Below are 144,179 nucleotides of genomic sequence, written 5' to 3' on the forward strand. Positions count from 1 at the left end.
GCAGACTGAGAGGAGGGGGTCCATCACAGCAGCAGACTGAGAGGAGGGGGTCCATCACAGCAGCAGACTGAGAGGAGGGGGTTCAGAGACTAGACCTCCATCACAGCAGCAGACTGAGAGGAGGGGGTTCAGAGACTAGACCTCCATCACAGCAGCAGACTGAGAGGAGGGGGTTCAGAGACTAGACCTCCATCACAGCAGCAGACTGAGAGGAGGGGGTTCAGAGACTAGACCTCCATCACAGCAGCAGACTGAGAGGAGGGGGTTCAGAGACTAGACCTCCACCACAGCAGACTGAGAGGAGGGGGTTCAGAGACTAGACCTCCACCACAGCAGCAGACTGAGAGGAGGGGGTTCAGAGACTAGACCTCCATCACAGCAGCAGGCTGAGAGGAGGGGGTTCAGAGACTAGACCTCCATCACAGCAGCAGACTGAGAGGAGGGGGTTCAGAGGACTAGACCTCCATCACAGCAGCAGACTGAGAGGAGGGGGTTCAGACTGAGAGGAGGGGTTCAGAGACTAGACCTCCATCACAGCAGCAGACTGAGAGGAGGGGTTCAGAGACTAGACCTCCATCACAGCAGCAGACTGAGAGGAGGGGGTTCAGAGACCAGACCTCCATCACAGCAGCAGACTGAGAGGAGGGGTCCATCACAGCAGCAGACAGAGAGGAGGGGGTTCAGAGACTAGACCTCCATCACAGCAGCAGACTGAGAGGAGGGGGTCCATCACAGCAGCAGACTGAGAGGAGGGGGTTCAGAGACTAGACCTCCATCACAGCAGCAGACTGAGAGGAGGGGGTTCAGAGACTAGACCTCCATCACAGCAGCAGACTGAGAGGAGGGGGTTCAGAGACTAGACCTCCACCACAGCAGCAGACTGAGAGGAGGGGGTTCAGAGACTAGAACTCCATCACAGCAGCAGACTGAGAGGAGGGGGTCCATCACAGCAGCAGACTGAGAGGAGGGGGTTCAGAGACTAGACCTCCATCACAGCAGCAGACTGAGAGGAGGGGGTCCATCACAGCAGCAGACTGAGAGGAGGGGGTTCAGAGACTAGACCTCCATCACAGCAGCAGACTGAGAGGAGGGGGTCCATCACAGCAGCAGACTGAGAGGAGGGGGTTCAGAGACTAGACCTCCATCACAGCAGCAGACTGAGAGGAGGGGGTTCAGAGACTAGACCTCCATCACAGCAGCAGACTGAGAGGAGGGGGTTCAGAGACTAGACCTCCATCACAGCAGCAGACTGAGAGGAGGGGGTCCATCACAGCAGCAGACTGAGAGGAGGGGGTCCATCACAGCAGCAGACTGAGAGGAGGGGGTTCAGAGACTAGACCTCCATCACAGCAGCAGACTGAGAGGAGGGGGTTCAGAGACTAGACCTCCATCACAGCAGCAGACTGAGAGGAGGGGGTTCAGAGACTAGACCTCCATCACAGCAGCAGACTGAGAGGAGGGGGTTCAGAGACTAGACCTCCATCACAGCAGCAGACTGAGAGGAGGGGGTTCAGAGACTAGACCTCCACCACAGCAGACTGAGAGGAGGGGGTTCAGAGACTAGACCTCCACCACAGCAGCAGACTGAGAGGAGGGGGTTCAGAGACTAGACCTCCATCACAGCAGCAGGCTGAGAGGAGGGGGTTCAGAGACTAGACCTCCATCACAGCAGCAGACTGAGAGGAGGGGGTTCAGACTGAGAGGAGGGGGTTCAGAGACTAGACCTCCATCACAGCAGCAGACTGAGAGGAGGGGGTTCAGAGACTAGACCTCCATCACAGCAGCAGACTGAGAGGAGGGGGTCCATCACAGCAGCAGACTGAGAGGAGGGGTTCAGAGACTAGACCTCCATCACAGCAGCAGACTGAGAGGAGGGGGTCCATCACAGCAGCAGACTGAGAGGAGGGGGTTCAGAGACTAGACCTCCATCACAGCAGCAGACTGAGAGGAGGGGGTTTCAGAGACTAGACCTCCATCACAGCAGCAGACTGAGAGGAGGGGGTTCAGAGACTAGACCTCCACCACAGCAGCAGACTGAGAGGAGGGGGTTCAGAGACTAGACCTCCATCACAGCAGCAGACTGAGAGGAGGGGGTCCATCACAGCAGCAGACTGAGAGGAGGGGGTTCAGAGACTAGACCTCCATCACAGCAGCAGACTGAGAGGAGGGGGTCCATCACAGCAGCAGACTGAGAGGAGGGGTTCAGAGACTAGACCTCCATCACAGCAGCAGACTGAGAGGAGGGGGTTCAGAGACTAGACCTCCATCACAGCAGCAGACTGAGAGGAGGGGGTTCAGAGACTAGACCTCCATCACAGCAGCAGACTGAGAGGAGGGGGTTCAGAGACTAGACCTCCACCACAGCAGCAGACTGAGAGGAGGGGGTTCAGAGACTAGACCTCCATCACAGCAGCAGACTGAGAGGAGGGGGTTCAGAGACTAGACCTCCACCACAGCAGCAGACTGAGAGGAGGGGGTTCAGAGACTAGACCTCCATCACAGCAGCAGACTGAGAGGAGGGGGTTCAGAGACTAGACCTCCATCACAGCAGCAGACTGAGAGGAGGGGGTTCAGAGACTAGACCTCCATCACAGCAGCAGACTGAGAGGAGGGGGTTCAGAGACTAGACCTCCACCACAGCAGCAGACTGAGAGGAGGGGGTTCAGAGACTAGACCTCCATCACAGCAGCAGACTGAGAGGAGGGGGTTCAGAGACTAGACCTCCACCACAGCAGCAGACTGAGAGGAGGGGGTTCAGAGACTAGACCTCCACCACAGCAGCAGACTGAGAGGAGGGGGTTCAGAGACTAGACCTCCATCACAGCAGCAGACTGAGAGGAGGGGGTTCAGAGACTAGACCTCCATCACAGCAGCAGACTGAGAGGAGGGGGTTCAGACTTACCTCCATCACAGCAGCAGACTGAGAGGAGGGGGTTCAGAGACTAGACCTCCACCACAGCAGCAGACTGAGAGGAGGGGGTTCAGAGACTAGACCTCCATCACAGCAGCAGACTGAGAGGAGGGGGTCCATCACAGCAGCAGACTGAGAGGAGGGGGTTCAGAGACTAGACCTCCATCACAGCAGCAGACTGAGAGGAGGGGGTCCATCACAGCAGCAGACTGAGAGGAGGGGGTTCAGAGACTAGACCTCCATCACAGCAGCAGACTGAGAGGAGGGGGTTCCATCACAGCAGCAGACTGAGAGGAGGGGGTTCAGAGACTAGACCTCCATCACAGCAGCAGACTGAGAGGAGGGGGTTCAGAGACTAGACCTCCATCACAGCAGCAGACTGAGAGGAGGGGGTTCAGACTGAGAGGAGGGGGTTCAGAGACTAGACCTCCATCACAGCAGCAGACTGAGAGGAGGGGGTCCATCACAGCAGCAGACTGAGAGGAGGGGGTCCATCACAGCAGCAGACTGAGAGGAGGGGGTTCAGAGACTAGACCTCCATCACAGCAGCAGACTGAGAGGAGGGGGTTCAGAGACTAGACCTCCATCACAGCAGCAGACTGAGAGGAGGGGGTTCAGAGACTAGACCTCCATCACAGCAGCAGACTGAGAGGAGGGGGTTCAGAGACTAGACCTCCATCACAGCAGCAGACTGAGAGGAGGGGGTTCAGAGACTAGACCTCCACACAGCAGCAGACTGAGAGGAGGGGGTTCAGAGACTAGACCTCCACCACAGCAGCAGACTGAGAGGAGGGGGTTCAGAGACTAGACCTCCATCACAGCAGCAGACTGAGAGGAGGGGGTTCAGAGACTAGACCTCCATCACAGCAGCAGACTGAGAGGAGGGGTTCAGAGACTAGACCTCCATCACAGCAGCAGACTGAGAGGAGGGGTTCAGACTGAGAGGAGGGGGTTCAGAGACTAGACCTCCATCACAGCAGCAGACTGAGAGGAGGGGGTTCAGAGACTAGACCTCCATCACAGCAGCAGACTGAGAGGAGGGGGTTCAGAGACTAGACCTCCATCACAGCAGCAGACTGAGAGGAGGGGGTCCATCACAGCAGCAGACTGAGAGGAGGGGGTTCAGAGACTAGACCTCCATCACAGCAGCAGACTGAGAGGAGGGGGTCCATCACAGCAGCAGACTGAGAGGAGGGGGTTCAGAGACTAGACCTCCATCACAGCAGCAGACTGAGAGGAGGGGGTTCAGAGACTAGACCTCCATCACAGCAGCAGACTGAGAGGAGGGGGTTCAGAGACTAGACCTCCACCACAGCAGCAGACTGAGAGGAGGGGGTTCAGAGACTAGACCTCCATCACAGCAGCAGACTGAGAGGAGGGGGTCCATCACAGCAGCAGACTGAGAGGAGGGGGTTCAGAGACTAGACCTCCATCACAGCAGCAGACTGAGAGGAGGGGGTTCAGAGACTAGACTCCATCACAGCAGCAGACTGAGAGGAGGGGTTCAGAGACTAGACCTCCATCACAGCAGCAGACTGAGAGGAGGGGGTTCAGAGACTAGACCTCCATCACAGCAGCAGACTGAGAGGAGGGGGTTAGAGACTAGACCTCCATCACAGCAGCAGACTGAGAGGAGGGGGTTCAGAGACTAGACCTCCATCACAGCAGCAGACTGAGAGGAGGGGGTTCAGAGACTAGACCTCCATCACAGCAGCAGACTGAGAGGAGGGGGTTCAGAGACTAGACCTCCATCACAGCAGCAGACTGAGAGGAGGGGGTTCAGAGACTAGACCTCCATCACAGCAGCAGACTGAGAGGAGGGGGTTCAGAGACTAGACCTCCATCACAGCAGCAGACTGAGAGGAGGGGGTTCAGAGACTAGACCTCCACCACAGCAGCAGACTGAGAGGAGGGGGTTCAGAGACTAGACCTCCATCACAGCAGCAGACTGAGAGGAGGGGGTTCAGAGACTAGACCTCCATCACAGCAGCAGACTGAGAGGAGGGGGTCCATCACAGCAGCAGACTGAGAGGAGGGGGTTCAGAGACTAGACCTCCATCACAGCAGCAGACTGAGAGGAGGGGGTCCATCACAGCAGCAGACTGAGAGGAGGGGGTTCAGAGACTAGACCTCCATCACAGCAGCAGACTGAGAGGAGGGGGTTCAGAGACTAGACCTCCATCACAGCAGCAGACTGAGAGGAGGGGGTTCAGAGACTAGACCTCCACCACAGCAGCAGACTGAGAGGAGGGGGTTCAGAGACTAGACCTCCATCACAGCAGCAGACTGAGAGGAGGGGGTTCAGAGACTAGACCTCCACCACAGCAGCAGACTGAGAGGAGGGGGTTCAGAGACTAGACCTCCATCACAGCAGCAGACTGAGAGGAGGGGGTCCATCACAGCAGCAGACTGAGAGGAGGGGGTTCAGAGACTAGGACCTCCATCACAGCAGCAGACTGAGAGGAGGGGGTTCAGAGACTAGACCTCCATCACAGCAGCAGACTGAGAGGAGGGGGTTCAGAGACTAGACCTCCACCACAGCAGCAGACTGAGAGGAGGGGGTTCAGAGACTAGACCTCCATCACAGCAGCAGACTGAGAGGAGGGGGTTCAGAGACTAGACCTCCACCACAGCAGCAGACTGAGAGGAGGGGGTTCAGAGACTAGACCTCCACCACAGCAGCAGACTGAGAGGAGGGGGTTCAGAGACTAGACCTCCATCACAGCAGCAGACTGAGAGGAGGGGGTTCAGAGACTAGACCTCCATCACAGCAGCAGACTGAGAGGAGGGGGTTCAGAGACTAGACCTCCATCACAGCAGCAGACTGAGAGGAGGGGGTTCAGAGACTAGACCTCCACCACAGCAGCAGACTGAGAGGAGGGGGTTCAGAGACTAGACCTCCATCACAGCAGCAGACTGAGAGGAGGGGGTCCATCACAGCAGCAGACTGAGAGGAGGGGGTTTCAGAGACTAGACCTCCATCACAGCAGCAGACTGAGAGGAGGGGGTCCTCCATCACAGCAGCAGACTGAGAGGAGGGGGTTCAGAGACTAGACCTCCATCACAGCAGCAGACTGAGAGGAGGGGGTCCATCACAGCAGCAGACTGAGAGGAGGGGGTTCAGAGACTAGACCTCCATCACAGCAGCAGACTGAGAGGAGGGGGTTCAGAGACTAGACCTCCATCACAGCAGCAGACTGAGAGGAGGGGGTTCAGCAGACTGAGAGGAGGGGGTTCAGAGACTAGACCTCCATCACAGCAGCAGACTGAGAGGAGGGGGTCCATCACAGCAGCAGACTGAGAGGAGGGGGTCCATCACAGCAGCAGACTGAGAGGAGGGGGTTCAGAGACTAGACCTCCATCACAGCAGCAGACTGAGAGGAGGGGGTTCAGAGACTAGACCTCCATCACAGCAGCAGACTGAGAGGAGGGGGTTCAGAGACTAGACCTCCATCACAGCAGCAGACTGAGAGGAGGGGGTTCAGAGACTAGACCTCCATCACAGCAGCAGACTGAGAGGAGGGGGTTCAGAGACTAGACCTCCACCACAGCAGACTGAGAGGAGGGGGTTCAGAGACTAGACCTCCACCACAGCAGCAGACTGAGAGGAGGGGGTTCAGAGACTAGACCTCCATCACAGCAGCAGGCTGAGAGGAGGGGGTTCAGAGACTAGACCTCCATCACAGCAGCAGACTGAGAGGAGGGGGTTCAGAGACTAGACCTCCATCACAGCAGCAGACTGAGAGGAGGGGGTTCAGACTGAGAGGAGGGGGTTCAGAGACTAGACCTCCATCACAGCAGCAGACTGAGAGGAGGGGGTTCAGAGACTAGACCTCCATCACAGCAGCAGACTGAGAGGAGGGGGTTCAGAGACTAGACCTCCATCACAGCAGCAGACTGAGAGGAGGGGGTCCATCACAGCAGCAGACTGAGAGGAGGGGGTTCAGAGACTAGACCTCCATCACAGCAGCAGACTGAGAGGAGGGGGTCCATCACAGCAGCAGACTGAGAGGAGGGGGTTCAGAGACTAGACCTCCATCACAGCAGCAGACTGAGAGGAGGGGGTTCAGAGACTAGACCTCCATCACAGCAGCAGACTGAGAGGAGGGGGTTCAGAGACTAGACCTCCACCACAGCAGCAGACTGAGAGGAGGGGGTTCAGAGACTAGACCTCCATCACAGCAGCAGACTGAGAGGAGGGGGTCCATCACAGCAGCAGACTGAGAGGAGGGGGTTCAGAGACTAGACCTCCATCACAGCAGCAGACTGAGAGGAGGGGGTCCATCACAGCAGCAGACTGAGAGGAGGGGGTTCAGAGACTAGACCTCCATCACAGCAGCAGACTGAGAGGAGGGGGTCCATCACAGCAGCAGACTGAGAGGAGGGGGTTCAGAGACTAGACCTCCATCACAGCAGCAGACTGAGAGGAGGGGGTTCAGAGACTAGACCTCCATCACAGCAGCAGACTGAGAGGAGGGGGTTCAGAGACTAGACCTCCACCACAGCAGCAGACTGAGAGGAGGGGGTTCAGAGACTAGACCTCCATCACAGCAGCAGACTGAGAGGAGGGGGTCCATCACAGCAGCAGACTGAGAGGAGGGGGTTCAGAGACTAGACCTCCATCACAGCAGCAGACTGAGAGGAGGGGGTCCATCACAGCAGCAGACTGAGAGGAGGGGGTTCAGAGACTAGACCTCCATCACAGCAGCAGACTGAGAGGAGGGGGTTCAGAGACTAGACCTCCATCACAGCAGCAGACTGAGAGGAGGGGGTCCATCACAGCAGCAGACTGAGAGGAGGGGGTTCAGAGACTAGACCTCCATCACAGCAGCAGGCTGAGAGGAGGGGGTCCATCACAGCAGCAGACTGAGAGGAGGGGGTTCAGAGACTAGACCTCCATCACAGCAGCAGACTGAGAGGAGGGGGTTCAGAGACTAGACCTCCATCACAGCAGCAGACTGAGAGGAGGGGGTTCAGAGACTAGACCTCCACCACAGCAGCAGACTGAGAGGAGGGGGTTCAGAGACTAGACCTCCATCACAGCAGCAGACTGAGAGGAGGGGGTTCAGAGACTAGACCTCCATCACAGCAGCAGACTGAGAGGAGGGGGTCCATCACAGCAGCAGACTGAGAGGAGGGGGTTCAGAGACTAGACCTCCATCACAGCAGCAGACTGAGAGGAGGGGGTCCATCACAGCAGCAGACTGAGAGGAGGGGGTTCAGAGACTAGACCTCCATCACAGCAGCAGACTGAGAGGAGGGGGTTCAGAGACTAGACCTCCATCACAGCAGCAGACTGAGAGGAGGGGGTTCAGAGACTAGACCTCCACCACAGCAGCAGACTGAGAGGAGGGGGTTCAGAGACTAGACCTCCATCACAGCAGCAGACTGAGAGGAGGGGGTCCATCACAGCAGCAGACTGAGAGGAGGGGGTTCAGAGACTAGACCTCCATCACAGCAGCAGACTGAGAGGAGGGGGTCCATCACAGCAGCAGACTGAGAGGAGGGGGTTCAGAGACTAGACCTCCATCACAGCAGCAGACTGAGAGGAGGGGGTCCATCACAGCAGCAGACTGAGAGGAGGGGTTCAGAGACTAGACCTCCATCACAGCAGCAGACTGAGAGGAGGGGGTTCAGAGACTAGACCTCCATCACAGCAGCAGACTGAGAGGAGGGGGTTCAGAGACTAGACCTCCACCACAGCAGCAGACTGAGAGGAGGGGGTTCAGAGACTAGACCTCCATCACAGCAGCAGACTGAGAGGAGGGGGTCCATCACAGCAGCAGACTGAGAGGAGGGGGTTCAGAGACTAGACCTCCATCACAGCAGCAGACTGAGAGGAGGGGGTCCATCACAGCAGCAGACTGAGAGGAGGGGGTCCATCACAGCAGCAGACTGAGAGGAGGGGGTTCAGAGACTAGACCTCCATCACAGCAGCAGACTGAGAGGAGGGGGTTCAGAGACTAGACCTCCATCACAGCAGCAGACTGAGAGGAGGGGGTTCAGAGACTAGACCTCCACCACAGCAGCAGACTGAGAGGAGGGGGTTCAGAGACTAGACCTCCATCACAGCAGCAGACTGAGAGGAGGGGGTTCAGAGACTAGACCTCCATCACAGCAGCAGACTGAGAGGAGGGGGTTCAGAGACTAGACCTCCATCACAGCAGACTGAGAGGAGGGGGTCCATCACAGCAGCAGACTGAGAGGAGGGGGTTCAGAGACTAGACCTCCATCACAGCAGCAGACTGAGAGGAGGGGGTTCAGAGACTAGACCTCCATCACAGCAGCAGACTGAGAGGAGGGGGTTCAGAGACTAAGGGTGTATTCACACCTGCAGTGTTAGTGCACTAAATGTGGTCCAGTTTGGGTCGGTGTGAAAGCTCATCTCACTCTAATGCACCAGAACTAGTGCGGCCTGAGGAGGTGGTCTGGTCTGGTCTGGTCTGGTCTCGTCTCGGTTCGGCTCCAGCTGAACTCTGGTGCACTAGTTGATGTGTGAAAGCAACCGCACTCTGGTGCGAGCCAACTGCCAGGCGAACTCAACAGGTTTGAGCTAAAAGGGCTCCCGTAGTCGTTGACAACGGGTTAACGCAGCGGGGAGACCGCCCGGTGCTCCGGTCCTACGCAGCTCTGTCCCCACAAACGAAGCAGCAGCAGCAGCAGCAGCAGCAGCGGGGCAGCCGGTCGCTGCGTGTCCGCTGAGTCCGCTCAGACACCGACAGGTCGGCGGGTCCGTCCCTCGGGTCCGCGGAGCAGCTGGTTACCGTGGTTACCGAGCAGCAGAGGTCCGCCCGTGTTTAACGTTTAACCGGGAACTAACGGGACCGAGCTGGATGAACGCAACCGGAAACCAGCCGGAAGTACCAAACAGAGTTATACATGCAAACAATATAGAAATAAATGACCAGAGCTACTAACAACCGGCCCTACTGGAGTCTCCATCATGAAAGTTTTATCAATCAGCGCTTCCAGATTCCAACCGGTCGTCATGGAGACGTGACGTTCTCCAAGTTTGGTCCCGAGTGACAAAAAGCAGGTGTGAACGCAACCGCACTAACTGAAAAATGAAACAATGTATCATTTTAACATTTGGTGCGCAAACAGGTGCACAGGGGTGCACACTAAACAGGGTGCGCACTAAACAGGCACTAAACAGGGTGCGCACTAACAGTGCAGGTGTGAATACACCCTCAGACCTCCATCACAGCAGCAGACTGAGAGGAGCTGAGCTGCTCATCTCTAGAAACCTGATCACCTTCTCCTGCAGCATGTTCTTCCTCTGCTGCCTCATCTTCTTCACCAGCAGCGGCAGGTCTGGGATGCCGTGTCCTGCCTCCAGCTCCTGCAGGGCGGCGTACAGCAGACAGAAGGCCCCGGTGCGGCCCACGCCCGAGCTGAGGCAAACACACACACACACACACACACACACACACACAGAGATTAAAGCACACGGACACACACTGTGACTGAACAAAACCCACTGACAGGTTCATCAAGACTGACCACGATGACTGTTCAAGTTAGTTTGGTTCATTTTGAACATTTTGATTGTGTGTTTGCGTTTAATTCTTATTCCATGCCATATTGTTTTGTTGCTGTTACACTTCAGTGAGATTTCTACTCTCAGTGAGTCTGTCCTGGTTAAATAAAGTCTAAATCATATAAGTATAACAACACTCTCACATTTGATAAGCATTACTAAAAGCTTAATTGATCATTTATAAAGGAGTCTTCCTTCCTACAATGATACCAGTATATCATAACGTTATTATTATTATTATTATTAATATAATTATATATTATTATATCAATGCGTTTAATGATGTATTTTCATACTAAATCTAAATACTAACTATGCATATGTTATTTATAATGGGCTGGGTGTATTTTCTACATTCTGAATATGGGGCTTTATTATGAACTAATATTTTTTCATTATATTGGTGTAGATGAAATAGATCTATAAAAAACTTCTGTCAGTAAAAGTGTCAGTAAATGTTAAACAAACTGGTTAGATTAATATCTATGCTGCATTTACAATAATTCAGACATAAACTAATGGTTAGTGAGTAAACACTTAATAATATTGTGCAATACTGCAATTCATGATTCATTCTGGTAGTTGTTCAGTGCTTTATAAACCTGTTGTACTGTCTTAATAAATCTGTTTGTAACCAGCTCTTGGACAGTCAGTGACAGCCAGTGGCCACAAGGAGGCAGTAACACACTGAAAAGCTGCTCACTGACGGCCTGGTCTGTTCCTCTGCACAGACTTCAGACTGTGAATCCAGATGTGGAGCCTGTTCCAGTCTGTAATCTATTACATGTTTGTGAGCTGCTGAATTATTTAACACATTTAACACAGGTTGTCTCTGCAGGTGCACCTGTACTGTACAAAGGTGAATTATCATCATGAACTCATCTGTTTGGAGCTGTGACACATTGTTTCAGTGGTTGGTGTTCCCTGGCTTTCACAGTGAGGGGGGGGCCTGAGGGTAGACAGGCAGTTTTTAATGAGCCGCTCTGAGCAGCTCATTAAAAACACAGAACAGAAGAAAAAATGACTCCAACTAGCTGATCTGAATCTGTGTGTGAAGTGAACTTTGACCTCAGCTGCTGTGAAGTGTGACCCTGAGCCACAGCGGAGGATCAGCTACAGGCTGAGAGTTCCCATTACAACTCATTATGGGACATTTTCTGACTCCGTTCATTTCCACTGACTGAGATCAAAAGCAGACTTCATTATTTTTGCTGACAGGCTCTTGTAACCTGGACGACCGTCTGGATCCCTGCTCTCTGCTGATCAACACCACTTGGAGCCATTGGACCAGATTTTAAACATGTAAAACTGAGATCAGCAGCATGAGACGATCAGTTCTCCTCTTTGATTTGACGTTTCGACGTGGAGGTGAGGGGTCAGACTCCTGTTCTGACAATGCAGAACAATCAAACCGCTGCTTTGATGTAAACATCTCAGGGTTTTTACCTTTGTGTTTTTACCTTAGTGTTAGAATAAAGTCAAATCCTAGGGAAAGAGCAGAGACAACTGGGATGCATTTATGATACAGAGTCGAATGGAAAGCACAGAGAATCTTGGCTGATCCCAGTCACCCCCTGGACAATGAATTCAGAAAACTGCCCTCAGGAGGGCGCTATAGAGCTGCTATAGAATATACCATTTTAGAACCATGTCAATCACTTTTTTTTTGTTATGTGTGTGGTGGAAAATAGCTATGATTAGTATTTTCCCGCGACATGTGTCTTGAACGATGTGTTATTTATTTATTGTGTGTTTTTATGTGATCATTTGTGAAGCTAAAGACAAATTTCCACACTGAAAATAATGATTATTATTATTAAAGAGAATACAATCCTTTTTTAAACTACCTACTACATCCAACTTGATTTTCCACCTCTTGTCTGCATCTTTGGTGAATTATGAATTCTAAATAATTTATCCATTCATTTTACATTTTGAATTTTTTCTCTTGTCGTAACTCTTTTACAGTAAGAATCCTTTATGATGTTTTATTTTGTTGTATGAAATGTGCTATTTCAATAAAGCTGCCCTTTTATATAATACAGTTATATAAAAATCTATTTTTCTTTTATAAAGAAGTATTTTATGGAGCTAATTTATTCCCTCATTCCTTCCAGGGAAAGATGTACTGGTGTGGGCGGAGTTGTGTTTAGTTTAGTTTAGTTTGGTTTATTTATTTATTTATTTATTTTTATTTATTATTTTTATTTATTTGGTTCATTTCGGGCATGTCAATTAGTCATCATCATCACACATCATCTCAATCCAATTAATACAATACACATGACCGAAAGGGAAAGCGGGAGAAGCAAAAGCTTATCTAGTCCCGCCCCCAATACTCACTTATTCATTTTTTCTGCATGTTACATTTTTGACATAACATTCTTCCAGTATTTTCAAAATTTAACAATTTAACAATTTGACATGACATTTTTTGTTTTGTTTTGTTTGTTTTTTTTAACATGACATTTCTCAATTTTTTTTATTTTTATTTTTTATTTTTTTTCGTGACAGACTGCATGGCAAACACACACACTCTCACCTGCAGTGCACCACAACAGGTGTGTGTAAGGGCCTCTGGTGGAGGTAGTGTCCATGCACCTCCTGGATGAATCTCAGCAGGTTGCTCTTGCTGTCAGGAAGACCGCTGATGAAAACATGGAGGAATACATGATGAGTGAAAGACACAGGAAGTGGTTTATTATTATTATATGATAGTAAAGGGGGGGGGGGGCTTACAGCTCGGGCCAGGAGGTGAACTGGAGGTGGACGACGGTGCGCTTCAGGCTCTGGTCGCGGTACTGCAGGCTGATCATTCGCTCCACATGTGTGGGCGTGGTCTTCTGCGTGGTCAGGCTGAGTGTGATTGGTCCCTGAGAGAGCTGCTGGCCGCGCTCCGTCGGGAAGTAGCGCAGGACTTTTCCCTGAGAGAGAACCAGAAGAAAATGTTAAAAACAGACTGATGAATCAAATCCAAGACTTAAAGGGATAGTTCAACATTTTGGCAAATTCTTCTATCGCCATAATCCCTACAGTCATAGCAGTAGGCTCATTCCCTTTAATTATCGGTGCAAGCTGTGTTTAGAACTGAACTGCTCAGCTAACGCAACGGAAGTGCATGGTACTTTCGCCCTTCCCTCATCAAATACACAATCCAACAACTCCAAAACGCTCTCGCAGACAAGTTGTGCCCTGCACATTCACCACACTATGAGATAATAACACAACGTTACCAGACAGAGTTGTTTTGGAGGTAAATGGGAAAACTACATCCCAGACACGACTGCTGGGCGGAGTGATTTCAAAAATGCAAGTAGTTCCGAGTATTTGCTTCATGTGTCGTAATGTTACACATTCACACGTAATTATTTCATAGTGTGGCGAATATGCAGGTCACAACTTGTCCACCAGAGTGTTTTGGAGTTGTTGGATTGTGTATTTGATGAGTTTTGAGGGAAAGGCGAAAGTACCAAATTGTGAGCAGCACGTATCTCTGCTCCGCTGATCTCAAAACAGCTTGCACCGACAATTAAAGGTAATGAACCTACTCCTTATAGCAATTCGCAAATTTGCCAAAATGTTGAACTATCCCTTTAAAGTTGATATTGCTCCAACAAAGTGAAATGTGTGTGTGAACCAGATGAAGTGTGCACCTTGTCCAGCTCCTGCTCCGACACCAGCATGACGATGAGCGACACCTTCTGCTCGTACACCATGAGCCAGAAGTCTGCGGCGGTGCCGGTGAGCGGCGCCTGCGTGGCGATGAGGCGGGGGCAGTAGGGCGACAGCTCCTCCACGTAGCTGGCGTTGATGTAGTCGTCTTTGCCCGACTGCAGCAGCACCCGGTTGAGGTCGTAGGGCATGACGTCCTGGTGCCGGTTCTTCATGGTGTAGCAGCGGGCGATGGCGATGGACAGCTGCCGCGCGTCCTTCTCCTGCTGGTCCTGCAGCTCCTTCCAGCGGGCGTCCAGCACCGACAGCCCCCCCTCGGCCCCCCCCTCGCCCTCCGACGGCCGCTCCAGGGAGTCCACCCGGGCCCTGTAGCGCTCCAGCTGGCCGTGCAGCCGGGCCACCCGCTCCGGGGCCTGGTACGGGTCGCCCTGGATCAGGAGCACGCCCTGGGACGTCTTCTTGCGCCGCTCGCCGTCCTGCGGGTCGGCCTTGGTGGGCTGCAGCACGTTGGTGGGGGCCTTGGTGCCCCCCCCCTGGCTCTCCGGGCTGGAGGACAGCAGGTCGTCCGTGCTGGAGTTCTGGCGCTGAAAGAGCGACGTGGAGGGCGAGGCGGCGGAGGGGGAGGGGGAGGGGGAGGGCAGAGCGGGCGGGGCTGCTGTGCCTCCGGGGGTGGGGGTGGGGGTGGGTCTCTGGGGGGGGTTCAGCCCCGGAGAGGGAGACGGAGAGGGAGACGGGGAAGGGGAGGGGGGGACGGTGTTGGGGGCTGGAGCGGGGGCAGGAGCTCCAGCAGACGGCTGCATCATGTGCTGGGCGGGGGGCAGGTGAGGGCCGTGGGGGACCATGGCAGGGGGCTGCTGGGGGGCGCTGGGGGGGACGTTAGGTCCTGGAGCCGAGGGGTACAGAGGAGAGGGCTGGGGGTGGCTCATGGGGAGGGGGGCCTGAGGCTGCTGGGGGGCGGCGGGCTGCGGGGCCAGGGGCTGCTGCTGGGGCATCATGGGAGGCCCCCCCGGGTAGCACACGCCCCCGGGGTGAGGGGGCGGAGCCTGCGGTTGACCGGGCATCCGCATGGGCTGCTGGGGCATGTTGGGCACTGGGGGGTGGGGGTGGTGCTGCCGGGGCAGAGCGCCGGGGGGCATCTGGGGCATGTGGCCCCTGGGCAGGTGGACCTGAGGACCGGGGGCCATGTGAGGTTGAGAGGCAGGAGGCACGTGCGGGTGCAGGTTGGGGTGCAGGGGCTGGCTGCTGGGGGGCAAGTAGTTCTGTGAGACCGGGGGCATGGGCTGACTTGTGGGGGGCATCTGCGCTCTGGGGCCCCCTGGTATCTGCATCTGGGGGTGGGGGGGTATGGACATCTGCTGCTGCGGTGGCAGCATGTGTTGGTGGGGGAGGCCTGGGGGCATCTGCTGGTTGGGGTGGGGCAGGTAGGGCTGGGATACAGGGGGGGCAGGCTGAGACGTGGGGGGCATTTGAGGGTGAGCAGCTTGGGGCGGCATCTGGGCCTGCGGGGGCCTGGGCATGGAGCCCGCCATCATCTGAGGGTGCTGTGGGGGGGGCACGAAGCCCTGCGGAGTCTGATACCCCCGGGGCATCTGAGGCTGGAAGCCGTTCAGCTGCCCCGGGAACGGCTGCTGGTACTGGGGGGGGACACCGGGCTGCTGGGGCATGTACCCGTGCGGGTAGGGCTGTTGGGGGTGGTGGGGGTGGGGGTGAGGGCCGGGAACAGCCCGGGGTCCAGGCTGGTACCCCTGGGGCATGGGCGGGGGGTACTGCTGCGGGGGCTTCTGCTGCTGAGGCGGGGGCGCCCCGGGCGGGCCTTGGATGGACACCCCCGGTTGGGGCATGAACTGAGGATAGGCCCCCATCTGTGGGGGCACAGCGTAGCCTGCTGAGGCTGGAGGTGGGGCAGGGTGGTGAGGGGTAGGGGCGTAGCTGGGGATGGGGGCCTGGATGCTGTCCACGGTGGTGGTCGAGGGCCGAACGGGCGTCGGGGCGACGGGAGCCTGAGGGGGGGGCGGTGCCCGATACCCTGACGGCTGGGCCGGCATCTGTGGAGGCATTTGAGGGAGGGGCCCACGGGGCAGAGCCCCTGAAGTGGGGAACTGAGCGATCCGTGCCAGCAGCTCTGGGGGGGGCAGGTTGGCGGGGAAGCGAGGGAGACCGGCGGCGGGGGCGGGGGCGCCGGGCCACGGCAGAGAGCTGCTGCCGCCCAGGTTGGCGCCGGGCGGGACGAAGGCCTCGGGGCCGGGCAGGCGGGAGGGGGGCAGGGCCGACATGTCGGGGGGGAGGCTGCGCAGCTCCTCGGGGAGGTCGCCCCCCAGGGCCAAGATGGCGGCGCTGAGCTGGGCCAGCTCGGGGTCCTCCAGACTGGAGCAGGCAGAGTCGTTGTCTGGAGCCTTGGGCTTCAGGCAGGGCTTGGCTGCTGTGGGCCGGGCCGGGGGCTTCTTCTGGCTCTCTCTGAGGGAACACAGGGGACAGCATGAACATCATAATACACTAGTTTAACATGTTGGCAGAATGGCCTACTGCCGTAATCCCTATAGTCATAGCAGCAGGTTCATTATTACCTTTAACCGTCTGCAAGCTGATTTTAGAACGGCGGAGCAGAGACGCAAGCTGCTCAGGTAACGCAACAGAGGCTCATGGTATTTCCCTCATCAAACTAAATACACAATCCAACAACTCCAAAACACTCTCGTGGACAAGTTGTGACCAACACATTCGCCACACTATGAAATAATAACACATTTTTTATGTAACATTACAACACATGTAGCAAATACTCAGATCTACTTACTTTTGAAATCACTCCGCCCAGCAGAGTCTGAAATGTAGTTTGGTTACGCATTTGCCTCGGAAACAACTCTGTCTCATAATGTTCCATTATTATCTCATAGCGTGGTGAATGTGCAGGTCACAACTTGTCAACGAGAGCATTTTGGAATTGTTGGATTGTGTATTTGATGAGTTTGATGAGGGAAACCCAGAAATACCATATGCCTCTGTTGCGTTAGCTGACCGATCTAAAAACAGCTTGCACCGATAATTAAAGGTACTGAGCGTACTGCTATGACTATAGACTATAGACAAATTTGCCAAAATGTTGAAATTTCCCTCTAAATTTTCCTTTTTAAGGTACATGCAGATATAACAATACCCAAGTGTTTTTATGTCTAAATATTCAGCACAATCTCAGCTCTATGTACTCTGAGGCCCCCTCTGTCCTAGAGCGCTGTATAAAGAAATAATTTAGGCCAGATGCTGGAAATTCAAATCTCTCATGAAAACACACCTTCAGTCATAAGGATGAACTATTTTGGTGCTTGAAATAGGTTTTCCAAAGTCTTAGCTTCACAAAAGCAGTGAAATATATGAATAAAATAATAAACTAGAAAAGGCATTTCCAAGAATGGAAATGGTGTGACTGCTGACAGCAGCTGAACGCTGTTGCAGAATTAGCAAATAGTGCAAGCAGTGATCACCATACAAATGTTTGACCAAGGTCAGACTCGAACCCACAACCTCATGGTCAATAGACTTCCACTCTGCCTCTAGGCCACAGCGCACACACAGTTGCAGAGACTGTTGTCTGTTGATGAGCTGCACTCTGTCTCACTCTGACATCAAGAAAGCTTGAGAGTCAAGCTTGAATGACTTAGAATGAAAATTTCTGTGAATAATTGTTATTGAGGCAAGATTTGAACCAGTAACCTTCAGGTCTCCAGCTCAGCAAGCTAACCACTAGGCTACAGGCAGAGACAGTATGTGAGTGGCAAAGAAAACCTTTAATAAGAGGATCACTGGCTCCTGCTTAAAAAAAGGTAAGGAAAGTGCAGAAATTAGCCACACCAAGTAAGACTTAGAATGAAAATTTCTGTGAATTTCAGGCTGAGAGCAGCAGTTTCAACATGAAGCAAGTTATCAGAAGTCAACAGAGGACGACTGGGAAAATAATTCACTATAATTGTTATTGAGGCAAGATTTGAACCAGTAACCCTCAGGTCTCCAGCTCAGCAAGCTAACCACTAGGCTACAGGCAGAGACAGTATGTGAGTGGCAAAGAAAACCTTTAATAAGAGGATCACTGGCTCCTGCTTAAAAAAAAAAGGTAAGGAAAGTGCAGAAATTAGCCACACCAAGTAAGACTTAGAATGAAAATGTCTGTAAATTTCAGGCTGAGAGCAGCAGTTTCAACATGAAGCAAGTTATCAGAAGTCAACAGAGGACGACTGGGAAAATAATTCACTATAATTGTTGATGAGGCAAGATTTGAACCAGTAATCGAACCCACAACCTCATGATCACTAAACCTTTACTCTGCCACTTCACCACAGAGAGCACAGACATAAGCATGTTGCCATTGTAATGTGATGATGTGCAGAGAGCTCCCTGGCTGCATTTAAAAAATATTTTAAATTATTATCTAAGTCTCTTTGCATTTTTGACCAGAATTTTAGCCAGAAGACAAGTGTGGCTACAAAACTGGAGAAAATAATTTGTCTAGAGTTTAATTTGCAGAAAAAGTTTAATATTTTAAAAAGTATAAATAGTTAAAAAGAGAAAAGTAACGCCGATAAAGTTCAAAAAAAGCTGCACGTTTTGATATATGAATTGTTGAAATAGCACAACACCTAACACACTAACCATATGGCCACAGAGAACCTGAGTTACAATGAGCTTTATACTATGAGGAATCAAAGACTGTCCAATGACAGCTGAATAATTGGAATCAAAAGTCAAGCAATGATGTGAAATGACTGAGGCAGGAATCGAACCCGTGACCATATGATCACTAAGCCTTTACTCTGCCACTCGGCTACAGAGAGCACACTGCTTTCAAGACTGTTGTCATTCATTGTAATGTGATGATGTGCTGCAAACTGGTACGAGTAATCAAGGAGATAACAAACACCTGTAACCAATTGAAGGCGGGGGAGGAGAGCAGAATTCAACATAACATAACAAGAATTCTCCCTTGGATTCGAACCAGTGACCTTAGGGTTGGCAAGCAGTTACCCTACCCCCTACACTACAGTGGAGTTGTGAAGAAGAGAGGTTGAGACTTTGATGAATGTGAGATTTTTCAATGATGCTTAAAACAAAAAGAAATTAATATAAATTAGCCACACCAAGTAAGAAGAGGACTTTTTTGTGACCTGTGACTATTTTTTGGTGAATTAAAATGAATTAAAAAGCACTTAACAGCAAGTTACAAAGTTGAGCTCCTTCTCCTGCTGATGTGAAAAAAATGCATTGAGCTGAATGAGAGCAGAGAGCTCCCTGGCTGCATTTAAAAAATATTTAAAATTATTATCTAAGTCTCTTTGCATTTTTGACCAGAATTTTAGCCAGAAGACAAGTGTGGCTACAAAACTGGAGAAAATAATTTGTCTAGAGTTTAATTTGTGGCCGTGCTGACAGTTTAGCCAGAAAAACTCTAGAATGTTTTTTTTGCCTCTCTACACTCTAGCTCTGCTCGTTAGACGCAATACACACACATTATAAAGCTGAAAAAAATCAGAAAAAGTTAAATATTTGAAAAAGTATAAATAGTTAAAAAGAGAAAAGTAATGCCGATAAAGTTCAAAAGAAGCTGCACGTTTTGATATATGAATTGTTGAAATAGCACAAAGTATGAAGGACTAGAAGAAGACCGTAAAAAGGCGGAAGAAAATGGCCAAACAGAAGAACAATAGTGTGACTGCTTCAGCAGTCACACTAATAAGTGTACAAAACAAGTGTAAAATGAAATTTGGTAATATCTCTTTTTGAGTATAAATGTTCTCTGTCACTCTATTTTCACCAAATGTGATAAAAGAGGCTGAATAATGACTTCACATCAAGCTTCATGAGATGTGTGTGTAAATGAGAAATAAGCATACGTTTTTTTCTCCTAAGAAAATATTTACTAAACACACAGAAAACACACGGAGAGTCTCGCAGGAGTAGTTGAACCGCTTTTCTATGGCACGAATTGACCAAAATATAAACCAAAACATATCGCCACCGTTGCATAAATGCGGGGTTAACCATTACGATGACTTACTTTTCTAGGACGGGCCTCCTCTCCTCCGCCCTGCTCTGACACAGGGCCTTGGCTCTCTCCAGCAGACGAGAGGCCTTGGCCTCCAGGTCGTCGTAGAACTCCTTCCCCTCCTGGGACTTCTTCATCAGGTCCTCGTAGGCCTCGTACGAGCCCACCAGCCCCTGCACCGTGCCGTTCCACTGCTGCTCCGTCTGGTTCAGGCCCTTGCGGACCGAGGCGTACTGAACGTTGGCCTCCGTCAGGGCCTTCAGGATGTTCTCCTGGGCGGCCAGGTTCTGGTCGATGTACACCTTCACCTGCTCGTACTTCTTCAGCTGGTCCTCAAATATACGCTGGAGGGAGATGTTTAACATGTTTAATACTTCAGAAAAGGCCGAAACTACATCCACAAAACAAAGACAGACTGGTGTATTGAACTGTGCAGATTGATTTCCACAGATCACCTTCATGTCAGCTCTCTCCGTGGTGACCAGGGTGGAGGTGATGTCGTCCTGCTGGATCAGGTCACGGAGCTGCTTCTCCAGCGAGCCCCTCTGCTCCCTCATCTCCTGCACCTTCCCCAGGATCCGCTTCATGCACTGCAGCCCTGCTACTTCCTCTGTATGTCAACACACACACACACACACACACTGGGTCACACTCACAATTTACCTTTAATTCAATTCTAAAATATTTGACTTATATAGGATCATATTAAGCCTGAAAACCAAGGGCGTGGATCGGATTACGTGTAGACCTAACTCACAGACGGCCATATTGCATCGGTCCACATGCTCTGACTGTGGCTGCAGCAGATGGTGACCCAGTCATCTGCACTAAAAAAACATTCATAACTCGGTGTCATTTTGTCCATATGTGACCGTTGATCTGTGGACCTGCCCTGAGTGGGGTTCAAACCCAGGTCTGCCGATGCTAACCGTTTGGCCAAGAGGTCAATGACCACTTGGCAAGCGGGTACTGAGTTTAACTTCAGTTCCGGTAACTGTCACACGCTGTCACTTCTCCTTACTGGTACCTGGTGACTGTGACTACACCCGCGGACCTCCGTTACACATATAGATAGATATCACGTGACGTCACACAGCGTTCGCAGCCGGTCACAGCGCCATCTTGGGTACCGACTTCCAAAGGCAGTCTATGGGCTGTGACCTAATACATCCATGGCTGTGACATCAAATCTCACAAAAATAGTGGATAAACCTTTTTTTATTACATGGCTCTATTGAATGTCGTATTCCGATAATTTATTGATATTTCTGATATTTATTTACATCTTGATTTAGCATTTAACAGTCTGTTATTCCTGTTTAACAGATCGTTGCTAAGTAAAATACACTAGGTAGGGACGCCGCTCTGATCAGCGCAGCACAGAAAAGAGAAACGATGCAGGATATTTACTTTCTGTTTCATTTTTTACCGTCATTAAACAGCTTGGGAGACATGTACGCCAAGGGAGGCTGCCTCACTCTACTGAGTGTGAGCAGCACGTACGTTCACGTTGCTTTCGTGAATTGTAAACACACAGACGCCCCCTCGGTTTTAGCGTCCAGCAGTTTAGCGGCTAATTCAACAGCAGTGATGGATAACTGTACCGGAGAGGCTCAACATGAGCTTCATTTGAGGAATAAACGGCAGCTTTTACCTGACGGGAGACCGACGCCTGAGCTACGGTAGCTAACAGCTAACACCCTCCCTCCCTCCCCCCTTTCTTACACGCACACACACGGCCCAGGTTGTCTGTCATATCTGTTGTAAACCTTGTAATAACAGCTTGCTGAGTACAGTTAACACTATTGTTGCCTCGGTTTGAGTGTGGATTAATTGTTAACGGTTTGTGATAACGTAACTGTGTAGATGGCGTATTGTGATGAGAAGGTGTTGCACATATTTTAAGACTTATCTGTGCAAACCATTGTGCAAAACCTGTTTGTTGTGACTTTTTGCGTGATAAGATGATTTGCCGAATTCTTCTTCCATTCCTGCAGCCTTTTGTCTCAATGTTAACGATGGCAAAATGTCCAGATATTTTATTACTTTATGAAAATAAATGTCTGTGAGTTAAAAAGAAGTGGGCTACGCATTTCTGATTTGATTTGGCTTTTCGTGTATTTGGAGGAGAGACAGAGCGAGAGAGAGAGAGAGAGAGAGAGAGAGAGAGAGAGAGAGAGAGAGAGAGAGGGGTCCGCTGGGTGAGCTAGATTAACTGTTAACGGGAGAGAGAGCGGCGCACCGCGCTGTCAAAGCTCGTCTCAGCAGAAAAGGTGTGTGCTTTCAAGGCAAGGCCATCAGAATGAGAAATATCCATATCCAAACTACATCAGGCAGCAGTCATTTCTGGTCAGAGAGGATGTGGCTGCACTGAGCTGAATAGAGGTTAACTCAGTGTTCGGTACCCAGCATGGCGGCGGCCAGGTGGAACACACCGTGACGTCACCTACTGATAAGTATCAATATAGATATTACTTTAACTATTTTCATAATGTTACTTCAGCGTTATGAAAAGTACATTATTTAAAGGTCTAAGGTTTATTGGCAAAATCTGAATACACTACCCATGAATATATTAGTATAAGTGTATAATCATATACATATAGCAAGGCTCCTGCTTTAGAGAGTGTCAGCCAGAACGGAAAATCCAGTCAGAGAGCAGGTTTCGCGAGTTTCATGTTCATAAATAAACCAACCGAGAAAAAGGCGGAAGGAAAGAAGGAGTAGGAAACAACAGACATGTGGTAAAATGGTTTAGATCTTCACCTCATCGCTCCATGCTCCTGAAATACTCCCAGTCATCACAGTCGTGGTAAACAAGTTTTTTTGTCCTCGGAGGCCACCGTCACCTTGCCGACGGGAGGGGTGAGTGCTAGCAAGTGAGCACTGCAATCTAGAATCTGAGCGCTGGATGTCAGGGTTTTTCCCCCCCATTGTACACACTGGACCTTTAAAATTCTTCATGATTTTGCAGTAACATAACTGCATTTCTGACGTCCATAACAAAGCAAACCATTTGAAAATTGGTCCAAAACTGAGCAAGTTCTGGTTATTTTCGTAGAACATGCACTATAGGCTTAATGCTCTGAGGGAGCGGGCGGACCAATGCAAGATGGCGGCCGCGTGGCGACGCCATGTCATTGGCCAGCAGCGCTGGGTGAGTTACCTAGTCTTCTTATACAGTATATCTATGCTGTAACCCTTGTACTGATTCATCACCTTCACTGAGCTGGGGCCGGGGCAGGGCGTCCCTCAGGCTCTCCAGCGGCCCCCCCAGCAGTCGCAGGTTGCTGATGTGCAGGTTCATGGCCCGGTGCAGCTCTGTGTTGGTGAAGCTGGCCTTCTCGTGGGCCTCCATGTACTTCTCCAGGTCCCTGCGGATCTCGGCCAGAGCCTGGCCCCGCGCCGCCGGGTGCACCTCGCCCAGGGCGGGGCCGCCGGCCTCCTGCAGCGCCCGCTCCCCGGCCTCGTCCGCCTCCAGCACGTCTCTGATCTCCTTCAGCGAAGACTCCACGTCGGTGAAGACGCCCGACAGCACTGCACGGGAGGTAAAGTGGTGGACGCTGTTTACACGATAACAAACCATCAGAATGTGTGTGAATTGGACAGCGTGGGGTTAAAGCTGCTGCTGACCCTGCATGGACTGGATGAGGCTCTTGACGGTGTCGGGCCGGACGCTGAGCGCAGCACATTTCTCCATCAGGACCGGAGGGATGTGACTGTACATGTCCAGGTTGTCCACAGACTCCGGCTCCAGGCCCAGAGAGTCCATGAACTGCCTGAAGCAGAGACAGACAAGACGGCCAGTTAGATTGTTATCTATGGACATCATCACTCAGCAGGCACAGCAAAGACTAGAAAACAACATCAATTTACCACACAGGACCGTACACAACAACACAACACTGGAATTCACTCTAAGACATCTGACAGCCAGTGATAGATTTGGTTGGAACTTTCATTTTCATTGAGTCTGTTGTAATTGTAAACTGCATTACTATGTGTTGTGTGTTGTGATGAGTAGTGTGAGTGTGAGGTTGTATTGTCAGCATCAGAACTGTGCAGAACCAGGATGAACTGCTGCTGCAATGCAAAATCTAACAAGTTTCTGGGGTGCTCGGTGGTCAGGTGGTTGGAGAATCCAACTAACTGAAAACAAAATCACACTACTATAAATGATCATCACTTAATTAAAGTGAAATTCCGGCGTAAGTGTAAACCATGGTCAAACACACCGTAACACCGAGTTAGACCCCCCCTCGAGAGATCAATTTGCCCGACCGCTACATTCACGAGATCCACCAACTTCAGCAAATACCGCATTATCGCCACACACGGCGCTGTCCGGATCCACTGTCTGACCGCAACCAAAACGCCACCATTTGCCCAAAATAATGCTCAGAACTGCACCAAATGTCATCAATAGTACACACAGGGTCCCAGCACGTAGTACGAGTTGTCAAACATCTGCTAGCTTTGCCTGTTTTCTTTAGCAAGGAGATGCAACTCAACTCACCTACTTCTCTTCCGGGAGCGGCTTGTTGGTGAGGAAGCCCTGACGAGTCGATCACCGAGTGCACCGGAGTTCCGCAGCTCTTAAAAATGCTCATTTGCGCCTATATCGTGGCCAGCACTCGATAATAATAGTTATAAAGTGATATGCAAGATAAAAATAAAAAAAACTCTGATTGTATTTCCATGAGGTAATTGTTGATTGAGCTGCGGAACTCCGGTGCACTCGGTGATCGACTCGTCAGGGCTTCCTCACCAACAAGCCGCTCCCGGAAGAGAAGTAGGTGAGTTGAGTTGCATCTCCTTGCTAAAGAAAACAGGCAAAGCTAGCAGATGTTTGACAACTCGTACTACGTGCTGGGACCCTGTGTGTACTATTGATGACATTTGGTGCAGTTCTGAGCATTATTTTGGGCAAATGGTGGCGTTTTGGTTGCGGTCAGACAGTGGATCCGGACAGCGCCGTGTGTGGCGATAATGCGGTATTTGCTGAAGTTGGTGGATCTCGTGAATGTAGCGGTCGGGCAAATTGATCTCTCGAGGGGGGGTCTAACTCGGTGTTACGGTGTGTTTGACCATGGTTTACACTTACGCCGGAATTTCACTTTAATGGCAGAAAAAAAATCTTACAGAAAATGATAGGTCTATAATTTATACAGGCTCCTAACTAAGATAAGATAAGAATGACTTAATTAATCCCCAAAGGGAAATTCATTTGTCTGTCAGCTCATCTACCATTTGTAGAAGAAAGGTAAGGTGTGAAAGGTACAAAAGATCTTCTGTATCTCTCCGTCCTGCAGTGAAGAGAGAGGAGTGGTCCACCACTGCTGTTTTCTTTTCTTTGGTCCATCAAGGTGCTATGAAGTAGAAGATCTGAGTAGTTCAGAATGACCTCTAACATCTTCAGTGTGTGTCTCCACCACGCCCCCCCAGTGTGTCCAACCTGGCTCCAGTCACAGAGCCAGCAACTCATCAGTCCATTCTCTTTGTGTCCTCTGATGCTGCCTCCCCAGCAGACTGCAGCATACAACAACACACCTGCCACACAGACTGATTAAACATCTGCAGCATCTCACTGCAGATGTCTACAGATCTGAGTTTTCTTAACAAGAGGAAGCTCTGTCCCTTTTTGTCGAGTGTGTCTGTGTTTAGGGACCAGTCCAACTCCTTATTACCATTACCTGACACCTGACCACCTTATCAATTATCAATAAAAAATACACTCTTGAATATCCACTTCTATTTGATCACAGCTGCACACGCTCTGATACTCACTCTAGTGTCTCATTCCTGCTTTCTATCTTGGCCATGACGTCCCTCAGCAGCTTGGCCTTCTCCTCGCTGGAGGGACACAAACACAACAGGAACCACAGACGTTAGTTACCCAACCATCTTCATGTGTCAGAAGCTGAATAAACACAAACGTCTTCACCCGGTTGATACGAGCTCAACGCCACGCCACGGCGCCTCACCTGTAGAGAGAAGAGGCCTCGTGAGCAGCCATCGGCACCAGCTTGGCGAACAGGTCCGGTCCGGTGACGGTGGGGTCGGTGGGGTTGACGGGTAGAGCTTTGACCAGCGGTGCGCCTGGAGGAGGGACAGGGACACACAGGCAGAACGATGAAGATCATGATTGGAGGAGGAGGAGGAGGAGGAGGAGGAGGAGGAGGAGGAGGAGGAGGAGGAGGAGGGGTCACAACCAGCAGCATGTGACAGGAACAGCTGTTGTAGTTTGTTTACAGCACAGAATGCACAGTTTCATTCGTGCATTTTGGATGAGAGCGATCAGAAGTAATCAGTCAACAGACTTTCTAAAAAATATTCTGCAACTATTATGATCAATTTCATTCGTTTTGTTTCTTTTTTTCTTTTTATATTTTTAAAGGGATAGTTCAACATTTTGGCAAATTGGCCCATTGCCATAAGCCCTATAGTCTTAGGAGTAGGTTACCTTACCTTTATTTGTCGGTGCAAGCTATTTTTAGAACGGCGGAGCAGAGCCGCGAGTCAAGGCAAGGCAAGGCAATTTTATTTGTATAGCCCATTTTTACAAACAGTTTGTCTCAAAGGGCTTTACATGGCATCATAACAACATCCTCTGTCCTTAGACCCTCACATCCACTGAGGAAAAACTCCATGGAAACCCTTTTAACAGGGAAAACCAGGAGAAACCTCAGGGTGAGCAACAGAGGAGGGATCATCACCCAGGACGGAAGGACGTGCAATAGATGTTGTTACAGACAAGAGCTGCTCAGAGCTACGCTACGGAGGCTAATGGGATGTCTTGGTTTCCCTCATCAAACTCATCAAATACACAATCCAACAACTCCACAACGCTCTGGTGGACAAGTTGTGACCTGCACATTCACCACACTATGAGATAATAACACAACGTAATGAGACAGTTGTTTTCCATCAGCTGTTTTGCATGAATTTCCCTCTAAAACAACTCTGTGTGGTAACGTTCTGTTATTATCTCATAGCGTGGTGAATGTGCAGCTCACAACTTGTCCACCATCCCTTCCCAGGAGATTCAACAATCTAGCCTCAAAGAACAACCACTGTTCACAAGTGGCAAGTGACTCCAACGACTGTCGTTATAACAACATAGGGCACTAACGAAGTCCAAACCAACTTTCCACCAAAGACAGTCATTTAAACGACTGTCGTTGGCACTTGGAGCACAAAAGGGAACCAGTGACATCATCACCCTTGTGAACGCCCACACAAGAGGTTAAATAGTGGGTCTCCACACCAGATAGTTGGACCAGTCCCAGCCTGGTCAGATGCTACATGAACTGATGAAGCCTCTTGGATGAGAGGTGAAACGTCTTCCTAGACAAATAACTAAGTCCAGTTGCTTTCGATTTAACCTCCTCTGAAATACTATGACCTGGGCAAATGAGAATATGCACCGGCTTGTCCACCAGAGCGTTGTGGAGTTGTTGGATTGTGTATTTGATGAGTTTGATGAGGGAAACCAAGAAATCCCATGAGCCTCCGTAGCGTAGCTCTGAACAGCTCACGGCTCTGCTCCGCTGTTCTAAAAACAGCTTGCACCGACAATTAAAAGTAATGAACCTACTGCTAAGACTATAGGGATTATGGCAATGGGCCAATTTGCTAAAATGTTGAACTATCCCTTTAAAAGGTATAGTTGACAGTACCTACAAACATTTTGTTTCTTAAATGTGAATATTTCCTGTTTCTTGTCTACTATAATATCCAACTGAATACTTTTGGGACAGACATTATCAATGAGAAAATAAACTCTCTCACACACACATACACAAAGGGCTTCTTGTGTCACTCTGCACAACACAAAACTGCTACATGTAAATGCTGCTTTGCATTAACACAGCGAGCGAGCTCCCTGTTACCTTTGACTGAGGCCAGAGTCTCCAGAGAAGGAACCGTCTCATGGTAGATGAAGTCGTTGTCCTTTTTGGCTGAATTGAACCTACAGGTCAAAGGACAAAGAAAACATTCACACGCTGCACATTTCTTTACATAATTATGAGAGAAAGAACAAGACCGGCCGCTCACTTTCCACCGATAACGTCCATGGTGAATCTCAAAGCCTCCTGCACGCTGTCAGGCTGACCCTGGTTGTACCAAGACAAGGAAAACACACAGTGAGCACACACACAAACACACTGACAGGTCACATTGACATTAAAAACATGTTCATGTGTTGCTGTTCTACCTTGGCCAGTTTGATGGCTTCACTGAGTTTATCCAGGGAGCTCTGCAGGTACGCCAGCTGAAACAAACAGGATGTATGCATTTAAGTAGGGAGAGAAAGACAAGCAGTATTCATTTATTCATTCAGGAACAAATAATACATGTTTGTTTTTTTAATGTCTGAGACATTTAGCTGAAGGAAAAACAACTTTACAACAACTGCAACAGTGAAACTAGGACCGTCCTGTGTGTGGGTAAGTGTCAGGAACTGCTATTTAGCTCTGTGCAAGAAACTTTCTTTTACCCTGAATTTGATCTAGAAGGCAACATTAGTGTTTACTAGTGCTGCTTCTTCTAGTGGTAGTGGTAGTGGTAGTGGTAGTGTTGCCTTAAAGTGTTTTCATTCAGAAGGCTGAGTAGTGTAGTGTGACAATACTCATTCTAATAGACAGCCCTTGACAGCAGGTGTCCTCCACTGTGGTTCTCACAGCTGACAGACACCACACTAACCACATGTCAACATGTTGGTATTAATGAGTAAAAACCAGTGGTCAAGCTGTCCTCTACTCTGAGGACTGATGTCCTCTCCATTTATTTTACTAAATGATTGAAATTGGCAGTTGAACTGTCAGCTACAGGCCAAGTGTCCGGTATTTAAAACTCTTGGAGGTTGTTTTTTTTTAATTTTCAGATGATTTATTTAAAAACTGAATTAGTGTCTGTAACTTCAGACAAAGAAATTCTGTCCTGCAGCCCCCCTGACCTTTTTATGTTGGGCACTATTGACTCTCATATAAGGATTTTGTTGGACTACGAACCCCCTCCCAGGTCTCCAGATGCACTTTGAGGAATAAAAAACTACTTTGGAGTATGCATCAGCATGAGGGTGAGTCAACAATGACTAATTTCATTTTTTGGTGAACTATTCCTTTAAGACACAGCTGATTAGCTCTGTCTTGACCTTAATTAAGTAGGAAGAGAAAGAAAAGCAGAATTGATTTATTTTTATGGGGGGGCGACCGCCATTCCGAAGGACCGCCATTCCGACGGTCTGCCAGTCCGAAAATTCCCGAAGGTCCGTCATTTCGAACTTCCCGAGGGGCCGCCGTTCCGAATGTGTTTTATTTTGAAAATTGACCGGATTCTCTCGTGGTTTGACTTCCTGCCCGGCTTGACACGACGCGCCGCGGGGACAGCGCCCGACCGGCCCCTCCCCCTCCCCCTCCAAAGTTTCACCCAGGTGCGAGTCTGATGCATTACATCCATGGTCTGATGCAGCCGCGGCACTCCTGCTGAAAATAAATGTCCTTGCTCTGTGCTTTGGTTAGGTTTAGGCAATGTAGAAAGGAGTTGGTTAAGTTTAGTAAAAAGGTTAGGTAGAGGCCAATAAAATCGCAGATAATATGTATCTCCCCCGGGAGTCGAACCCTGATCCACCGCGTCAAAAGCAGATGCTCTGGGGAGCATACGTCAGTCCGACTGCCCACAAGTCCGACGGCTCATTTCTCCGACTACCCATTCTACAGTGTTGAGGTTAGGTTTAGGGTAAGGTTAAGGGTTAGGGCTACTTAAGTCGGAGAAGTGGGAGGTCGGACTGATGACGCAAAAATAAAGAAATGTATGGTCGGAGTCGGAGAAATGGGTGGTCGGAGAAATGGGTAGTCGGACAGACGTCATGCGCCCAGATGCTCTGACCACTACGCTACCACCGCAATTAGGCATGCTTAGTCCGTGCCGTAAACCATTCAATATTTTTTCAGGTTCGGAATGGCACCCTTTCTTTCAGGTTCGTAATGGCACCCTTTTCCCATAAATAATTAAGGGTCGGCATTCCGACAAATTAAAGTAAACGTTCGGAGTGGCGGCCCTTCGGAATGGCACCCTGGAACCATTTTTATGTCAGAGACATTTAGCTGAAGGAAAACCACTCTACACCGGCAGCGGCCCCGCCCCCCGTGGCACTTTCAAAATTCCTGCGAGGAAATTTTCCAGCTCCATCTTTCATCTTTCTCTGAGCACTGACATTGAGGTGTGTGAACCTGTGTGTGTATGTGTGACTGTAATCACATAAAGTGTTGCGTGGTTGTGTTTGACAGAGACTTCATATAAATGTATGGGAGATAGGAGTCAGAAGTAGATTAACTGCAGAAATATCAGATTAATGACTTGGTCTCAGCTGTGGGTCTGGCCTCAGGCTCAGAGGTTGCCATGACGATTGATGCACCCCAGGCTAAAGAGAATAGATTTAGACATCAATCAAACATACATTGCTTCAGCATATAGAGTCCATTTAAACTTAAAAATGTAGACAAGTCTTGTGTGTTGATTTGCTGTTTCACATTTTAATTCATCACTGTTGAATGATCATGATCATTTTTTGGGAGAAATGTTGAACCATGTCTTGAACCATTCTTTGTCTGGCCCCTCACCTGAGGACAAGTTGCCATGGGAGACCCTGCAGGAGCACGTTGCTCCAGACAACACAGGCCTCAGGTTCACAGGGACACGCAAACCTCTCCACCACGATAAGGTGATGGTTCCTGGAGAGGTAAAAAAAATATATAGTTTAAATAAAAATAAAAATGTTTTATATAAAAAAAATATAGTAAAAATATAATCTAGTATAAAAATAATAATAATATGGGGGTGATCAGATGGTGAAGGGTGGGGCGGGTTAAGGAGGGCAAGGGTCTTGGGGGTGATCTGATGGAGGGTGGGGGTTAGAGGGGGGAGGGGGCATTCGGGGGAGGAGCTTCTTATTCTTCTACTCCTCCATTCTCTTCCTCCTCTCTCTCTCTTCCCTTTCTTTTTTTTCTTTCTCTTTTCTTTCTCTCTTCTCCCTCTTCTCATTCTGTTCTCTTTCCTCCCTTTCTCTTTTCTCTTGTTCTTTTCTTTCTCTCTTCTCCCTCTTTTCATGCTGTTCTCTCTCCTCCCTTTCTTTCTTCTCTTGTTCTTTTCTTTCTCTCTTTTCCCTCTTCTCATTTTTCTTTCTCTCTTCCCTCTCTTCCTTTTCTTTCTTCTCCTGCTGTTTCTGCTCCTTTTTGAGCCTCTTTTCCTCCTCCTTCTTTATCTTTGCTTTCTCCTTATCGGTTGTGGAGGCCAGTTCCTGCAGCCTGGTGTTTTCGGTGGCCAGGCGCTGCAGGTCCTCCTCCATCCTTCTGGCCTTTAGCAACCAGTGTCTCTCTCTGCTGAGCCAACTCTCCTCCATGTCAATCCTCTTGTTGTACAGCTCCTCTTTCTGGTTCTTCTCCTGTTGCAGACTTTCCTGCAGGGCGTTGACCCTCGCCTGGCAGTCAGCCTCACATTGTTGGAGCTTGATGTTGGTATTATTGAGTTTGAGGGCGCACTGCACGTTGTTCTTTATCAGTGTCATCATTTTGTTTGTAGCAGTGGTCATCTTCTGGTCTTTCTCCGTCATGATTAGGTCAACCTTCACCTTACAGCTCCTCTGCACAGCGTGGAGTTCAGCGGCTGCCTTCTTTTCATTACTGGCCGTCATCTGGTGAAGAGCCATGACTGTTGCCTCACATTTCTGGAGTTTGGTGTTGAGGTCCAGGAGTTTAAATGTGCTCTCCGTGTTCTTTTTCACCAGGGCCATGTTTTCAGTGGTAGCCCTGGTGATCTCCTCTTCCTTCTCTTTCATGATGAGGTCAATCTTTTCATCACAGCTCCTCTGCAGAGCCTGGAGCTCAGAGGCTGCCTTCTCTTCCTGAGTGGCCGTCATCTGGTGAAGGGCGTTGAATTCTGTCTCACATTTCTGGAGTTTGATGTTGAGGTCCTGGTTTTCCATTTTTGCCATGGTGATCTCCTCTTCCTTCTCTTTGATGATGAGGTCAATCTTGTCGTCATAGCTCTTCTGCAGAGCTCGGAGTTGGGAGGCTGCCTTCTCCTCCTTTACACTCATTTGGTTTTGCCATGTGGCGTTTAACTGGCCGAGTGACTGGGCGAAGGAGTCCTCATTGTCTTTAATCCTTTTGTCCTTTTCAATCACTTGGTGGTTGAGCCAGTTGTTGTTTGAACGGCAGGCATTGAGGTCTGCCATGCAGCATTGGAGCTCATTCATCTTTGCCTGGACAAATTGCTCCATTTCTCTTTGCCTGCCGTTGTACCAAGCCTCTCTGGCCTTGGCTGACTCAGATTCCTTTCCAAGGTTTTCAAGGCCGTTCCTGGTCCAAGCAAGAGTTGAAGCCAAAGACTTCATATCTTCTTGCAGGGTTTTCCTTTCCTGCTCCCAGCTGTTTTCTTTGCTGAGTAGCTGCTGCTTCAGAGCAGCGTTTTCCTCAGCCAGCTGTTTATTCTCCATCTTGGAGTTGAGCAGGGCTGTGTGGAGGTCATGCAGCGTTTGAGGAGTGTACTCCTGCTGCTGGTCGTCACCAAGCACTGCTTGTCTTGGTGACCTGTTGTCACGTTCTGCCATCTTTACTGAACACAGAAACTGTAGCACAGTTGAAGATATAGCAGAAGTTTTAGGATATTGATTAATTACTTTAATTAATTACGTGTAATTTTTAATTACACGTAATTTGTTGTAATTAAACAATTGCAATCGATCAGTAACTACACAGAAAATGTCAGACTTTGTCTCTGTCTTCACTGTGTGCATCCACTGAGAGATATGACTCTGAGGTCAGTTGGTAGGCTACTTAACAACTGATGTGTGATGTCATCCAGAATGTTGAAAGGAATCATGTGTGATGTCAGAATGTCATGTAATGACATCATGTGTGATCTCACGTGATTCCTTTCAACATTCTGGATGACATCACAGCCTACCAACTGATCTCAGAGTCATATCTCTCAGTGGATGCACACAGTGAAGACAGAGACAAAGTCTGACATTTTCTGTGTAGTTACTGATCGATTGCAATTGTTTAATTACAACAAATTACGTGTAATTAAAAATTACACGTAATTAATTAAAGTAATTAATCAATATCCTAAAACTTCTGCTATATCTTCAACTGTGCTACAGTTTCTGTGTTCAGTAAAGATGGCAGAACGTGACAACAGGTCACCAAGACAAGCAGTGCTTGGTGACGACCAGCAGCAGGAGTACACTCCTCAAACGCTGCATGACCTCCACACAGCCCTGCTCAACTCCAAGATGGAGAATAAACAGCTGGCTGAGGAAAACGCTGCTCTGAAGCAGCAGCTACTCAGCAAAGAAAACAGCTGGGAGCAGGAAAGGAAAACCCTGCAAGAAGATATGAAGTCTTTGGCTTCAACTCTTGCTTGGACCAGGAACGGCCTTGAAAACCTTGGAAAGGAATCTGAGTCAGCCAAGGCCAGAGAGGCTTGGTACAACGGCAGGCAAAGAGAAATGGAGCAATTTGTCCAGGCAAAGATGAATGAGCTCCAATGCTGCATGGCAGACCTCAATGCCTGCCGTTCAAACAACAACTGGCTCAACCACCAAGTGATTGAAAAGGACAAAAGGATTAAAGACAATGAGGACTCCTTCGCCCAGTCACTCGGCCAGTTAAACGCCACATGGCAAAACCAAATGAGTGTAAAGGAGGAGAAGGCAGCCTCCCAACTCCGAGCTCTGCAGAAGAGCTATGACGACAAGATTGACCTCATCATCAAAGAGAAGGAAGAGGAGATCACCATGGCAAAAATGGAAAACCAGGACCTCAACATCAAACTCCAGAAATGTGAGACAGAATTCAACGCCCTTCACCAGATGACGGCCACTCAGGAAGAGAAGGCAGCCTCTGAGCTCCAGGCTCTGCAGAGGAGCTGTGATGAAAAGATTGACCTCATCATGAAAGAGAAGGAAGAGGAGATCACCAGGGCTACCACTGAAAACATGGCCCTGGTGAAAAAGAACACGGAGAGCACATTTAAACTCCTGGACCTCAACACCAAACTCCAGAAATGTGAGGCAACAGTCATGGCTCTTCACCAGATGACGGCCAGTAATGAAAAGAAGGCAGCCGCTGAACTCCACGCTGTGCAGAGGAGCTGTAAGGTGAAGGTTGACCTAATCATGACGGAGAAAGACCAGAAGATGACCACTGCTACAAACAAAATGATGACACTGATAAAGAACAACGTGCAGTGCGCCCTCAAACTCAATAATACCAACATCAAGCTCCAACAATGTGAGGCTGACTGCCAGGCGAGGGTCAACGCCCTGCAGGAAAGTCTGCAACAGGAGAAGAACCAGAAAGAGGAGCTGCACAACAAGAGGACTGACATGGAGGAGAGTTGGCTCAGCAGAGAGAGACACTGGTTGCTAAAGGCCAGAAGGATGGAGGAGGACCTGCAGCGCCTGGCCACCGAAAACACCAGGCTGCAGGAACTGGCCTCCACAACCGATAAGGAGAAAGCAAAGATAAAGAAGGAGGAGGAAAAGAGGCTCAAAAAGGAGCAGAAACAGCAGGAGAAGAAAGAAAAGGAAGAGAGGGAAGAGAGAAAGAAAAATGAGAAGAGGGAAAAGAGAGAAAGAAAAGAACAAGAGAAGAAAGAAAGGGAGGAGAGAGAACAGCATGAAAAGAGGGAGAAGAGAGAAAGAAAAGAACAAGAGAAAAGAGAAAGGGAGGAAAGAGAACAGAATGAAAAGAGGGAGAAGAGAGAAAGAAAAGAGAAAGAAAAAAAAGAAAGGGAAGAGAGAGAGAGGAGGAAGAGAATGGAGGAGTAGAAGAATAAGAAGCTCCTCCCCCCGAATGCCCCCTCCCCCCTCTAACCCCCACCCTCCATCAGATCACCCCCAAGACCCTTGCCCTCCTTAACCCGCCCCACCCTTCACCATCTGATCACCCCCATATTATTATTATTTTTATACTAGATTATATTTTTACTATATTTTTTTTATATAAAACATTTTCATTTTTATTTAAACTATATATTTTTTTACCTCTCCAGGAACCATCACCTTATCGTGGTGGAGAGGTTTGCGTGTCCCTGTGAACCTGAGGCCTGTGTTGTCTGGAGCAACGTGCTCCTGCAGGGTCTCCCATGGCAACTTGTCCTCAGGTGAGGGGCCAGACTAAGAATGGTTCAAGAAGACCTCATGAGAAAAGCCAGGCAGAAAGAGGTCCCCCTGCCTGGAGGAAGTCCAGGACCCGGTCCGTAACCAGACCCAGACAGGGGCTCACGGTGAGCGCCTGCTGGCTGGCTACACCAAGGTGCTACCGGTTGGATGTGGTGGGCTGACCTCAACCTATAGCCCCTGTTCTGGATCCAGACTCCTGGATAGGAGCTGGACTTTGTCAACCACAACCTGTAGCCTGCATTCTATGCAATACACACCCATAATAATCTCAACATTTCTCCAAAAAATGATCATGATCATTCAACAGTGATGAATTAAAATGTGAAAAGGCAAATCAACACACAAGACTTGTCTACATTTTTAAGTTTAAATGGACTCTCTAGGTGAAAGTATACTGAAGCAATGTATGTTTGATTGATGTCTAAATCTACCCTCCTCAGCCTGGGGTGTGTCAGTCGTCATGGCAACCTCTGAGCCTGAGGCCAGACCCACAGCTGAGACCAATTCATTGGTCAGGGACTCCTCTGATATCTCTGCAGTTAAAGTACCGTCCCAGGTGGCTCATTTTTGGCAAAATGTTGGCAAAATTATAAAAAATCTGAGTATATCTGGTAAATATTAGACAGTGATTGATGACATAAGTGATTTGACATATCTATGACCAAACTTGGTCATCTGTGTAAGGAACAGGGGCCAAAATCTGGCCAACCAATCAAATTAGTCTCAGACAACTTTGGTTGGATGGTCAGTCAAACTGTCAAATCAGAGACGTTCACGGGACGTGACTCGAGGTGCCACATAGACGAAAGCTGTGACACCGGGTCCGAGGCTCTGATCGCAGGTTTGGTTTCCAGCAGCGGTGTGGAAGGCAGAGAGCCTCCACTCTCCCTGTAACAAGTTACAGTCATTTATCGAACATCACAATTAGTCCCAAGCTGTTCAATGAAACACAAGGTAAACATCCTGCATAGTTCTTCTGCTCTGTGCTACTCCCATCAGAGCGCTGTCCCTAGCAACGGTCTGTTTTACTTAGCAACAGTTTTGGTGATTCCTGATTGGACAGAGGGGGTGGGTGCTTATCAGTTGTGCAATTCGAAAAAAAAAAAAATCATAAAACCAGCCACTTGGGATGGTAACTTAACTTTAATCTACTTCTGAGCCCTATCTGCCATACATTTATATCAAGTCTCTGTCAAACACAACCACACACACATGTAACTTCATGTGATTACAGTCACATGCACACACACACACACACACACACAGGTTGACAGCTCCTCAGTGTCAGTGCTCAGAAAAAGATGAAAGATAGAAGTGGAACTAGAAGTACCACGCTGCCAGTGGTGTGATCTCTGTCAACGAGGGAATCAAACCCACGACCTTAAGGTCAAGACAGAGCTGACCAGGCAGACACAGTAGACAAACAGTAGAAAACACAAACATCACATCACCTTTAACAGTTCATGTAAAAAAAAAGGATCTTGTGAGAAACGTGGTCCTACCCGCTCTCCGTACTTCTGCTGCTCCTCAGCCTGTTTTCCCATATGAAGCTGTTGAGTGACAAACAAGGCTCAAACATCCCAGTAATCAAATCCCACACAACACACGTACAAGCTCATGCATGCACTGAATTGTCCATACACACACACACACACACACTAGCCATTTTCCCTCTCTCCCATCAGACACTCACATGTGCAATAGCAGCAAAGTAGTAGATCTTCATCTGGACCAGTTTCTTCCAGTCCTTCTGGATCTTCCCCAGCATGGAGGCGGTCTCTGAGTTCTCCAGAGCCCTGCAGGCCTCTTTGTAGTAATCCACCACCTGCAGCAGCACAGCCACACTTAAACCCTCTATTGGCTGATATGATATTATATAATGTAAGGGATATTTCACGACACTGACCTGAGCACTAATGCGGGCGACCAGGAAGCTCTTCCTGTTGTCCAACATGGACTTCTCCAGAAGACACTCCTGAGCTTGGCCCTGGCAGGTAGACACACACAGGATAATATGACTTTGTCCTCCCAGTGTGTGTGTGTGTGTGTGTGTGTGTGTGTGTGTGTGTGTGTGTCCACATAAGGCTACAACCTACCAGCATGAGGTTGATGTTGAGGTTAAGGATCTGGTGGCTCATGTCCACACTGAAGTTGTGGCTGAAATTGTCTCTCAGGTAGGAGAAGGCCCCGGCCGAGCACTGGAAGTGGGTGCACGACACCTTCATCCCCTGAACACACAGCATGGTAGAGTCAGTGTTGGTGTGTACATCACATACGGTTCATGTTCATGACTGATTGGTTTATATCTGTGTGTGGTACCTCCTCAGACACCCTGTTGTCCATGGCTCCCAACATGGAGTGTAGGGCCCCTACAGACAATCAGAGAAATATTCAGTCAGATGTGCTGCTTCCTTTAAATGTTACGTTTAGTGAACATGACAAACAAAAACTGCAGATGGAGACTGTCCAAGTCCAATCTTAAAACAATACTGTCATGCTCATAAGTATATTGAATGTCCAGTATAGTGTAAAGGTAGATGTTTGTATTAAAGCTCCATACAGTGTAAAGGTAGATGTCTGTATTAAAGCTCCATACAGTATAAAGGTAGATGTTTGTATTAAAGCTCCATACAGTATAAAGGTAGATGTTTGTGTTAAAGCTCCATACAGTATAAAGGTAGATGTTTGTGTTAAAGCTCCATACAGTATAAAGGTAGATGTTTGTATTAAAGCTCCATACAGTATAAAGGTAGATGTCTGTATTAAAGCTCCATACAGTATAAAGGTAGATGTTTGTATTAAAGCTCCATACAGTATAAAGGTAGATGTCTGTATTAAAGCTCCATACAGTATAAAGGTAGATGTTTGTGTTAAAGCTCCATACAGTATAAAGGTAGATGTTTGTATTAAAGCTCCATACAGTATAAAGGTAGATGTTTGTATTAAAGCTCCATACAGTATAAAGGTAGATGTTTGTGTTAAAGCTCCATACAGTATAAAGGTAGATGTTTGTGTTAAAGCTCCATACAGTATAAAGGCAGATGTTTGTGTTAAAGCTCCATACAGTATAAAGGCAGATGTCCATGTGTAGTGTGATTATAAAGCAGCTCTAGGTTCTATATTAATACAGTGAAAGTATCAAAGCCTCAGTCCACAGAGAAATGCACACAGCTTGTATTCAGAAACTGAGACTTAAAACCAGCCGTCAGAACTTCTGTAACTTTGTGATGTCATAACAAAGCAGGCCAGGCTTTCAGCCATGCCCCAAGGACAGGATACCAGGACCTACTATCTATTCTGCTACATTTTTATTCTAACACATATGAAATAGTCAATCAGGAGCCAATCGGAGAGAGGCTCAGAGCCTCCTCTCTCCTGATTGGCTGACAAAGGCTAGATCTCCTGAGAGAGGAGAGGAGATGACACTGTGTTTTGGTTCTTAAAACCACAAATATTCCTTCTTATGAGTATCAGCAGCAGACATACACTCAACAAAGAAGATCAGCTATCTTCAGGGCACCTGCTCTTGAAACTAAGGGTTCATTTGTTTTTCTTTTCTCATAAACATTTGACTTTCCAATTGAAAAAAGCTGATGAGATTTTAGTTTAGTTAGTGAACTTCAACAATGTAAGAGTCTGCGTCTGAGCCATCTCACTCCATCATCCAGCCTTTTAACACAATATCCTGTGGAGGCAAATGGGTTGACCTGCTTTAATGAGCGTCTATAAATCCCTCAATGTGACTTCACTCACCAAGATTGTAGAGGATGCAGGCTTGCTCATAGCTGATGTCATCATGGGTGACTGTTTTTCCAGAGAAAATTTCAGTCCTGCCAACAAATAAAAAATAAAAAAGGACATATTATAGAATATCTACTGGTAATTAAAAAACAAAGTCAAAGTCTATACACATTAATACTGGACATCATTTTCTGCTCCCTGACAATGAAATACAAGACATGTTCAAAATGTATAATGTCTACAAGAAGGACACAAATGTCTTCTTTTACAGAGAAAGACATTTCAGACCAGGGATATATGGCTTCTTAATACCTGTACCAGTCTGGTCCCATTGTGTATATGAGGCCCTTATCTCATGAATCTGCTACATCAAAACAAAGAGATTAAAGGCTTAAGATTGTTCGATATTCTAGTGGACTGTATATTTTGTTCACCTCTCTGAACATGAAGATTTAGGGCAGTGAACTGACGTTTTTATCCAGCAACAACTGCAGTGAGTGGATCTCTAAAATAAGCTCTAACCCTCTGGAGTGCAGGGAAACAATAGTTCATGCTGCAGGAGGTCGGGTGTGTGTGAATGTTCAACTCTGCCTCTGTTATATCCATCTGTGTGTGTGTGCGCATTTGTGCGTCTACCATGAGATGGGTACGGCAGCCTCCTGGCTCGTTCCCATGGGCACCCGGCTCTGGAGGTAATGCAGCTGGCCGAAGTACTTCCTCAGAGTGCTGCAGCCCTCGAAATCCCTCGTCACGTTCACCGCGCTCTGTGGGGACGGACGCAGACGCTGTGGTTTAATCAGCCGCTCCTCACCGCAGATACACAATCACAACATGAGAAGACATGACTCGTCTGAACACGGACGTTCAGAACTGATCGATGTTTCAAAAGAGCTGAATGGTCGTGTGGACTTGAGTCTGGGACGGGTTTGAAAACTGATCCGAGATCCCTCGGCTGTGAGATTGAACATTTGACTCCATTAGAGTGGCCCACAGGAAGTAGACAGAGTACAGACAAACCACAAACACAATAACGTCTTCTCTAATAAGTCCAGGAAAAATAGTGTTTTCCGACAGACTAATTGTAACAGAATGTTTTTCACCATAAATCATTTCTATGGAGGTGTCCGGAACAACATACTAAAAGTCCTAAGAAATCCTAGTTGGGGAAATATGTTTAATTCTCATCAATCCAAGATTGATTTACTGTATAAAGTCTATGGTGCCAATAAGGCCAGAAAACAATACACCCCAATGGGGCTATTTTTTTCCTTTACTCCTATCACAATGAAACTTTATACAATGAAAGTATGCATGTAATGTAACATTTTTTGTATTACAAGTTTCTTTGAAAATGAAATTGAATATGCAAATGAGCCATAAACTCATCAAATATGCCCAAAACACACCCAAATAGGCTTGTTTTTTTTCTTTACTCCTACCACAATGAAACTTTACACAATGAAAGTATACATGAAAAGTAATATTTTTTGTATTACAAGTTTCTTTGAAAATAGAAAAATAGCCCCATTGGGGTGTATTGTTGTCTGGCCTTATTGGCACCATAGACTTTATACAGTAAATCAATCTTGGATTGATGAGAATTAAACATATTTCCCCAACTAGATTTCTTAGGACTTTTAGTATGTTGTTCTGGACACCTCATAGAAATGATTTATGGTGAAAATTTTTTTATTATTTTTGGGTCCAAAATGAGCTAGATTGCCTGGACTATAACAGTGGATTCTGTAGTTGTGATGCTAGATAGATCTCTGCATGATCACCTCAAAGACTAAGGAAATGATCATGGATCTCTGCAGCTCCAGGCCCCCTCTCCAGCCTGGGAATACTTGTGGAGTGGACATGGAAGTGGTGTCAAACTATAAATATCTAGGTGTGTACACCTGGATAATAAGTTGGACTGGTCCTTAAACACAGACGCACTCTCCAAAGGGGGGCAAAGCTGCATCTTTTTGTCAAGAAAACTCTGATCTCTAGACATCTGCTGCAGATGTTTAATCAGTCTGTGGTGTTGAAGATGTCAGAGGTCATTCTGAACAACTCAGATCTTCCACTTCATAACACCTTGATGGACCAAAGAAAAGAAAACAGCAGTGGTGGACCACTCCTCTCTCTTCACTGGGAGACGGAGAGATACAGAAGATCCTTCCATCAGCCATCAGGCTTTTTCATTCTTCTACAAATGGTAGATGAGGTGACAGACAAATGAATTTCCCTTCGGGGATTTTAAAAAAGCCATTCTTATACTTATTACCTCTTCACAGTGTGAGACCCTTGTTTCCTGAGTAATACTTTGTGTCAACTGTAAAATTAAGATGCTCACAGCTGACTGAATAAGCTTTTTGAAAATGTTTACAGTCTGTTATACGCATGAACCTTTAGCTGCTAAAATGGGAATGAGCTGTTGTGTTAAAGTGGAAGATATACAGGTGAATAGTTTTCACTATATACACAAGCAGCTTTTAAGGAACTCCATAAAAACCACGAACAGGTTGAAGCCACAGAGATCAGTCACCACCTACCTGACGCAGCGTCTCCAGTTTCTTCATCTGTTCGTTGTAGTTGTCCGGATTCTCTCCATAGTTCTTCAAGATGAACTGGACGAGCAGGGACACAAAGGACCAGCAGGTGAACGTGGTGCATTTAAAATGACTGCTTACACAGTAAAAAGGTTAATTAGGTTAAAAATCAGATTGGAATAACATCTTTGCCGCGTCATGCAGAATAACTGCGCAGTAAATGACGGTTTTGAACATTTCCCTTTCTAATGACAAGGAGCTGCTTAATGTCAGGTCAGGAGGTAGACAGCCCTGCAGACATACTGAGTTGTCTTTTTCTTTTTTTTCAGTGTGAGTCTGTTTTATAATGAAATCATGGAAACAGGAAGGTCATGAGGCTACAGGGGAGAGGCTGGATGACACAGCAACAAGTCATTTGTCACCAGACAGATAGTGATTTTGAATGAAGGAACTGATGTGGACAGTCCAAAGCCAAATAGAGAATATTACCCAAAGACATGACAGTGACAGCAGAGGGCAAAGATCTGTTTTTATCTGCTCCAGGAAGGAGCTGGAAATGAGGTCAGCAGAGAAGGATGTGACAGCAAATCACAAGAACAAGTTGAGTGATCGTCATTTTCTCTCTTCTTAATTTCGCACGTGCAGCTTTGGAAAATGTGGTTTTAATTTTGTCAGTGTAAAAATGTGTCAGAAAATAACTTTGTTATTGCTGGTGTTGTTGTTTTTTTTCCCCACACAGCAGAGTTAATAGCTTCTTTATTGCGCAATCAAACCACAGGAAGAGTTTTCCTCCATGCAGATTTATAAGCCCCTAATATAGTGACTTTAATTTTGATGTTATACTTTGCACTTGATATGTTTGTGTTCGTTTTTTATTATGATTCTGTTAAAACCTGTTGAACGGCATATTTTAGTCAGACTGACGATATTGGAACAGTTCTAACTTAGTCACTGCATTTTACTTGGTACATATAATAAACTATATAATAATAATATGAATATACTATACAAACAAGAGTGACTGGTAGCCTGGATTAAATGTTATGAACATTGTCTTGTCTCCTTTCACCGGGATCCTAGGTCAGTGAATCAGCTGCTGCGTTCAGGTGCATGTGACGCTGAGCTCACTGTGTTGTTATGTTGCTGTGGCTGTGTGCCGGGCCTGAGGAGCCAGCCTGCTGATTATACACAGTGTGTCTTTAACTTCACTGCAGCGACCTGTTGTGGTCATTTCTAAGGGCTTAGCCACTTGAGTTGAGCGCTAATTACGAAGTTTCAGCTGTGTTCGTAGCTTATTATCATGTAGCTAGCAGGAAGCTAACATTAGCAAACAAAGGCGGTGGTCAGGGGCTTCGCCACGGCCAGACCTCAGACCCGTTCTGGAGGACTCCAGCCCGGACAGACAGGCAGCTACCGGCTGCCTGTCTGTCCGGGCTAGCGTTAGCCTCTCGCTTCGGGTTATCCAGCCGTCCATAATCCCTGCAGCGAGGCTGACTTTCGACCCCAGCCCTGTTGCTCCACTCCCCGCCCAGCCAGCTCACCTGCCTGACGGCCGGGCTGAACGGGAACTCCCCTGCCTCCTTCAGGTCCAGCCAGATCATCGGCATGCGGGGCACCGCCTCCATAGCGGCCGCTCGACACGGCGCTGTCCGCCGCTACGATGTCCAGGTGTCTGCGGTGGCTTCTATGGACGTAAAACGGTTTTCCAGAAGAAAGCTTTCCTCCCAAACAACTGTGTCATGTATCCATTTACACTTCAACCGGAAGTTGGGAGCATGCGTGACGTAGCCACAATACGTGCCGCGCGGGGTTGTGGGAAATGTAGTCTGCGGACTTCATTTCTGTAACTGCCCTTGCTGTTCCTAACTAGCCAATTAGAAGACAGACCCACTACTATACTAGAAATAAGAAGTAGTTCTGTTGGCTGAAAGTTGTATAGGTCTTTTCTTTTCTTTTCTTTTTGTGATTCATTTTTTATTGGTTTTCAGAAGAAAAATACGTAGGACTACCATACCACATGTGAAAACAAAGCCAAAACAGAACATAAGAAAAAAAACAACAACAATTGTGTAATAACACTTTCTCGGCTTCTGTGAGCTCTTCTCTGGCATTACCATCCATGATGACTGTCAAAATGGGCCAGTGCAGGTTCTGTCAGTGTAAGTGTGGCACTTACGCCTTTTTCGCTCCTAACTGAATTTAATGTTTTGACTTAGGCTACGCCTTTAGTGTTTTAAGCCTTTAGGTCACTATGACTGGACAAAGGGATTAAACCAGCTTTCTGATTGGATAGAGCTCGTCAAGACCTTTCCAATGATATATAAGGGTCATTCTTCAACTACGGGCAAATTTGGTCTTGAAAATTTTAGAAAATCAAACGTATATTTAGAGAAATTTTTTCAGATATTTTACTTTTCAGTTATGTATAGAAACACATTCTGATAGCTGTTGTGATAAAATTATTTAGATAATATAAGATTTTTGACATTTTAGTCTAACATTAAGTGGAAAGCGTCATTTCCATCACATCACAAAAAAGTTGTTTTTCCAAACAAAACTATGAAAATAAACCTATTTTTCAGAGCATTTATTGAAATTTCAGCTGCATAATTTCCAAAACTGCAAAAATATTATTAGTTTGACTGTTAATTTTTATGAATTTTATGTGAAAATGTGTAATGTGATGGAAATGACAATGTGTGGTGGAAAGGACTTCACGTGTTGGAAATGACATTTGACATACAAATTGTTTAGTCACCTCCAAAAAAAAGTGATGGAAATGACATTCTGTCACATTTTTTTTTTTTAAATCTCATGCACAAAATCAAATATTATTTTTTACATTATTTGTACATTCAAAGGAAATATGAGCTGTTTGTTTGGAGAGCAGAGTTGGCTCCCTGGAAGGAACTGAAAGTAGAGAAAATCAAGGTTTAATGTTGTCAAAACAAAGAGTATGTTTATTGGTCGTCATTTCCAAAGACTGTTGGAGTAATTAGAACTATACTTGACCTTTAAAAAACATCCCTAAAGTTACATTTTGTGGCGTGTGGTGGAAATGACTGAGACCCCAAGGGACAGGTGTTCTTTTTATCAAAAAAGACATAAAACACTAATATATCTTACAACACATGATACATTTCATTAAAATAGGGATTTGTGTACCACTTGTCTATAAAGTTACTATTAGATCACAATTTAATTCAACATTAAGAGGGGTTGAATGTCACAAATCTGAGCCAGGGACAATGGGAATAATAAAACAATACATATAAACCTATGATTTATATAGTAAAATTAATAAGTTATCTATAATTTTTTTTTTGATGTCATGTAAGTGTGCAAAAATAAAAAACAAGAAATGTGTTTCAGTTTTTGTTATATCTGCCAGGGACACAAATTTGCCCGTAGTTGAAGAATGACCCATAAACGTCATTTTACCCCCAAAATGTCACTTACGCCCCTTGTGCTCCAAACCCTCGAACGAACCAGAGGGAGTCAAATAGAGACAGTAGCCTATACCTACACATATAAAAATATTATGTATACAAATGCAGACTGATGAAAAGAGTCTAAGGGCAGAGGATGTTGTTATGATGCCATGTAAAGCTCTTTGAGACACACACTGTTTGTAAAAATGGGCTATACCAATACAATTTCCTTGATAAAACATAATTTACATAGAACACAGTGTGTGTGTAAACGGCTCAGAGATGTAACATAAAAAGCTGGACTTAAAAGAAAACCCCTGGTAACAGCAGGCCCTGGTGTTCTCAGCTATGAGGCAGTCACACCCACCTGACTCTGCAACATCTGAGAAAAAGAAGACACAGGGGATGGGGAACGGTCCCTGCATGCCTTGAGTCGGCCATCATTGTGCCAGTGTTGAAGAAAACAAACATCAGCATTGTGAATGACTATTGTTCCCTCTAGCCTTAACACTTGTGTGTGCCTTTCGTTCCGGTCGCTGTCAATCACCCAACATAGCAGTTGGTTGGCAGATTCAGGAGTGGACCATATTAATTAAGATGGAGACAAAGAGGGAAGTGCACATGTTTGTGTGGGTATTCCTCACATCAGTGATGTGAGGGTCTAAGGACAGAGGATGTTGTTACGATGCCATGTAAAGCCCTTTGAGACAAACTGTTTGTAAAAACGGGCTATACAAATAAAATTGCCTTGCCTTGCCTTGCCTTGCCTATGACCACTAGGTGTCACAATCTCACATGAAGTGTCTATGAAGTTGTTTGCTAAGAGAGTACACTGACAGACTCTCCTCCGGTAGCCTACCACCACACAGCTGGTTTTTCCAGGGAGTAGCCAGTAACAGTAGAGGAAGTGTCCACAGATGCAGGTCTGAGCCGACTGCGGCTCACTGGATGCATTATGAGAACAATGAGTTCTAATACCACCTATTTAAGAAGAATATACATTTTTATATTACACCCATGGCTGTGTCGTAGACTTGTATGCAATCAAAGCATATTGGCGCGTTTATCACAGTATGTGAGTGGTCCACAAAGACAGGCAGGCCCATACACTCTGCAGGTGTGCAACTGGCTTCTCCCTCCACGCCCGGTTTACTGTTCATGTGATTTCTGAAACACAGGTAGCCTACGAAAAGTTAATGCGTTTGTTTCCTTGTTCACTTTTTATTGCTGTTATAATTCTCGCAAGGCCTGGACGGGTCTAGGATCAGAGATTGGGCTGTAGAGCTGTTGGTTGCCACTGCTCTGGTGTGGGCCTGAGTGGCCTCTGTAAATTTAGTTTAATTCAGTTCAGTTCAACCTTTATTTAGACAAATAGGCTATATTGCAGGTAGTCAGACGCGTTATCCATTGTGCCACTAGCCCTCAGTGGACCAGGTTGCTGGATCAACTGATACCTCTTTTCCACCAAACTGGTTCCAGTGCTGGTTCGGTGCTGGTGCTAGTTCGGTGCTTAACTGGTTTAACTCTGGTTCCTCCAAAGAACCACTTTGCTTTTCCACTGATCAGGAGCCAAGTCAGAGCCACATCCCCATCAGGAGCTGCTCCTGTCTTTGCTGCCTGCTACAGTTATAAACGGACCTGAAAATTAAAACCCGGTCCGACCTGCGGGTGTAGAACACCGGACCCGACGTGGAAGCACAGACTAGGCTTTTAATTAACGATAACTCTAAACCCGGCTGAAAAAAAAGAAGGAAAAAGCAGCCGTCTTCGCCATAATTGCCGCGACCGGCAACTACGTTTTGACGGCGATATGTTTTGATATGAGCGTTAGCTGCTGTTAGCCACCGCCTGTAGCTCAGCTAGTTAGCTTCAACTGTGTTTACATCGATAAACAAACTTAATACGTAGCGATAACGTGTCTGTATATCTTAGCGCGGGTCTTGTTGCTAAGGTAACCCTGCTGCCAGCCCCTGGAAGAACCGGTTCTTAGCTCTGGCCCAGAAAGGAGTTGGTGCTGGTCTGGAACCAGTTCTAAGAACCAAGAACCGGTGCTTAGGCGGTGGAAAAGCTAAGAACCGGTGCTAAGCAGGCACTGGCTCGGAACCAGCACCAGAACCAGCTTGGTGGAAAAGGGGTATGAGTTGTCACAGGACAGAGGGTCAACAGTTGTATATTATGCAGTGACGTACAGGACGGTAGGAAGTAAAACAACCAGTCAAACAACAGCAAAGTTGCCGTGACCCGGATTCGAACCGGGGTTGCTGCGGCCACAACGCAGAGTACTAACCACTATACGATCACGGCGACTAGGTTTATCAGCTGTTTGAAGACCCAGTATATTTACCAGCTCCTGACTTCTGTTTTAACTCCAGTCATATCCTAAATTTTAAGTTCATGTGACTTTGTTGGCTTCCTGTGGCCACAACCATGCCAGTTAGTTTTGGCGAGATGTTTTGATTTACATAGCGAAGGGGTCGAGATTTCTAATTGGTTAAGTTATTGACAGACATGTGACCAGTTAAAGGGTTGACCGAGCTAGCCAGGAGTCGAACCTAGAATCTTCTGATCCGTAGTCAGACGCGTTATCCATTGCGCCACTAGCCCTCAGTGGACCAGGTTGTTGGATCACCTGAGTTGTCACAGGACAGAGGGTCAACAGTTGTATATTATGCAGTGACGTACAGGACGGTAGGAAGTAAAACAACCAGTCTGTGCAGAGTTGCCGTGACCCGGATTTGAACCGGGGTTGCTGCGGCCACAACGCAGAGTACTAACCACTATACGATCACGGCGACTAGGTTTATCATCTGTTTGAAGACCCAGAATCTATGTATTTATCTAGGCAGATGGTACACTAACTGCTATGTTGAGATTATGAACTACCTACAGCCATGAATGGTCTTTCTGTTGGATGTTTGTGTGGGTATTCCACACTATGACCACTAGGTGTCACAATCTCACATGAAGTGTCTATGAAGTTGTTTGCTAAGAGAGTACACTGACAGACTCTCCTCCGGTAGCCTACCACCACACAGCTGGTTTTTCCAGGGAGTAGCCAGTAACAGTAGAGGAAGTGTCCACAGATGCAGGTCTGAGCCGACTGCGGCTCACTGGATGCATTATGAGAACAATGAGTTCTAATACCACCTATTTAAGAAGAATATACATTTTTATATTACACCCATGGCTGTGTCGTAGACTTGTATGCAATCAAAGCATATTGGCGCGTTTATCACAGTATGTGAGTGGTCCACAAAGACAGGCAGGCCCATACACTCTGCAGGTGTGCAACTGGCTTCTCCCTCCACGCCAGGTTTACTGTTCATGTGATTTCTGAAACACAGGTAGCCTACGAAAAGTTAATGCGTTTGTTTCCTTGTTCACTTTTTATTGCTGTTATTCAAATAATTCTCGCAAAGACTGGACAGGTCTAGGATCAGAGATTGGGCTGTAGAGCTGCTGGTTGCCACTGCTCTGGTGTGGGCCTGAGTGGCCTCTGTAAATTTAGTTTAATTCAGTTCAGTTCAACCTTTATTTAGACAAATAGGCTATATTGCGTTATCCATTGTGCCACTAGCCCTCACTGGACCAGCTTGCTGGATCACCTGAGTTGTCACAGGACAGAGGGTCAATAGTTGTATATTATGCAGTGACGTACAGGACGGTAGGAAGTAAAACAACCAGTCTGTGCAGAGTTGCCATGACCCGGATTCGAACCGGGGTTGCTGCGGCCACAACACAGAGTACTAACCACTATACGATCACGGCGACTATGTTCAGCGCCTGTTTGAAGACCCAGCATAAATTAATTTGATTGGTCGTTATCGAGCGGGCGGGATATTCAGAACTTGGGCCGAGACCGAGACCGAGCTCCGTGCGTGTGCGTGTCTCAGACGTTTGAATGACGGATCCAATATCAGTGGCTGATGAATCGTGTACAGGCTGACGTATAATCTGTGCGCCTGCATTATCCAATGCAAAAAAAAAATACCACACTTTCATCCCGGATTTACTCAAAAATAGAATTTTGCACAAAGTTTGGCCTACATCGTCTGATAGATGAGTTATCACACTAAAGGGGTGTTCACACCAAACGCGATGCTGCGTTGTCGCGCGTCGAGATTACATGTAAAGTCAATGCACAGACGCGAAATCGCGCCAGGCGACGCGATACGCGCGTCAACGCGCGAGTTGAAAATATTGAACTTTTGACGCGACATTGCGTGACGCTGTGACGCGACAGCCTATCAGCGTTGAGATTCTGACACAACAATACACTGCTACCGACTGCTACTCACCGGAGACAGATGGACAGGCGTCTGCAGCTGAAATGAAGCGCCTGTAACTTTAGTTGGTGTCCTGCCTGGAGATCCTGGCACCAACCCTAGCTGCTAGCAAGTCCTCAAACTCAGCAACAGTCAGCTGAAGTACCGTACAACGGCCGCGATACGAGCAGGGCTGAGTGGAGTTTTTTTTAACCTGCTACACCAGGACCAGGACGTCAAGGATCAGCTTCACCTCGTCCATTGTCAAGCCGACGGTAAAATGAGTGGACTTTATGTGTCTCAACACATTTTTACATCCGTCCTGTTAGCTGGATTGACAGTAGAGGGGAGGGGAGGGGAGACGCGATGACGCAAATTTACACAAAACGGTCACGTATCAAAACACGAGCGATAGCGCGACGGATTCTCACTTCAGTACTGTACAGAGGCTGAGCGGCACGCACGTTCACGTTGCTTTCGTGAATTGTAAACACACAGACGCCCCCTCGGTTTTAGCGTCCAGCAGTTTAGCGGCTAATTCAACTGCAGTGATGGATAACTGTACAACTTCATGAACTACATTTGAGGAATAAACGGCAGCTTTTACCTGACGGGAGACCGACGCCTGAGCTACGGTAGCTAACAGCTAGCTGGTTTTACCTACTTTCTCTCTCTCTCTCTCTTTCTTACACACGCAGGCACACACACAAACACACACACACATACACACACACACAGCCCAGGTTGTCTGTCATCTGTTGTAAACCTTGTAATAATACGTTGTTGAGTGCAGTTCACATTATTGTTGCTTCGGTTTGAGTGTGGATTAATTGTTAACGGCTTGTTGTGTAATGTGAGCTGGTCCAAAATCGCGATTATGTTATTGATGAGTTGGATTTTAATAACAGCTGATAAATGGCATTGTGATGAGAAGGTGTTGCACACATGGTTGTCAAAATGAGATAATGTAGTGTCACGCGCTACATGATGCGATGTCACGTGTCGATGGCTGGGGGGGGGGGGGGGGGGGGGGGGTCATGTATCTTTTGATAAGGCTTAATGCAGGGTCATGTTAAAATGTACTGACTCCGACAGGGGGGTCATATAAAAAAAAAAAAAAAGTCCTGTGAATCCCTCCGGTGGCACTGATGATAAATAACGAACAGTCCCTAATTGGTTAAGTTATGGACAGACATGTGACCAGTTAAAGGGTTAACCGAGCTGGCCAGGAGTCGAACCTAGAATCTTCTGATCCGTAGTCAGACGCGTTATCCATTGCGCCAAGGCCGGCGCGCGTCGGTCTACGTAAAGGTACCATAAATGTCGGAAAATACATCACGGGACCGCGGTATCGAATCCCGTTTCGGGTCCCGCTTGCTCGCATTATTTGATGTAAAACTGCCTTAAATGTCGTAAAAATTACCATATTTGACTACTTTACATTAATATTGTCACACAAACAGCCCAATCCTTGTGAAAATGAACGATAATGTTGTTGTTTCAAGCAGTGATAAACAATGGTAATAAAAGTAATATGAATGTAAAATAGGCTACAGAAATTTTATTTCTGTATTTTACATTCATACCAACACACAAAGATGTGAGGAAATGTGAAACAGGCTTATAAAATCTATAGTCAATCTAAGGAATGTATGTGACAGTTGATGTTAGTGTATATGACATATACATATACATTAACACCCTCTACACAAAACCCTCACAGGTCAGAGGAGCAACCGCAGTAAAAGGCTCATCTCCCTGACCTGCAGAACTGAAAGATTTAAGAGATCATTTGTCCCTGCTGCAATCGTTTTATATAACACTTGTTAAAATGTTTTGTGTTCATCTTTTTTGTGTCATTGTTGTGTGAGCTACTGGACTAATTTGAATTTCCCTGCTAGGGATGAATAAAGTATTCTCTATTCTATGGTGATTATTGTTACAGTACATAGTGTAAGTTTGTGCAGGTATTAAAAGCTGTAGATTTTGATTTAAGTCAACTAACCAAATAATGATAATAATAATAGAAAGATGAAGAAATCAAGTCACAGAAATCGCTTTCATACTTTTTTTAATATAGCAAGAAGCACAACAACAACAATAACACAAGATAAATAATAATAATAGTAGGCTAAGATTAGCAACCTAAATAATAAGATGAAATATAAATAAATAAAATAGAAGTAATAATAATAGTAAGACAAGCAACCTAAATAACTATAAGATGAAATATAAATAAATTAAATATAAATAAATATAATAGTAAGACAAGCAACCTAAATATTACATTTTAAATATAAAAATAAGATACGTAACAAAGATAACAAGTGAGACGCATGGCAGGTTTAGAGGAGACAGGCCGGAGGAGACCCAGTCCTCCGACCTATGGCAGTGTCCTGAACTAAAGCAGTGATGGTCAGACCCAGTCCTGAGCTATAGTAGTGATGGTCAGACCCAGTCCTGACCCACACTGCCATAGGTCAGAGGAGACCCAGTCCTCTGACCTATGGCAGTGTGGGTCAGGACTGGGCCTGAACTATAGCAGTGATGGTCAGAGGAGGCCCAGTCCTGAGCTATAGCAGTGTGGGTCAGACCTAGTCCTGACGTAAACATGGCAGTGTCCTGAACTAAAGCAGTGATGGTCAGAGGGCCCAGTCCTGAACTATAGCAGTGATGGTCAGACCCAGTCCTGACCCACACTGCCATAGGTCAGAGGAGACCAAGTCCTCTGACCTATGGCAGTGTGGGTCAGGACTGGGCCTGAACTATAGCAGTGATGGGTCAGACCTAGTCCTGACGTAAACATGGCAGTGTCCTGAACTAAAGCAGTGATGGTCAGAGGGCCCAGTCCTGAACTATAGCAGTGATGGTCAGACCCAGTCCTGACCCACACTGCCATAGGTCAGAGGAGACCAAGTCCTCTGACCTATGGCAGTGTGGGTCAGACCTAGTCCTGATCTACATATAGCTGTGATGGTCAGAGAAGCCCAGTCCTGAGCTATGGCAGTGATGGTCAGAGGAGACCCAGTCCTCCGACCTATGGCAGTGTGGGTCAGACCTAGTCCTGACGTATGGCAGTGTCCTGAACTAAAGCAGTGATGGTCAGAGGAGGCCCAGTCCTGAACTATAGCAGTGATGGTCAGACCCAGTCCTGACCCACACTGCCATAGGTCAGAGGAGACCCAGTCCTCTGACCTATGGCAGTGTGGGTCAGGACTGGGCCTGAACTATAGCAGTGATGGTCAGAGGAGGTCCAGTCCTCTGACCTATGGCTACGGGGGACAAGTGGAGGCAAGTCAAAGAAAAAAAAAAAAAGAGGGAAATGAGCAAAGATAGAATTAAGAACTATACATCAATTTAAAAACTACTCTCTTGAACAACTTGAACTGAATGAAAGTGCAATATAAACTCCCACTGCATGTTAACATCTGGTCAGGCAGTAAGATGGATACAGAATAGAAACAAAACATTTTAAGCTGGAGGGTCGTCATTTCTGGCCCTTTTTCTCCCATAACCCCGCTGCTCCAGCACAGCCCTCCATTCGCTGTATGTCTGAGTCTCAGACTTCTCACAGTACCAGTTTCCAAAGTACTGGAGATGTGATGGTGGCTTCCTCTCCTGACTGCACTTGCTGCAAAGGATGACGTCTGTCTTCTTTGTGTACTTTCTGGTCACAGTACCACTGTGCTCCCTTTCTTCTTTCCTCTTTCTGTACTGCTGAGTGGTGTACGGGACAGATTCCTGCATCTGAGTTGATGGTGATGGTGTAGTTGAAGGAAGAGATGAAGGAAGAGAAGTTGAAGGAAGAGAGAGGTTGAAGAACATTCCAGGTGCAGACTGCTGCCCTTGGAATGTGCAGGGTCCTGGCACTGGAGGAAGCTGCGCAGAAGGAAAAATGAAGGGGAGAGAGACAGGCGGTGCTGGTGCAACGGCTGAAGCTTGTGGACGTCCTCTAAGCTTCGCCTGCCCAGCAGTGTTTGGTGGCAGGATGAACAGGTGAGGCTCAGCTAAAGTGGCAGGATGCAGAGTTGCTACTTTTTGCATTGCTGCAGGAAGCTTTCCAGGTGCTTGCATGGGTGCTTGTGGAGCTTGGATACCCTGCTGCAAAATGCTTTGCTCCTGTGACCTGCCACGCCTGCTGAACCTGTGAAAACATAAAACCACCAATATTAACATGCTTTTAATAATACACAAGATACACAATAATATTCCAATTTGATAATACCCAAAACACAAGAGAATGAACATCAATTGCTATTTGATGACTAAGATATAACAGCATGACAAAGCTGTGATCACAGAACAACTCATCAGATTTTTATTATTGCTTTTGTAAAATGGCTGCTTCATTTAGATTTACATGTCATTTACTGAGCCAGCCATCATGTCATGAAAACTGATTGAATGCAAACTGATATGAAATGGAAAGGATATCGAGTATTCTAATGTACTCACCATTGTGTCACTGTTGCAGCATTGACTTCTGGGAGCTGGAGAGTGGTGTCAGTCATCACTTTCGCATTGGTGACGATGCATTCCCGGATGTGCTTGTACACACGCGCCACCATCGTAAAACGAGACATCCTCACTCCCTCACACCGCACAGCATTGGGGTACAGTGCACAAAGCCTTACAAAGATGGCCTCCACCACTCTGTTACAGTCAGGCCACTGTGCAGGACTGTGAGCCCCAATGAAACACCTGAAAATGACAGAATACATATATCATTATCAATAATATACAAGTGTGTAATCAACGTGTGATCCTTACTCTGTGGTGTTATTGTTCAATTATCCCTTTTTGTTTGTTCCGTTTTTTGTTTTTCACATTTAGTCTTCAATGTTTTGTTGTCTGTCTTCTTTTTTAATGAATGTTCCTATTTGTTTAAGTTGTTATTGTGCATCATATGTAATGGACCCCAAGAAGATAAGCTGATAAGATAAGCTTTGAAATATCATCTCTATCTTTAGTATAGTTAATCAGTGTCATTTTCTTTAAAGATGTTTAGACAATCAAGTCGCTGTGTTAACTTAATTTAACATACCTTTTGGTGCTCTCTACACCTGGTGCCACAATCTTTTTAGTGGCCCTGAATCGGCCCTGCTTTAGGGTGGCCTGGTGACGTGGATGGTAAACTGTCTTTTTTTTGTCATACTCCCCCAACGCCTGCCACAGGGTGATGACCTGGTCACTTTCTTGTCCTGTCAAGGCCAGACGGTGGTCTCTGAGGCCAACCAGAAACTCAGCTAAGTCCTGCACTGCTCCATAGCCCTCAATATTGTCTGGTCCAACCGAATCCTAAAATGAAAGATAGTTTTAGAACTTTTGATAGTAGCAATAATACTGTTAATCCCATGAAAGCACAGACTACAAAAATATAAATTTAAAAAAGGAACCTGGCCCTTACATCATGTGAAATGGACGCTTCTGCCATTAACTGGTCCACTGGGGAAAGAAGAAGGTAAATATTAAGTTGAAAGTTGTGTTATTATCTTTATGACGATTACATTTCCATGACAACAAATACCAAAACTATATTAATACTGTAGTAAAACTCACAGCTATGTGCTCCAGGAGGAAGTACGGTAGGGACCGCAGATGGTGATGTCACAGGTGATGGAGGGACAAGCGCAGACAGTGATGTCACAGGTGATGGAGGGACAAGCGCAGACGGTGATGTCACAGGTGATGGAGGGACAAGCGCAGACGGTGATGTCACAGGCGATGGAGGGACGGCCACAGACTGTGATGGAGGAGGGACAATCACAGACCGTGATGGAGGCACGACCACAGGCCATGGAGGCACGACCACAGGCGATGGAGGAGGGACGACCACCACAGGCGATGGAGGAGGGACGACCACCACAGGCGATGGAGGAGGGACGACCACCACAGGCGATGGAGGAGGGACGACCACCACAGGCGATGGAGGAGGGACGACCACCACAAGCGATGGAGGAGGGACGACCACAGACGATGGAGGAGGGACGACCACCACAGGCGATGGAGGAGGGACGACCACCACAGGCGATGGAGGAGGGACGACCACAGGCGATGGAGGAGGGACGACCACAGGCGATGGAGGAAGGACGACCACAGACCGTGATGTCACAGGTGATGGAGGAACCACAGATGCTGCAGATTGTGTGGACACAGGAGGTGCTCTTTCTGTGGCAAAGGTCGGGACAGTGATGTCTTGAAAGTCCTCAACCTCCCCACATCCTTCATCCACCTCCACAGCAACATCTGATGTCTCAGACTCCTCTATCGCGGACTTGTAGTCCTGCAGCACTTTCCCTGTTTGGTGGTACAGGTACTCGATGCCCAACAGCTCACCTTTAAAATATAAAAACCATTGATAAACAATTAGACAACATATCAGGACAATATATAGTAAGTGAGTGTTAGAATGTGTTATGTCCTGTTGTTTTTTCTGTGGACTCTAACTTAAATAATTACAAAATCCTACTGTTATGTTCTAAGTTGTGTAGTTGTATTGCCTTCTCCCCCTAGTGGCGTTTAAGAGTAGCTAAAGTAGCAGTGAGCCACAACTGCAGCTATTTAGCTTGCATTGTGTTCTTTGTGAATATATTATGATAATTTGGTAACAATTTAATAATTAGCAATTATCTCTTGTCATTTCAGTTTTACAATAAATGTTCATGAGAATGAAGACGTCATTAAAGCTCATTCAACTCTGGACAATGTTTGCCATCTGTCAATTTGTGGACGCACACACTGAGGACAGAATAGAATGATTTTTATAAACTTGAATGAAAATGTCAAAAAAATAATATAATAGTCACCTACCAGTGTATTTTCTCGGCCCCACGTAACAGATCATCTTCTCGCCCATAACCTCCTCTGCCAGGGTGTTGACAGCATGGCGGAGAAGATGACTGTACGATTGTGGCTGTTGGACATCGCTGGTTGCTGCAGCAGCCCGGTCATTGTTCCACCTTGCGAGCCCATCCAGAAGGTACGCCTGGAAGAAGGTGTCACTTGCCAGGGTACCTGTAGGGAAAATTAAAAATGGGGAGGGGGGGACAATTATTAATTGTTGTTACAATTAAATTATTAATTAAAAATAATCATAGTTCACTATTTTAATGAAGTTAGTAGAAAAAAGATTTGTATATTTACCTGGGATGAACCGGTTCATGTGTAGATGGAAGGACTCCAGCGACGTCGACCCTCTTGCACAGCGGTACGTCGGCAGATGGTGCCCTCCTTTCACAAGAGTGCCCGTCTGCGTGTACAGCTGTACACCTGGAGGATCCTGGATGCAGGCAACGTGCTTCCGCTGTGACTTGAGGATCTCTCTCATCCGGGCCGAGTTGATCAGAGGGACCCCCAGCGTATCACGGCCTGCATCACCATCAAAGGCCTGGATGAGCTCCTCGATCAGAGCCAGTGTCTCCTGGGCCCCACGGGTGGTCCTTCTGCAATGCAGAGCGAGCTCGCTGCGGCTGATGGAGCGCATGACATCAGCCTCAGACGGATGTTTGCGCTCAGCTTCCAGCTCTGCATGCTTGGCCTCCTTCAGCGCCGTCAGGTCGTCCTGGTCCCACATGAAGATCGAGTGGCTGAGGCGACTCATAAAGGTGGCATAGAGTTGGTGGGAGTCGGTGGTGCAGCCCACAGCAAACCTTCGCATGAAGTGCCATATGTCCAACCGAATGGCCATCTCTCCCCACTCTTCAAACATTCTCCTCAGGAGAGTGTTCCCACAGCAGTCGCGGTCGACATACAGCACCTCAGGAGGAGCCACCCCAGCCACTCTGTATCTTCCGATGAGGCCTTCGATCATCGGCCCAAGACCGAAACCCTCACTGGCAGTGAGCACGGACACGATGACCTGTCCGTACTCGTTCCCCACATTTGTTGCCCAGGTAGCCGTCCCGTAGCTGTGTCCTGCGAGCTTTCGGGCGATCTTCTTGGTCGAATCCATTTTCAGGATCCGGCCGTACAGAGATGTGATGCTGGCCTTGATCTCCTCGAGCCTCTGCAGGACATCCTGGGCATACACCTGCATCAGCCACCGGTGTTTTGGGACGACTGGCATTGCAGGTACTGGCTCAAATGTGAGGGGCAGGATCAGGCCTGACCTGACAGCGCTGGCAATCCCCTTGCAGTCAGTGAGGTACTGGACAGTCTTATGCAACCAGACCTCAGTGTGACGCTCCAGCAGCTTCTTCTGGATCTGGCTGCTGCTGTTTCCCAGGCCTCGCTGACGCATTAAACTTGCCACCTCGGTGTCACAGGCAAGTTTAGATGTAAGGATACAAGGGAACTGCACCCTGTGGCCGACATCAAGCTGGGAGACGACGGCATGGCTCCAGCTGATGACCTTCCTCTTGCAGTTGCGGCAGGCGAGGTACTCTGAAGCGACAAAGTATGTCTTCCCCACACCCACCACTTGCCTGACCTTCTGGTGAAGGCCAGCTGAGGACAGCTGTACTTTGTCGCAGCCCTCATGCGGACAGGTGAGTTTCACCTGCCACAACTTCCTTGGCATCCACAGCAGCAGAGGGTGGCCGAAGTAGTTCTCCAGGGTAGGGGTCCGACAGATCTTCAGCGGCACTGGTGGTGGATGCCACCAAAGTCTGTCCACTCTGCTGAAGTCAAGCTCAGGGTGGCCCTGGGCTGACCACCTGAACAGAGCCTTGGCAATCCACCTCTGGTCCACCTCTGGCAAGATTTTTATCCAGCCGGCTGGAAGACAGACTCGTTGAGCTGGAGAAAAAAAAACAAGGAAATAAACACATTAATAAACAAATGCAAATTCACTTTACTCGACTCAGTTTTTCTTCATCATTCATTTAACTGACTGGCAGCACAGGGAAACACAGGAACATGGGAGCAAATAACACAGACAAAGGGAGACACTGAGCTAAATACACAAGGGAGACACAGGTGGTGCAGTCAGCACAGGTGAGACACATTAGGCAATCAAGGGCAGGGGGCACACAGGAAGACAGGACAAGGACTTCAAAATAAAACAGGAACTAAACTAGGTCAAAGACACACACAAGAAAACAAGACAGGAATTCCAAAGTAAAGGGGGGGGCACACAAAGGACATGACAAAATTAAACTTACGTATCAGATGTTCATCCTCTAAACGAGTGGCCACTGCCAGCAGTGTGCTGTCATCCACCTCAGAGGACAGGGGGGCGTGACCGAGGGCGGCTGGAGGTCCAAAGGCTGCTGTGGACAACAGGGGGGGCGTGACCGAGGGCGGCTGGAGGTCCAGAGGCTGCTGTGGACAACAGGGGGGCGTGACCGAGGGCGGCTGGAGGTCCAGAGGCTGCTGTGGACAACAGGGGGGCGTGACCGAGGGCGGCTGGAGGTCCAAAGGCTGCTGTGGACAACAGGGGGGCGTGACCGAGGGCGGCTGGAGGTCCAAAGGCTGCTGTGGACAACAGGGGGGCGTGACCGAGGGCGGCTGGAGGTCCAGAGGCTGCTGTGGACGGCAGGGGAGCGTGACCGAGGGCGGCTGGTGCTGCAGACGTGGTGCCGTGACCGAGGCCGAGGGTGGGAGCGCGGCCCAGTGAAGCCGAAGGCCCAGCAGACGTGGTGTCGTAGCCGAGGGTGGGAGCGCGGCCCAGTGAAGCTGAAGGCCTAGCAGACAGGGAGGCGTGACCGAGGGTGGGAGCACAGCCCAGTGAAGCCGAAGGCCCAGCAGACGTGGTGTCGTAGCCGAGGGTGGGAGCACGGCCCAGTGAAGCCGAAGGCCTAGCAGACAGGGAGGCGTGACCGAGGGTGGGAGCACAGCCCAGTGAAGCCGAAGGCCCAGCAGACGTGGTGTCGTAGCCGAGGGTGGGAGCACGGCCCAGTGAAGCCGAAGGCCCAGCAGACAGGGAGGCTTGGCCGAAGGTGGGAGCACGGCCCAGTGAAGCCGAAGGCCCAGCAGACAGAGAGGCGTGGCCGAGGGTGGGAGCTCTTAGCCGTCCTTTTTTCAAAGCTAAAAACAAAACAGAAAGTAGGACAAACATAGACACTATGAGTTTTGAACAGCAATAAATACAAAAAAAAAATACTAGACATAAAAAATGTGTTATACAAGTAAATGTTTGCTTACAAGGTTTGGCTTTGAGGGGGGAAGTCAGCCTTTGCACAGCCTTGGCCAGGTTCTGCTCCGGTATCCTCCTGGCCAAGAGTGAGCAGAGGGAAGAGGAGGAAGTGTGGTGGGAGGTGGGAGCTGTGTGCTGGGCAGCGGCGGCAGCAGGGTCCTGGGTGGGGGCTGCGTGCTGGGCTGTGTGCTGGGCAGCGGCAGCAGCAGGGTCCTGGGTGGGTTGGGATGGTTTTTTTGTAACATATTGCTCTTCCTTCATGGCAACGGCAATTCTGCCAGAAGGAAAGAGCTCCATGTACTCTTTAAAAGATATTTTACTGTGGGCATGATCAATGGAGTCTTTGCTCCCTCCAGTGGGGTCCCTGTTCATGGCTGCCACTAGATAGGCAGCATATCCCAGGGCATTTTCCAGAACCCACTTGAATGATTGCCCCCGAAACACACCAAACTGAATCTCAAAGAGACCCAGCAGGTGTGCTCGGTTTGTTGTATCTCCATTGAGCTTCATCAAGGCATTTTTGGCCTTGACGAGTACGCTCTCTGGAGACAGAGGCTTGACCCAGGGCTTCCCTTTATTAGCCTCCTTCACAGCACAGGCCTCAACAGTGTCAGTGAGGTTGAGGCTGCCGTCTGCCCGCCTCCTGAAGCGAGGTTCCATCTAAATAAAAAAATTAAAATATAAAGAAAACAGAAACAGGTGTTTATAACACAGTTATGAAAGAAGAGATGAACAAAACATTTGATAACACACACACACACACAGCTGTGCATATTATATTGCTATCAGTTATATAATCACCTTGAGTTATACTATGTTCTGTCTATGTATATTTTTTCCAACATCACAGAATCACTCAGAAATGTTTTATTCATTCATTTACATGTAAATATCACCACAATAAAACAGAATAGAGAAGCCCTCGTCACGCCCCCCCCCCCCCCACACACACACACACACACACGCCCCGCGTCGGAATTTGTACTGTACTGTAACTGCAATGTGCAGTGACATTCCTGGAGATCTGTTTGTAACCTAATGTTCATTCATTTAATTATTTAGCTCGCTAATGTCCTCAACTGGCAGGTTAACGTTACTTTTTTCCGATATTAACGTTACATTTAATGTACATAAACGTAATATCAGTATGAAAATTAAAAATCACCGACAGCCTACTCCTCACGCCCGCGCGACGTCGGACCCTGTGGGCCTGCTACTGTACTGTACAGTGACATTACTGGAAATCTGTTTGTAACTGAATGTTCATTCATTTAATTATTTAGCTCGCTAATGTCCTCAACAGGCAGGTTAATGTTATTTTTTCCAGATATTAACGTTACATTTAATGTACACAAAGGTAATATGAGTAGGAAGAGTAAAAATCACTACTGGAAAAGCAAACTGTAACCGTTAACGCAATGGCGACACGACAGGTAACAGTAAACTGCCGTTATTAGCCGGTCGTTAACATTACCGAGCCACAGGTTATTCATCACAAAACAACATTATAAATACATATACGTCTGCCAATTAATTTTACTGACAATATAATTTACTTACTTTCACAATGTAGTAGCAGGTTCGTTGTCGGCTCTGACGGACTTTTTTTTTCCTTTTTTTTCTCCTCTTCTCCTGGTAACCAGAGGCTTGACGCTGATTGGTCAATTCTTGGTAGAGCCCGCCTCCCATTCTTGGTAGCGATACGAGCGGTGATTGGCCACGACCTTAAAATTCTTGGTAGCGATACGAGCGGTGATTGGCCACGACCGAAAATTCTTGGTAGATTCTTGGTAGCATACGGCAACGTGATTGGCTGTCACAGCTCGACTCACAGGCGGCAGGGAGCGCCACTAGCCCTCAGTGGACCAGGTTGTTGGATCACCTGAGTTGTCACAGGACAGAGGGTCAACAGTTGTATATTATGCAGTGACGTACAGGACGGTAGGAAGTAAAACAACCGGTCTGTGCAGAGTTGCCGTGACCCGGATTCGAACCGGGGTTGCTGCGGCCACAACGCAGAGTACTAACCACTATACGATCACGGCAACTACAATTATCAACTGTTTGAAGACCCAGTATATTTACCAGCTCCTGACTTCTGTTTTAACTCCAGTCATATCCTAAATATTAAGTTCATGTTACTTTGTTGGCTTCCTGTGGCCACAACTATGCAACTATTTACTTTGCTTGCTTGTTTTGATTTACATAGCGAAGGGGTAGAGATTTCTAATTGGTTAAGTTATTGACAGACATGTGACCAGTTAAAGGGTTAACCGAGCTAGCCAGGAGTCAAACCTAGAATCTTCTGATATGTAGTCAGACGCGTTATCCACTAGCCCTCACTGGACCAGGTTGTTGGATCACCTGAGTTGTCACAGGACAGAGGGTCAACAGTTGTATGCAGTAATGTCGAAGAAGGCGGGAAGTAAAACAACCAGTCTGTGGAAAGTTGCCGTGACCCGGATTCGAACCGGGGTTGCTGCGGCCACAACGCAGAGTACTAACCACTATACGATCATGGCGACAAGGTTTAGCGCCTGTTTGAAGACCCAGCATATTTACCAGCTCCTGACTTTTGTTTTGTCTCCATGGGCGGTCCTCAGTGTTTCACAAAGTCAAGTAATATCCTACAAATCATGTTAAAGCAGAAGTAAGTGGTCCGGTCGTTTTCGCTAATGCTGCGTTCCAGGCAGGCTTTTGAAATCGTAAATTACAGCTTCAAGTCACAACTTACGACTTTGTAGCGTTCCAGGCAACCCACTCGTGTTTTTCCGACCTGTTTTACCGGTGAAAGTCACTATAACGGCCACTCGTAACTTCTGACCGGTGAACTTGTACCAGATCGAACTGGTACCACTTCACGGTCGGAAAAATACGAGTTTCCTGGAACGCACCATAACAGTCCTCGTCCCTACGTCGCCACATTCACGGCGTCCCTTGGCTGCACACACAGAGAGGACTGCCCCTGCATGCCGTTCTCTCTCCTCATTGGATAAAAACTGTAGGATACGATAAAAGTTTTCTCCTGGGCTCAGAGCAGAGCAGAGTGACTGACAGACCCGTGTTTCAGACCAAACACTCTATAGAAGTGATTGCTGTCGGAAGATACAACTATTTAAGACTTATATTAACACAAATATCACTTACTTCTGCTTTAATGTTACTTTGGTGGCTTCCTGTGGCCACAACTATGCCACTATTTGCTTTGCTTGCTTATTTTGGTTTACATTGTAACGGGTTTGAGATTTCTATTTGATTAAGTTATTGACAGACATGTGACCAGTTAAAGGGTTGACCGAGCTAGCCAGGAGTCAAACCTGGAATCTTCTGATCCGTAGTCTGTACAAAGTTGCCGTGACCCGGATTCGAACCGGGGTTGCTGCGGCCACAACGCAGAGTACTAACCACTATACGATCACGGCAACTATGTTTGTCGACTGTTTGTTGCATCTGTGCATCTGTGCATCACCACTGTGTCGTTGTCAATAAAAGGCCAAATGCCCGAAAAAGATATTGTGAACCCTAACCCTAACCCACTAGGATGATATGGTAATGTGGAGTGGGTTGAGCTGTTGGGGATTCAAACCCAGGCAAAGGAAAAGGTTCTTTACATTGGCCGGGAATCGAACCCGGGCCTCCCGCGCGGAGGCCGGGAATTGTTTAGCTAAAATCCCTAAACCGTTTCTCATTCATTCTCTATGGTAGTGCTAAACCACTACGGATGTAATATATTTATGGCCACTATGTCCTGGTGGCGCTGTTCCCAATCACTTACATTGTTTTCTATGAGCTGTCATTCATTCTACGCTGACTTCTGTTGGAGACCAGTCGAGCCCACAGACACAGCCGAGAATTTCACGTAAGAGTACATTTATCAAAGGTAAGATGATGTTTTTTAATATATAAATGTAACACTACAGTATGAGTTTACTGTCATATCACCGGGTTTATGTTCCGCGCTCATTCAAACTTTACTGTTCGCTATTCATTCATTCACTCGGTAGCCTACGATTTGTCTCTGTCAAACGGGTTTTGTGTAAATACGGACTGAACTATGAATTAACTTAGTATTGTTTTTTGATAATATACATGTGTGATAAAGTTAACGTTATGACACTGCCGTGACAGCGCCGTACGATACCGATCTGTCACCGGTTAACGTTAGCCCGCTTCTTTTTTTCTTTCCCCCGGTAATTCATAAAAAGGCGTTCATAGTAAAAAGCCGCTCATAGTAAAACGCCGCGCAGAATAAACAATTAAACATGATGGTTTTATCATTTATTTTCTTGTGTACAGTTGTTGTTGTTGACGTTAGCTCAGCTTTATTCCTGTCGTCATTGGTTCGAAGTTTACTATGAGACTACGGTGAAGTTATGCGTCAATTCATGAATGAATATGAACTTTTTTTCACATTTCACTCTACATCTGAATAGTATCGATGTTGACAGGTCATATAATAGTGTACACAGCTTGTATGATGACTCGTTTGGTAGCTACTGACAAAGTCTGACTACATTATTGTTAAAATAAAATTTTCCACCATATTTCCACTCTCTCACACACACGTTTATTCTTTTAATCTCTTCATTACTGTAATACACACTGAAACAGGTTACACACACTAGTAGTTCTCCACTTCGGTAACACTTTATAATAACTATCCATTATAACTAGTTAATAGATCATTAGTAAACTGTTAATTAATCAGTTATTAATTACTTGTTAAGTGTTTGTTAACAGTTTGTTAAGGATTTGTAACGATGCCTTATAGATAGTTAATAGGCCATTTATAAACTGTTATTAAATCAGTTATAAATGACTTGTTAAATAACAGTTAACAATTTGTTAAGGATTTATAACTGTGCCTTATATCCAAAGAACTCTGACTAGTCTTAAATTAGTTTTAAATCCAGGAAAATCAAAGTACATGATTTTAACAAAAAAACGTAATGTTGACTTAAATAACTTTACCCTGGGCACAGAGGATGGGACACCCTTGGAAAGGGTTTCTTGTTATAAGTATTTGGGTATATGGCTGGATGATAAATTGTCTTTTAAATTACATGTTACAGAACTTTTAAAAAAGCTGAAGCCTCTATTGGCATTCTTTTATAGAAATAAATCCTGTCTTCCTCAGCACTGTAGAAGGCAGATAGTGCATGCTACATTTTTATCCGTTTTAGATTACGGTGACATTATTTACATGCATGCTTCTCCCTCTGTTCTTAAACCACTAGATACAATTTATCATTCGGCTATTAGATTTGTTACGGGCGATGGGTTCATGACCCATCATTGTCATCTTTATCATAATGTGGGTTGGACTTCCCTAGCCCTAAGAAGGGAGCAACACTGTATATTGTTTATTTATAAGTCACTGCTAAAAAAACTTCCACTGTACCTATCTAGCCTACTGAGCTTCAGATCTTTTAAATATCCCACTCGTACACAAAACCCACTGGCTCTTAATATCCCAGCTGTTAAAACGGAGGTAGGGAAACTCGCTTTTATTTATTTTGCTCCTTTTAAATGGAATAATTTACTGTCTCAGCTTCAGTTGGATTCACTGATTCCTTTTAATCATTTTAAAAACATTCTTGTTGATCTTATGTATTCTGAATGTACATGTGCTTCTTAAATTCACAATGTGCTATGTTGAATGTTGAATGTATATATTAGGGATATGTATTGTAATGTGTTTAACTGGTATTGATTTGTATTGTGCTGTAATCAGGGCGCCATTGGAAATGAGAGCTTGCTCTCAATTGGCCCCCCTGAATAAATAAAGGTGATGAATGAATGAATGAATTAACTGTTAGTAAATGAGGAATAGTTGCAACTTTAGAATAACGTCCCAGTTACATACATAAGCTAATAACTAATATATTGACTCACACTTTACAGATCAGTTGTTAATAGTTTGTTAACCATCTACTAATACCAGTGAAACTTTGTAGAACAGCAAATGGGTGGAACAAGTTTCTGTGTACTGTATTTTACCAAAGAAACACCACAGATGAAATGTTGAACATTGTGTTTAATGTAAATGTTCACAAAGGGCCGCTCTCCTCACCAGGAGGGGCAGTGTTGGCGAGTAGCTGAATGAAAACTAACGAAGAAGACTGCTACTAGCTTATCTCGAGAAAGTATTTTAATTCCCACTGTTAATGCGTCACTTTATTAAAGACCGGGTAAACCAAATTCAGTATTTTTCTTCTTATCATATTAATTAGGCCTTAAAATGTATGGAGTTATTTTTGTCTCATAAATATCTGTAAACGCACAGAAGGTGATATACAAATGTTCCTTGGTTTGCACACGCGTTTTGCTATCCACAAATACAAATTTCGAATTTGTAACTTGTATTTTGGTTTTTACAAATACATGTGTATTTGTAAATAAAATTTGTATTTGTAAATATATAAATTTATATTTGTGAAACGGAAAATTCTGCTTGTGAAGTCTGATTCATCATTTGTAAATTACCAATCGCACACACGCATCTCTTTCCTCAATTACGTATTTCTGAGACGTTCTTGACGAGATTCACACAGATCCACAAACAAATAGGTCGTGATTCACAAATGGCCCGCCCTCCTCACCATTAGGTGGCAGTGTTGTTCTATGCGTGTAAATATTCCTTCCACAAACACAAAGTTAGGATTTGTAACTTGTGTGTTGGTTTTTACAAATAAATGTGTATTTGTAAATAAAATAAAAATCATTCGTAAAAAAATGACATTTGCAAAAACGGAAAATTCTGCTTGTGAAGTCTGATTCAGCATTTGTGGATCACCAATCACACACACGCATCTCTTTCCTCGATGACGTATTTCTGAGACATTCTTGTCGAGATCCACACAGATCCACAAACAAATAGGTCATGATTCACAAATGGCCCACCCTCCTCACCACTGGGTGGCAGTGTTTTCAAGTGGCTGAATGGTTTAACGCCCCTCTCGGAGGCATGGATGTATTGCTCGGAGGGCCTAGAGTGCCTATAGAGAGAGAGTGGCGACAATGGAAGTTCAAAATGCTGGCCGATCACGTGGTCCATGTAGCCTCAGAAAGTTCCCGAAGTGCTTGGCGGGCAATTGAAAGCAATAGGAAAACCCCGATAATTGCTAAATAACGGTCAATAAATGCTTTGTTTTGCGGTATTTATATGCTTGTGTTAATTACTTTTAACTGTGTTAAGTTTACTTAACCCCTACAGTCATCAACAGCAACAAAATCGTAGCATTTTCTCTGTTTTTATCAAACTTTCAGACTTGAATGAGGCAAACTGACAGGTCACTCACAACATGTCTGGACTCACAACTGCATAATGATGTGTTCAAATAGGAAATCCATGCAAATGCTAAAATTTGATTTGAATTCATTGTAAATACATGTAATTCTATCACTATTTGTTAACTATTCTTCTTATTAGGCTATGCTTGTGTTGCTTTGAACTCTGTTAACTTGACTAAACCCTTACTGTTGTTGATAGCAATAAAACTGTAATATTTCCGGGGCGGTGCGTGGCGCAGTGGGTAGAGCGGCCGCCCCATGTAGAGGCTACAGTCCTCGCCGCAGGCGTCCCCGGTTCGAATCCCGCGTCGGGCAGACCTTTCCTGCGTGTCATTCCCCCTCTCTCTGCCTCCCCATTTCCTGTCTATCTCTACTGTCATCACTATCAAATAAAGGCAAAAAAAGCCGAAAAATATACTTAAAAAAAAAAAAAAAAACTGTAATATTTCCTCTTTTTTTTTACTTTCAGACTTGGTTGAGGCAGAGTAACAAGTGACTATGATTTGACAATTGACTACACAACAGCATTATGATGATAACTCTAATAGAAAATCCATGGCAAATAAATTAAAGTTTAATTTTAATTCATTGCAAATATATGGAATTTTATCACTATTTGTTAACTGTATACTTATCCCAAACTTACTGTACTCAGTGATGCATAATAAAACACAGAGTCATGTTTTACCCAGTGCACTTAATATCACAATAAATTCCTTAAAAACAGATCTACAGAAGTCAAACAGATCAGCATGTCAAGCTGTTTGCGTCCTTTCCGCTGTGTTGTCCTTGAATATAGTCTTCACCATGGTATGCTGTGCTGCACGGGGATGCTCCAGTCGCTTGGAGAAAGGCCTGCACATGTATGGCTTCCCCAAACACAGGGACAGGAGAAAAGCATGGCTGGCTAAAGTCAGAAGGAGCAATTTAAACACCTAGATTTCAACAACAAAAAAATATGTGAGGTAATCATATTCAAACAATTTGCTCTTTCACACACTTTCAAATACCACGCCACTGGGAAGTTTAATATTTTTTTAATTAACAGAGCAGAACAGGAAAAACAATGCAAGAAGAATCACAGAATCACAGCTCCTAAAACAGTAGCAACGACAACAGAGGGCAGAATCCATTGGGCTACATGTAATAAATGTCACCACCGACATGGGTAGCCCTAAGCAGGCCATGTGGAAATCCTTTGGGGTCGAATAAAACATAGGTGACACATCCAGCAACACCAGACAGGCATTTCTTCTTCATGGCTGTTGTCCCACATCTGGTGAAACAGTTAACACATAAGAGACATGTTACATCCTTGTCATCATCACTCCTGAGCTATAAGATCATTGGTCCTTACTTGTCAGTTCTCCTGATGTACAGCATCAATGTCTATGATTATTGATTAACTATATATTGCTCTGGCCCATACATTCTTCATTTATAAAAATATATATTTCTAGTTATAGCTGACATAGTCAAAAAGGTGATCACTAGTCACTAGTTGCTGTTTATTTACGGGAGTCATAGTGGATGCTGCTGTGCTGGGGTGCATTACATTCAACAGTGTTCCTCTCCATTAAAATACTTTAAGGCAAAAAATGAGCAACAATTGTTGAGATAATGCAGTCCAACACACAATGATCTCAACAAATAACATAAAGTACAATGAACACTACTTTTCTGATGTCAACAAAAACTGAACATGTATAAAATTTATGAAAGCAGAATTTATGGCACGGCTGGTATACTGCACTGCATGATGTTGCACAGGTGTATCAAATAATATGACCAATAGTTTATATAATGGTTAGTATGATTACTTGAGAACATGCCATGGCTAGATGTGTATTTTAATCAGTCAGTGGTTTAACAAATAAATTAGCAAATCAGAACATTTTCCCATGTTTGAGACAGCAGTCCAGTCCTCATATCATAAACTTCACCCATCTTTCTGCAGCCTCAATGATATTAATTTTATGTTTAACTGCAATCACATTACATTAACCTCGCTACTAGTCTGACAATTGACAGCGTTGGATTAAGTTATATTTAGAGAACAGAATTACATTTAGCAGCCTGTTGCATGTGTTGCTATCGTTAGCCAGAGTGCTAGCCTAAACTTTTATCTGTTAATATTCTCTAAATATTCAAATTTAGACGGGGATAATCCGCCAACATACTTAATTACTCATGTCGATTTAATTCAGATGCACTACTGATATGAAAATGCCATTTTTAAAACATTTTACCTTGAACAAGTGCTGCTCCGACCAGCTGCTCCATTGGAATACATTGAGCGGCGGTTAGCTTATGCTAACTTCCGGGAACTTTTGAGGGGCTCCATGCGCCGCCATTGCTGTGAAAAAACTGAACCATTGCAGTGAACGGAGGTGGCGCCACTCTCTCTCTATAGGCACTCTAGGAGGGCCTGCCCGCTAAGGTGCCTGCCCTGTGCCAAGCCTGCCCTGAATCCTAGAAGAAGAAGAAGAAAAAGAAGAAGAGGACAAGCTAACCGTCTTTGGCTAAAGAACGAACAGTTGCTGTGCGGTCGCGTGCACAACCCAGAGAGGAGAAACCTGTGGATCAGCGTTATCAAACGCACTGCGGATCTCCCAGGGGAGGGCAATCCATGGCAAATACACATACCGGTAACATTATATTTGTATCGAACGCCTCATCAAAGGTAGGTACTAGTAACTTAGCTCATGTAACCCTCTCCTTCGGTTCGGGTCAGTAGTAGACAACACACATAGGTTACAGTCAGGTCACAACGTATCTGACAAACAGAAAAAGCTGATGGTTACTCAATGGTGACGCCGAGCACAGCTCCTGTCCTATACATAAAATACAATAAATAAACCTAAATAAACTGAAACTATATCGGAATGAATGGTGAACAGCTGACCGTTAGGACAGTAACGGTTAAAATGATAAATACAGCTAAAACACACGAAATTAAATATGACAGCACTTAATAACATTACAAAACATGAAAAATCAAACACAAAACGCTTTATACTTAAGTTTTTTTTCTCAAATTTAGGTTAAAGAAATGATAAGTCGCCTAATAAAAACACACGGAGCTGTTCACAGTAGGCTATGTACTACACACACAGCTGGCAAACAGAAGGGCACGAGCTGACGTGTCACGGTTGCTAAGTAACCACCAGCTGTCGAAATAAAAAATATGAAGAGTCTCGCATGGAAATAAAATGAAAGCCAGCAGCACAATAATTTGCTGAACAAACAAAAAGGAAAAAAGAAAAAGTAAACTATTTAATTTTGACGAACTTCACATTCTATTACACTCAAGCAAACATACGTTTATCTAGTTAGCGTGGTATCACATGGTTTGTTGTCGTCGAGGCGACCAAACGCTGTGATCTTAATGAGTTGAAGCAAGTTAGCTAGTGAGCTGGCGGGATGCGTTTGATAACGCAAATAAACTCAAAATGGAGGGGTTTGGAAATCCTGTCACTACTATATAATCTGAATAGCACCAAGACAAAATGTTACACTTGTGTTTAGAATGATGCTCTTTGTTTTCCATGCATATAAAGTTGATCCCTTGCTTTTATTAGCGTTTTCATAGCATTCCATCCAGTAAAATGAAAGAAAATTTTGATTTTCTGTTTGAATATTAGTAAGGATAGTTAGCAGTTGTTTATGGGAGAGATTGTTTAACTAGTCAGGAATACATATGACATGATATGAGGAATGCAGAGCTACTGCAGCAAGACAACAAATCCTGATTAATCAGAAAACAAGGTTTCCTCATCTGACAAAGGCGGGGTATTTAAATCTCCTTCTTTCCCAATAATTCTTGGCTACTCGGACTACTAGCCTACTACTCTGACCCTGACTAGCTACTACTGTTCGTTGCTGCCATTACTCGTACTACTTGCTGAAATTTCTCAGGCCCACCACCTCCATAGTATACACTGGGCTCCATATACTGCATGGGAATGCTATCCATTCCCTGTAACGTCTGGCAAGCATATTATTCATTGGGAAATAAATAAAATGAGACAGAGCCTGATGCCAAATTACCCACAGCCATGCTAAAAATTATTTTTGTGTTTATTATGCTCATACAATATGATTTTAAGTTCTCTGACTGAATTCAAGTTACTTTTGATATATCATAGGTGCCAAATCTGATGACCTATTGTCCCCTGACTGGGTACCATCTGTCCTCACACACAGACCAGCCACCAAGAAGAGGAAAAGAGGGAAGGGCATGGAGAGGTATGAGTAGCACAACAGAATGAAGAACAAGAGGGCAGAGCAAGATGCAGTGGACGTCCTCCAAGAGTTGTCAGCAGTGCCTGATACTGAGCCGACACCACCTGCTGAGGATGAGCAACAGTGTCAAAATAGAACATGCAAGAAAAGGTTTGAAAGAATGTAACCAGCTCAGGGAGGAAAACCGAAGGTTTAAAGACACGCTCCCAGAATGCAGGTCTGTTAGTGACTCCCAGTAAAACAGACTGGGAGGTAGAGCCTTCAGTTACCGGGCTCCTTTACTGTGGAACCAGCTCTCTCCATGGGTCAGAGACTGCCTTCATCAACTCTTGCTAACATTTCCATGATTCCTACATTCTGTGTCATAAACTGTAAACTGTTTTCTTGTCTGTAACAACATCTCTGTCCCGTCTGTCCGTCCTGGGTGAAGGATCCCTCCTCTGTTGCTCACCCTGAGGTTTCTCCTGGTTTTTCCCTGTTAAAAGGGTTTCCATGGAGTTTTTCCTCAGTGGATGTGAGGGTCTAAGGACAGAGGATGTTGTTATGATGGGATGTAAAGCCCTTTGAGACAAACTGTTTGTAAAAACAGGCTATACAAATAAAATTGCCTTCCCTTGCCTTGCCATTAGTAAATCAGGAACATTTGATGAATTGTGTTTTGAAAGTCATGATGAAAAAGTGAAGAGAATGACTGCAATCCCCACATTTTCGAAGCTACAAGTAGTTTTAACATTTGTGATATCATTTCTACATACTGGTTCACAACTGTTATGAGGCTGAAAATGAACCTTCCCCTTTCAATGCTCAGTTGTCTTTTTAGGTTCTCAATTACAACTGCCAGCAGAACCTTTGTAACACCATTGAAGTGTTACATGCAAGGCACTGCACTCATGTTTTGGCCAAATCGAGAAGAGATCCAGCTATCAATGCCCAAGGTATTTAGACAGGTCGTTTGTAGATGTGCCTGTATTATTGACTGCTTTTAATTTTTAATTGAAAAGCCAAGAGCTGATAGATGATGTGAAAGATTCAGTTGGTCTGTACAATGCTGAGCCTAAGATCCCATCCTTTGCCAAAGGGACAGTGTATTTGGTGTCCACACAAGGACTTGCATCAGTATAGATCCATGTAGAGAGAGTTATTGTCGAGGCTAGAAACTGGTACACTATACTTCAAAGTACAGTAGGAATTCAAATGTGTGAAGCTGAGCACCCAAAGTCTAATGCATTTAGACAAAATAGTCCCTGTGTACTGGACACTGACAAATTTGGCCTCCTCAGTTGTTCCTTTAGGCTAAAACATTTTGAAGGGTTTAGTCAGTGGGTTATTTTCATCAATTAAATAATTACTGACAAGTAATGAGTTCTATTCTACTGTTTTGTGTTTGCTTTCATTACACAAGCATGTGTATGACCCAAGTGTGCTCTGTGTTAAATAAAACACTTCAAACTTACACTGTGTTCTTTTTTCCCACTTTTGATTATTTATTTCTCACACATAGTTGCCACATTTCAAGTTGACATGATGTGGTGTCAGGTGTTGCGGCTGAAGCTTAGGAACTTAAAGCTCTTTTGTAACATGTCCAAAAACTCCAAGTGTCCATGATCCGTTTAAAGTGTTTACTGTAACAAAAATCAAAAAGAGACAACAAGCAGTTATAGAAAAAGGGGGAAATAATACATGCCCTTTCACTAAATAATAATAATAACTATAATGGTGAGATGGTAAAGTGAATTGATGGTCAACAAATACTGAGCTTCTATCTCTCTCTTTGTGTTAAAAACTCCTGCCACCACACACAATAAGTAAAAGAAAATAACCGCCCCCTCTCCGTGTCAACACAATTGCGTAAACCTAAAGCAAAATGGCAGGCAAAAATATATTTTGGCTTCTACATCAGGTTTCAAAAAACTTGTACTGTCTTTTACAGATTCCTGACTTGCACTCTAGTCTGAAATCATTATGCAGGACAGACAACCCACAGAAACATCCTTTGCCCTCAGATGGTTTGGTGGCATGTGATATGACATAAGAATTGGGGCTGTAGACACACTTTGCTACTAGCTGTGGAATGATGCAATTATGGACAAATCTGTCCAGTTTCAGTATTTTAATGAATAAGCTTTTGGTCAGGACCTTCATCAGGTAAACAATTAGCACATGGGTTCAGTGCAGTCTTTAAAAATTCCACTACAAGTAAACGTGTATTCATTGGCTATTTAAACTTGTAGCAGGTTTTACCCACACACACCCTGTCTGACCCTGCTGAGTAGATGATCACGTGGAAGGTGTAGGTGCTCACCTCAAACATAACAACTCATTAACGTTTAATATCTCGGTCAGTGTGAAGCGTAACCGGCGTTACTTACGGTTTTTATTAATTTCAAAATAAAAGCACTTATTTAAAAGAAAAATCAATAAACGGCTGGATTTACAGTTGGCTTTGAACTACACCGCCGAAGTCACAGAAGTGAAATCTATTAGCCGAAGAGACAGCAAAGAAGAGCACTGCCGAAATGGAAGCGACAGTAGGATGGGTATGTATAGGCCTAGGCTACCCTCTTTGTGTTGCTTTAAGGGGAGACCGGGGATAAAGCATTGATGAGATAACTCATACTGTATTTTACCTAAGAACCTGTTCTTTCATACAAGTTACCAAATTCAACTTAAATGTAGCCTAGGCTTGTTATTAGTTTCTTTGTTATTATGCTAATTTACATGCAATGTCAGGGAGTGACGGTATTGATCACATCTAATGTTGTATTAATTAAGCGATGCTGTTACAACCATCCCTGGTCTCCCCTAATGATTGAAATGTCATGGTTTCAAATACATTAAGCTATGTTTGTTTTGTCATTTGCAAACATGCAGGCCATGATAGTCGGTGCAGTCTACTAAGGCTTATTTACGTTATTTTACGTAATTGGGTCACCTGTTCCTGGTTAATGCTGTGCCAGATTTTGATATGGAATGGTGGAGGAAAAAAAGTTGTGTGCAGACCTAGGGGCGTTCAGATGTCACGCACACAAGTTGTAGTGGCTGTTTGTCCTCAGTGATTAAAATAAATAAATAAATCAAAACTATAATAAAACAAAATCAAATCAAACGGCCATAGTGAATTTACGCAGGAGGTGGTCCATTGTCCAGTCAAGAAATTAATTTTATTTGGTTTATTCTGTGGCTCACCTGTGTCTGCCTACCATATAGTAGGCTATGTAAACTCACCCAGTGCGCTACAGCTACAGCTACACAGTACCTTCAAAATAAAAGCATAGTTAAATACCCAAATTAACTGACTCAATACTAAATGTCATAAGCAAACTAAAGGTGTATTCCCCAAAACTAAACCACAAAAAATAACTACATAATAAGTGATTAAGTATTACTAAAGTAACAAATAGGTCCGACACAAAATTAATATTTTCAATGTAGACGCCTTTCCATCCCACCATCCCTTTATATTTAATAGAGGCTGAACAATACCTGACTGTAATATCTCAGCTGTCAGGACATGCCCGCCCCCACCCCTGCTATTGAAGGGTAGGCTAAATAGAAGAAGGCTGAAAATCACATATCTGTTCTGATGATCCAAGTCAGCAGTGTCAGCTCAACTGTGTGAAAGCCATTTTGTATAGAGAGGGACAACTGGCAATACTGCTACCAGTAATAATAAATCAATCTATCTGTGTTGGATGGATGAATAAATAAATGTTGTTGTTTCTCTGTTGTTGTTGAAAAGATTAAACCATTGTTTATCAGCATCACTTTCAAACATATTTTCTTTTGCAGGAAACATTAAGACAACAAATCACGGAGAGACTATACACCAGGGTGTCACGTGCTCTCCAGCAGGCACCTCTTGATCCAGATTATCTTGAATTTGTTTGTGCACAAGAAATGGTCTTTCTTGACATTGTTGCTCAACATGTACCTGTGTCCCAGGAGGTTATTGACACATTGTCAGAGTTGAGCCGTGCACTGCAAAATCAAAGACCGTGCCAACATCCTCCTCCCCCACCAATCGAGTACGAAAACACACAGGTAAAAGGCAGACCAAGAATATCTATATCCAGAGAGTACCTGCAGCACCTGGTGGAGTTTGGACTCCCGATGGCAAGCATTTCAAGTTTTCTGGGGATTTCTCGTGCTACACTGTACAGGCGAATGGCAGAAAATAACATATCTATCAGAGGACTGTACAGTGCCTGTACTGACCCAGAGCTTGATGCTCTTGTTTTGCAAATAAAAAACTGGGCTCCACATTCAGGCTACCGCTCTGTAAAGGGCATCCTGGAAGGTATGGGTCATCGAGTGCAATGGGATCGAGTGAGAGCAGCAATGCACCGTGTTGACAGCCTTGGCGTACTGGAGAGAATGACACAACTAGGTTGTGTGGTCAGGAGGACCTACTCTGTGCCATGTTCAAAGTACCTTGTGCATATAGACACAAATTACAAGCTAATCAGGTAAAATATGTTCTTTTTGTGTTATTTCATACAGGTGTCTTGTTGCAAACATGTTGTTACCAATCAATCAATCAATCAATCAATCAATCAATCAATCAATCAATCAATCAATCAATCAATCAATCAATCAATCAATCATTCAATCAATCAATCAATCAATTTGTTTATTTTGGGCATGTCAATTTAAATCATCATCATCACACTTCATCTTAGTTCAAATAATACAATACACATGGCCGAAAGGGAAAGCGGGAGAAGCAAAAGCTGGTCTAGTCCCGCCCCCATTACCCACAGAATAAAAATCTTTATCATAATCTTTTCTTTTTGCTTTTTCTCTCTCTCTCTTTTTTTTTTGCATTTTGATATAACATTCTTTTACTTATGACATTTTGACATAACATGTTACACATAATGTTACATTAAAGTGATGATCCTTTTAGATAGATAAGCAGCCATGCTTTTGGTTTTTACCATAGACTGTATATAAAATATGTTTTTACCTGAGAGACACTGTTATTGACCTTAACCAGCTGACTTCTGTATTATTTCATCCATCAGATACAACATGGTCATTTTTGGTGCCATCGATGGCTTCTCCTGGAAGGTAAAGGTTTTGTTCTGTTTCATGTTATGAGATGTTGAATGTTTAAGCACAGACATTGTACCCATGAATCCAAATGTATCTAAATTTACCCATTTAATCCCATCGGTCACAAAAGTGACTGTAAAAAAATATTTCTAGTTGAGAGGCCCTAAAAATTTTAGTAAATGGAGTATCAACATATTTCCAAAATACTGAAGCAAGAAACCCTCCCCAAGATGAATATCAGTGAAAATTGAGAACATGTCCTTTCTTATTTCATCCAATTAGAATGGCAGTTTTACTGTGTTTGTTACTTTTTTGTAAGTTCTTTATAGTCTTGTTTGTTTTAAGTTCACTAATTCAGTACTTTTTACTTTACATTTCAGATAATGTACTTGAAGGTCGCAGACAACAACAGGTCTGACAGTAACTTAGCCTTTTTCTGCCAGGCTGTGCAGGAACATGGCTATCCACTGAGGTACATTTTCAACTTAATGCCAGATGTGTTATCGTAATAATAAATGTATAACTAGAAAATTTCCTCTCGGGAAATTTTGAATGGGCCACGGGAGCTACTGCGGGTTGTGCCATCTCTGTCAACATGGGAATCAAACCCACGATCTTAAGGTCAAGACAGAGCTGATCAGACAGACACATGATCATCTTTCTATAAGCACTGATATGGAGGAGCTGTAACCACATTAGGTTACCTGTGTGTGTGCGTGTGTGTGTGTGTGTGTGTGTGTGTGTGTGTGTGTGTGTGTGTGTTGTGTGTGTGTGTGTGTGTGTGTCTGTGTGTGTCTGTGTGTGTGTGTGTGACATAGTGTTGCCACCCGTCCCGTTTTTCCCAGAATTGTTCTCTTTTTTCATCAGCTGTCCCGGAAAAAATTAAATCTCTCCCGGGACACGTTTTGTCCCGTTTTTTTTGGGGGGGGGATGTAAAAACTGTATTTGGTTTCGTTCGTTTTGCAAGACTCCCATTACATGTCTCTGTTTTCTTCCCGTAGCCTAAGTCACGCATCAAATCACGCGATACCTCCTCCTCGGCTCCTTTGCGCGCCTAGGTCTAGGTGCGCGCCACGTTCCTGATCTCTTCCGTGTTGTGTGAGAGTCGTCAAGGCTTCCTCTGCTTTTCACAAGTTTTGGCGTTTTATTTAAAATGGGAGAGACGACTGATGAGGAAGGAGACGGTACATGCAAGCCACCAGCACGAAAAAAAAGGTACACTCGTTACAATCCTGACTGGGCGAAATGTTCGCAGTTTGAATGGATTCGGCCGACTGAGGGTGACCTTTTTTCTGCCCATTGCATTCTGTGTCCGGCAAAAATATCGGTAAAATATGAAGGAAAAAACGCATTGGAAATCCACGCAAAAACAAAAAAGCACCAAGGTGTAGTATCAAACAAACGAAAACAGGCAGCCATTGCAACTTTTATGACCAAAAAAGGTTCACTGGAGGAAGACAAGATTGCAGTGGCAGAGCTCACCAGTGTTTACCATGGAGTGAAACACGGACACAGCTACTTATCCATGGATTGTGGCAATAAAGTAAGTGCGAAGATCTTTAATGGTTCTAGTATCGCCACAAAAATGTCATGTGGAAGAACAAAAAGTGAGACTTTAGTTCAAAATGTCCTAGCTCCTTACAGTCAGGAGCATTTAGTCACAGAACTGCAAGATGCACCATATTTTTCTGTCTGTTCTGACGCATCAAACTCGGGCAACGCAAAACTGTATCCATATACAGTTCAGTATTTTCATGCAGAGGAGGGTGTTAAATGTGGGCTGGTGGAATTTTACGAGGACCCCCATGAAACCAGCAGTGCTATCTATCAGCAAATTGTGGATATTACAGAAAAAAACGGCCTGCGTGTAAGTCAGATTAGTGCATATGGAGCTGACAATGCATCTGTAAATTTCGGCAAGCATAACTCAGTTTTCCAAAAACTGAAGGAAGTCAATCCACACATCATGAAGGAAACTGCAAATGTCACTTGGTCCACAACACTCTGAAAAATGCAAATAGAATTCTCAGCGCTGCAGGTTATGATGCTGAAGCTCTTGTCTTAAAAATCTACAGTGAATTCTCATGCTCAGCTAAACGAGCAGACTCTCTGAAGGAGTTTTGCAAGTTACTTCAATACAGTACAAAGAGATACTGAGGCATGTACCAACCCGTTGGTTATCTCTGTTGCCTGCAATTCAGCGGATCTTGGAATGTTGGCCTGGCCTTAAATGTTATTTTTTGTCACTGGAAGAGCGGACTGTCCTGACATTATTTGGAAGGCTTTTTGCAAAAGTGGTCCTGATGCTGACGCCAACAGCAGTGATGATGATGAGGTGACAGTGTGTGAGTGTGTCCTGCTGTTTCTCCACAACGTCATGCAAGAGTTTAATTGTGCAATACTCAAGTTGGAAAATGAGACTGCTACTCTACTCGATGTGCATGAAGTGATGAGTCGACTGCGTAGGCAATTAAGGTTGCGCCGGGCAGACAAGTTTTATTGCCACAAAACAAAACAAGCAACCCGTAAACTGAGTGAACGAGAACAAAAAAAGTTTGAAAAACTGCTGACTGCTTCTTTGAGAGAGCAGTTCAGTATCTGGAGGCCAACTTTGATTTTAATGACCCAGTTTTGTCTCACACTAGTTGTCTACAACTAAGTGGCCCAATGGAGTGGGATGCACTGGAAGGACTGATCAACAAACTAGCTCTGCAAATAGACCAAGATCAACTGTACCAGGACTACACTGTACTGAACAGTGTATTTGAATTCATCCCAGAAGACCTGGCACCAGACAAGAAATGGGCGTTTTTTTTCAAGAAGGAGAAAGCTGCAACTGAACTGTATAAAGTGGTATCTTTTGTGTTTTCTGTACCAGTCAGTAATGCTTATGCTGAGCGTGTGTTTAGCCACATGGAAGATGTCTGGTCAGACAAGAGGAACAGGATGTCAGTGGGCTTGGTGAAAGCAGAACTTCAAGTCAGACTAAACTTTAAGGTATCATGCTTGGAGTTCAAAGCATTTGTCGAGAAACAGCATGGACTACTGAGGCAGCAAAAGGGGATGCCAAATACAGATGGAAAAATAGGTGAGTGGGAGACCAAATTCATTAAGTCAAAATGTTGTTTATACTGTATTATAATACAAATTGATCCAATCATGTTTTCATCTGTGTTTTTTAAAATTTGTATTCAAAATAGAAAGGGACAGCAGCAGACAAATGAGGCCAGAGTGTGCGCAGGGTCAAGTGCATCTTTGTCAGGGTCAGGAGCATCTGTGTCAGGGTCAAGAGCATCTCTATCAGGGAGAGAATCAGAGACAGATAGACAAATGGGTAAGCAAGGAAATAGAGAGTGATAGAACTGTCAACTTAGTATATTTGCATGTCCAATCATGTTTCAATCTATTTATTTTTTCTTTATTTATAATGTAGAGGATGGCAGCAGCAGACCAAGGAGTCCAACCAGAAGGAATGCAGCAGAGACAAGAACATCTGTGTCAGGGTCAAGAGCATCTCTATCAGGGAGAGAATCAGAGACAGATAGACAAATGGGTAAGCAAGGAAACAGAGATGGATAGAACTGTCAACTTAGTATATTAGGATGTCCAATCATGTTTCAATCTGTTTCTTTTTTCTTTATTTATAATATATATTTAATGTAGAGGATGGCAGCAGCAGACCAAGGAGTCCAACCAGAAGGAATGCAGCAGAGACAAGAACATCTCTATCAGGGTCAAGAGCATCTCTATCAGGGAGAGAATCAGAGACAGATAGACAAATGGGTAAGCAAGGAAATAGAGAGTGATAGAACTGTCAACTTAGTATATTAGGATGTCCAATCATGTTTCAATCTGTTTCTTTTTTCTTTATTTATAATATATATTTAATGTAGAGGATGGCAGCAGCAGACCAAGGAGTCCAACCAGAAGGAATGCAGCAGAGACAAGAACATCTGTATCAGGGTCAAGACCATCTCTATCAGGGAGAGAATCAGAGACAGATAGACAAATGGGTAAGCAAGGAAATAGAGAGTGATAGAACTGTCAACTTAGTATATTTCCATGTCCAATCATGTTTCAATCTATTTATTTTTTCTTTCATAATATATATTTAATGTAGAAGATGGCAGCAGCAGACCAAGGAGTCCAACCAGAAGGAATGCAGCAGAGACAAGAACATCTGTATCAGGGTCAAGACCATCTCTATCAGGGAGAGAATCAGAGACAGATAGACAAATGGGTAAGCAAGGAAATAGAGAGTGATAGAACTGTCAACTTAGTATATTTCCATGTCCAAATCATGTTTCAATCTATTTATTTTTTCTTTCATAATATATATTTAATGTAGAAGATGGCAGCAGCAGACCAAGGAGTCCAACCAGAAGGAATGCAGCAGAGACAAGAACATCTGTATCAGGGTCAAGACCATCTCTATCAGGGAGAGAATCAGAGACAGATAGACAAATGGGTAAGCAAGGAAACAGAGAGTGATAGAACTGTCAACTTAGTATATTAGGATATCCAATCATGTTTCAATCTTTTTCTTTTTTCTTTATTTATAATATATTTAATGTAGAGGATGGCAGCAGCAGACCAAGGAGTCCAACCAGAAGGAATGCAGCAGAGACAAGAACATCTGTGCCAAGGAGACAACCTGTGTCAAGAGGACAACAAAGGTACAAGAGAGGTTACAGGGAGTCCTACAACTTAGTACAGTCCGGGGTCTCATTTAAAAAACTGTTCGTAAGGATCGACCAAACCATATGTACGCATAGGTCAGAGTTTGCTTAGAGCTGCGCACATTCTCCCATCAAGTTTGTTTTTTATAGATCACAACCTTGGCGTGTCACGTACGCCATTTTCAGGCCCGTTTTGTGCGTACGCAACGGTTATAAATGAGACCCCAGATAACTTAGTAGTTAACTTAGTTTTTGCCAGGCAAGTTTGCTCTTTTCATATCCTCCACTGCATAACTCCTTACACCTGTGATGTCTCTCTCTTTGTTTTAGTGTGTGGACATGGCTGCTGGACTCAAATATTTCAAGGCTGGGGTAACTCAGGACCCAGCCCGGCCCAGCGCAACATTTTATTACATTGTATTATCTTCATTAACGTGCATAGGACGTGCATCGTCCTCCTTAAATAAAGATAAAATTAAAATAAATAAAATACACATTTGGTCCCTTTTTTTCACAAATCCAAGGTGGCAACCCTAGTGTGACACCAACAAGGTTTAACTTTAAAACCAGATTAAATCATGGTTTAAGTTTAAATTCTGTTGCACGTTAACTGTGTTTTAATCACATGAAGGTGTGTGTGTGTGTGTTTGTGTGTGTGTGTGTGTGTGACTGTAATCACATGAAGCTGGCTCGAGAGTCTGTGTGTGTGTGTGTGTGTGTGTGTGTGTGTGTGTGTGTGTGTGTGTGACTGTAATCACATGAAGCTGGCTCTAGAGTCTGTGTGTGTGTGTGTGTGACTGACTTGACACATAGTTAGTTAGTAGCTGCATCCTGTGTCAGTCTGATTTAGCTGTGTCTGTGTTTATAAACATTTAAACGAGCGCCAGGTGGATTGTTTATGAAGTTAACGAGCTCTGGCCTGAGGATCAAAGAGGTTACCACGGCGATAGGGGCCCCCGCAGGCTGAGACAGACAGAAACGTGGACAAAAAGAGACATTTTCTGCCTCTAAACCGGTCTCACAATTAGGCCTAGCATGACAAAACGGTAACTCCTATCAGAACAAAACACAGATCAACGTTGCTCTAAGGACTTACTGAAAATTTCGGTACGATTTGGTGTTTCTACAGTAAATATTTTGGCGACGCTGGCAGTTTTAAAACATCAGGCCGTTCTGCTCCTCTCAGAAAATATTTGTATTGGACTCAATGAGGAGCAGAGACAGACGTGGCCGCACTCAGAGGCTGATTCTGTAAGTTCTGTAAGTCTCTCTGATATTTTGAGCACATGACATGAGAGATAACAAGTTTGTCTTACAAATTCTGAAAAAATTATGTCTGTAGAGTGTAAATTGTGGCCGTGCTCACAGTTTATCCAGAAAAAATACAGAATGTTTCTTCACTCTCTCCCACTCTAACCGATGATGTCACGCACTCTGACACGAACATTCTATGCAATACACACCCATTATAATCTCATAATTTCTCCAAAAATGATCATGGTCATTGATCAGGGATTGATCAAAAACTATATGACCTATCAAAACGTGGAGTAATACGACAATACACAAGACTTGTGTCTACTGTTTAAAGTTTAAATGGAGTCTCTAGGTGAAAGTATGCCTGAGCAGTAGACTTTTGTTAAACTCCAATGATTGGTCTTTTTCGGTCTTTTTTTTTTCGCCCGTCCCATTGACTTACATGCAAAATTTTTGCGCAGTTTTTCGCGACTACGTCGCGAAAAATTCGTAAACTGTTGAGAAAAGTAATAGCACAGCGATCCCGATCAAGACGCACGTTTTGATATATAATATGTCCTGCAACTCTTCGAGTTGCAGGACTAGTAGCACATCGAAATCTGGCCGGAAGTGGAAAAATAACTAGAAAAAGCATTTCCAAGAATGGAAATGGTGTGACTGCTGACAGCAACTGAACGCTGTTGCAGAATTAGCAAGTAGTGCAAGCTGTGATCACCATACAAATGTTTGACCAAGGTCAGAATCGAACCCACATCCTCATGGTCATTAGACTTCCACTCTGCCTCTAGGCCACAGTGCACACACAGTTGCAGAGACTGTTGTCTGTTAATGATCTGCACACTGTCAACATCAAGAAAGCTTGAGAGTCAAGCTTGAATGACTTAGAATGAAAATGTCTGTGAATTTCAGGCTGAGCACTAACCATATGGCCACAGAGAACCTGAGTTACAATGAGCTTTATACTATGAGGAATCAAAGACTGTCCAATGACAGCTGAATAATTGGAATCAAAAGTCAAGCAATGAAGTGAAAAGACTGAGGCAGGAATCGAACCCATGACCATATGTTCACTAAACCTTTACTCTACCACTCGGCTACAGAGAGCACACTGCTTTCCAAACTGTTGTCATTCATTGTAATGTGATGATGTGCTGAAAACTGGTACGAGTAATCAAGGAGATAACAAACACCTGTAACCAATTGAAGGCGGGGGAGGAGAGCAGAATTCAACATAACATAACAAGAGGTCTTCCCTTGGATTCGAACCAGTGACCTTAGGGGTGGCAAACATCCACCCTAACCCCTACACTACAGTGGAGTTGTGAAGAAGAGAGGTTGAGACTTTGATGAATGTGAGATTTTTTGTGAAAAAGTTAAATATTTGAAAAAGTATAAATAGTTAAAAAGAGAAAAGTAATGCCGATAAAGTTCAAAAAAAGCTGCACGTTTTGATATATGAATTGTTGAAATAGCACAAAGTATGAAGGACTAGAAGAAGACCGTAAAAAGGCGGAAGAAAATGGCCAAACAGAAGAACAATAGTGTGACTGCTTCAGCAGTCACACTAACTAGAAAAAGCATTTCCAAGAATGGAAATGGTGTGACTGCTGATAGCAACTGAACGCTGTTGCAGAATTAGCAAATAGTGCAAGCAGTGATCACCACTATTTGACCAAGGTCGGAATCGAACCCACAACCTCATGGTCATTAGACTTCCACTCTGCCTCTAGGCCACGGTGCGCACCCAGTTGCAGAGACTGTTGTCTGTTAATGATCTGCACACTGTCAACATCAAGAAAGCTTGAGAGTCAAGCTTGAATGACTTAGAATGAAAATTTCTGTGAATTTCAGGCTGAGAGCAGCAGTTTCAACATGAAGCAAGTTATCAGAAGTCAACAGAGGACAACTGGGAAAATAATTCACTATAATTGTTGTTGAGGCAAGATTTGAACCAGCAACCCTCAGGTCTTCAGACCAGCAAGCTAACCACTAGGCTACAGACAGAGACAGTATGTGAGGGGTAAAGAAAACCTTTGATAAGAGGATCACTGGCTTCTGCTTAAAAAAAAAAGTAAGGAAAGTGCAGAAATTAACCACAACAAGTAAGTAGAGGACACTTTTGTAAAAAATAGTGCAAGCAGTGATGACCATACAAATGGTTGACCAAGGTAGGAATTGAACCCACAATCTCATGGTCAGAAGACTTTGACTTTGCCCCCCGGTTGCTGACAGCTGGACATTGTATAATTACAGATTCAGCGCATTTAGTGTAAAACTCTACACTGGGATTCGATCACAGACTGGAGCATAGTCCTTGCTCACAGTGATAGCTGCTCTACCAGGTGAGCTATACCTATTATACCTTGACAGCTACACTGAGCTGTCAAGCCTTTCACCTCTGAGCCAGATGAAGAACGGGGCGGCAGCTTGTAGCACTAGTGCCCTCCCCTGGAGCTGTGACACATCAGCTCCAGTCTCCCTGAAACTGCCAGTTTGAGTCTGCCATTGGTTCACAGCAGTTTGAAGGCAGAAAAACTCAGAAATGCAATTTTGCACTTCCTTTTCTGCTGATATGTGCTCTAACACAAGAAAAATGCCACAGGAACATGTGAAAAGCTCAAAAAAACACGATTTTCACGGGAGTGGGTCTTTATAAAAGCATCATAAATGAGCCATTAGAAGTTTGTCTACAAATCAGAATTTGAATGAAGTCTCTAGCAGAAAGTACAACATGAATGAGGCAGGAATCGAATCCATGACCTCATGATCAGTAAACCTTTACTCTGCCACTTCGCCACAGAGAGCACAGAATTAAGCTTGTTGCCATTGTAATTTGATGATGTGCTGCAAATGGTGGCACTAGCAATTAATGCGTCTCTTGACGACCACCTGTAACCAATTGAGGGTGATGGAGGGGAGCAGAATTCAACATAACATAACAAGATTGCTCAGCCTGGATTCGAACTAGTGACCTTGGGGTTGGCAAGCGGACACCTTACCAACTGGACTACAGACAGAGTTGTGAATAAAAGAGGTTGAGACTTTGATGAATGTGAGATTTTTCAATGATGCTTAAAATAAGGAGAAGTGAGTATAAATTAGCCACACCAAGTAAGGAGAGGACTTTTTTTGTGACCTGTGACTATTTTTTGGTGAATTAAAATGATTTAAAAAGCACTTAACAGCAAGTTACAAAGTTGAGCTCCTTCTCCTGCTGCTGTGAAAAAAATGCATTGAGCTGTATGAGAGCAGAGAGCTCCCTGGCTGCATTTAAAAAATATTTTAAATTATTATCTAAGTCTCTTTGCATTTTTGACCAGAATTTTAGCCAGAAGACAAGTGTGGCTACAAAACTGGAGAAAATAATTTGTCTAGAGTTTAATTTGTGGCCATGCTGACAGTTTAGCCAGAAAAACTCTAGAATGTTTTTTTGCCTCTCTCCACTCTAGCACCACTCTAGCTCTGCTCGTTAGACGCAACACACACACATTATAAAGCTGAAAAAAATCAGAAAAAGTTAAATATTTTAAAAAGTATAAAGAGTTAAAAAGAGAAAAGTAATGCCGATAAAGTTCAAAAAAAGCTGCACGTTTTGATATATGAATTGTTGAAATAGCACAAAGTATGAAGGACTAGAAGAAGACCGTAAAAAGGCGGAAGAAAATGGCCAAACAGAAGAACAATAGTGTGACTGCTTCAGCAGTCACACTAACTAGGAAAAAATCCACACCTGCAGCTATTTCATAGCTGTTGGGACCAGTGCCCGGTGCGATTGCCCGTGGCCCTAATAACCTGAATTATTACAAAATGGGGAATTTTTTTTTGTTTTTTTTACCACTGTCATGCCATCACTATGTTTACTTTTTATCAACATCTTCCCTTTAGAGTGCGGGCAGACCAAGGGGGGGAGAATGTTGGCATCGCCCGTTTGATGTTTTCAGTGCGTGGACCAGAGAGTGGCTGCTTTATAGCAGGAAAAAGTGTTCACAACCAACGGTATGTTTTGTGTCCGTGTCTGCATATTCTAATAAAAATAATGAAGAACACAAAGAAATTATAAACCTGTAAAATATATGCAGGTTCTTGAATTATTTTTGCTTAAGTGCTTTGGTGTATTTTGTGTCAACAGAATCGAGAGACTTTGGCGGGATGTTTGGATGGGTGTAACCAATGTCTTTTACCACCTTTTTCACTTGCTGGAGGAGGAGGGTCTCCTTGACATAAGCAACATCACACACTTCTTCTGTCTCCATTACGTTTTTCTGCCACGTCTCCAATCAAGCTTGGACTTGTTTCATGGAGGATGGGACAACCACCCCCTGAGGACGGAGCAGAACCTCACGCCAAACCAGCTGTGGGAGATTGGCCAGATGCAGAATTGCATTCAAAATCCAGAGGTATCATTAAAACAAACAACCTTTAATTTAATAGGGGTCAAAGTTAGCCTGATCGACACATGAGCCTGAATGAAAGTTCCATGACCTACAATTATACAAAGCTGTGTATTTTATGTCACATGTTGAATCATAACATTAGTGCTAAGATCTCTTTGGTCCCACCATTTTTACCATTCTGTGTGTAGTAACCTTAGAGAGGAAAAGGAACAATGAAACTCTGTGACAAAATATGATATAATAATACAAACCATTTATTGTCATACGTTTCCTGCATAAAATCTTAGATGACAAAATAAATACGTTTTAATTCATTTTTTTCTTTCAACAAATAAGGAGATGAACATTCCTGAGATCGACTGGGAGGAGAGTGGGGAGGTCCCACAACCAGACCTTGGAGTAAATGTTGCCCTACTGGAGAGCCCTCTCACTCCTGACCAACTGGAGACAATGAAGCACCTCATTGACCCCATGCAGCCATCAGAGTCCAGTGGTGTTGACATTTATCTGACTGCTCTGCAGTATGTTGAAAGTTTGCTAGAGTAATGTTAAGATATCACAATTACATGGAACACAACTTTGACACACTTTTGGGTTTTTGACATCCATTGTGATGGACAACATTCTGAAAACTTTTGTTTGTGCCTTGAAGACAGTTAACTCTACTAACACTGATAGTGCTGTTGTAACCATTTCTGAAGGAAGGAACGATTATAAAATATTGCACTGATAGCGAACAAATTGCAACAGCACTGAGTTGCATAGTTAAATCAGACCAAAGCTGTAGCTCCTCCCGGTAGTAAAGCATGAGACCCGAGCTCGTTTAAAAACAGGGTTTATTCACAGTCACCGACCGACCCGTGAGAACTAAAGAAAGTGAAAGTAAACAAATAGACAGGTAAATACATATGCTAATTCAGAGCTTCCAGCTTAATAATATTACACATACACACCAATAAAAACACACCTCGTAGGCTGCACACTACCCAAGGGGCTGAATCTTGTCTTTTCTTCTGTCTTCGTCTTCTTTGTTTACATTAATGTCGTAACTCTTTATCTTTCCATCAACTTTACCGAGTGTGGAGACCACCGACCGTGTTGTTTCTCCCTTGCCATGCTCTGCCAGGTGGTGTGTCGCTAAAGTGGTGCCGTGTAGAAACAAATACAAAACAATGCGCCCCCCTCAACTAAAGGGCAGGTAGGAACTAAAAAATAAATAAATGAGAATTAATTAAACTGACATGTAGGCAGTTACACTCCCACCAAATCACAAGTGGGCTGCGTTCCAAAAGCGTGTTAAGTCGCCCTCGCTCACTTGCCCTCAGCACTTGCCCTCGGGGGAATCCCCGCCGCCATCATAAGGGCTGTTCCATTTCTCCAAACAGCTGAAGTGAACTTGGTGAGATCGACCCTTGAGGGCTGAGTGATCAAGTCAACATCGATGGTCACTCCAGAGCTGTATATCACCCACAATGCATTGCAGTGGGGCACGAAAAATACGTCCATGCGGTGGCGATAATGAACCTCAAGCACCAGTTGTGTGTTTACCACCAAAGAAGAAAATAAATGAAAGGGGTAAGTAAATATTCAATTCAATAAACTAGTTTAGCAGTGACATGTCAGAACAAACAATTTACAAGTGGTAGGCTAGTAGATATATATAATAGGCAAACTCATTTGTCACAAAAAAAAACGTGTCTAAAGAGCCTTTTTAATCTGACATTTCATATTCACATAGTTGCTGTGCCTGTGTTGATGTGTAGTTTAATAAGGAATTTTAATCAGGATTGGTCTGATGAAGCAGAGCTCATCATCATTGACAGACAGAGAGAAAGAGTAGTATATATTGATATTATAGAGTAGCCTATTGAATTTTCACCGTAAACCGGCCAATCCCCCCCCCCCCCCAGTACAGCGCTACACCTAAGACATGTGGCCAACCAGTGATTGTCCCAGCTGTTAGTGAACGAGGGCAGGTGCGTTCCGTTTACCTCTTCTACTCCTCCCCCGCCCACTTTCCCTCCGCTCTCCAAGTGGCCTCCGTGTGACGTCATAGCAAGGGCTGAGGGCAAGTGAGCGAGGGAAACTCAACCTGTTTTTGGAACGCAGCCGTGATTTTCTTAGAACGACTTATGGGAGACATATACAGGTAATACTCAGAAAATTAGAATATCGTGAAAAAGTTCATTCACTTCCCCATGATTGCGAACTGTACTGAACCAGACAGAGAGCTTTTAAAGGCTCAGGAACCCTTTGCAGGTGTTTTGGATTACTACAACATTGAACTTTTTCACGATATTCTAATTCTGATTTTGGGGTTTTCATAAGCTGTAAGCCATAATAATCAAAATTCTAACAAATAAAAGCTTGAAATATCTTGCAATGCCTGTTATGAGTCTAAATAATATATTCATTTCACCTTTTAAGTTGAATTACTTAAATGAATGAACTTTTTCACGATATTCTAATTTTCTGAGTATTACCTGTAGTGTATGTGAACATTACTTTCAAATATTATCATGTAACAAATCAATAATAATCAATAAGGCCAGCTAATAACACTGAGAGTGAGAGAATGGTACACTGTGGTCTTTAGTCTGCTTCCAACAGTGTGACCGTCTTCTGAATAGGCCTCTCCAGGTAGACTGGTTTGGAAGTGCGTCTTCCCATTTTATCCAGCGTTGGATCACTGAGTAATAACTTGAGTGTCCTCACTCTCCCATCCTTCCCAGGATGAACTTGCATGACCTTGGCCAACTTCCATTTGTTTCGTGGTATTCCATCATCCTTCAGAAGAACAATGTCATTGACCTGTGCATTTCTGCGGTCCTTAGTCCACCTTTGTCTGTTTTGGAGACTTAAAAGATACTCCTTCTTCCAACGTGACCAGAAGTTGTTGGTCAGGAGTTGAACTCGACGCCATCTCTTTTTGAGGTAAAGGTCTCTTGATGAACTTCCCAGGGGGAGGTGATATGATTGTGGACTTCATGGTCAGAATGTGGTTTGGTGTCAATGGTTCTGGACTGGATGAATCATTCAGGTTGTCCGTAGTCAGCGGTCTGCTATTCACTACTGCCATGACCTCATATAGAAATGTTCGTAGAGAGGAGTCAAGTTGTTTGGCAGACTGTTCTAGGATAGACATCAAAACACTTCTGATGGTGCGGATCTGTCTTTCCCAGACTCCGCCCATGTGGCTTGAGGCTGGGGTATTAAAGATGAACTCGCATCCCCTCTCCTTAAGTTCCTCTTGATCCATCTCTCTCAATGCTTCAACAAACTCTCGCCTCGCACCAACGAAGTTTGTCCCCTGATCACACCTTATCTGCCGCACTGCTCCACGAATGGCAATGAATGAACGCAGGGCGTTAATGAAGGCATCCGAGGTCAAGTCATCGAGCATTTCAATATGAATTGCCCTGGAGCACATACAGGTGAGTAACAGTCCGTACTTCTTTAACTCTTTTCTCCCTTCTTTGATGTAAAACGGACCGAAACAATCCATGCCACAGAAAGTGAATGGCGGTGTGGCTTCTGTTCGGTCTACAGGAAGATCTGACATCCTTTGTTGTTCCAAACCTCTTCTGAATTTCCTGCACTTGGTGCACTTGTAGATATGGGATGAGACCAGGTTGCTGCATCCGAGGATCCATATGCCGTTAGAACGGAGCTAATTTGTGGTCATTCCCCGGCCTTGATGGTGCACTCTTTCATGATAGTGCTTGACCAGCAATGATGAGATGTGACTGTCTCTTGGAAGAACCGCGGGATGCTTTACATGTGGATGTAAGGGAGCATGAGTCAAGCGGCCTCCGACTCTGATGATACCTTGATCATCCAGGAATGGATTTAGTCTGTGCAGCTTAGACTTCGCTGGTGTCTCCTTGTGATGCTGGAGATACTGGATTTCTTGAGAGAGGTTTGTTTCTTGAACCATTTTTATTATGGTTATCTGTGCTTGTCTCCTTTCCTCTAGTGTTGTGGCTTCACAGGACCGTGACATCAGACCTTTGACTATTCTAGCGAGGCGCTTTAATCTAGCAATGGCCTTCACCAACCTTGACCAATCAGAGAACTTGTGTAGGCGATCCAACAGTGACCTCACCTCCTTTGCCTGTGTGTCATAAACTTGGGCCTTCTTGAGCTCTGGGTCACTACTTGGGATCTCTCCCACCTTGACATCTCCAGTTGGTAACTCTTTCTGCCAAAGCAGGTCTGGGCCTGTGAACCAGTTAGATGTTAACAGCTGGTCAGCTGAGAGACCTCTTGAGGCATGATCTGCCGGGTTTTCCTCCGAAGTTACGTACCTCCATTGTGCAGATTCTGTACTTTGTTTGATGCGTTCTACACGATTAGCTACGAACACATGAAATCTTCGGGCTTCATTACTGATGTAGCCCAGAACAATCTTTGAATCTGTCCAGAAGACTTCTTGCACACAATCCACTTCAAGCTCTCTTTTGAGCATGTCACTGACTTTGACTGCTACTACTGCCGCTGATAGCTCTAGTCTCGGTATGGTGGTCACCTTAGTGGGAGCAACTCTTGACCTTCCCATGACTAGAGTACAGTGCACTTCACCCGATGTACTGATCACTCTGAGATATGAACACTCTCCATATCCTGACGCACTGGCATCGGAGAAATGATGCAACTCACAGTGCAGAACTTTGAAGTTTGGTGGAACGTAGCACCTCTGGATCTTCACACCAGCCAGGTTTTTCAGGTCTAGGAGCCAGGATTCCCAGAGAGGTCGCAGGTCATCAGGTAAGGTGTCATCCCAACTGAGCTTGTCGCGACACATCTGCTGGACAATCCTTTTTCCTACCAGGATGAACGGTGCCACGAATCCGAGCGGGTCAAATATTGAGGCAACCGTGGACAAGACTCCTCTTCGGGTGAGTGGATTCTGTTTGACGACTACTCGGAACTGGAATTCATCTGAGGTCACACACCACTGAATGCCGAGCGCTCTTTCCACATGATGTTCACCCAGCGCCATGTCCAGATCTTTGGCAGCTGCAACACATTCCTCCTTAGGAATTGTGGCCATGACTTCCTCACTAGTTGAGATGAACTTATGCAGCCGGAGTTTGCCTGTGCTGCATAGTTCTCTTGCTTCCTTCACTAGTTGGATGGCTTGCCTTTGAGATGTGACACTTGCCAGCCCATCGTCAACGTAGAAATTTCTTTTGATAAACTGAACTGTGTCTTCACTGAATCTTCCCCGTCCTTCATCAGCAAGATGTCTTAGTCCAAAGTTGGCGCAGCCTGGGGAAGAAGCTGCACCAAACAGGTGGACTTTCATCCGGTAGATAGATGGTTGAGCTTCCAGATTTCCTTCCTCCCACCAAAGGAAACGTAAGTAATCTTGATCTTCTGCCTTTACAAAGAATTGGTGAAACATGCGCTCGATATCGCACATTATCGCCACAGGACCTCTACGAAAACGACAAAGGACTCCGACCAAGTTGTTTGTCAACTCTGGACCGGTTAGCAGATGGTCGTTCAAAGAAGTCTCCTGAAACCTTGCAGAGCAGTCAAAGACGACGTGGATTTTTCCGGGCTTTTGCGGATGGTACACCCCGTGATGGGGAATGTACCATGCGGGGGTCTTGTTGATGTCTTCTTCAGGAACCTTTTCTGCATCTCCGCGAGCTATGATGTCATCCATGAATGTTTTGTAGTCCTTGTAGTACTGTTCGTTTCTTTTCAGTTTCCTTTCTAAGCATCTGAGACGATGGATGGCGCAGACCTTGTTGTTTGGTAAGTTAGGTCTCTCCTTCTTGAAAGGTAGCGGCATCTCATAGTGACCATCATCGTTTAGCCTGATGCTCCCTTGCATTTGTGACAGGAATCGGAGGTCTTCTTGGGAGATGCTTGTGTCATCTGAAGCTCTTTCGACGAAGTCAGACTCCAGGACCTTGATGACATCTACAGGTGAGACTACTTCCTTGATCTGTGTTCTGCAGACATAACGCAGTTCACTTGTGACATCTGAAGCCAACTGACAATCTGGAATGACTTGCTTCACAACAACTTGGTGACTTACTCCTATCGCGTCTCCATAATCCAGATGGAAGTTGCCATAGCCTACTACGCTCCAGCCCAAGTCTGTTCTCAATCCGAATGGCTGGTTTCCTTCACCAGGCACCACCCGTCTTGGAACGAGAGCTTGAGGACAGTTGTAGCCAATTAACAAGCCAACATCACAACTTTGAAGAGGAACTATCTCAGCTGCAATGTGTTCAAGGTGAGGCCAAACTTTAGCCGTCTCTGGTGTGGGAATATGTTCTCTATTTGCAGGTATGAAGTCTCTTGTATATGTCACCGGCAGAGGTATTACCTTGTCTGAGTAGAATCCTCTTACTTGTAAGCCAGTGACTCTTCGACATGGCACGATGGTGTTTCTTGAAGCCATGGTGGACAGCTTTAACTGAACTGGTTCATTCTTTGTGTGCAGAGCCTTTGCAGTTTCTTCAAGGAGGAAGGTTGTGTCACTCTGTGTATCTAGGAGTGCGTACACAAGAATTTCACAATCAGGCTCACTTGTGGCTGACACCCACACTGGAATGATAGTGGATGTATGAGTGTCTTTGATGTTCTGTATGACTCTGTTTGACATTGCCTCAAATGAGGATCTCACTGCTTTGTCTTGTCGCCGTTCAGTACTTCTGTCCTTCCACTTGTCATAGTTACCTGTTCCATTAGCCTTTGTTAGCATCTTTCTGTCTTTAGTGCGATTATCATGGAGGCAAGTTGGATGTCCTCTTTCACATATGTTGCAGGTCTGTCTCCTTTCACATTCCTTCGAGCGATGGCCGGATTGCAGACAGCCGAAACACAACTTGTTTTCCTGGACAAACTTAACACGTGCAGAGACTGTTTCATCCATGAACTTGTAACACTTGAGTAAACTGTGACCTGCCTTCTCACAGAAAGCACAACTGGAAACAACAGTTTTTTCACCCGAGTTTGTTGCTAGCACCTTTGCTCCAGGAGCTCTGTTCCTTGAAACCTTGTTCTTCTCATTTTCACTTGGCTTGAGAGCATGGAGAGATGTTATTGGGTTGCAAGCGATTCTGGCTTCACGTGTGAGGAACTGAACAAAGTTGCTGAAGCTTGGGAACTTGTGACTTTGCTCTTGCACTTCCATGACCTTCCTATTCCATCTAGAGGTCAGCCAGTCTGGAAGTTTAGCGAGTATCTTCTGATTCTCATTACAGTCATTGAGTACTTCAAGGCCCTTGATTTGAAACATGGCCGCCTCGCAGCTGCGGAGGAAGTCAGCAAGTTCTTGAAGTTCCACACTGCTCTTGGAGTTTATCTTGGGCCATGAATCAAGCTTGTCCCTGAAAGCTTTGGCAATGAGGAATGGATTGCCATATCTCTCGTCTAGGATGGTCCATGCTGCATGATAGGCTAACTCTGTGCCTAGCAGGAAGTAGCTCTCTATGGCTTTCTTGGCTGGGCCACTCACATACTTTCGCAGGTAATATATCTTTTCTTCACCTGGTATATTTTTTCTGTCGATGAGTGTCTGAAATGAAACCTTCCAGTCATTGAATCTGAGTGGATCACCGCTGAATGTTGTTGGTTCAGGTATAGGAAGACGACTTGCACTGATGGACTCTGCAAACACTCTCACAAGAGCTGCTGTGCTGTCTTCTCTCCCTAGCTGTGTCATTGCTTGTGGTGGAGGGTTATGCTGAGACAGGTTACTTTCAACTTTAATTTCTTCCTTCTTTTTCAGGGAGACAGGTTGATGGAGCAGTTGATCGATTTCATCATCTGAACATTCATTTTCTTCATACACTTTCTGACGTGCCTTGGCAGCCTTTAACTTCTTTATTGTCTCCAATCGTTCCACTTCTCGTCGCTTTGCCTCTAGCGCCCTTTGCCTCTCTGCATTTTCTGCCTCAAGTTGTTCGAGTTCTTTGATATGACGTTCTTTCTCCAACAGTACCTGCAAGGCAGCTTCATTGGCGGCGACTTCAGCGGCAGCCTCCCGTCTGTGAGCAGAATACTGGCTTGAGCGTCTGGATGTGACCTTTGAGTTACTTCGAGAATGAACTGAAGACCTGGCGGACTTGGATTTGGTATGGTGAGAGATGCTGGATCTATCTGATGCTGCAGACTTAAACACAGATTCTCTATCTCTCTCTTTGCTGTCTTGTTTTTCAATCCCTTGATCTTCATCAGTTTCTGTGTGTAGATAACTTGTAGCAGTTTTAATTATTGTCTTTGTTACTGCTTCACAGGTGTCTATTCTGCGACGTGTGTCGGGGTCTGGAATGTCAATGCGTCTCAACTCTTCATAGACATCGTTCAGGTCATTTGCAGCATCACTCACCTTAGTAATGTGTTCATGCAGCAGGCTGTTTGGACACTCTTCACTCAGCACTCCTTTAGCATCCTTAATGACGGCTTTCCACTTGTCGTAGCTCTTGATGAAACGGTGTTGAACCCTTGTAACTTGCTCCTTGTGCAACTCTTGGCCCTTTTCCGTCAACTTGCGAGCTCTTTGACTTCTTTGTGGCTCTGGCGAAGAAGCCTGGTTAGCAGCTTCGATGCCTTCAGATGCTTGTGGTTCCATGTCCGTTCCATGCTGCTGTATGTCTTCACCACCACCATTTCTGTCACTCTCAGAGAAAGATTGTGTGTGTGACATTTTACTTGATTACTTCAGTTAGATTTAAATGTGATACTACTCTTAGCCTTGCAGTTACTTACAGCATGGCCAAATATTCTTAGTGTAGCTGAATCAAACTCAGGTTTAACATGTAGCAATAGTTATGTCTTTCTGTTCAATAGTTTGCCTTATTCACTTATACCCTTATTACCACCAGTGAGTATTAACTCTAGCACAGGTAAGTTAGAAATGTAATAAACACTTGCAATGCACCTTTAAATTACTGTGGTGCTGTTATCTTAATATTAACATTACTTGTTTTGACAGAAAATTTTTACAGTGTAACTATCATTAACGCTACTTGGTTTGACACAATTTTTTACAGTGTAATTATCGATAAACACAATCTCAATATCAGCGCGATTTGCATCAATGAATGTCAACAGACTTCAACAGCGAAAGGTAAGTACAACTTGAAAATGCAAAAATGTTTCAGTCTCTTGTGCAAAGCACTCAAAGTCTCTTATTCACACAAATCCACACGATAGCACCTTAAGCCTCCTGGCTGCTTTCTTGGTTGCTGTGAGGACGGCAATAAACGGCGCACCCGCGACGTGGAGAGGCTTCATCCCGACCGTGGATCACCGTGCTCCAGCGGCGTTTTCCTCGGCTACTCACGCGAAGCAGTCGAGTTCTCACTGTAGCTCCTCCCGGTAGTAAAGCATGAGACCCGAGCTCGTTTAAAAACAGGGTTTATTCACAGTCACCGACCGACCCGTGAGAACTAAAGAAAGTGAAAGTAAACAAATAGACAGGTAAATACATATGCTAATTCAGAGCTTGCAGCTTAATAATATTACACATACACACCAATAAAAACACACCTCGTAGGCTGCACACTACCCAAGGGGCTGAATCTTGTCTTTTCTTCTGTCTTCGTCTTCTTTGTTTACATTAATGTCGTAACTCTTTATCTTTCCATCAACTTTACCGAGTGTGGAGACCACCGACCGTGTTGTTTCTCCCTTGCCATGCTCTGCCAGGTGGTGTGTCGCTAAAGTGGTGCCGTGTAGAAACAAATACAAAACAATGCGCCCCCCTCAACTAAAGGGCAGGTAGGAACTAAAAAATAAATAAATGAGAATTAATTAAACTGACATGTAGGCAGTTACAAAAGCCACTCTCCACTGATCTGAGACAAATCATGAGATCAGACTGTAAAGATGCAAAAGTCTTGTAATGGTCAGGAAGTCGCAAGCGCTCATAACACGTGCTTGCTGTTGGCAGGTGGTTACGCCCACGTGACTGTACCACCTCTAGGCTGAGGCTTTCAACAAGCACTTCCCAGCCAGTCCAGAACCTAAGCAGCTGCCGCAGAAGGTCTGGTGATGCTACCAAAAAAAGAATTGATAAATTAGCACTTATGGTATATATTGCAGTTGGATGGTTTGGTACAGCAAAAAAAAAAAAAAAAAAAGCATTGAAAACTCTTTCTGAGTGGTCCTCAGCCCCTGAGGTACTCCTCCGACTTCCTAAATTTGAAAACTTTCCTGGATCTCCTCCGAGTGTCTGGTTGATGGTGTAGTGACGTTCCTTACCCTTGCATATAATGGCTTCAATGATGCTTACCAAGTGTCAGAAGTATTGAAATTCATCTGACATTTACATTTCTAACAATAAGCTCTGTGCCTTTATTCATCATGACATTACTGTGTAAGACTAGAGTAATGACAAACCTCTTGGTGGTCGATGAAAATACACTAACCTGTATGATACTAATATGCGCAAAATACTTGTATATTACAGCAGTTTTCTTGACTTTTGTTGGTGTGTTCAATACTTATAACTGTATATGTTTAGATTTATATGAAAACTTGTACCTTGCTCGACAAAGGTTTTAAAAAACTTTGCAATGGCGCTGACTGTGGCTGGTGCAACTTCATCTTCACTGTCATCACTACCAGGCTCTGTGGCATCACTACCCTTCTCTTTGGCAAGGGGCCACTTTATGGCTTCAATGATCACCTAGACAGAGGGAAAACAATGTTATTCCATGAAACATGCATGTACTTGTAATAATCATTCAGTTTGAAACTTACTTGGGGGGTGAGTTCCACCTCTGACTCCCTCGGGAACAGATGGGGAACAACGTCTGGTCGCTCAGTAATTAGTGGCCAGATGCCTGTCTCCTTTATCCCTTTCCTGAAGTGTTTCACTTGTGCATTTGATCTTCTCAGTACCTGTTGAATATTAGTTGTAGATTTTAAGTTCAAATTTAAGATATCATAAAACCTTAACTAGAAGCGATAAGCCTGTGCATATTCTCATTTGTCCAGGTCATAGTATCTCCCACTCCTTTGAGACTTAACTAGAAGCCTTGCCTCAAATAGACACAGGTCCTGGGGTGGATACTGGTGTAAACAAATAAAGATCTGTTTCAATTGTAAGTCTGGGGGGTATTCTAGAAAGGAGGTTCAACAAACTCAGAGTTGACTTACTCTGTGAAGTGAAACTGAGCTTTTTGTTCCAGAACAGCTGATCTGAGTTAGGTATGTCAACTATGAGTATGTTGAGCTCATGTCTGACGACTAGTAAAAAAGCCCTCATCAATGGAGCTCCGATATTGTGATTCACCATGGCAACAGTGGAGAAAATAGGAAGCAAAAAAAAGTAACATGGGCAAGGCTGTGGCCCTAAGAATCACTGATTGAGTTTTAGATGCGGTCATCTTTTTATTATAATTTTAGCATCACTTTCTTTTAATATTGAGGAAGTGGTTGGATGTGCTCGATGTTTTGTTCTATTTTATGTTACCGGTATTTTATTTTATTTAGGCTAAATGCAATCAGCTGAAAATGAAATATAAAATCAGTATCGTGATTGCTCCTCATTTTGGTTCTATTCATATTCAAAGATAAAGTTCATACAGTGGATATTTCAACGCGTATGTAACCTGCAAAGTGACAGATTAAATAAAAACAAAAAACAAAGAGGATCTGAGAGCACGTCAGCGGTGGTCACTGCGCATGCCTTCTACAATCCTACCTAATTATTAAAAAGTTATCAGAAATGTACTTGAAAGGCCACACCATGGTTCTATGAAAAGTCCTACAAAAATATACAAATATTCTTACAGAATGAGACCGGAGCTGCTGGAAGAGTAACATTCTGTTAGCGTCCTTTTTAGGTGTCGGAAGATACCATTCCAAGCAGAGGTCATTTACTCTCTTGGAGTCCTCCTCGCTCCATTCATCTTCTTTCAGCAACTTAAAGTAGAATCAGTATAAATTAGTATACACACACTAATTTGTGGAAATGACAACAACACTGATGATTTATTTTCAACTGGCCCTGCCTAAATTCTAGCACAATGCTTGGAACCTTAGGGGCCTATGATCTTGCAAAAAATAAAAAATAGTTATTTTTGTATACTCACTAGACTGATGGTTTCCCTGTGCTCTATCTCTGGACAGTCCTCCAGACAGAGCTTCGCTGTGGCCGCTTCCTTGGCCCCACAGGTCAGGGCGTCTATCACCGCAGGGCTAAGCCCTGACAAAGTAGGGCCGCCATGAATGGCCGAATGGCCAACCATCCTTCCAGCCATCATAAAGAGGTCGCATTCCAGTAGTGCTGCAGACAGACTGGGAATGAGGTGGTCGGTCTGTCCCTCAAACAGTGCAGTTACGGCTGCATTTCCTGAACAATTAGAGAAAATACCCAAGTACAGGTTGAGATTATTTAAATCATAATTTCCGTCTCATTTTCATACATAGTTTCACAAAAATGACTATCAAGGTCAAGCCTATAAGTTTGTTAATAATTAGATAGATAGATAGATAGATAGATAGATAGATAGATAGATAGATAGATAGATAGATAGATAGATAGATAGATAGATAGATAGATAGATAGAAAGAACGATAGATAGATAGATAGATAGATAGATAGATAGATAGATAGATAGATAGATAGATAGAAAGAATGATAGATAGATAGATAGATAGATAGATAGAGCGATAAACGATAGATAGATAGATAGATAGATAGATAGATAGATAGATAGATAGATAGATAGATAGATAGGTAGAACGATAGATAGATAGATAGATGGATAGATCGATAGATAGAACGATAGATAGGTAGGTAGGTAGATAGAACGATAGATAGATAGAACGATAGATAGATAGATAGATAGAACGATAGATAGAACGATAGATAGATAGAACGATAGATAGAACGATAGATAGAACGATAGATAGAACGATAGATAGATAGATAGATAGATAGATAGATAGATGCTGCTAGTCTAGCAGCAATTAATGTACAAACCCATGTTTTTCTTAAATCCGTGTTTTACTTTGGACATGGATGAGGACAGAACATGCCTCATCACCCCAACACCTACTGCAGCATCCCCTACAATTAAATAATTATATTAACAAAGACTTCTCATCACATTTTAACCACATTTTAATTTTAAAAAAAAATTAAAGGTGTCCGAGTTAATGCTTCATCACACCTGTTTGATGAATTGCTGCTGGCCGGAGTAACCCTCAGAATCAAGCGGGAGTACTGTGAGTCTCCTTTGGCCACTGCCTCCTAAATAAAAAAAAGATGTCAATACAATAAAACTAGTCGAGAAGTGGAGAACATTAAATCAGTCAATCAATTAGGAATATAGAGTCTATCCGTATAGATTCTGTGATCAGTACCTGTTGCCTTGTAAAACATCCAGCGACCATGTAAAGACTGTAGTTTGGTGAATTGATTTTCCATCAGTGATACAATCTAAAGATATAATAATAAGGGTGATGAGTATCAAACTGAGTGGCAATGTCAGCAATGGACCAGTTAGAAATTTTTATTGTAAATTGTAATCAGTATTTAAAAAATAAAACCTCTGAATGATTGCTGTCCTCCGACACAGTGATCACCTTTCGACCTAACCCTGCACGGGAGAACTCAAGTTCTTTTCCTCCCTTTGGTGTCACACTTGTGGGCCCAGGTAATGCAAAAATTGTGATTGCAGTGGTTTTGACAGGAGCAGGGCTCCGTGCGGGACTGAAAAACCTGCCCTTTCCTCGCTTGACCTCCCTTTGCTGGAACATCCCAGGAAACTGCCTTCAAAGTGTGAGACACAAAACATACACAACACAAGGGGACTATCAGTATCATTCATAAATAAATCATTTCACAGTGGTTAAAACTTTGAAAGTTGTTATAAAAACGTGCAATTGTAGCCTACCTCTTCACAGACACATTAACCCGACTTGCCAAGTCAGATGCAGTAGTCGTGGGGATAGGGGTAACAGTGGGGGCAGGGGTAACAGTGGGGGCATTGGAGGTAGCCCTCGCTCGTGCGCCCAGCAACGCATGGGCCATACTCTCAATTGTTTTCTGTAATTTAAGAAGTTGTCATGTTTAGGGCTGCAACTAACGATTATTTTGATAATCGATTAATCTGTCGATTATTTCTTCGATTAATCGATTAATCGGATAAAAAAAGGCACAAATTTTATTTACATTGTAGGGAAGAGAAGAACGAGAGGAGGAGTTGTTTCTCAGTTTGATCCAGCATGTCACTGGTATCATTTATTTCTTTCTCCCTAACTTTATTCAAAAACAGAGTGTTATTCCAAATGGACAATATTAGTACAAAAAAATTGCACAAATAAGTTTTTTTAAGTTAGTTGAACGGCCCAGAGCTGTTAAACTAATAATAGCCTACATTAAAAAATAATAATAGACCAAATTCATTAGGGCACTGCCTGATATGCTTACAAGTGGAAGTCTGCAGCATGTTTACATCCAGAGGAAAATTCTGATCAACCCTGAAAGTTGATCATTCACCGGATCAACCGACAACAACCTGACGTTACTCCGACAGTTTTCAGTTTGGCTCACAGCCGCTTCCCCGACCGGCCCACGTAATCACACCGTGATAAACATCAGTCACCGCGGGGGGACAGGCTGGACCCTCCGGTCACACACACACAACGTTACACACACACACACACACACACACACACACACAGCAGCGATCTGATGTAAACATCGGTAGTAACTGTAATAGCGCCCATCACCATAAAATAAAACGGGTGAATGATCATCAAATCTCTAATCTGAGTCCTCCACACACCGAGCTCTGAGCAGAGGAACAGCTGATCAAACCTCTAAGAAATGTTTCTTACCTTTACTCCAGGTGTCCAAATCAGTCAGCAGCAGCAGTCATCCAGCTCCAACAGTTTTATAATCCATATTATTCCCGTTTACATCACGTTCCTCGCGGCCGGCGTGCTTCATTCATTTGCATTGTGTGAAAAAAAGGGAAAAAGTTTTAGCTAACGTTAGCTTTAGCTTTAGCGTCCTGACAGGAGAGGCTGACAGAGGAGACAGTGAAGCCTCTCTGCTGCTGGTACCGAGTCCAGACCACCGGTCCAGACAGTCCGTGACCATGTCCGTGACCATGTCCGTGACACACCGCGTCCGAGCCGCGCGGACCGTGTCCGTGTGGGAGTAACGTTGGACCTGGAGTAAACAACGCGGTGGAACTGGATAAAACAGGTCCGGTTGATCAGAAACACGGCTGTTGCTGTTGCCGCCGCTAAAAACACCTCTTTTTTTTTACATGATGCAAATGAATGAAACAGGCTGGCCGCCAGGAACGTGATGTAAACGGAAATAATATTAGTGGATTATTGGAGCTGGATGACTGCTGCTGCTGACTGTTTTGGACACGGGTAAAGATAAGAAATATTTTCTTTTTTTTCCCTGGCTCTGGGCCAAGTTAATCGCTACCCAACGAATCGATAATCAAATTAGTTGCCAACGAATTTAATAATTGATTTTTATCGATTTTATCGATTAGTTGTTGCAGCCCTAGTCATGTTACTATCTCCACTCAGAAAATACACTTATTCTCATCATCATTTGATTAATCATCATTTTTAAGAGTTAATGACTCTCTGGCTTTGACCCTGAGAGAACTGGTTGGCGCATGGCATTTGTTTACAATTTTGAACAGCTTGGGACTGTTACCTTGTGAACACAAAATAACCAAAAGAGAAATGCAACAATTGTATCGTTTACACTCTCTGAATAAAGCAAAAAGAGCCACATGACACACGACCGGATGCGCCAACCTTGCTTTTTTTTTTTTTTTGCCTCAAATAGGCTGCTCGTGGGTCCGACTGCATTGGGGTCCGAGCTTCAACAACTGGGGTCGAACTGGGGTCGAACCGGGTTGAGAAATCTGGCATGCATGACACATTTTAAAACTGCCTCCAATTGAGATAGGTTTTTATTTCAAGGCTAACGTTAGCCTGTAGCCATAGCCAGACCCGGTCCAAAAACCGCGGCGTCTGTAGACTCGGCTAACTAAATGGGCACACAGTCATGGCATTATTGTTTATTTTCACGGTGGATCAATTCATAGTCAAAGCGGTGGGGGATGCTTGGAGATGGTAATGCTCTGGAGCAGGTGTAAATGTTCAGGGGTTTGGAGTGTGTTGTTGCTCAGGAGAGAGTCTGGTCCAGCTATCCTTCCAACATAACCTCCCCTCCCACGGTCCTCCTTCAAAGTTGAACAGCCAGCTCCATTGCATGCTCTGTGTGATTTGTGTGACAATGGGTGACCAATAGGTGGCCCATTAGTGCAAACAAAAGATTGAGCAATGATAATGCTAATTCCCTGGTCGAAGGCATGCACTGAATACCTGCAACTGCAAACATCTTAAAAAGGCTTTCATCACTCCCTTAGTTTTTTCCTATTTAAATGTAGATTCACAGTAAATAAATTGTGATAAAAAAATTGACAGTAGGTATTATTAGCTACAACAATTTATTTCCAGATAAAACAGTGGCCAGCGCATCTCCAGTAGCTAGGTCTGTTATAATTTCACTTCTTAAATCAAACATGTACTCGTGGTTCTATGAATTATGTGAATTTCCACTCACCACCAGCGGCGGCACTTTAAATGCCGCCTCTGGTGATATCTACTGTTCTGTGAGAGAAGCGCCATCTCCTGGTCATGTCATGTATTTCATTGAATGAGTGGAGTTCCAGTAAAAACTAGTCACACCCAGGAAAAGGAGGGGGTCACTCCAGCTGCTGGGACTTTGCTGGAGCTCTGCTGGAACTCTCATGGGAACAGCATGGGAACAGCATGGCAGGGGAATTTCTATGTGGCTCCCACTGTATATATGAACAGTAACCTGAACAATCTGTAATTTATATTTATAGATTTTGTCATACAGATATGAGGATAGTGGACCCTCTACCCAGAGACCTACTCAGAGAGGGCGTGGGAGGAGGAGTCGGATGAGGTCCAGATCTCCACGGGCTCAGCCACTCCATCGCTTGGAGCCCTGGAGAACTGAAAATGACCCTGACACTGCTCCACAAATTAGCCGCTTCATGCCACGGAGAACACCAGGAGCCCAGGTGGACACTCACGCAGCCTATTCACCACTGGACCTGTTTCAGCTGTACTTCTCCCCAACCACAGTGCTAACACTCTGCACCAACACCAACAAGAATGCAGCAAAGAAATGGGAAAGAAGTACAGATGGGCTGATGTTGATGTTGAAGAGCTGTACAAGTTCATCGGGCTCCTTACATATACATCTCTGGTGTCACTGCCAAGCATCAAAGACTACTGGAAACAGAACACCATTACATCCGTGCCGTTTCCAGCTACAGTGATGGCGAGGGACCGTTTCAGGGCTCTGCTTTGGAATCTCCACCCCAGTGACCCAGAGGAGGACAAGAAAAACGATGAGAAGAAGGGAACACCAGGCTATGAGAAGTTGTTCAGGATCAAGCCCCTGATTGATGATATCCTCAGCGCCTGCCTGGCACATTATCACCCAAGGAGGGAATTGGCTGTGGATGAAAGAATGGTGGCCACCAAGGCAAAAAAGGACAAGCCAACGAGGTGGGGGATCAAGTTGTTTGTGTTGGCTGACTCAAGCAACGGCTACACTGTAAATTTCAGCATTTACACAGGGAAAAAACACACACACACACAGTACATGGGCTCTCGTATGATGCTGTGATGCACCTGATCCAGCCATCATACCTTGGCACCGGCTACCATGTTTACATGGACAATTTCTATACGAGCCCACAGCTGTTCCGTGACCTGGCCAACCTGAAGTTTGGAGCCTGTGGAACTTACAGGGAAAACAGGAAAGGGTGTCCTACTGGGAGAGAAAATGCTCTCTGCCATTAGGTGGATCAGGGAGGACTCCCTGGTCTTTGTAAAATGGATGGACACGCGGGAGGTGTCCATGTGCTCCACAATCCACCCAGCAGTTTCTGGAGAGGTGGTCCAGAGGAGGGTGAAGGAGAAAGATGGACACTGGGCAGTGAAAAACATCTCCTGCCCCACCCCGGTCATCGCCTACAACAAAAACATGGGCGGTGTTGACCTCTCTGACCAACTGCTGCAATATTATTTGACCCACTGCAGAACCGCACATTGGTACCGCACTGTCTTCTTGCACCTGGTGGACATTGCCACAACCAATGCATTTCTTCTGCATTGTGACATTAGTGCCGAGAACCATGTGAAGCCCATCTCCCACAAGCACTTTCAAACTGAACCTGTGTCCCAGGTCTGTGGGGTGGACAGGACGGGCATGGCCACCAGGAGAAGAGCTGCTGACCACATCCCAGTTCCCATTTCTGTGGTCACAGATGCCTGAAAGCCACACAAGGCTGCAGGTGCTGTGTACGCTGCCACCAGGTGGACAAAAAGAGGAACCTCACCCCGTGGAAGTGCCAGTCGTGTGATGTGGCGCTGTTTTGCTCTGCTTTGCAGAGTGGCACAGATAAAAATCACAACACAACACAACACAACACAACACAACACAACACAAAAAAACTTTGCCCCATTGTAAATAGATTGAAATATTTGTATATAGTTTGATTACATCTCAATTTTACCTCTTATGCTATATTTGCCCTATTTGAGACTCTGGGAACTCAAAGCACTGGTGTAGCTCTCTGTATAATTTTGCACACAGTTTATTTTGAAGACTTGCAGGTGATATGGTAAAAAAAAAAAAACGCCTGTAGATATGCATGCTTTTTATGCTAAAGATTTGTATAAAGTATTACTTTATTTCAATTTTGCATTTATATATTCATATTTGCAACTTATATTTACTTTTTCAAGTTCCAAAACAGTTCATTGAGCATGTTTGTGTTTTTTTATTGTAATAAATAGTATATTTTTTCAAATCGGATTTGATGATTTCTGTGTATTTTTGGGCCCAATGTGTTAATAAAGTACATCAAAGTGAATAAATTATTATCAAATCATATAGATGAAGTTGTGCTGAAAAAAAAAGATACCAAGCATGGTTATGTTAAACATTTTTTGTGTTGCATATAAAGGCAAAATCAAAAGTATTCAAAAACGGCCAAAATGGGCTCAGACCCCTAAGGGTTAAGGGCAAGACATTTATTTGACTGTTAGCTCTGTTGTGTGTGACACCCCAGCCCGAGCCTTCATCAGAGGTGTCAAATCACATACTGCATATGTTGCAGCAGTCATAAACAGGCAGACTCACAGATTCGGTCTCACGTCAAAACCTCATAGACGGGCTAACAGAAATTAGCATCGATATCGCCATTTCGCGGCAACCAAGCCATAGCAGTAAAGCTGCCAAAACCTGGCTTTAGCGCTGTCAACACGTCACAGTTTTAATATTTTGTTCATGCAAGAAAGTCACCGTTTAATCAAGAGTCTGTGGTCAGTTCATAACGTTTGTTAGGAACTTGCACCGATGTTTGTTCTGGGAGAAGTGCAGAGTCTGTGTGAGCCCCGACCGGGGACCAGGGGCAGCGGCTGTCACAGCAGCAGCAGCCGCTCTACTGAGCTGATCTGCCGGGGCCGACCGTCCGTCCTCCCGTCGGAGAAAACGAGCCAAGTAACGTATCCGCATGCTTTTAGAGGTTTACCGCTGGCTTGTTCAATTATTTTGAAGAGATTAATGTTGGTCTAATTGATGAAATTTAACAACTGTGGCAGTGGCATTAGTTTGTTTGAATGAAAAGTGAGCAGGGCTGCTTCTGGGCTACGGACTGAAATCACCACAGTTACGTAAATAAATAAATGTTTTTCAATGAACCGATCAGTCTAATAATTTTTATTTTGTTAAGTCAACATGGTTACTGTACTTGGGAAAGATTATTACCACTTTATAACTTAAAATTGGTCGGTATTTCGTCAACGTAGCTCAGTAGTTTCTTGCTGTGCAGCCATAGAAACATACGTGGTCCAGCGCCGCGGGAGGAATGTTTGGAACTATTGAGGGCTCCATAACCCGGAAGTCGGCCCGCCATTTTTTACAACGGAGTCCTATGGGAGTGTCGCCACTCTGTTATATCTATCGCTCTGGCGCTACCTGTTGGTGAACATTCTATTTCCCAACTGCTTTTAACTCACAGAATCAGTTTGACCATGTTTAGCAAATAATACATTAAAAGAAAAACATGGGGTCCCTCACACATACCATGGATGCGACAAGTGCCACCAAAATGGTGTACGAATAGGTAGCAGAATGACATTTCCTGAGGTCAGTGCAAGGTGTAGAACTGACAAATCTTTCAGAGAAGCCACTGATGAGGAACACCATCGCAAACCCTCACCTTTCTCCCACCTTGATGTCGACATGGTTGCCACCTTCCCTCACGACTACATGCACTTGGTGTGCTTAGGGGTAACGAGGCACCTTCATTTGTGGATGGGCCCTCCTGGCCCATTGTGTTGCCGTATGTCATCAAGTCAGGCTCCTTGGGTTTCAGACAGACTACTTGCTGCAAAAGACTACATTCCATCAGAGTTTGCCAGAAGGCCACGTCCACTGGCTGAGATAAACAGATGGAAGGCAACTGAGCTACGCCAATTTCTGTTGTACACTGGTCCCATTGTACTGCACGGTATTTTGAAGCCACAAGTCTATGAAAACTTCTTGCTTTTGTCTTGTGCTATCAACATTTTAGTGAGCTCGGAATATTGTTTGACAATGAATGACGCTGCACAGTCTTTGCTGGTTTCATTTGTTGAACACTTTGGCTGTCTTTATGGGCAAGAATTTTTGGTGTACAATATGGTCTTGTTCATCTCAGTCAGGATGTCAAAATGCATCGCAATTTGGATCTTTTCTCAGGTTTTCCATTCAAAAATTTCTTAGGGCAACTTAAAAAGATGGTTAGAGGGCCACGTAATGCTCTGACCCAAGTGATCCGCAGGTTGTCTGAAATGGATCATGTCAACTCTGGTCATGAACTCTGTTCACAGGCACCTAAGTGCACAGAGTGGAACATAAAGATGGACCAGTTCCACAGTCCACGAGTCACTAAAGTGAATTGGGTTTTCGAGTCACTTGAGTCAGTCAAAAAAATAATAAGGATTTTTGTTATCATCACTTACGATTATGATTTTACACTTGTGACGTCACCATGGAAAATGAGACTTTTGGGGGGCTTTTCTGGCCTTTAGAGAATTTTTTGACGGTTTAAAAAGTCCATGACTTAAAAATATGTAATACAAAGATTAGTAATTAACGGTGGTTACAGCTGAAGATGTCCTGTGAACAATTTTATAGGCTTCTCTTTTACTATTGAGGTCTAAAATGGTATTTTTTGTTACCATGAGTGGCCACTGGGGAAAATCCAGGTCTTATGATAGATCCAGGCTCCTGACCCGAATAGGTCATGTGACACCCTTGTATGACCCCGTGGATTTTAAGGGGTTAACATGTATCCAAAGGAATCACCAATTTAAGACAGTTTGTTTTTCCTACAGCGTGATATTTTGCTTTAACCTGCCATATGAATGAATTAATGAATGAATGCTTTGTCATTGTACAAACAGTACAACAAAATTAAAAATGCTATAACTTACTGAAACAGTGCAAAAAAACAAAAAAAACAACCACATAAATGACAATAAATACCAATGATATTTATGTTAAATGGTTGCAGTTTATTTATTTTTGAACTATATAACTTAAGCCTGGAGAATTCCATTAATTTCCCACTTGCTTGCAAGTATTGTGTGACATTTCAGCTCATTTGCAGCGGCTCCCTCAGATGTTAGAATGTATCCGTTTCCTGGGCAACCGATTGAATCGATGATGACATCATCTGGAAGTTATGTTGTTACCCATCATGTGTCTATGACATCACTTCCGAATGATGTCATTGACTGGGAGTCCTTTGAAGTTCCAATAAAGACTGATGACATCACTCAGTTATCTATATCTCAACAGAGCTACTCTGCATCTCAGTATCATTTATGAGAGCCAGGTACATTTCTCTACAGAGACGATAGTCAACGCACGACCTGAGTCAACGCACGACCTGAGTCAACGCACAACGTTAGTTAACGCACGACCAAAGTCAACGCACGACCATAGTCAACGGACAACAACAGCAGTCTACGATCAACAATAGTCTACGTAGGACAGTCTAGCTACAACAATAGTCTACACAGGCTACTGACTACTACAGACTATTCATAAATCTCTACACTACGCTACAGTGTAGAACAACTGCAGTTCCAACTCTTTCTCCAGTGTCTTCATTTCAGATTACAATGGCTGAAAGAAGGAGATTTAATGGCCCTGCCCGTCCAGGCCGTCAAAATCACAGACCACAAGTTCAGGAAAATCACGACGGTGAACTCCCCGAGCAGCAAAATGCCCTTCATGCTGCAGAGGAGGCAAACCATCGCCAAAGTGAAGAACTGAAAAAATGTGAGAATGAAAGGATGAAGTTGTGCTACAGGATTCACAACAACAAATATAGAATAAACAGACTGGAGGGACTGATGGCTCTAAGGGAAAAGAAATTCTCAGAGGAATATCAAAGTTGCTTCGACACCATCACCAAAAAGGAAGAGGAGTGTTCCGGTCTGGAAAAAAGTCTGAGATTACAGGAGGAGAAGAACGAGGCCTCCAAGCGTGAGAACGAGCTAAACTTGAACTTGCTGCTGGAAAAGCTCCGCCACAGAGACAATGAGATCCTGCAACTGAAGAAGGACAAAGACAATCTCTCTGAGCAGCTCACTGAGACAACAACCCAGCTCATCAGCAAAGGAGCTGAGTTCAAAGTTCTGGAGGAAAAAAACTCCAAACTCCAAACTGAGCTCACAGAGCAAGAGCAGAGCTGGGAGGCCAAAGTAAGACAACTGGAAGAAGAGAAAAAAGAACTGCAAAAGAACAACAGAGACTTGGAAGGCGGGAGGAAACAACTGGAAGAGGTGAAAAAGGAACTGGAAAAGAACAACAAAGACTTGGAAGATGGGTGGAAACAACTGGAAGAGGAGAAAAAAGAACTGGAAAAGAACAACAAAGACTTGAATGATGAGAGGAAACAGCTGGAAGAGGAGAAAAAAGAACTGGAAAAGAACAACAGAGACTTGGAAGACAGGGAGAAACAACTGGAAGAGGAGAAAAAGGAACTGGAAAAGACAAACAAAGACTTTGAAAACAGGGAGAAACAACTGGAAGAGGAGAACAGAGAACTCTTTGTGAAAACACAGAAAAAGAAGAGACGTTTCTGGCCTCGCAGGAAGCAGACAAAGAAAGAGACAACTAAAAGAGAAGGAACCGAGGTGACAAACAACGGGCAAGAGCAAAAAGACATGGAAACTCAGAAAAAGGAAAAGAATGAGAGACATGAACAAGAGAACAAAGATCAACAGACAGACAAAGAAAATGTGAAGAAGACAAAGAGGAAGGGTATTTTCAGTTGGCTGCGCAGGAAAAACAAAGAGGAACCACCTGAATGTTCCTATTGGGCAGCCGGAGCTCCGGGGTGTTCCAGTTGGCCAGTTGGAGCTTCTGGATGTTCACATTGGGCAGTCGCAGCTCCTGGACGTTCATGTCAGAAACACTCTACACCCTACACCTTCTACTCCCTATGCTCTTCATCCTCCTAGTCATCTTCACTCTAACTCCCCCCCCACCCTTGCTTTATCCCTCTCTATCCCCAATCACCCCTCTCTTTACACTGTAAAAATTCTGTAAATCTATCTATCTATCCCTCTCCTGTATCCCCAATCCCCCTCTCTAAATATTCTGTAGGATCTATCTATCTATCTATCTATCTATCTATCTATCTATCTATCTATCTATCTATCTATCTATCTATCTATCTATCTATCTATCTATCCCCAATCCCCCTCTCTTTACACTGTAACTATTCTGTAGGCTATATCTATCTATCTATCTATCTATCTATCTATCTATCTATCTATCTATCTATCTATCTATCTATCTATCTATCTATCTATCTATCTAAAACAAAAAATAAACAAAACAAAAAACAGTTATACATCAAGTTCAATTGTGTTTCCTATCACTGTTGAGAATGTGTTGATAAGCAATTATCACCTTGTTCTGTCATGTGTATAGATCAGGGGTCCCCAAACTTTTTGCAAAGAGGGCCAGATTTGGTGAAGTAAAAATGTGTGGGGGCCGAGTCGGCCGACCATTCAGCCTGACATCCTTTGAACCATTAACATTGAATGCAAATTAACTATTTAATACTTTTTTTTTTCATTGCAAATGGAATTCTTTTCATTTCTTCACATAGATAAATAAATCTAAACAAGTTTTTACCAAAATCACTCTGCTTTTCATATTTGAAGACCACATAAAATTACATAAATGTCTGGAAAAAGGAAGCTTAAACATATCTAGGTTAATTTGAAACATTATTATTAGGGGTGTAACGGTATATGTATTCATCCCGTGCCGTCCGGTGTTGTTTTTGACAACCATCTTAGATTTAGTCTTAGTCTTTTGGACTAAAATGCTTATTAGTTTTAGTCACATTTTAGTCACTTCTATATGTGATAGTTTTAGTCCAGTTTTAGTCGACGAAAACTCAAAAGGGTTTTAGTCTAGTTTTAGTCGACGAAAAGTAAAAAAGGTTTTAGTCTAGTTTTAGTCAAAAAAAAAAGAGAAATTAATTTAGGTCAATAAGTATTGGAGATTGCTGTTGGGCAGTGTCACACATAAGTTGTGAAAATAGCAGCAGATCTATAAGTTCAACACATTGTAAGCTTGCAGATCTGCTATTTTCACAAATAATAACAATAATAAAGGAATGGTTTTAGACATATAAGGTTTCCACCCAACGGCAAATTTCTGATCTAAGGATTGTGTATTACACACAGATAAAGTGGTAACAGTGGAATCAATGTTCATTACTCCAAAAAAGCCAAAAAACAAAAACATTCTACTTCAGCAATTGTGGCTTTATTTCTCATACACATGCCCAAAATATGAGTGATGGATGAGGAACACATATGCTCAACTTGGCCCTGTCTGCCAGTGCAATTACAACAGATATCATACAACCCCACTATATCTTTAATTTGTGCAAACCATGTAATAAAATAATCAATTAATTCCTGAGGTACAGTGAGGTAGGTTGTAAGTTATACCAGAGAGTTATACATACTTGAAAGTATGAAACAAACATGTTCTTAAGTTTTTGGAACAAAATAGACCACCCTGTAAATACTGTAAACACTGTAGTAAATTCAATAAATAAAAACAACTACAACAGTGTTTAATATGAATTAGAGGAGGGCCTGTCTCACAACAAGAACAAACATAATATCACAATCACATATCTGTATCTGTACTAATAATAGTAACAACTTCCTGTTAGCAAAATTAGCCTACTGACCTCGATTTAGTTTCAGAAAAGCGCTTCACTCTAAAATGGCTCTTGCTCTGTTTCGACGGCCACGAGTGAGGTCACCTGTAATGCTAAACACTCTCTCAGCAAATGCTTGAGATGCTGGCATGGCCAGAAGAACAGAAGAACAGAATCTCCCTGTGCAGCCCAAAATTCAAGGGCAGTCTCACTCTCTTCGTTTGTAGGCTGTGACAGCTGCTCCTTGAATTTCTTCATTTCCTCCTTGACACATGGCTTTGAGCAGCAAGACCTGGATGGCTGGGCTTGCTTTTGACAAGAATTTGAATCTGGGCCGCTTTCTTTGTGGTCTCTCTTCCTTTTCTTCCTCCTCTGGGTCCTCATGTTCAACCTCCTCTTCCCGTACAACTGGTGGCACCAAATGAGCAATGTACTCTTCTGCTTTTTCCAGAAGCGTTGTAATTTGCTCATCATCATTTTCAAGGAGTGCTTCAGGTGAAACTGTTGGGTCGAGAAAGCATGCAGCAGCAGCGAGCGGTGAAAACTTAGAGTCAGGGTGATCAAGAAAGCAACTGAACCGCTTGTCCATGTTTGCCTTCATCTTCTTTGCCAGGGAAGCTAGGTCCTTGAAGCTAGAACCCTGGGCATGGGGGAACTCAGACAGATGACCCTGCAGGTCCAGAAGGGCAGGCACAACAAGGGATAAAGACTGTGTGTCGCTCTGGAGCATCTGGGTATGCTCAGTGAAGGGGAGGAGTAAATCTCTTAGAGCAGTCAGCCTCTGCCACTCACTTGGAAGTAGATAGTCCCAGCTCATCCCATCTGCAACTTGAACTACTGAGTCCTTGATCTGAAGAAGCCGTGATATCATCAGATGTGCTGGACCATCTAGTAGGGCAGTCTTTGACCAGAGTTAGTTGACACAGCTGCAGCAGTCGCTCAGTTGCCACCGATGACTTGCGGAAGAGCTTGACAAGCGCTCTAACTTTGCCCAGCAGTCGGCTGACACTTGCATCTTTCTGGATCATGTTCACCACGAGTTGCAGTGTGTGTACAACACAGGGAGTCCTGTGTCCAAACCTAGATAGATAAGACAAAAACACAGAGAATAAGACACTTTATTAATCTTATATAGGAAATTTAGTAAAATTGCCATGAACAATACCATGCAATACAATAAACAATAGCTATAAGTGACTATAACCTAGCATAACTCAATGAGACTGACATTCTGAAACTGTTAATTAACAGCAAACTGAAATAATTTACCTTTGGTCTTCAACCACCTCAGAGTCTTCAGTGTCACTTGTCTCGGAGGATTCTTCCTCGGAGCTGGCTGATGCATCCGATCAGGGGTGAAAGTAGTTTTAAATTCTTGCCGGTACTATTACCAAAAGTTATTTTTCTCTGCATTATTGTTATTATTACTGATTTTAATTGGGACATTTTACAACAAACGTTAAACGTGGTACACGTTTCGAAGGCTGGGTCAGGGGTAGACAATAAAGGAAATTTTGAAGATCGCTGGCCCCACCATTCTAACCACTGGCCCAGGACAATGTCAGGTAGCCTATTGATCCCCATAATAAATAAAAAAGAACATATCATAGCCTGTAAACAGCCTGCGGTCTCGCCATCGAGGCTGGAGCTTTCTTATATATCGACACCAATACTAGTAAATTTCCACGATTCTCGATACATATACAATACCACGATTTAATTAGAAGAAAAAAACATGTGCTTCTAAATTGGCTACTTGATTTAATAAATAAATAACAGTTTCTCATCAAACTTGTATTTAAGCTCTAGCCTACTGTGGTTTAACAATGAAGTAAAAACAGAGTTAAAATGGTAAATATGCCCACACACAAACGGAAAGTCATGTAGTCATTACTTTTATCTTCCAGTAGTTCAATGATACAACTGTTGCTGTCATTCATTCACTTTAGGCTGTTTCCACAGACTGGTGCAAAACTGACTTATTGTTTCATTTTTCAGCTCCGTTTTGTTTTTACACACGTTTGTTTTTTCTCTGCTTGAAACCATCATGGATGTAGCCTACTATGGTCTAAACGCGCACCACCGCTGTGGCGCACACCGAGCAGCTGGAGCCGCGTTCACATAAACAGACCGCGAGCTCGACTGTAGCCGCACCGAGACCCAGCGCGTGCTCTGGCCCGCGTGTAACGTCCGCATCGGTCCCGACAGGACTCTCCACGACGCGCTGAGGGCAAAGTTTCACGGTACCGGAAAAAAAGGTTCAGTCTTCAGCAGCAGTGAGCGAGCGGCGCGTCCCCCGGTGCACAGCTGGACACTGCAGCTGCTTGCAGGTGGTGCTGACGTCCCAGGGCACAGCGCTGCTGCGCACAGAATGTAGATCATGTCTCTGTCTTTGATCGGGTCGGGATCTTGTAACACTATGTGTTATAATAATAACCGAGACAATTTCACAGAAATCATTTCAAACCACAGGGAATTCATGTGAAATTAGATTTATTATTTTTTTTTTACTTTTTATTTTATTTATTTATTTTTATCTCTCTCATGATCTTCCTGGTACTGCGTACCGCCTCTGAATCTTTTAGTGGTACGCAGTACCGGACCGTACCGGCTTACTTTCACCCCTGCATCCGATTCATTAGGTATGAACGCTGCAATCATGTTGCTTCCGTTATCTGTTATGACTGTCAGAATTTTGTGTTGTGGTATTCCCTAGTCCTCTGTGCATCGGTCAACACTGGTTTTTATACATTCTGCAGTGTGTGGGTGGGTGATCTGGTCAAGTCTCAACAATATGTGCTTTGCTTTGTTTTCCACAGTGCAAAAAAAGCATGCACTAATTCCCAGAAATGATGCTGTAAGTCCTTTTTTGGTCCATATGTCCAGCCCAATTGTTATTTTGCGTGCTGTGGCAAGCCTCCCTTTGTACTTTTGTTTTTCATCATCAAACATCTTGTCAACTAAGTTGTTTATTTTTGTTCTTTTGGGTAGGGTGAGCCTCTTATCAAAGGTCTCCATCATGAGGATGAAATCTTCATCCTCAACTGTGCAAGCAGGTAGACCAGTACGTCCGATCCAAAGAGCAATCGCCTGTTCTTTGGCACGTTGTTCCAGGGAGTCTGACTTATATTTGAAGGCTGCTGGGATAGATGACTGTGCCCTGTTGTTCTTTGGACCACCAGGTTTCTCTTTAGTAGTTCTGGTCTCTGGGATCTGGTTGAGGAAAAAACAAAGAAGGGATACAATTACTCTATCTCTGTATACAACGTACACCTCCTGTAAAGATTTACAGGTGAATACAAAACAATCACATACTACCGTGTTAAGAAAATAGTATGGTCTTAACTATCAAACAAGCAGAACAAAAATACATAGCTTATTAACTGACCCTGTACTAAAGCTTTCTGATCTTTCATTCTGTACTGTGTGTGTGTGTGTGTGTGCGTGTGCGTGCGTGTGCGCGTGCGTGTGCCTGTGTCCCAACTTTACTGTAAGCGCACTAAACGCAGAGATCCTGGTTAGGGCTGCACAACGTCACTTGTGGCTTTTAGGCTAAAGCTAGCAGACTCTATGTATAACAGTAACTCAACCTGTTTAACATATCAAGTTACGTGCTGCTGACAGAACGTACACACAAAGAGATAACCACACCGTCACTGAATGTAAACATGGCTAAACATGCTGCTAAAGTAACACACACGATGAATTGACGTTAGCGTAACAAAAGCTAACTTTAGCCTGAAGTTAGCAGCCCATTTGCGCCAGGAGTATGTGGAAAACGTACTAATGTATTAGCTTACTATGAAATTTATCGATTATGTTAACAGCATTTGTAACTTACCTTCGAAAAAATATCCTTGTGGCGAGCCTTAAGGTGCCGCTTAAGGTTGGTCGTACTTTTTCCGCATACTTTGTGGCCACATTTGTCACCATCTTCCTTCACAATACACTCTGTTTTATTATCTGCTGGGTTATATTTAAAATACACCCATATGTCGTCTCTACGTTTGTGACCACCGAGCCCCTGTGTTGAAACTGCTGCCGCCATCATGGTCCATTGTCTGATGAGTAACAACAGTGTGACGTGTTGAGCACGTTGTGCGCTGCACGCCAGGTGGTGGGCGTGACCAAACAAGGATAGAATGCAGCAGCAGCAGATACTTTTTAGGTTTTAATTGACACACACAATAAGCAGAAATGTCATGCATTTTAAACGTCTGACAGATCACCCACTTTTCGTCTGTTCTCATCTCGTCAACGAAAACTCACACACGTCTCGTCATGTTTTCGTCATCAGAGAGCCATGTTTATCTCGTCACCGTCTCGTTATCGTCATGAAAAAAAGTGGCGTCAATGAAATGATTTCGTCATCGTCATCGTTGACGAAAACAACACTGGTGCCGTCACGGTGCGGGGGTCACGGTTCGGTGCACACAGTCACACGACGAATACGTCTGAATGAATATTAAAAAAAAGAAAAAAAGTCGAGTCCTCCAATCTAGGTGGCGGTAACGAGCCTCAAAGCTGCCACAACCGTCATAACAGACGAAGAAGAGAGGTGATGAGAGTGTGAAGTTAGAGAAGCTGCCTGCTTCATCTATGTCACGGTGTGGCTTCTCAATGAAACACCTCGGTGGCGGCGACGACGGCTCGCGACCATAGACTGTGGCAGCTCGCGACTGGTCGACCGGACAAAGTCCGTCGGCAATATTTCACGGATGCGCGCTGCGTCGCTAGAAACGCATCAAACACGTAGCGCGTTCACCCGCCTCCCCTCCCTCCCTCATATCAATCACTGGTGCGAGGAAACAGACAACTTCTGTGCAACAACTTATCCTGCTGCTTTTAAGCCTCTTGCTCTTGACATGAACACAGAACAGGACCAGAAACATCACCAAAGCAACTGGCATCTAGTCTAAATTAACTGTATATACCAACATTGATGTTAGTTTCTTGTTTTTTTAAAATAATAGTTGCCAGTTGTCAAGTGCAAGTTTTTTCTCCTCTAGAATTAATGAATGGCATGATAACACTCCTAATGCACTTGTTTTATTTTATATTCTATTTTTTTTCTACTTTTATAACACAAGACAGATTTTAGTTTCACATTCAATAGTGTCTGTTGTACCGAAACCGTACCGAACCGTGACCCCTGAACCGAGGTACGTACCGAACCGTGACTTTTGTGTACCGTTACACCCCTAATTATTATATTTTATATTATATTATATTTTCAAAAATCTAAAATTGCACTTGAATAAAAATCACAACCAAAAACAAGAATAGACCCTGTCTCTGTTAAGAAAAGATGCACTCAAATATAAAACCACACAACCAAAACAATAAATAAAATGGCTTATCAAGTCTCAACAAAACTGCACTTGAATAGATATTGACCGTGTCATCACAGTAGATGAGGTGAGTAGTGACTGAGCTGAGGCTGTGTATGTCGCTCTATGTCGCGTGGTGGGGGTGTCAGCGGCATGGAGCGGGTCTCTGTAGCGGGGACAGCTCCGTGACACCGCCGGTGGGGGCTGTAGGGACGGGGGCGGGGGGCTCACGGCAGCACCGCTGCTCGGTGAAAACAGCAGTGATGACGTGCTTTCACGTCCGAGTCTCCAAACCAGAAGTGTTGTAACAGTAACAGCACCGGAAAAGTCGCTAGATTTGTCATTAGTGGCTTTTGTCAAAAAGAAAGTCGATGAGAGGATTTGGAAAGTTGCCTGATTTAGGGAGAAAGTCGCCAAGTTGGCAACACTGACGTTACCTAGCGTTGCTCCTCACAGACTCACATGCTGCACTCAGGCTGCACTGTGTGTGTGGTAGCGGCCCCTAGCAGAAATTAATAATTTCACTCATAAGCCATGTAATAAGTGGGATAATGTACAGTTAGTCTGTGGTTATGGAGAAATAAAGACTAAAGCGGCGTTCACACCGGACGTGATAGACGCGAATATAATCGCGCCAGACGCTTCCATCGCGCCGCTTGGTCATTGTGGATCATTCGCGTCCATCGCGTCATTCGCGCTAGACGCTCCGCCCGTTCATTTGAAAACCGGTCTCAACCTGCTCTCTTTCCACGTCGATCGTGGCTCATATCACCACCGTTGCTGCATTGTACTACTGCTGTACAAGTCTCAGAGACACCGGAAAACCACCCACCGTCGTGTCTGGGTTCACTGTGTGTGTGTGTGTGTGTGTGTGTGTGTTGTTGTTGTTTTTTTTGTCCACTCTGTGTAGAAGACGGCAGCGGTGCCCACACACAGCTCAAATACAATCAGCTTCTCCTTCATGTTGTTCTGAGTGTAAACAACCGTACAGAGAAGTGACGTCGTCGGCTTGAACTCGTCGCTGATTGGATGTCACGGCGCGATGCCGCCTGAAAAGTTCAATATTTTCAACTTTATTCGCGCCGCTTCAGACGCGCCGCTTCATTCGCGCCGCGTCTCATCGCTCCAGACGCTCCATTCGCGCCGCCTCCGCCTGAATCGCGTGTCATCGCGCCATTTACATTGATTTTAACTCAGGGGGTTAACTCAGCCAGTCTCGAGTGCAGTATCGGGGTCCCTCAGGGATCGGTCCTTGGACCAATTTTGTTCTCACTATTTATTAACAACCTGCCTAGCCTTGATCAGAATGTCCACACTATAATGTATGCAGACGATGTAGTGATCTTCAAGGAAGCAAAATCCATCACAGAGGCCTCATCCTCTCTCACATCAGCTTTATCATGTATCGAGAAATGGCTTACTGCATCTTGTCTCTTGCTTAACACCAAGAAATCTGCTTGTATGATGTTCAGCAAACGACAAACGAAAATAACCAACTCTAACGTGTTTGTAAATGGTGTGGAACTTGACATGGTCGAGCATTTTAAATACCTGGGTGTTACCCTAGATTCGACCCTAACATTCAAAAAACATGTCAGTATACTATCTAAAACCACCAAATTTCACCTGCAGAACTTCAAGCAGATCAGACACAACCTGACGGATACAGCAGCCCGAATGTTTTTATTTTCTGTAATTCTTTCGCGTATCGAATACTGTCTTACAAGCTGGTCCCTTACAGGTGTAACCATCCTCAAGTCAGCTGAGTCACTTTACAATAAAGCTCTAAAGGTATTCGATAAAAAACAAACAAGACACCACATTTGCAACGTCCTTAACAGACATGAATTACTGAGTTTCAACAACTTAGTTGATTTTAAACGAGCCTGCCTGGTACACAAAACCCTGCACAACCTGGCCCCCCCACCCTTGAAAGATTTTATAAAACGCACTGATAGCCAACCATCTGCAAAGGTCACAAGATCAGTAGCTAGAGGGGACTGCACTATCCCCTACAGACGTACCACCTTCGGTCAGGCTGCTCTATCCGTCATGGGTTGCAGGACATGGAATAGCCTGCCGCTCACAGTCAGAGAATGCACCACACATATTACTTTCAAAAAGCATTTAAAAAACTGGTTGCTATCAACCCAGACCTGCACCCACTATTAGAAGTGTATACCTATTTCTGACTGTTGTATTACTGTTATATGACTGTGTTGATGTTGCCATTACTGTAATTTTGCTGTGTTGTTACCATTACTACTACTACCAGTACTATTATTATTATCATTACTATTATTATAATAACTAACATAGACAAAATAGCAATATGAATAATGCCATCACTAGTTATAGGTCGATATGTATATGTGTGTATGGATGTATGTGTACATATATATGTATGTATATGTGTATGCATGTGTATATATATATATATATGCGTGTGTGTGTATATATGTGAGCGTGTATGCATATATATTTAATAGTATTATTACTTACATTATTATATAAACCTTTAGTTATTCATAGCAGTGAAAGTGATTGAACTATATCCTTAGACCTACCTTATAACACAGCTCAACTAGATATTCCTAGGACCTTCTACGCACTTTTGATGACTGTAAGCACTTTATCATGACACGGTTGCACTTTTGTACTGTCTGAATCTGTATTATTTATCTATTGTACTGCTGCTATTTTTATAACATGCCTTTGTTTTTATTTATTGTAATTTGTGTGTACCAGGGAACATCTATGTATGGGACAGCGGATGTAAATTAGCCTGTGTCTACAATCCGGCGTGCTTACGATTGTTTCGTTCATGAACTCACATTGTCCCATTTTAAAAAATAAATTGAATTGAATTGAATTGAATTGATTTTCAATGTAGAGTTGCCGCTCCATTCGCGTCTATCGCTTCCGGTGTGAACGCCCCTTTAGACATCCTTCATCAAAGCCCATACAGTCTAATGATCATAGCTATGCCTAGGTCCCTACCCAGATAACAAATTGTTTATGGCCCAAATTTGGATCAAATGTGGCTTGCCATTTTGGAAAAGCTTTGGAATGATGTATGGCCCAAATCTGGCCCAACTCTGGTATGCCAAGAAAAAAACTAATCTCAGCCAAAAGTCAGCCAAAAGGGATTTTGGAATTCCAAAGTGTTGCCAGACCTATCCCAAAGAGAGGCCAAAACCCCATAACCTTGCCAAAAACTAGCCTAAACTGATCCAAACGGATGCCATAATTGAACCAAAGTGACGCCACAATATATATTTTAATTCTATTTATTTATTTATTCATTCATTCGTGTGGAAACTATGTCCTAGTATCCCAGGCTCATGTGCTATTTATGTGTTATAACTGTATGTATAAAAAACGAAACAAAAACACATTTATTTTTTTATTCCGGTGTCTCTCGCTCATCAATTCATCATTTTAAGACACTTATTTTTTTTAAACAAATTTATTCCGCCGGCCGGCTGGCGCCTGGCAACCGATCTTTCCTCCCCCACCCCTGGGTACACTCATCACATCCTGAACATCCAGTGTGACTCTTGACCGCTTTAACAAAAGCTCGGGCAGGAGCATCACATATACCTGAACTAATTTGCACAAAGATAGTCTTTTGACCAATGATCTGACCAATGGTCTTTTCATAAAGCCTTGCAACATGCCTAGAATTGGCCAGAACTGAACAGAAGAACTTTTAAACAGTGGCAAACCATCGATGTTCAGCTGCAATTTAAACAAGTGTCCGTCATTTACTTTACTCGACAATCTCTCAAATGTTCTGGAAAGTGTGTTCAAAACCCCAAAGTAATAAAACGAGCCACCTGCTAACTTTTCCACAGAATAATTCATCTTAGTTTTCAGCAAAGTCCGGCCATCTTTTGGTAGGAGAGGGTGGTAAACTCTAAGTATGGACAAGAGTGCTGACAGGGCGACCAGAGAAATACCAAACCGAGTGGCCCAATCTGACAACGCAGATGGCAGGTCAAGGGATGAGAGGCTGTCATCATCAGAACTTTCATCTGATTCACTTTCACTAAAACCTTCTTCACGCATGGTCTGATCACACAACTGGGAATCATCAACGCTACAGTTTTCCCTATCAGTTCCCCCATCATCACTCTGAGTTGGCACCGAGTCAGAATTGTCAGACATTTCACTCTGCATGGACCGGAACATCAGAACAACTCTATTTTGAGCTCTTCTGCGAATGTTACTCCACTGACTGTATGCCATTGTGCACTGAAACTGAAAGAAAGAAAAAGAAAATACAGTTAGTTCTATAGTAAAATGTGGAGGGGGTAATCAATTAGCTATTTTTAAAAAAAACAATGAACTAACTTCACTCCAAGTCGTGGCTATCTAGTGATCAATAAAACTATGAGACAAACTAATGGGCAAAATTCTTCAGATAGTTTATTAAACTATTCGCACTGCACTGCACGCGGAAGCTGCGCACATGCCTTCTCGTATTCACTCGGTTTTCCACGTGTGTGTGTGTGTGTGTCTCTCTGTCATGTGCAGACACAACTGACAAATATTTAGGCTATAGACGGACAAGCAATAACTTAATCATCATTTTATTTATTTTATTTAGACTGAGATTCTCTCGCCTTTTCTGTGCCCGACTTCCTGTCTGGTACGATCTGGTCTATCCAGCCTGACAGACAGCGCTCGCGGCGCTCGCGGCTCCAGCAGGATGCCCATCTATTGAGGTTTTGGCTAGGGCTATATTTTGGTCAAACCTGATTCTAATGCTACTTTTGAGGACATTGTCATGTAAGTGACTTATGAATACCATACCATCACACACTAATATTTCAGGTTTGGGGTGAATTTTGGAACCCACAGACACACACATTTTTCAAGTGTATGTATTAAGACGTCTGTATTATTTTTTAACTTGGTTAATGTTACATGTGTGAATTATCCCCATAAAAGGACATAGATAAACTCACAGAAATGCCAGATCTTCACATAGAGGTTTAAAGTTACAGCTAAAGGGAAAAAAATGGTCAGTTTACTTTTCAAATATTATAACTGTTACATTTATGGAAGTCCAGCAGGAGGAGGGGCTGACTGACAGAGATGATAGACGGTGAAACGCTGTTTAAAAAAAACCCATAACAATAATATTATTTTATGTCGGAGACTATGGCGGGCCCAAATGAGTCTCGTTAATTACCGTCATCGGAAACGCCGTTCTTCCCGCGTGATCGTATGCGGATACAGGACACATTACCGCTTACACCTGTGTTCACACACATGTGGTCACAATGCGACCCCGACCGCCTCCGGGAGGTGGTTTGGCCCGGGAACTGCCCATTGGTCCGACCTCCCATTGGTTCGACCGGGATCATCCCTATGTTCCCCGGGTCCTATGTTCCCCGCTTTGTATGGAACCGGGGAACATAGGACCCTTCTTATATAAAAAGGTCCTATGTTCCCCGCTGTTCACCCAAAAGGTCCTATGTTCCCCGCTTTGTATGGAACCGGGGAACATAGGACCCTTTTTTTAAAAAAAGGTCCTATGTTCCCCACTGTTCACCCAAAGACCCGGGAAACATAGGACCCTTTTTTAAATAAAGGGTCCTATGTTCCCCACCATTGCCGGTTGACGGACGCGGAGAATCTCTCTCTCTCTCTCTCTCTCATACTTTTTACTGGACTCAATCGACCAAGGAAAAGTGGTATAATCTGATATTTTAGATCGGAGTTTTGAAAAAAGCGTAAAATCTTCCAGCCCTCTCCCTCACGTATTTTACGCGGGCGGCAATGCACCATTCTCGGGGAGCGCTTTGGGAGGGTCCCCTCTCTGGGTCTCCGGGCCTGGAGCTTCTGGGACTGGTTCTGGTTTTACAGCTTCTGATGATAATATTTCAACTCCAGTCAAGTACCACTGCACTATGACACCCACACGAACCCCTCCCCACACACACACACGCACAAATGCACGCGCATCATCGCAGTGCAAACTTTGGACTAAGAACATGAGGGAAAAAAATGGATCAGCTGGTGTGTGTGTGTGTGTGTGTCGTGTGCAGACGAACCTGACAAATATTTAGGCTACAGATGGACAAGAAAATCGAGTGCACCTTCTCAAACAGGAACAGTCGCTGAACTACGAAGCCTGGCATTGCAGGGACTTATTATCAGTGAGAGGCATTCTCCGTGCTGCGCATCGGCCCCTCAGTCTGTGGGTAGCTCGTGTGTGCGTAGCCTGTGAATGTGTGTATTAATCCCTCTCTGGTCAGCATCTCTGTTAAAATGAATAAACACAAATCGCCGCAGAGCGCGAGCCTGGCACAGAGGTGCGCGCTCTGGCGCAACTGGCACAATCGGCACAGAAATGAAATTGGCTCCGCTCCGCAGTAGCGTCCCAACCGACGTAACTACAACATAACACAAACTTATCTGACAGCTCTCACTTCTTCTGCTCCTCCCCACTCACACACCTACAGGCACACACAGACAGACAGGACTCTGTCTTCCTCACCCTCAACCCAGCCCATTATAAAATGCGTTATATTATTATTTTATTATTATATTTTTCTACTTGTGGAGAAGACAGTGTTGAGTTCTCTTTCTGCCTTATGGACAGTGCCATGGATGTATTTGCCAAAGAGTGAACTACTGATATCTTTTGTCTAGTGCTGAACTGTGACCAAGCGCGCTGTCCGCTGTCTCGGTGCTGAAATGAATGACAGCGCGTCACTGAGAGAGAGAGAGAGACGGAGATCGCGGCGGATGCATCTTTATCAACAGGATGCGCTGCGCTCTGACTCTTTCTTTTCTTTCTTCCTACCAGCTCTCCTGTTCGTCTACACATTTGTTTTTCAGTTTATGACTCCTGCCCTCCCTGCAGATTAACAGCTGATTTGAGAACCTAATGCATATGATTTACTATTGCACATTTCCTTTTGCTGCTATAATAAACATTTTCTCAGGATTTATTGTGATACAAATATGATGGAAACTGGTAACAAACGTGCAGTAAAATGACAGAAAGAAGTGGCAGGAAAGAAGTTTTGCTCAAGACAAAGTTTCTTCATCTTAAAGAATGAAAATGTCAATTTGTTAGGCTTTCAAATCACCAAATGATTTGCTTGGAATAATTTCGTTTGTTGTAATGGTTGTGAGCATAGACAACGGACGTCTTGGCTGAGCCAAATGTCATTTTACGTGTAGGTGGAGCTGAACAGGCAGACGCACAGAGGCATGCGTAAAACACACATTTTAACTACTTCGTGCTGTTGCTTTTTTTGTTTGTTTGTTTGTTTTTTCTTTACCTTTCGTTTCCTTTGGATCTTTGTGCATATTATAAAGCTGTCCTGGTCCCTGTTTGTAAGCCTTTTTTATCCGGAGGAAATTCCCCAAAGTTGCAACAACTTGTAGTGATCCACTGGGTTTTGCCTATAGTCTGTTGGAGCTATGGGCTCGTTGATTTGCAGCTTTGCTCCCCAGGTTTTTTTCATGATCAATTATCCTTGGCGTTTGCGCACGGGGATGTGCGGACCTGTAATGAATGAATGAATAAATGTTTTGTTTGTTTTTTTGCCGTAAGTTGTGTGCGTAATGCGCACAGGTGCATTAATGGGACCGTGGCAGTCGGCGTTTGGACGGCTGGTGTGGGGGCGATTCCAAAGCACCATAGTGGATTATTTATGGTGTGTTGTTACCCTGTAAAGGCCCGTCTGGACGCAGCACGGCCGGGTCCGTCTGCAGCCAAGCGGGACGAGGGAGAGGATTGGCGTGGTCACCTCGGCGTCTCTCGTGTGGACAGACCAACAAACTCTCCCTCACTCGCCCTCACCACGCGCCAACACACACACACACACGGTTCCAGGGTGCCATTCCGAAGGGCCGCCACTCCGAACGTTTACTTTAATTTGTCGGAATGCCGACCCTTAATTATTTATGGGAAAAGGGTGCCATTACGAACCTGAAAGAAAGGGTGCCATTACGAACCTGAAAAAATCTTGAATGGTTTACGGCACGGAGTAAACAAGCCTAATTTCGGTGGTAGCGTAGTGGTCAGAGCATCTGCTTTTGACGCGGTGGATCAGGGTTCGACTCCCGGGGGAGATACATATTAACTGCTATTTTATTGGCCTCTACCTAACCTTTTTACTAAACTTAACCAACTCCTTTCTACATTGCCTAAACCTAACCAAAGCACAGAGCAAGGACATTTATTTTCAGCAGGAGTGCCGCGGCTGCATCAGACCATGGATGTAATGCATCAGACTCGCACCTGGGTGAAACTTTGGAGGCGGAGGGGGAGGGGGAGGGGCCGGTCGGGCGCTGTCCCCGCGGCGCGTCGTGTCAAGCCGGGCAGGAAGTCAAACCACGAGAGAATCCGGTCAATTTTCAAAATAAAACACATTCGGAACGGCGGCCCCTCGGGAAGTTCGAAATGACGGACCTTCGGGAATTTTCGGACTGGCAGACCGTCGGAATGGCGGTCCTTCGGAATGGCGGTCGCCCCCCCACACACACACCTGCACACGGGGGGGAGACTTTGTGTTTATTTATTAAGCTTCCACTGACTGTATCACATCTGTACGCATGTCTTAAAACGTGCGTGTGTGTCAACCGGCAACAGCGGGGAACATAGGACCCTTATTTAAAAAGAAGGTCCTATGTTCCCCGGCAACAGCGGGGAACATAGGACCTTCTTTTTAAATAAAGGGTCCTATGTTCCCCGGTTCCATACAAACCGGGGAACATAGGAGCTTTTTTGGAAAAAACGGGGAACATAGGACCTTTTTTAAAACAAAAGGTCCTATGTTCCCCGGAACATAGAACCCGGGGAACATAGGTACGCTCCCGGTTCGACCTCCCGTTACTCCGACAAAATCAACCACAAGTCGGACCAATAGGAGGTCGAACCAATGGGTGGTCCCGTTAGTTCCAACTGTCATCGCTACTTTGTGACAAGCTCTTCCATTGACACGAGCATGCAGCTTTCTCTCTCTCTCTCCAGGAGCCAGATCATGTCAGATCGCGCACAACCATCATAAATGCTGATCAAGATGTGTAAACTGATAATCAAAGCCCCCCCTCCCAGAGTACAGAGTAAAAGAAATACACTTTTTTTTCTCTCCCCCCCTCCGCTCGAGCACGGCTGAACCTGGCCGGCTTGAGCTCACTTCACGGGCGCGAGCCTGCTGCAGCCGCCGCTGCTGCTGACAGCAGACTGAGAGAGAGAGAGAAAAAAAGTAAATTTGGCTTTGGTTAGGTTCAGGCAATGAAGAAAGGAGTAGAGTTGAGCCGGATACTCGGCTGAAACGAGTATCCGGTACGGATAAAGCACTTTTGCCGAGTACGAGTATTAAACGAGTAATACGAGTCAATATCTGTGCTCGAAAAAAAAAAAAAAGATTGAATGAAAATCCTCATTGGATAGCTGGCTGTGTCAGCGTTCTGTGATAGGCTACAGCCCCTCCCCTACACACATGCAGGTGTTTTGCTGTGTCCCGCTCTGATCACTCACACACAGAACAGCTGACAGCTGTCTGTCTCTCTCTGTCTCTCCCTCAGTCACTCAGTCTCTCAGGTCTTCTCCCTTAACGTTTAGGGTTTCTTCAGCTTCAGCTTTGTTATTACTTCAGTCACTTACTTATGAACCAGTAGAGTTCTGGTAAACGTGGGTTCGTTCAGACGTGGTGCCGACTCGCGTTGCGTCTCTGCCTGTCGGAGATTTTTTTTTTTTTTCCACACACGCTCTCTCTCTCTGCCGGTCGTCGGAGTTTTTTTTTTTTTGAACCGTCAGCTGGCTCTAACCATTTTTTTTAACTTCACGCACTGAGTGTCTGACACTTTCTTGCTGTATTTCATAAAAAATAGTAGTGGTATAAATTACAAATTAAGCTACTCACACTCTCTCTCCCTCTCCCCCCTCCCCTCTCTCTCTCTCATGATCAGTGATACAGAATAATGAGTGATACACAGAGAGAAGCTGACACTCAGCTGTCTCTGTCTCTCTCTAGGCTACTCACTCTCTCACACACACACACACACACACACACACACACACACACACACACACACCTGGTGTGGAAATAAAATTAAAAAAGAAAAGAAAAATCACAGTGATAATAAAAAAAAATTTAAAGTTAAAAAAAAAAGTTGTTGAGTATAAAAATTCTTGTTCATTACATTTTCCTTAATAATTGCAACCACATGTGTTGTATTGTCCTGTAAACAGTTTTCTAATCAGCAATAACTATAACAATTTCTGACCAACCCATGTCAATTGCATGCTTAAAATAACATACCGGTTAAAACCTCGCCCATTTCAAGACAACCCGACCCACTTCTGGGTTAAACCCTGCCCACTTCCGGTTTAGGCCCCGCCCACTCCGAGTACAGATACAGATACAGATAATTCATATGGTTAACAGATACAGATACAGATACAGATAATGCTGTACTCGCTCATCCCTAGAAAGGAGTTGGTTAAGTTTAGTAAAAACACCAGGTAGAGGCTAGACAGGCTGGAAGCATAATGAGCGCGCAGCAGTGCGTAAAAGTCGTGCGTAATGACAGCTCCTCGTTGGTGAAACAGTTTTTAACAAGGTTGACATTTACCTTGGTCTATAGGTCGCACCGGTGTATAAGCCGCACCCAACTTTTTAGATGGGAAAAAAAAGGAAAAAAAGTGCGACTTATACACCGAATTTTACGGTATGTAAATAAATAGGCTAAATGTTTTACAATGGACTGTTCTGTCTACAATAAATTTTATTTTCTTAAGTAACATGGTTACTGTACATGGCAAACATGATTGCCACTTTTTGACTTAAAATTGGTCTGTAGCCTATTTCATCAACTTAGCTCAGGAGTTTCTTGCTGTGCAGCCATAGAAACAGACGTGGTCCAGCGCCACGGGAGAAATAACCCTGAATTCAGTCAGTCAGATGTTTTTTTTTACGGAGTCCTATGGGAGTGCTGGGAGCGTGCCAATGTTCCCTCAGCCCTATGTTCCCTCAGCCTTATGTTCCTTCATTTCTAAGGTTTTTTTTTCTTTCCAAAATTAGGCCCTATGTTCCCACATTTACTTTATCATCAATTTGCAGCAGATTTTATCTCCATTTCTCCCAATGTGGTAGTCAATTACACCCAACCTTGATGCTTACTGCGACTGAGGACTCATGACTGCATGGCTCACATGGACTTGTGTTTGTTTGTCTGTCTGTGTCTTCGATTTTGTATGTTTATATTTTTCTGTTTATTTTATTTTTAGTTATGCGCTTTCGGTTGCACCCAGTACATGTTAAAGGGATGGTTCGGAGTAATTTCAACCTAGGGTCCTGCACCATGACCTCGAGCCAAACGCCCCCCAGAAGCTAATTTCAATCAGTGGCTGAGTTAAGCAAATGGCTGAACACAGGCGCTAACGTTACCAAACGGCTATGTTATATTAGCCCACTAATAATGTCCAGAATGTTATCAAACTTAAACAGTAGTACAAATAGTGTTAGTACTCATAAAACAAGGCATTAGAAAGTGTGTATATTATTAGTAGGGTAATTTAAGACAGCTGTTCGGTAACGTTAGCGCCTGTGTTAAGCCATTCGGTTAATAGTGGTAACTCCACTCCACTACCAGCAAGGGAAAACAAACTTTTTTTTGGGGGAGGGGGTGGCTCGAGGTCATGGTGCAAAGGACCCTAGGTTGAAATTACTCTGAATCATCCCTTTAAAGGTACAGTATGGGACTTTATTGGCTTTTCATTGACAAAAATCAAATATCGCTTTCATGAATACGTATTTCACTGAAGTGGAATCGCGCCCGCATACAAACGAGCGCTTTCTCGTACCTTAGAATGAGATGTTACAAGTCGTTACAAACATACAGGGGGGGGTTCACCGAACCTTCTCTGCCATGTTGAATCGCCATGTTTTACGTTCAGTGTCACCGTGGCCGTCAGTAACCACAAACTCGGGCCGCCGGAGCTTCTCGGCTCGGGGAGAAAGTTTTCCAGACAGCGCCTGTTAAAACTGTCACCACCGTGTAGGCTAGTGTGAGGAAGGACGGAGGCACTGGTGTTGCCTTCAGGTGCAGTCAGACACCTGAATGACGCCGTGAGCGACGCCGTCGGCAAACCGACTGGATGTTATTTTACTCGACGAGAGAAAGCCGGTAAAACGTGGGTCAGGTAAACAATACGACATCGCCATGACAACATATTGTCACGCCTGTATTGTTTTGCCTCGTGCTGGCGGACCGTTTGTTTACATAGAGGCTTGTTTATCCTGATACATGCAGCGTGTGTTGTTTTTCTGACTTCTGCCCGAGTTTACGTAAACGCAACAGCAAGAATACGTGCCGACATGCAACCGCACCGCTAGATGGGGGTAAATGTCACATATTGTCCCTTTAAACACACACACACAACCCCGGCTGACATGGCTCTGGTTGTGAGGACTTCAGAGGAGTGGTGGAGCGACCGTTAGCAGAACGGTTTTGTTCGCCGCCACTGGATGAGGCTGGATGAGGCTGGATGAGAGAACTGACGTGGCGATTTATGAGTGGTTCGGATTTATTGCGTGATAAATCCCAGAGATAACTCCGCCCAATTCAAACCTACTGTACAAAAACTTAAAAGACAAATATTTTGAATTTGGATGGAAACTTTTTTCTAATTATTTTTACATGTTTAATAATATGTACATAAGACTCTAAAATACATAGTTAGGAGGCTTTTGTTCGATTTGGGTTTCCAGAGGCTTTAAGTCGTGCCATGATAACATATTTTTGCTTTGCCCTTTTGAAGAGGGTTAAAAGACTGAATTTTCACTCCACATGAATCTAAGAAGAAAGTCTGAGCCATCAGTCGTAATTTCAGAAACTGTGTTTTAGTAGATTAAGTAGTTAACTTACACTGTTATTTTATGTGTTTCTTTTAGCTGTACTAAGAGAATTGCTGACAAAACAAGAAATGATCCTTGACCAGCGAAAAAGGATTCTTGGAATTCTGCAGACATTTCACCATCCAAATGATGAAAGCAACGAGAGTACCATTCTCAAAAGCAAGGTCCCTGTAGAAACGATCGGTGCTCTTGAGTTCAGAATATTTACTGAGAGTGATTTGATGATACAGTATAAACAGTATATTAGACAATGTTCAGCAGTCACAACACAGAACGCTCATTCACTCTAAAAAATGTTTATTGACCGATGCAGCACTACAGAGCACTGGCAACAACCATCTGACTTTTTAAATCCTCTTGTTGCATACAAAATTTGTGAACTGATAGTTTTTTTTGTTTTTTTTATCAATTACTTATTAATTTATACATATATCATGTTTAGATTTCCTACCTGGGATTCATCGGGGGTTTCAACTTGAAGGAGTCATGAAGGCAACATTTCAACCCAAGTTGCAAGGCAGATGAACTGGAGGGGTGTCAATGATAAAATACCTCTACAGCGGCTGGTCTTGAAGGCCGTCATCATTGGTAAGAAAAATTAATTTATTTTATATTTCTGTCTGTATACTGTATTTCTTCTTGTTCTCATGCTGTATGTATGTGTTGTGGCTACTCTTGTGTTCAAAAAATGATGGAAAAACATCAGAGCAGTTGGTAAGGAGGAGGTCTACGACTCACTAAATAAAAAGCACTCACGGAGAGATAGTTTCAACAAAAAGGATTGAGATTTATTTACATAAACAAAAACGATCTCCGGGTTGACTTTGAGCAAATAAAATAAAATGTAATTTAGAGGTCAAAAAACTGTTTCACTCCTCACTCCTTCCACAGACAAAAGAAACACTCAAAGAACCAGCTGTCCTCCCTCCCTAATAACAGGAGGAGGATCACCTGACAAGGAGGAGGGCCCTGACTGTGGCTATAGAAAAACAATTATAAATAAGTGTATAGGACAGACTATAAATAATTATTCTACCATAATCAATACAAAAGAATAATAGGGTCTAAATAGGCTCCAACAGTATGTGTGAGTTCATTATCTCCTTTTTTATGCCTTTCTTTTCCATCTATTCTCCTTTGCCTGTCTTCTCCCCCTCCATGCATGCAAGTGATTGACTGATTAAATTGAAAGTCATGCATACAATTTATGAAATATAGAAAAAAGGTTTTGAAAATTTGCAGTGCATTACATAATATCAAAAGCTACAATAACACTACTCTTTCTAATATTCTGCATTCTGAAGGTGCTGTTAGACGAAACCCAGTGACTGCCTCAGTCTCAGATAAAGACACCGAAGTCATGATGGTTAAATGGCTTCATTTGGCTGGTGACAGAGATGGTGGAAGAAAACAGCAACAAAAAAAATGCTGATAAAAAGAAAAGAGCTGAAGCTACGGTATAAATCTGTAATGTGATTTGTGATATAGTATTGTGGTATTGTGATATGGTACTCGTACCATACTAAATGTTATTAATGTTGTTATTAATGTTTTGTACAATTGTCGTTATGTGTGCCGCGGGACTACAGATCAGAGCTAAATCTGGTGTATTTACATTTTTTATAATGTTCATTAATATGCAAAGTCCCGTCACAAATAAACAATAAATGAAATGAAATGAAAGCTGAAGCTGACAGTTAAGCCAAATTCATGTCTTCTTCATGTCTTACAGACATAGGGCCCTAGTTTCCTAGACCGAGCGAAGTCTAAGTGCAGCGCAGCTTCGCCACGCCAACTAGGCGTGTCCAGGTCCATTTCGCAAGTTTGGTGGGCAGCGCGGTCCGACTTAGACCAGCACAGCCCCTCCCCTCGTCCCTCCTACCGGCGCAAACGGCAAAGGGGGAGGAGAGAGGGCGGGAGGGAGACAGGAGGAGGAGAAGTGGGATTAACACAGCTGATTCAGATCTTCACCAATCAAAGGAGCTCCTCTCCTCACCTTTAACTGCGCCGCGGGCGATGCACACTGCAAGTTTGTCATTTTATACTTTGACATGGACGGAGGAAACAGCGACGCCAGAGGCCGAACCTCTCCCCGGAGGAAACAGCTGTTTTGGTCCGGAGGTCTGAGCTCAGAATGACTGAATAATAAGTTTACTAATATATATAATAATACTAATACTAATATCCTTAATCAGGTTCGATCTGATACACTGAGAACCGCTGCCCAGTGTAAAAAACAACAACTAATAAACTAATAAAGAAACTCATATTTATTCAAACCCTGTGTAAGAAAGATGAGAGGTGTACACTAATCACAACATAAACAAACATCATGGTAACAGGGATGAAATCAGTGTAAAGGACACTTTCTCTCTCTCTCTCTGTCTCTCTCTCTCTTTGTCTTCCTCTTTTCTTTTCTCTCCTTTTCTCCCTCTCTTTTCTCTGTGATAGAGATGCTGAGTATACTGTAGTAGGCTATATACTGACTATCTGATACCGAGGCTGTTGTGGTGGACTAAGAGAGATGATGATTTGTGTTTTGTTTTTCATTACGGCTGCGTGACGACGCGGTCTGAATTAATAAGTAAATAAATAAATAAAGCGGATCATCACAACGGCACAGTGCGTATCTCAACACGGCAGCGACATGCAGTCATCCACCCTCAGTCCTGCTTTTGGGACATCCACAGCTGCTTTTCAGTCCCAGTTCGTCCCTGCTGTGTTAATTCAGGTGGAGTTTCCTTTACGCACCGACGGGGTCCGTCCGCTATTCAGACATCCCGCTACTCCGACATGTCACTATTTAGACATCCCGCTATTACGACATCCCTCTATCTCAGTGGTTCTCAACCTTTTTTGAACCAACGCCCCCCTGACCATACCATGATCCTCTGACCGCCCCCCCCCCCCCCAAAAAAAAAAAAAAACAATGTTACAAAATTTCGGTTTAAACTTGTTTTCTACACTTATCTGTTACTTTATTCATATTTCACTGCTTTCGTGAAGCTAAGACTCTGGTAAACATATTTCAAGCACCAAAACAGTTTGTCATTTTCAAAAAGCGGACTTCAAATTTCCAGCATTTGACCTAAATTATTTATTTTTTTACAGGTCTCTAGAACACAAACTGCCCATAATGATGGTAATGATGACGGAGCTGTCCATGGTTACTTAACCAAAAGTCTCTTGACATATCAAACAAAGAAAACTATGGACTATGGAAGTTTTAATGCTCAAAATACAAACAATATCATGACGGGAACCCTATGTTGCGGTTGAAAAAAAAAAAAAAAGATTGTTGATTTGGTGCTAGAATGTCCAATTGTGCATGCAAAAATTTTTTGAGGATGCCCTCAAATCACTTATTTTGGGCACTAACTGGGGACCAAAAAGTTGGTAAAACTGAATTTCAGAAACATTATCTTGGCTAACAATGTGGAACAATAAGGTGGATGTATTTCAAAAAACTTATTTCACCACTCTATATATTGATTTTTCGTGGCTTCATCGTAGACAAATGCACATGGCCATGTATTGATTTTTCGGCTTCATTGTAAACAAATGCACATGGCCAGGGACAGCTAGCAAAACAGCGGGAAAGCAGCGGACTTGCATAGTTCCACTTTGATTAAACATTTGAAATCCCTAGTTTAATGTTACACTGCTCTCACATTTCCATTGAGGGTGGCTCCCCTCCCCTAGCACAGACTTTTTTTTTTCTTTTTTTTACCCCAAGCACGGGCTGATGCAGGCAAGGTGCGTATGTAAGTCAGGGTGGAAGAGACCACATCCATCAGAAAGGAGGGGAGTTGTAATTTTTGGAAAAAGGCAATGATGTATTTTTGAGATGGACTATGACATTATTTGTAATACATTTCACTCAATATGACCACTGATCATAGCTAGATGGTAAAATAATAAGTAAGGTAAAGTAACTTAAAAAAAAAAAAACATCCCTCAAATCTGAGGGGGCACCTGCCCCCTCGGTTTCTATTGACATTACGCCGCTGGTAATTTACGGGCTTCCCTCTTCAAACGAGGTGTTTGTGCAAGACGCTATAAAGACCCAACATGCACCCTGTAACTATTAAGGTGGCGGCCAAAAATCACCTTAGATCGGCAGGAAAACCCCGTCGGGTAAAGTCGGGCGGACATGTGCGTGTGCTTCACCTGTAAAGACGGCGCCGCTAAAAAAAAAAAAAAAAAAAAAGACGGCTCGGGTCACCTGCTCCTCGCAGGGACGAGCAGTCATAGGAGCTCTGCTATTCCTCTTTCTTCAGCCTGTAGCCTACACTAATGTTTGGCTGTACTTGGTATAAAAAATCCATCTAACTTCATTCAATAGCCTATGGGTAAACTATACAAAGACGTGTGTGTGTCATTTAAGTCAGACCGTCTGACGCAGCGCTCCTGTAGTGCGCACTATGGTTGGTTTGAAACGTGTGCGGGAATTTTCCACATAATGAGTGTTATATTTGCGGGTTAAATCAGTTGAAAAGTAGGTTATTTATGTCGGTTATTTGCACTTAAAAAGTTGGGAAACCATTAAAGTTGAAAAAGTAGAACTCAAATGAACTTTGTAGGAGCCAAGTTGTGGCGCCCCCCATTTTTGCCTGAGCGCCCCCCTCTCAGCCCTCACGCTCCCAGCGCCCCCCATAAAGTTCAGAACGCCCCCCAGGGGGCGGTACCGCCCCCGTTGAGAAACCCTACTCTATCTAGACATGCCGGTAGTCCGACACTTTTTGATACCGCTATTCCGACACGTCACGTTTTTTTTTTTTTTTTTACAGCTGCGATACCCAGGCGCGTCTCTCTCTCTCTTTTCTTTTCAGCATGCCTATCACTGGTTTGATGAGGGAGTGATGTTCTTAATCTCAACAACTCAACTATCAAGCAAACAAAACTGACACACATGATAAACAAACAGGACTATGCTGCAGTTTGTTTGTCAAGTTAAAGGTTGAATATGTAGAATATTTATTAAAAGCTATATTTTTTCAAAAATAATACATCCATGGGGCCTTTAGAGGGGTACAGAATGAAAGTATTGCTTTTCCATAAAAATTTTTTTTTTAGTCTGAATTATTATTTTTAATTTTTTTGACGGGCTCGACAATGACTTTCTGTCAACGTTCTGTTTACATTCGTACCTGCCTGTAGCCGACATGTGGCTCAGTTCTCCGCTGTTTTCCTGCCTCCTCCCGGTCGTATGCGTTTGTTTCCAACCAAGACTTTTTAATAATCAATCGGTGGATCAATGGATTATCATATACTTGTTAGGATGGGTGTATTTGTGTAGTCTTATCTGTCATAAACACGTTTATCGTCGCGGACTTTCGGTGCCACGGAGCTCCTTTTTTTTTTTTTTTTTTCCAACTTGACGAGAGCAGTGACAGCGGAGGCTCTGAGGCTCTGAGCAGCAGCGGTGTGAAGGCAGAGAGCCTCCACTGTCCCTGTAACAAGCTACAAGTCATTTATTATGCTGTTAATGACGGTAAAAATGAAACATAAGGTAAATATCCTGCTTAGCTCTCCTCCTCTGCTGTCCTCTGATCAGAGCGGAGTCCCTAGCAACGGCCCGTTTTACCTAGCAACGGTCTGGCAATCGACTGCTGGAATTCTTTTTCTGTTGTTTTTCTTGTAATTCTACATAGTCAACCTTTAACCTGTGACCTTCAGCACCACGGACAGCGCCGCGGATGAGCCGCGGAGCTGCATCTGTGAGCGTCTGGGCTCTGGGCTTATGGCCTGGGGCCTCATTTATCAAAACTGTAAGTAAGCAGTGTAAAACTGCTGCTACTAAATTTTTTGCTTAGCCCTACGGTGAAAAGACACCCAAAATATTTACACCTTTTTCAGATCTATCAAACTGTGCGTGCACAACTCTGCACCTCAACTTTGATAACTGGATCCAAGAATGGTGCGCAGTTGCGCACGTGAACACACCTCCGTCCCCGGAATGCCTAGACAACCATATGGTCAGCACGTGCATATTAATTAGCCATGTGCTCTGTGGAGCGACAACAAAGTGACAACGAAGACAACGGGCGGAGGGAGGGGGAAAGAAAGCGAGATACATGGCATCGGGCAATAAATCAGGCAAAAAACTCCCAAATCTCAACAAAAGGGAGCAGAAAAAAGAATAATCTTATGTAATCTGCCCCTTTATTCCAGACAATCTTTTTTTCTTCTTTTACCTATGTTAAAACAATGTAAAGCAGCAGGATAAACTCAGGTGACAGAATAATAACAGTCTCTGTAGCTGCAGATCAGTGTGCGCTGCTGCCGGTGTGTTTTTAAACTTGGAGGGTTTGTTTTTTCTTCTCTAATGTATTTGTGTATGAGAAACAGTGTCTCAGATGAAAAAATAAAAATAAATTAGAAGGACACGTCTGACTATAACGTAATCAATCAATGTCGGAAAAGCGGAATGTTTGAAAAATAGTAAAGTGCCGCTACTCCGACAATGAAAAAAAAAATGTCGGAATAGTGGGACGCTTAAAAAATAATGTTAATGCCGCTATTCCGACAATTAGAAGTCAATGTCGAAATAGCGGCATGTCGGAATAGCAGCATGTAACCCGCACCGACAGCCTTTGATCTCTGCTTTGATCTGACGTCAGATGTGACGGGACAATCTATAGCCTATAGATATAAATTCACGTGTTGATTCCACTAGTTGCATTAAATAGTGGTTATTGTGGATATTTATTAGGGGTGTCAACAATAATCGATTCGGCGATGCATTGCAATGCGGGACATGCACGATTCAGCATCGATGCAGCAACGTGCCATAATCGATTATGTCACTGTTTATTTTCTGGCCTCAAATAAAGTTGTGAAGTTTCAATTACCTCCGGGGGCGTTTCCGGAGCAACGACATGTGCGTGACATGCGCAGCCTGTAGCTACAGGCTAAGCGGCAGCACCAGCAGTAGCAGTGTTGCCGCTGGCTTTCTTTTTCCTTTTTTTTCCACCCGCGGTCGGGTTGAGAATTAATTAATTAACGCTCGTGAGTCGGGCCGTGTTGGGTCCGAGATTCAACAAGCCGGTCGGGTTTTACCATTACTACAGGTAGTATCAGCATGCCCGTTTATCACCAATAAACACAGTAGAGGAGGGGGAGTGACTGAGCTCAGGCTGGGGGGTCTCTGATGCAGAGAGAGAGAGAGAGACCTACCGTGCCGTGTAAAAACAACCACAACAGAAAGTGTCACGACTTCCTGTATCTGGCCCTTCAAAATAAAAGCCCCGTAGTCTTTCATATAGTTAAGTCATATTGATTTTGAGTTAATATTGACAAGACACAGCTCCAAAGGTTTGTTTGTTTTTTCCTGCGACCAATCGACCAATGAAATTTTGGTCGGCTAATTTTTGGGGGCAGCCCTAGAAGTGATTTATGTTTTCTTTTTCAGGTTTGAAAATCCCATATCCAATACCTGTACCATTCAATTTTATTTTATTTAATGACATTTATGTCAAAGATACAGGAGTGATAATACATAGCAGCCGATAAAATCTGTTGTTCAATATTTCATGATTGATGAAAAATTTGCCGTGTTGTGTGCAGTAGAATTTTGATGCATTGCAATGCATCGCAATGCATCGTAGAATCGAATCGAATCGAAACCTGCTGAATCGTAATCGAATCGAATCGTGAGGGCAGTGCCAATGCACACCCCTAATATTTATTGCATTGAAATGTGCCTGGAACTGTGGAAATCTGCCTGTGAGGTCTTGGTGACGTGTGTGCACTGCAGGTCAGTCAGCCAAACTTCCACTGCACCTGCTGCGCTCCGCCCTGCGCTGAGAGTAGACCTGGTTGGAGGTGGCAAGCTTTCAGCGCAACCTCGGCGGGACATTTTCGCACAAAACTTCCACTGCACCAAGCTGAATCTGTGACGCCTCCCCCTGCTGCGCGGCCACGCCTATCTCAGCGCAGCGGGATCTGCCAATCTGCCAATCTGACTTTGCGCTAGGCTGCGCTGGTCGAAATTTGCATTAGACCAGCTGCGCTACCTTGCGCCACCTGCGCTGCGCCACCAAACTAAGACCCATACTGTTCATGTATTTTTGTACTGTTCACATATCTTTACACCAAGTATGAACTGAACTGCATTTGATCAGCTGCATATTTTTGTAATGTTCTCGATGTTCGCGCCGCTGGCAGCGGTGATGTCGCCGTGTGAAGTCGCCACATTGTAATTTGAGGGAAAAAAATAAATAAATTGAGCCGAGGCGAGTGAGCAAGGTGCTTTTTTTAAATTACCATTACAGCGCCACCTGTCCATGTGCCTGTGTTTATGTGTGCGCGCGCTGATAAGTTCTGTTTTTACTGCGGATCAGACATGCATGCTCTCTCTCTCTCTCTCTTGATGGGGGAAAAAAGCAGAGTCAATTTGTGGCTTGGTCTTGATTCTGTGACGCTGCACCACATATTGGTCTCCATCAGGTCTACATATGGGAAACAATAGGTGTGTGTTTGAGTGTTTTCAGACCTCAAATAATGCAGTTGATATTCATTTTTAAACAGACCACTAATGATTTAACTTAGTTAGAGTTCAGATTTATATCGATGGAAATTTCAATTTTAATCCTGCAGCAGATTGTTTATTGATTTACTGATACTATGTTATATTTCTAAGATTTTCTATTAATAAAGTCAATAATGAATTTTTTTGTGTTCTCTTTTTAGTTGGAAAAGTACCGAAAAACATTTACCGATACCGGTACCAAACAACACTAGTTCTTATATTTTTACTGAGTAGCCTATAAACTGCACATGATGAACTGCACTTGATTGACAGCATTTTTTTTTTTTTTTACTGTTCGTACCTGGCCCAGCTATAAGCCATATAATTATTTAGTTTACTCCTGGTAGAAATCTGGTATTGTTATGGTTCATTTAAGGCTAATATATCCTAGGGCCAGATGTGGCCCATCATTCACTTCCGAAAGTGGGCCAGGTAAAAGGTTTGGTGTAAATTAGTTTAGCTTCTGGGTAAAATCTGGATTTTGGTCTGTCAGCCATATGTGGGCCACATAAGAGCCAGTAGGCTTTACCTGAACACAGTGTTAGGGTGAAAACTGTCTTAACACTGAATGTTTGCCTTTTACTAACTGAGTTTGATATTGTGCCTTACTGACTAACAAATAAAACAGAGCGCCATTGTCTCACTGGCTGATAAGATAAAGCTGAACCTGTGTCTCTACACTGGCATCAGAACTAACACTGAATATGTGACCTGATCCATCAAAATGAGTCACAGTGACCCACATTTCAAAGTTGAGATTTTGGTATCAATGGACAGATTAGAAAATAAGCTTTAAAATGATACCCTAGTCAAAGTCATACATTTGATGGTTTTCGAGATGTGGCCGTTTGAATTACGATCTTTCACTCTCTTATTCCGTTCTAAAACCTGAGAAAATAGCAGTTAAAGTTTTTGCCAGTGACTCTGGCATCTGTTCCTGTACCATGTGATTACACGCACCCTATACGGTCCCTTGTTGTCATAGAGACACCATTCAATGACCCTCGGAAAGCAGAGAATCTCACAATTCAGATGCTTTTTACAGCTCGTCTCTATCATAAACGGTTCAGAAGTTGTCATGTTTTGTTGACATTTTGTAAAACATGTGCAAGCGTGTACCGTAAAACTTCAAATAATGGCCGAGTCCCAAATTGCCGCCGGTCCCAATTAACCGCCGGGTGTAGCAAAATATTTTTTATATTAAACGCCCATCCCAAATAAACGCCGGGTCAAACATTGTTTTTCTGGTTGCCAAAAAATATTCTATGCAAAAATAGCGGGTGTCTCGTGACGTTAAAGACGGCCGAGGACCGACGAGACGCCTCTGAGCTGGTTGCTCCTGCCCGGTCTGTCCACTCCTCTCATCCGCACTTCAGCACCTGTCCTGGGCTGCACCGTGTCGGCTCGGCTCGGCTCGCTCCTCGTTTTAAATGACTTTACTCCTTTTAAAAGTAGCGTAAACAGCCTGCTGTTCTCTGATTACTCATACGCGTATTTAGTTAGGCTATATAGGCCTACGTTGCATTGTTATTAGTTATAGGCCTACCTCATTCAATCAAAAAAAAAAAAAAAAAAAAGGACGGTGGTGCGAGCCAACACAGGTGCTGAAGTGTGGGAGAGGAGGGAGAGACTGGGCGTCCGCAGGGTTTTTGCAACTTGCGGCGGATCAAGAAGGGCGGAGGACCGACATGACGGGGGTCTCAGTCTCCTGGTACCTGTGCGGGCCAGGACCGCGGAGGTCAGCGAGACCGAGAACGAGTCCGCCCTGGCCGTATTTACAGTAATGCCTCGAGAAACGCACGTATCATTCCACCGCCGCCTGCCGCCACAGAGTGAAGCCTCTTTACCCAGAAGGAGGTCCAGGTTGAACACTATTAATAAACGCAGGTCCCAAATAAACGCAGGTCCCTAATAAACGCCGGTTGATTTGAGCGATTTAAGCAAATGAACGCCCGGGCCCTTATTTGGTGTTTTACGGTACGTTCGGTTTAGCATCGTTGCTACGTTGTTTAGCATCGATGCTACGCTCTGTTATCGTAGATGCTACTCGATGCTGTGTAAAATGAAAGTGTGGTCCTAAGTGACCGCCCTTATATTCAAACAAGAGGAAAGAAAAATAATTGTGAGGTTCATAAATTAAAACCCCATGATTGTGCGTCGTGCGCCCTCGCCATGGCACAGCTGAGACTTAAAGCGAAATTCCGGCGTAAGTGTAAACCATGGTCAAACACACCGTAACACCGAGTTAGACCCCCCCTCGAGAGATCAATTTGCCCGACCGCTACATTCACGAGATCCACCAACTTCAGCAAATACCGCAATATCGCCACACACGGCGCTCTCCGGATCCACTGTCTGACCGCAACCAAAACGCCACCATTTGCCCAAAATAATGCTCAGAACTGCACCAAATGTCATCAATAGTACACACAGGGTCCCAGCACGTAGTACGAGTTGTCAAACATCTGCTAGCTTTGCCTGTTTTCTTTAGCAAGGAGACCAGATACAACTCACCTACTTCTCCTCCTGGAGCCGCTCGTTGGTGAGGAAGCCCTGACGAGTCGATCACCGAGTGCACCGGAGTTCCGCAGCTCAATCAACAATTACCTCATGGAAATACAATCAGAGTTTTTTTTATTTTTATCTTGCATATCACTTTATAACTATTATTATCGAGTGCTGGCCACGATATAGGCGCAAATGAGCATTTTTAAATTTAAGTTTTTTGCCGGTGCACTCGGTGATCGACTCGTCAGGGCTTCCTCACCAACGAGCGGCTCCCGGAGGAGAAGTAGGTGAGTTGAGTTGCATCTCCTTGCTAAAGAAAACAGGCAAAGCTAGCAGATGTTTGACAACTCGTACTACGTGCTGGGACCCGGTGTGTACTATTGATGACATTTGGTGCAGTTCTGAGCATTATTTTGGGCAAATGGTGGCGTTTTGGTTGCGGTCAGACAGTGGATCCGGAGAGCGCCGTGTGTGGCGATATTGCGGTATTTGCTGAAGTTGGTGGATCTCGTGAATGTAGCGGTCGGGCAACAGGGTTCCCGCGGGTCCTTAAAAAGTCTTAAATTAAAATCTGGGTAATTAAGGTCTTAAATTGTCTTAAATTGTCTTAAATTTTCTGTAAATTTGCTATTGGTATTAAATTTCCAGATGGCGCATTTAATGCCGACGGAAAAGCACAGTAGTCGCCCGTAAAACGTCTGTTTGGTTGATCCCTGTTTGGTCCGTGTTTTTTTTTCTCTCCGACTTTTTATGCATTTATTTTGAAAATACAGCTGGCGAGAGACAGGGAAGGGGGGGGGGATAAGGAGGGTTGACAAGTCAGGGTTGGAAATTCTCACCCGTCGCTGGATTAAAAAAAAAAAATCGGTATCGTAACGACACGTAGGCCCAATATGAAATGAGTGTGAGAGACAATCGTCCGTGTGTCACCGTGTCAGCTGATTGTTTAGTAACTTAAGTGTGTGTGGCTGGCTGCGTTGTGTTTCACTGCTGACTTCCAAGCAGCTAGCCTATAGCTATAGCTTGTTGATGTTTAGCGCTACCTGGAGCAACAACAACAGTCGCTGCAGCTTCTACTGAGAGCGAGTCAGACGTAACGCACGTGAGACACACCAACCGACCGCGCACATGTCGCGGACATCGTCAAACTTCTCACACTGTTAAAAAAAACGACTGTTGTGTTGTGTGACGGCAGATACAGAACCAGGTATTTATTTAAAGTTAGAGAGGGAGAAGGAGCGAGGTGAGCCGGGGGAGGGAGGGAGGGAGGGAGGGGTGTGTGTGTGTGTGTGTGTGTGTTGTTGACTTATGCAGAGTGGAATAAAGAGCTACTGTGGTATTGAGCAGGGCCGTTGCTAGGAATTCTGGGCCCCCTGAAAGAATACTAAAGTGGGCCCCTGACTTTTCACTTTTTTTTAGACTACGTATTATCATTTTTTACTTAGCCTACTTTGTTTTGATGCAGCATTACTATGAGTATTAGTCAGGGTCTTATGCAGAAAAATTCAGTCATAAAGATTAGACTACTGGGGGTTTTTTGTGGGCCCTAGTACATGGGCGCTGGCCCCTAGAATTATCATCCCCTTTCTCCCCTATACAACGGCCCTGACAGTGAGAGTTTGATGATATGATATGTCTTACAATACTGCAGTGAATATCATAGGCTTGTTATTGAGGTATTGTAATACTAGGGATGTAATGATATGAAAATCTCACAATTGCAAGGTTTTCATATCAGAAAAATAGTGGGGTGATACAGTTACTCTACAGTAAAATTAAACGTGAGTGAAGAAATAGAGCATTTTCTAAATATTTTATGTGGTGGTACCGTTCCGTTCAAAATCAAGACAAATTACAGTACAAATACCACAATTGTAGGCTACACTTGCAAAATGGTGGCGGATAAAAACATTGAGTGGCAGGTAGAATTTAGAAACCCCCCCCCCCCCCCCCACCCCCCCCCCCCCCCATCGTTCATGTTGCAGTCACTTTACCTTGGACCATGTGGGAAAGTGGGTAAAACCCATTTTTCGATTTGCGTTTTGGTCTTAAATTTCATTTCAAGTGGCATTAAAAAAGTCTTAAAAAGTCTTAAATTTAACTTTACTTAAGCTGCAGGAACCCTGGGCAAATTGATCTCTCGAGGGGGGGTCTAACTCGGTGTTACGGTGTGTTTGACCATGGTTTACACTTACGCCGGAATTTCGCTTTAACATAGGCTACTGGATGTTTTTTGTTTGTTTGTGTAAGACCTGTAATGTAAACAGTTATTTACAAGCCCCTCTTTTGGTTTTTGCCAGTCGGCAACCATGAAATCTGCTGTGCATCTCTGACTTGCTCATTCACTCCTGATCCGCAAATAAATAAATAAATTTCTAGTGACCGCAGCGCGTCACTTCTCAGAACCACGGGCTTCGTTTATGTGGGGTCCGCCTGCTATTTAGACATCCCGCTATTACAACATGTCTCTATTCAATCAATCAATCAATCAATCAATCAATCAAAATTTATTTGTATAGCACTTTACAGTAGCCAGACGGTACCCAAAGTGCTTTACATCAAGGTAATAAAATAATACATAAAGAACAATACATAGAAATCCAGGAAAGTGCCACAGTGCTGCAAGAAGACACAAGAAAGTGCTACTAGTGCTGCAGGGTGTTAAAAGCCCTCTCAAAGTGCATACAGTAGAATAAAAACAGGTAAAAATAAGTACACTTAAGAGCAGGACTTCCCTAGTCAAAAAACAAACAATAAAAGTTTAAAATCAATTCTAAAACAAACAGGAAGCCAGTGGAGAGACGACAGCACAGGGGTAATATGTTCCCGCCTATGTTCTGGACGAGTTGAAGACGCGAGATTAAAGACTGGCTGAGGCCAACATAAAGTGCATTACAATAGTCGAGTCTTGAACTGATAAAAGCGTGGATTGCCTTCTCGAGGTCCTGCCGACTTAAAAAAGGCTTCACTTTGGCCAAGAGACGCAGCTGGAAAAAGCTGGTGCTAACAACAGACCTAATGCTTGTCGAATCTGAGTCCACTGTCAAATGTTACCCCAAGATTCTTTACATGTGGTTTAAAAAAGGGCGCCAAGGTCCCAGAGTTTGCAGGTAAAACATTTGACATAGATGGAGTGGCAAACAAAATACATTCAGTTTTGCTGTCATTCAGGTGCAAAAAGTTCAGAGCCAGCCACTGCTTTACATGAGCAATACAGTCCAGTAACTTAGCAAGTGCAATGTTTTCATTGGGTCTCATGGGCAGATATAATTAAGCA

At 44.5% G+C, this 144,179-nt stretch overlaps 5 protein-coding genes, 6 non-coding genes and 1 pseudogene across 11 annotated transcripts; 2 read left to right on the forward strand and 10 right to left on the reverse strand.

The window, feature by feature from the left end:
* Window positions 1-10,112: 10,112 nt before the first annotated feature.
* ptpn23a (protein tyrosine phosphatase, non-receptor type 23, a) lies at window positions 10,113-43,402 on the reverse strand. The gene is made up of 22 exons (XM_085802359.1): window positions 43,167-43,402; window positions 41,629-41,703; window positions 39,725-39,852; window positions 39,101-39,177; window positions 37,667-37,716; window positions 37,444-37,575; window positions 37,254-37,334; window positions 37,041-37,172; window positions 36,850-36,897; window positions 28,373-28,429; window positions 28,213-28,271; window positions 28,047-28,126; window positions 26,139-26,253; window positions 25,942-26,007; window positions 23,788-23,933; window positions 23,374-23,691; window positions 20,610-20,764; window positions 20,167-20,498; window positions 14,105-16,577; window positions 13,191-13,375; window positions 12,994-13,098; window positions 10,113-10,305 (listed from the first exon to the last, which is right to left on the reverse strand). Exons 1-22 carry the CDS (start codon window positions 43,248-43,250, stop codon window positions 10,113-10,115), a joined length of 5,091 nt encoding a protein of 1,696 aa, XP_085658485.1. The 5' UTR covers window positions 43,251-43,402.
* Window positions 43,403-47,288: 3,886 nt separating this feature from the next.
* trnah-gug (transfer RNA histidin (anticodon GUG)) lies at window positions 47,289-47,360 on the reverse strand. The gene has a single exon. It is a non-coding gene; the product is annotated as a tRNA-His (tRNA).
* Window positions 47,361-47,587: 227 nt separating this feature from the next.
* Window positions 47,588-47,660, reverse strand: trnar-acg (transfer RNA arginine (anticodon ACG)). The gene has a single exon. It is a non-coding gene; the product is annotated as a tRNA-Arg (tRNA).
* A 116-nt stretch (window positions 47,661-47,776) lies between these two features.
* On the reverse strand, window positions 47,777-47,848 carry trnah-gug (transfer RNA histidin (anticodon GUG)). Its single transcript has one exon. It is a non-coding gene; the product is annotated as a tRNA-His (tRNA).
* A 904-nt stretch (window positions 47,849-48,752) lies between these two features.
* Window positions 48,753-48,824, reverse strand: trnah-gug (transfer RNA histidin (anticodon GUG)). The gene has a single exon. It is a non-coding gene; the product is annotated as a tRNA-His (tRNA).
* A 3,968-nt stretch (window positions 48,825-52,792) lies between these two features.
* LOC146971425 (uncharacterized) lies at window positions 52,793-56,648 on the reverse strand. Its single transcript, XM_085802361.1, has 6 exons — window positions 56,465-56,648; window positions 56,132-56,335; window positions 55,041-55,657; window positions 54,366-54,619; window positions 53,777-54,022; window positions 52,793-53,465 (listed from the first exon to the last, which is right to left on the reverse strand). The coding sequence occupies exons 1-6, from the start codon at window positions 56,646-56,648 to the stop codon at window positions 52,793-52,795; spliced, it is 2,178 nt and encodes a 725-aa protein (XP_085658487.1).
* A 184-nt stretch (window positions 56,649-56,832) lies between these two features.
* On the reverse strand, window positions 56,833-57,665 carry LOC146971426 (uncharacterized; annotated as a pseudogene).
* A 359-nt stretch (window positions 57,666-58,024) lies between these two features.
* On the reverse strand, window positions 58,025-60,056 carry LOC146971427 (uncharacterized). The gene is made up of 5 exons (XM_085802362.1): window positions 59,405-60,056; window positions 59,108-59,287; window positions 58,423-58,560; window positions 58,153-58,214; window positions 58,025-58,057 (listed from the first exon to the last, which is right to left on the reverse strand). Exons 1-5 carry the CDS (start codon window positions 60,054-60,056, stop codon window positions 58,025-58,027), a joined length of 1,065 nt encoding a protein of 354 aa, XP_085658488.1.
* A 1,313-nt stretch (window positions 60,057-61,369) lies between these two features.
* Window positions 61,370-61,441, reverse strand: trnah-gug (transfer RNA histidin (anticodon GUG)). Its single transcript has one exon. It is a non-coding gene; the product is annotated as a tRNA-His (tRNA).
* A 1,305-nt stretch (window positions 61,442-62,746) lies between these two features.
* Window positions 62,747-62,818, reverse strand: trnah-gug (transfer RNA histidin (anticodon GUG)). Its single transcript has one exon. It is a non-coding gene; the product is annotated as a tRNA-His (tRNA).
* A 10,632-nt stretch (window positions 62,819-73,450) lies between these two features.
* Window positions 73,451-86,865, forward strand: LOC146971430 (uncharacterized). Its single transcript, XM_085801765.1, has 7 exons — window positions 73,451-73,471; window positions 74,724-75,400; window positions 75,959-76,004; window positions 76,370-76,461; window positions 85,811-85,921; window positions 86,055-86,322; window positions 86,656-86,865. The coding sequence occupies exons 1-7, from the start codon at window positions 73,451-73,453 to the stop codon at window positions 86,863-86,865; spliced, it is 1,425 nt and encodes a 474-aa protein (XP_085657891.1).
* A 21,930-nt stretch (window positions 86,866-108,795) lies between these two features.
* On the forward strand, window positions 108,796-109,908 carry LOC146971431 (uncharacterized). Its single transcript, XM_085801766.1, has one exon. The coding sequence runs from the start codon at window positions 108,796-108,798 to the stop codon at window positions 109,906-109,908; it is 1,113 nt and encodes a 370-aa protein (XP_085657892.1).
* The last annotated feature ends 34,271 nt before the right edge of the window (window positions 109,909-144,179 follow it).

Source organism: Trachurus japonicus, chromosome 16, assembly GCF_045865225.1.
Source record: "Trachurus japonicus isolate A0001 chromosome 16, Traja_1.0".
Taxonomy (NCBI): domain Eukaryota; kingdom Metazoa; phylum Chordata; class Actinopteri; order Carangiformes; family Carangidae; genus Trachurus; species Trachurus japonicus.

What these genes read in the sequence shown, in the direction of transcription:
- LOC146971431 (XM_085801766.1), top strand. Translation starts at nt 108,796, where the DNA reads ATGGCTCTAAGGGAAAAGAAATTCTCAGAGGAATATCAAAGTTGCTTC.
- LOC146971425 (XM_085802361.1), bottom strand. Translation starts at nt 56,648, where the DNA reads ATGAGAGAGATCCTCAAGTCACAGCGGAAGCACGTTGCCTGCATCCAG. An exon ending in GGGGCCGAGAAAATACACTG is followed by an intron (nt 55,658 to 56,131) that starts GTAGGTGACTAT and finishes TATATTTTAAAG; the next exon opens with GTGAGCTGTTGGGCATCGAG. An exon ending in GCTGCAACAGTGACACAATG is followed by an intron (nt 53,466 to 53,776) that starts GTGAGTACATTA and finishes ATGTTTTCACAG; the next exon opens with GTTCAGCAGGCGTGGCAGGT.
- LOC146971427 (XM_085802362.1), bottom strand. Translation starts at nt 60,056, where the DNA reads ATGGAACCTCGCTTCAGGAGGCGGGCAGACGGCAGCCTCAACCTCACT. An exon ending in CCCCCTCAAAGCCAAACCTT is followed by an intron (nt 59,288 to 59,404) that starts GTAAGCAAACAT and finishes TTTTGTTTTTAG; the next exon opens with CTTTGAAAAAAGGACGGCTA. An exon ending in AGAGGATGAACATCTGATAC is followed by an intron (nt 58,215 to 58,422) that starts GTAAGTTTAATT and finishes TTGTGTATTTAG; the next exon opens with CTCAGTGTCTCCCTTTGTCT.
- LOC146971430 (XM_085801765.1), top strand. Translation starts at nt 73,451, where the DNA reads ATGGAAGCGACAGTAGGATGG. An exon ending in TGGAAGCGACAGTAGGATGG is followed by an intron (nt 73,472 to 74,723) that starts GTATGTATAGGC and finishes TTTCTTTTGCAG; the next exon opens with GAAACATTAAGACAACAAAT. An exon ending in GAACATGGCTATCCACTGAG is followed by an intron (nt 76,462 to 85,810) that starts GTACATTTTCAA and finishes TCTTCCCTTTAG; the next exon opens with AGTGCGGGCAGACCAAGGGG.
- ptpn23a (XM_085802359.1), bottom strand. Translation starts at nt 43,250, where the DNA reads ATGGAGGCGGTGCCCCGCATGCCGATGATCTGGCTGGACCTGAAGGAG. An exon ending in CCTCATCCAGTCCATGCAGG is followed by an intron (nt 23,692 to 23,787) that starts GTCAGCAGCAGC and finishes CCTCCCGTGCAG; the next exon opens with TGCTGTCGGGCGTCTTCACC. An exon ending in CGGAGAGAGCTGACATGAAG is followed by an intron (nt 20,499 to 20,609) that starts GTGATCTGTGGA and finishes ATCTCCCTCCAG; the next exon opens with CGTATATTTGAGGACCAGCT.